This window comes from Pholis gunnellus, assembly GCF_910591455.1.
Source record: "Pholis gunnellus genome assembly, chromosome: 24".
In the NCBI taxonomy this organism is placed as follows: domain Eukaryota; kingdom Metazoa; phylum Chordata; class Actinopteri; order Perciformes; family Pholidae; genus Pholis; species Pholis gunnellus.
In genome coordinates, this window is record NC_136551.1 from 2464925 (window position 1) to 2609103 (window position 144179).

Here is a 144179-nt window from a genome sequence, read left to right on the forward strand (position 1 = left end):
CCCTCTAGTGCACTACCATTAACACATCATCAGTGTCCAACACCTTTAAACTGCAGAACTAAACAAACCGTATGAAATCACAGTGGTTCGACCCAATCTAAGGGCCAGAAAAGGGGAGAAACGTTTTGGCGGCCTGGAGCTCGCCCCTACGCTACGTGAGAGGTCTGTTTCATCATTCCCAGAGGTCCCTCCATGCATCCTCCGCGCTCTCCTTCCTCCCTACCTAGTTCTGATCTGAACGTAGGCATGGTGCGCGGCGGATGAGGAAACACCGGGGCAATCTCAACATGGTGCCGCTTACATCAACCCCGCCGGTTCAGATGAGCTGCCAGACCATCGCTGCTAATCAGAATTTCTGATCTTATAATTGACCTTCCCGATTGAGTAAGAATTAAATTAAATTAAAATAGAAGACGCTGCGGCAGGCCTGGCTCGCTCACAAAGCTTGCAATTAACGCTATTCGGGGACAGGCCGTCCGCTGATTTAGGTGAAGGCGTCTCAAGTCTGGAGAAGACCAGAGTGTGCCAAGCGAGCCTGTTAGGGAGACGCTCAGAGGGGCCCTTTCAAATATTGAAGCCTGGCATGTTGTGACGGGGTTTCTGATTGCACTCCACAGAGCGAGAGCGCCGGCTTGGAGGAAATTTACATGTCACAACCTTCTGCAGAGACGATAGAGTTAGAAGTTAATAACATCACACGCGGTGGCTGCATCACCATCATACCAAGTAATAAGTTAATAAGTAGATATTTATTCTCAAAATAGAAGTTCTTACCTATCGCATCAAGGTTTCCCCTTTTGTATTCCCCTTAAAGGGGATTTCATCGATTCAGTGGACTCGTTCTCTGCTGCTTCAATCTTGACCTCTCAGTACGATCTCTAAGAATTGTCTCCAATGCAAATCACCTTATTTGAGGTTCCTGACTGCAGTCTCTCAGAGGGAGCTTGCGCTGTTCTCTTCGCAGCGCGTCCGGCCTCTTGTCGTGACCTGCGCGGAGGGTCCCGACCCCCGGGTTGAGAAGCTCCGCTTTGCTTAACGTGTTCATTTACCTTGAGCTATATTTACCCTGATCACAAAGAGAGTCTCTTAAGACTCTCCACTTCCACTCTCTCTATTGAGTCTCCTCACGAACGCCTCGCTGTGCACAATGAGAGCGGAGAGCATTCAGTGTAACGAATGGAAGATGTGTGCACAGTGTAATGGCCCGCGGGCCCTAATTGCGCCGATTGATTCGAGTTGCCGACTTCGACCATAGAATTTTTATCTGAGGAAACCATCTTGAAGGAAAGGCCAATGATGACATTTATTTTTCACAGTTAACATCTTTCCCCCCCCCCCCCCCTCCTCCACACTCACCAAGTTTACATTAGAGATGGAGATCACAAGATGTGCTGACTGTATGTACCAGCTGTGTGTGTGTGTGTGTGTGTGTGTGTGTGTGTGTGTGTGTGTGTGTGTGTGTGTGTGTGTCCCTCACAGACCTCCTTTCAAAGCACTCTAGATGCTATTCGATTGATATGGCCATTAATGCGTGGAAGGGGAACCATTTCGCCGTGACTCTTGATGTGTCTGCATTTCACTGCCACGTTTTTTTTCTCCTTTCCTTTCTATAGAAAGCTTCTATAGAAAGCTTTCTTTCTCTCTCTCTGTTCTGCAGCATTAGTAATTATCACGAGGTTGCCTCCTAGCTTCACTGGAGAAAAAAACTAAAAAAACCATGTCTTTACTCGTCAGGGAACAGAGACGTCAATTTAGGCCCTGCTCCTCCTGTTAGTGCGGATTTTGAATTAAAAACATCCTTCACAGGTCGTCTCTTTGTGCGCAGCCGTGCAGCAGCAGCAGGTTTCGGGGAAAACTTCAATTATTTTCCATTAACAGGGATACAATTGATCTAAACATGTGGTGAATGGGCCAATAGCGCTACCTTAAAAGGAGGCGGTTTTAAGGGAGTGAAGTTGCACAGGCTGAGCACCCCTATGGATCAGCCCTCTGGATCTATACAATCTAGAGGCCCTCCTGCCTCAACCTGATTGAATACCACACAGAGGGCCTGTGGAGAGACTCTAGTAACCGTATGCCATTGTCCAGATGCTCACCTACAGTCACCGAGTGGGGGCAAAGAGAGTGCAGGAGGGGGGCAGTGGCACTTTGGAGGGTAGACGAGCATCTTTTTGACTCGCTGCCAGTTCAGATCTCCTGAAGAGGGAGCGACGTGTTTGTCTTAATGCTGTAGAGCATCGCACAAAAGAGTCAAGGAGGCTTGTTTAAAGTCCGACTTAAGAACACAGAAATCCTGCTTTACAAGCCCAGAGATCATTGTTTTTTAGTGTTTGCAGATTTCTAGTGGAGAGAAATTAAGAAAAGGAAACCAAGGGGATCTGGGGATTTTTCAGAAACATAAAGATTAATATTAGAGGGTCCAACTTTCTCTGGATTAAGTGCGAGTGTGAGTTATTCTTTCCTCATGGGCAGGGTTTTAAACAGAAGAAATGGCCACTCTTTTTATTTATAAATCTCACAGGTTCAACATTAAAATGTCCAGATACGTGTGCACTACAGCAGGTCGTGGTAAAATCTGTGGATATGTTTGTGCTTGAAGCAAGAATCCTTTGTACATACATCGAGGTTAAGACATAAGCTGTAAGTTCTGAGCACAAAGTGTCAGTGTTTAGCGTGAAGCAGCACAAATCAAGTCAAACATCGACCCTCCAGATGTCTTCTGCAAAAAAACAACCTTTTTGCAGCAGAGAAGTGTGGAATAATGTGTAAACATATTCATGAAGCACCTGATCTCAGACTCTTTTCACGTCACCTACGCCTGAGAGCGTCTGTGTGTTTTAAAAAGGAGAAGAAATCAGACATCAAAAAGTTGACTGTGACAATCCTTAATCGCTGGGAAGAGGTGTTGTTGTTGTGGAAACAGGTTTACACCGACACCTTCGCCAGAGCTACAGAGGAGCAGAATGCTCCGCGGAGCCGTGTAATTTCACAGCTCGCAGAATTCCTGGTCATCCTACCTTCAAAACGTAAACATCCAGGCGTCTCCAATCGCATTAAGTTGTGAAGCCACCGGTGCTTCTCTTGAAAGGGCCACGACTGGAGTCGATGCCAGCGAGAGGCTTCTCCACACAAAGGCTCATTTTTCAGTGTCTCTTCTCGCCCTGGAGCTGTTTGCCAATCTAGCTCTGAATGCACCCTTCACTGGCTTGAGCACCTTGAGGTGTGCTCATCTCTAATCATTATTTGATGACAGAAATCTGCAGGCAAAAAAAAAAAAAACAACATCCAGGAGACACACAGTTCCTTAGCAACGGGCGCCGGTAGTCCAAACAATTTCATTAAAGCGTGGCACCTCTTAGCAGGTGGGTGAGTGTTACAGGAGATAAACATTCATGAGCAGATTGGCCGTGGTATTTGCCAACATCACAATTGATGATATCAATTTGTTTGCGAAGCAGCTCAAATATTGTAAGTGGATTAGGCAAAGGTGTCTGGAATGGTGAAGGAGTGTATCGCGATGTCTTTTTTTATTTAATTGATGGTGAGCAGTAAACCATCAATGCAGCAAAATGTGATTTTTTGGGGTTTTGTTTTGGAATTACAATGACTTAAAATCCCCCAAGCACAGCAAATATACAGCCTAAAGATTATTGATACGCATAATACGGGAACGAGCGATGTGTTTGAGCGTGTGTCTGAGGATAAAACCTTTCAGAACTAGAGCGGCAGCAGGAAAGATGTTTGTGTTTTACAAGCATGCGTGTTTTCACTTCATTTCTGATGAATTTGGGAGCAGATGTTGTGTATTTACTCATCATATTTTTAAAGATTGAACTCCGTCTCATCTCTATGTTGTAAATGTATTTCCTAAATAGTGTTTATTAGCAGAAGGAGTATTCCTTCTGCAGAGGAAACGTTTTCTTATTAATGCACCGCAGGACAAAGCCAATAACAAAGTAAATCAGTAATGCAGATATTTCCTCATTGTTTTAATAGTGAAAAGGTGATTGAGTGGTCCGACTACTTGACTGGTTGAACCCTGAACCTGTAGAAACACAGGTTAACTGATGCACCTGAGGTATTTCTCAAAGATTAACTTCTGCAGCATGAAAGAGACATCTCCTCCAACCTTTCTACATTCTCATCTAATTAACAGGTGAGTTCCACCTGGCCTCACGCTGACTCAGGTAACTGATTCTTCACGTTGTCCTGGTCGCTAACAGGTGATATGCAATCATTTACAAACCTTCTTTCAAGAGCAGTCAGGTGTCAAAAGCTCTAACTTTGTTTTCCACAATAATGATGACACCTCAGGTACATCGTGTGTGGAGCGGAGTCAGCGTAGTCTAGCGTGGTGGTACTAGAATGCAATAATTGTTGCTGGCAAGTGCTATTTCCAGCACCTAGATGGCTGTTCGAGATACACGTGTCATCTGCAGTGCTAAAGGCAAACAACACTTGATTTAAGCACATTTATTCATTATCACTTCGATCAAGGACAGTCCATTCAAGAACTGCAGACAAGAAGAGCTCTTTTTAGCTCTGCTGTGTGGTGCTGTACTGTACACGGCCTGGAGGTACGACACCGACCGGCAATACCATGAAAGAAACTTGTGAAGACAAGAGTGTGCGATATCTTGCTTTTACATCCAAATGTGCTTCATGTCAGCGTCACAAGATCGACCGAGAGACAGGAAATGTACTCTCGTTGCCCTCCCGATTTCCCTGCAGCTTCAGTAGCTGGATCGCTGGCTACGGTGCAGGACAAAGACCACGGCTCAGTGTCAGCAGTGGTGAATGATTACATGGGGAGTAAGACGGCTCAAGGTGGAAAGTGACTATTGGGTAACTTCTTATAAGGTCCTGTAGCTCGTCTCACACTGGATGTACTCATAATAACTTTATTCATATAGCACCTTTAAAAACAAAGCTTTGACGGACAAACAGTGAGTTCCATCAAAAGCAGGTCAAATTCAAACACTGATAAAACAGAACGATTGATGAAACAATAAAAGCAATCGATACAATAACAGCAAATAAATACATCTATAAAATAATAATTACAATAACTAAATAAAAGCAGTAAACAGAGCACATAAAAGCCAGTCGTTATAAAAGAGATCATTGATTCTGAGAGCCTTATCTCCTCGGGCAGGAGGGGCTCTGATGTCCGCTAGAAGGATGTACGGTCGCCTCTATTCTAATGTATTTATGCAGAATATATCAAGCGGTGTTGTCCACCTCTGTTCAAGTTTCCAGGTACCACAGGACTAATCCCTGTGCATTTACTGTACTTGAATGATGAACTGACACAGATTAGCAGAGTGTAACTTTTAGTACTTCATCTACCATGTTCCATGCTCCAGAGCTGAGTGACCCGCAGCTCCCTGTATGCTACCGTATGAATTTACGATGGCCGTCTCCATCACAGATTGACATAAATGAACTGGCATTGCTTCCATGCTCATGACCCCTCCCCTCCCTCCCCTGCGTTTCCCTCTGTCATCTTTTTGACACCTCCAAAAGATGACGTGGAAATACATGTGTCGGCAAGCCTGACAATGACGAGCCGCGAAGCAATAAAGCAAGAAAAAAGAGGAAGACGGAGACCTCAGAGTGTTTGTCACTGTCATGTCTATTGATTGATGACAAAGAAAACGATTGAGAGGTCCTCGACGGAGGAGACAGACAGAGAGAATTTCATTTGTTGAGTCAAATATTCAGAAAGGAGACGTGCGCGGGCATTTTAGCCTCCCATTTCTCTTATTGTATTACATTAATCAAGTGGCTTCCGGGACGTTCATCTGAACCGATTGTCGCCGTGATGTTCTGCAAGCGAAGAGAAAAAAACAACAACAAAAAAAGCATCCCTCAGAGATGTCTCTTTCCTGACAGCGGTATCAATTGTCTTGTCTTAAATGATCACGGCCACTGCATTACTTGGAAATTAACAGCTAGAATTTATGTGAGTGCCTCTCTCCTCGCTTCCTGCCGCGGCTGAGTCGCAGAAACAAATAATTGAATTGGTACAAGTACATAAAGCATTCCAGCGGCTAATGTAACAGGCCTAACTCGGTTAACGAAGGGGAGGGCACAGACAAGAGTGGGGTTATAAAAGAAAGGCCATGCAGATCTAAACCTTTTCCCTCTTTTACCAGCAGTGTTTTTCTTCCTCTCGCACGTTTTATCTCTCATCACCTTCCTCCGTGTCACTCTTCATTTCTCCCTCCCTCTTTAATTGGAAGTCTCCGCCTCAGTTGTGTATCACCTAAGATGCCGGGGAAACCCAAGCTGTCACAAAGTGTGCTTATTAAAATGGACTGGGAAAGATAAAAGCCTAAACCCCCCTTTTTTTTTTTTTACGAGGCGGCGGTGACTGTCTGAGTGCATCAGTCGTGGCTGAATGAGACACTTCGGCCCTGAAGCGGTGTGTTTACAAAAAAAACTGGGTGAATTGTCCCTTTATAATCAGACCCAAAATCACTTAATGCACCATGTAGCATAAATGCACAGGAATTTGTCTCGGAGGCAGCGGGGCAAAGACATACTGACAACATGTACAGAAACACATGATGCTTGAACACTCAAAACTGCCAATAGCCAATTCTGTACAGATATCCAGAGCAGATATCTTAACAATTACTGTTTTCATACCAAAATAAATGTATATTTTCCGCGAGGATATCGTTCCCTCGGGTGGAAAAGCCTCTGAAAGTCTTTGAGAGTTCGCAGCATTTTAAGGCGGACTGATGGTGATGTGATTTAGTGCAGATATGGAGCTATGGTTTATAAATCATTAGAAAAAAAGCCCCTATGTATCTTAGACACATATGACATCATCCATCACTAAAGTGACAATGATGGAAAGGCATTTTATAGCCGGCCATTACACAGTCATATTGCCTGAATGTGGACCGGTGTTTTATCTTCCGCCTGTCTGACGGTTTTCACTTCATGCTGTACAAAAGCTTTGGCACGTTTATGTATCAAAAGTACAATTTGTGTCAGTTACAATTCAACACGCCTCACACGATGCATTAAAAACATTTGTTTTCAAACTTCTCACCACGAGTTCGGGGGTCAAATGGCATCCCAATGACCTCCTGCAAGTTCAGACATTAAAAAAGAACATAATATTACAATACTAGTCATGCAGATCATGAATTATTTCTTGGTGAGTTCCTTGTGACACTTGAGAAGACGGATAAACACAAAAGGTGCAATAAAGTGCAGCGTGTCTTAGCGTCAGGATTTGATTTCCCACTTGGGTCCGTGACGTGCTGCTGTACATGTGTGATCGTATTCTGCAGCACTTTCAGCATCAGTCACAGCTTCACGACTCGTTATAAATGCTCCAAATCTGACTATATGTCCAACCCGCTCAACATCCGAGCAAATGGAAAGAGTTGCATCGGATGTTTTGCTCAATAAAAGCTCAGAGAAGATTCTTTGAATGTGCGTAGTGTTGTCTGAGATGTTACACTGCACATCTTGTACATAATCAGTAATCAATGCTTCACACCAGCGTATCGCTACGCAAGAGCGTGGCGACCTGTTTGGAAAACCTCGAGTTACATCAAATTGGAGTTCCCCGAATGCCATTTCACTTAACCAACTGCTGTAAATGTTCTACTCCTGAACAGCGTCTGTGTTTTGTTGATGTGTGTTTTTTTTGTTCTCTCTTGTTGCCACTGTGTGTTTTGCTGAAGCTTTAGACTCTCATTAAATCAACTGAGGAACTGCAAGCCTCTACAAACATCAAATCTATAAATTGCACGGATGGTCTTACGCTAGGTCTCAGACAGCACCACCCTTTGATGAAAACTTCTGGGACAAAAACAGAAAAATAACTGGAGATTCTGAGGCAAGAAGAGAAAGTCTTGTTTTGACACTAAGATTAATTTACAAGTTTTCCCTCACTGGCAAAAAGAGGAGGGGGGGTAGAGAAAGAGATGAGAGGAGCTTTTGATATTTATTAGGCCTGGACCTCACCAAAGACCTCTCCCAGGACTGCCGATGTGACAATTAAGCCAGGTTGTGCTTTGACACTGTTTCCATAGGCAAGTGGCCAAAGTGCAGTCAAAATATCCATGCCAGCTAACAAGCTTGTTCCCTCTCCATAGAGCCGAGAAGAAAGGGAGGCTGCAGCCTTGAGACATGAACAAAAGCAAAAAAAAAAGAAAGAGGGGGCTGGTGGTGAGGTTGGGTGTTAGAGGGTATGAGACAAAAAAGAAAAAGAAAGGCAAACCCCCCCCCCCATCCCCCCGCCCACCCCTCCAAAAGAAGCCGCTGGAGTTTGCTGAAGAAAACGGTGTCAGCGACTAGATGTGATCAAGGTGTTGTGTGCAGCTCGCGTCTGAAAATGTCCGACGCCGTCGAGGCCCGACACACAATGCGCAGCCCAGATAGCCGGCCGGCCGGCCCCTGGGTACGCTGCCGCTCGCTTTTGTTCCGCCTTAATGACCCTGCCTTGATTCCACGCATAGCGCTCGCAGCTCTCGCTACACCTTGCCTATTTAGCCCACGGTCATGTCAGCTCGCTTCTCCCATTGCTCAATCTTCGCCCTCATTTCACTTCTTTTTTGTTATGTGTGTGTGTGTGTGTGTGTGTGTGTGTGTGTGTGTGTGTGTGTGTGTTTGCTGGAAAATGCTCTTGTCTTAGAGGAGCTCCCTGCCACACAATGGCCATCTAAACTCATTAAGAAAATTCCGTAAAGAGCCATTAACAAACGGGTTCTCTTTGGCCAGAGATATCAGGTCTAATTAGGTGACCGTTCTTGACAGGGTTGCAAAAACAAAAGGCGCGCTCGCATTTGAAAAGGTTCAGGTCCCGCAAAGGGCCTCACGTATTCTTTTTCTCCTCCCTCTCCTCCGTCTCCCCCCCCCCACTGTAGCCAACTAATGACTGTGGGTTTAACAACAAAAAAGGAGGAAAAAAAATACCTCTCCTCCCTGGGAAGGCGACGGGGAAAGGTTTGCCAAACAAAAGCCTTTCCACTTCGGGACCTTTTCCCCCCCCCCTCGCCAGGTGACTCGCTGTCCTCATTTACGAGACAATGAGGCCACAGACAGACTTATTGTAAACACTTTGCATGGGCAGCTAAATGAACCGCCATGCCAAGCCAGCAACTCAGGCTTCAGTGCCCCCCCCGCCCACCCCCCAGCCTCTCCCCCTCCTCCCCTCCTCTCCCAGTATCAAGTACAGTGTGGACCGCTGCCGTTTTTTTGCAGTGGAGGAATTTGTTGTTGTGACACTGAAGCAGAAACTCTGTTAGAGAAGTGCATCCTGGCACAGCACGGCCTCACATCATGCAACCTGCAGTAGATGATACACAATCGTGTGAGACCATTTATTCCTGATTTTCCCCCAAAACGTCCCATTTCAAAAAATTATTATGGCTTGTAATTAATTGTTTTTTCTGTAGTTTTGGCACCGAAGCTTTATTCCTCTTTAAAATATATTTTTTAGGATGTCCCCCTGTGCATGTGCATGCGTGAATATGTAATTTCACCAACATAAATGTACAGTCACCTCTACAAAATATCAGAAAAAGGTTTTAGAAAAACGATAAAAGCAGAAAATCTTCACATTTCACAAATATTTAAAACGTTGTCTCTTAATGATTCGATGAATAGTCACCGATTCTGCTCTACAGGTTCAGTAACATAAAGACTACTTCACTTTAACTCTCAGATAAAGGAGAAATATAGTAGAATTCAACTTTGGTGCACTTTGACATGCAAAAGAAGAAAATGCACAAAGGTGGCGACTGTGTTGACCCTGAAGGGAACAGAGAGAACCAAAAAGAGGAAGCCATCACATGAGCTGTGTCCTACAACCTGCCAGTACATAACGTTATATTCCATTAGAGCGTGCAAATGAATTGAACTGTTTGACATTGCAGTGTGACCGTTCACTAAAGCCCCCGTTCTTTATGTGGTTTATTTAGCTCAGGACAGTCTGTAACACATTTTCACTTCAGTGTACGGAGAAGTGGTGGAGCTAATCGGAGCAGAGAAGGAACACAAACATTGTGCTGAAGAGGTGACTGAACTCTGGGATAATGGAGCAGCAGAGGTGGACTGTAACTGAGTACATTAACTCAAGTGCTCTATTTAAGAACAAATTAAAGGGACTCGCACTTTAGATGAGGAGTCACTTCATACTCCTACACCTCGGAGGTAAATGTTGTACATCTGTGGTGGAGTATTTCCACAGTGTGGTGCTTTTACTTCAGTAAACGACGTGAATACTTGTTCCACCACTGAGCAGCAGTAGGTCAGAGGAGCAGACTGGTAGCTCCATGTGGCTGTGCTCTCCTCCTTCACTACCTTTTACAGTAGAGAGCGTGAGGAGGCGTGAACCTGCTCCAATAGTAGAAAAGGAGAAAAGATGCTCGGACATTTCCCATTGTGGCTCCAGAATGATGCGTTTGAGCCTCGGTGACTGGAATGTCAGTTGCTCCATGATATTGTATGGGGCCATTGTCCACAGCAGAGGACTGTGGGTGAATGGGAGGAAGCAAATAAAAGGAGCTTTTGTTGTTTAGAGGGTAGACCTTTAAGATTATATAATGCCAAAGAACTGTACCTGTGTAGGAAGACACTGTTCGCTGTGTGTGGCCAGCTGGTCCGTCCCATTGGCCGCCGCTGTCTTGTCCCTCGTTTCCTCTTCAAATGAGCCGGGACTTCATGTATGGTTCCCTTTTGACGGCCACATCCCAATCTATTTACGGTCGGGACCTTTGCAGCCCGAGTAATCCATTCATGTTTGAATGAAAAGATCTTTCACCTTAATGTGTTGCATTCCAAAGACAGATGACGGTGACCTTTGTTCTGCTTTATATTGTATGTGGCTGCGTAAAATATATCGCCTCCGTTTTCAGTCAGTAGCTCAGCATAAATAAGACACAAAAACTTAGACGTGGTCTTTTATTTACCCCGACATTAATGGCTTTTTTTGTTGTTCCGTGCTATGATATACTGTATGCACCATGCATGGGAAAAAAGGTCTGGTATCTTTCACAGACTTTGGATGTTTTTAGCTGCAAACACTGTAAAAAAGAGCTCAACTAACGCCGGGTTTACAAAGCATACCTAGAATAAAGCATCTTCTCTGTTCCGCTGCCTTTATCACGTTTCTGTCTTACACTTATATTTTATTTTTATTATAATCTGACACTCCTGTTTCACACAACTGGTTTAGATTGAGATCTCTTTTACTGGGCTTTATTTCCAGACAAAAGAATTTTCCCATGTTTGCGACTCAAACCGGCCACATTTAGATGCACACAAGCAACCAGATTAAGGAAATGACCCGTGAAGAACTTTGATGATTCCTCTGCCATTCTGCTCTTATCTTAAGTGAAACTACAATCACACCTACAGTTTGTTTTCTTTGGCCCAAACCGGAGTGGAAAATGTCATTTGAGTTTAGTTTCACACCGCCCAATAACAAGCCGACCACAAGTTGTAAATAAAAGTCGTGTAGGTTAGAGATTTTGGCAGCAGAGGTGGAGCTCAAATTAAATCCACATAAAGAAATGGCCGACTTTGTTCTGCTTGGTTTTGCGTGCAGGCAGAGCTGCCTCTGTCTCCTTTTACCCATAATCCCCCGAGCTGCCTCCTGTAGTTGGTTTGGTTTACATTTGAACTTCTAACAAACCACATCATGGTTCTATTTTCAGAGGACTGAGACTTTTGCAGCCATCATGGTGCCATTGTTACCAAAAAAAAAATGAATGAGAATAACTGTAGAGGCAGAACGTGCTCTATTTAAACTCAACATGAGGTCGCGTTAATACTGAACTGCATCATGGGGCATATGCAAACGCGGCTCAGCTGAACTAAAGGAATCGTTGTAGGGATTCCTGCCGTTAAGTGTTAAAAGACGGATGCAAAAAGAGGCCAAGATGTCCTGACTTTTAGTCTCTAGTCTGAGTGAAGCTCCCAAAGTCTTGGATACTTCATTTCCCACAATGCAACTGGACAGTATGTTTTGTTGGACCTCTTTCCCGGTACACACATCCACGCATTTCAAACTCCACAGCCTCCTATGGTGTATTACTACCTTTCTGTTAAAGCTAAGGTAACCCACTAGTGTTAAGATCTGCTGTATCAGGTCCTACATAAAACATAGATTATTGCATTTGACTGGATCGCACTCTAACTGTGGAGGAGCACAGTGTGGGAATGTGATGTCAGTGTGATGGCATGCTGTTTGGAATACGAGATGAACAAGAGTGACAAAGATCTGGCCGCATCCACTCATCGCCTACACACACACACACACTTCCCCTAACTAATCTTCCAGCAGACGCCTGCTCAGTTTTGTAATGGTGAATGTCAGAGAGTTTATCATTCAGTTAATAACATACAACATTTACATCAAATCTAGAATTATCTCTGAAAAGAGTAACGGGGGTCAGATGATCGCACTTCTTTGGGGAATCATTTCACCGCTTGATGTTTTGTAAACATCCGTCACAGATTACAGACTGACCTCTTGGTTCAAATTTCACCTGCTGTACTTACCGTAGTTGTGCACACACACACACACACACACACACACACAGAGAGAAAGCTAGATAGAAATAATGGCTAAAACGATGAAAATAAGTTAAAAAAACATAATTTCTCTTTCGGCTTTTTTATTCATTTTGTCAGAAAAGGTATTTCAAATGGGGGACTTTCCTTTGAAAGAACAAACGTCTCTGCCTGTGACTTTTGGAACCTTTTTTAGTCTTCTACCATAATAAAGTTACGGTCTATAATTCAAAATGTGAGCTGGATTCTTCACATATTTTCTTGGTAGCTGCTTAGTTGGATCCCTGCCTCTTGCTCGCTCCATTGTGCTGCGTTCATATTTAGCAGGTGCAGTAAAACTTTTATTAAGAATCCCTGGAGACCATTTTGATGGTGATTCACACCAGATTTGCTGATATATCGTCGGTGACTGGCAGCCGCGCTCGCAGCTCTAACCAGCAGCAGGAGCGTCTCTCTGGCGAGTCGACAGGTGCCAGGTGAAACCTCCCCAGCTGTCTCGTGGGTATTTCCTCTCCCCGAGCACTCGCCGGTCAGAAATGTGTGGTCTGTCTCCGATGTCCCGGCGCCGCATTCCTCCTCGCCACAGAAGCCGCGTGCTCCTCTCCCTACCTTAGCTGAAAAGGTTAATCACCAACAGGTGCTGGTTTATGTGCTGCTGGCTCAGCTGTTTACCTTCACGGCAAATGTGTTGCAGGAGCAGAGCTTTGTCACGGTGGGATTTTCACTGACTCCGCGCGTTAGGCGTAGATTTATGAAAAATGATCTGACATCACACCTCTGGGATTAGAAAGTACAACTTAAAATTGGATTAATCATGATGAAACCAATGTAAAAACCAGGACAGAGCAATAAAGTCAGTTTCTTTAGAAACCATAAAAGAAAATGTAAACCGTTTTAGACATTTTCCACGATACACCACCAAAGCGCTGAAGACCTTTTGCACTCCTCCCTGTTTCCTCTCAGGTGTTAAATCATCCTCCTGTTTAAAGTGCACAAAGACTTAGTTCTGTGTTTAAATGATCCTGCAAACAACACGTAGTGATCTGGCTGTGTGTGTGTGTGTGTGTGCTGATGGTGGGTGGGTTATGCCACACACACACACACACACACACCTTTCTTTATAACTCTCCTGGACTCCTGAAACTCTGTTTGCAATTTAAGGCCGCAAATTAGAAGCGTAAGTCATCTGTTTCCCATAATCCTCCTGTCAGACCAGGAGCTGGCTGGCCCACACGCACACACACACACACACCCAAACGGCACACACACACACACACACAGCGATTTACTTGGATATTCATGCAGATGCTGCATTGTGCACAAACAGTGCAGACTCACGTGCAGAATTTCTCAAGAGAAAGATGTTCAGGTAAATAAATACCAGAGAGAGCAGCTCACAGACAGGAAATGTCAATCAACTTTATTATACACACATGTGCTTTTCTTTCTTTCTTTTATTCAACTTGTCTTTCTAGCAGCAGCAGGACTGTTAATGTACAACATCCAAGTCAATAAAAAAAGATAGCATGTCATCTCCAGCTGTAGCTGTAATATACCGTACGTGCAGAGAGAAACAACAACACCTGCATCTTGGATTTATCTCTCTGGGTGTTTAATTCGTGACATCACGCGGGCCCGATAGCTGCAGCGTGTAAACACTCGTGATTCTTCATACACTGATCGACTCTTTAAGCTGTCAAGCTTCCAATTTAACGTATTACAGGGACCCACCCACAGTAATCTGCAGAGGTTAATACTGTGTGTTTATCTGCAGTGTGTGAACCTGACGCTCAGTGTGTCTAAATGTGCAGCAGCGTGTGTTTTTCTGGTGTGTTCTCATGCGCATACCTTTGTGCATGTGTAACAGTGGCTTGTTCAGCGGGAGTGTGTGATAACGCAGCAGCTCTGTGGATATATATGTGTGTGTGTGCGTGTGTGTGTGTGTGAGAAACCCCGGCAAAGGTGACGTGTCCTACATGTTCACTGACAGCTTTATAGGCTCTGTTGCTCTGCGAGGGGAACAAGATTATGGGAAAGGAAACACACACACACACACACACACACACACTGACACTCTGGAGCTGGCTATTGTCCCAGATACTATAGTCAGGTAAGGTCCAAGGTTCAGTGCTCGTATTATTAACAGGGACAAGCTGGCGCCCAGTAAACACACCTACAACTTACTCAAGTGGAAAGCTGAATTGTTTGAGGGTCAAGAGGGGTCGGGGGGGGTCGAGTCCGTCCCTGTAATTATGTGAGTGGACACCCGGCTGATCCACAGGGTCCTGAGAGCTGCTTGTGATCTGTTTCAGAGGGACTTTGTCGTTGAGCTCCTAGTTTGGCTCATTTCTCCAGATCCTTCTATCCAGATTATGTCAGAGAGCTCATTTTTTATGCACATTTTTGGAACACAAAATTGCTCTTTTGCAGGTTTTTGTTGATTCCCCCACAAATAGCCAATGCACGGACGGTACATGTGCATTTACTGCAGCCAGCTAACCAACTCCGACTCACGTGGGAATCCAGTTTTTTTACGACTGATGCTTTTCACGCGTCACATTAAAGGTTCTACATGCGGGATTCACAGCATTAATACATAGTGGAGTGATGTGTACCAGAGCGGAGAATGAAGTCGCTCGCCCTCGGTGTGTGTTGTTGTCGGAGCTTCTCCGTGCTTTGGTGACATAGCTGGGCCGGCCACGCATGCTTTTAGTGCACGTTAGTGCACGTTAGTGCACGTGAAGATTCCCCACTGCCCGAAGCAGAGAGCTGTAGATATGCTCTCTGCACTCAAGTAGGACTTCCTTTAAAGCAAACCTGCTGGAACACATTCCTAATGTAGCTATCATCTGTAGTATTATATGCTTTTACTGTAGCAATCATTTACTTTAAGAGTGTGTGGTGAATGCATGGACTGTAGATTTAATATGCAGATGTTTTTCAATTCAGTCAGGTCCACTTTGACAGTTTTGAAAATGGGAATTCCCACATGCTTCTTATTTTCTGCTCGGCATCCAAGAGGCTCCAAGAGGGAGTGAAAGCGCATCCAAAGTCTCTGACCAGGTGCTCGATACAATTGGGAAGTCAATTAAACGGACACATTGTGGATCTATGGTCCTTGGGGGACTATTTCGGAACATTTGGGGGCTCAGCTGTTCCATCCAACAAGGAGAACAGGTTCACTATCATTTTCAATTTCAGGCCCAGATCCGCAGATACAAATGCAAGCTGATCGGGGGAATAAAGAGTAAAAAGCCCCGTATTATTTGACTAACAACATCCTTACCATCAGTGCGGTAACTTCACAGCACACAGTTCCGGAGACCATTACCGTAGGACTTGGACATCAGTGATATCTGTCACAGATGGGACATAATGGCTCTAGACCCTGTCTTATGAAAATCTACATCTCACCGCTGTTAACCCCATAAGAAACAAGAAAAGATCTTGACTGCAGCGGTTGGAACTCCTAATTAGGTTGAAGTCGGTCTCTTTGAACCGACGGTGTAACAGAAAAAGCAAAATGTGAAACATTTTCGGCCTCATTATAAGTTATCTAAAAGGCGAGGGCTCGTGATAATGAGGGCCATCCAGTGGGATGCGATGCGGTGGGAAGAGAGTGCCTAATTGTGTCAAATGGCTGGAAGTATTTCACTTTGAATTATGGGAGAAAAGGGGGGAAAATAAAGCCGAGACGCACAACACGGACACAGTATGCAGCATTAGTGTCAGGGAATAAACGAGGTGCTATAGAAACTATAAGTGTGTGCATTTATTCAGGACGGGGTGCTATAAAGGCTGCTGTGTGTCGTACACTTTGTCAAACTCACACCTCCGTGTTTAGTCGCAGTATTGCCGAAACAACATGCAACTAATTTAGTGAGTCCACTGGCGAAAGTAGGTGTCAGTGCTTTCAACTGGAAACACCAACGTTCATCCCAGATTTGTATTTTCTTCGTCTGGGTCTTTGTCAACATTTCATCACAAATAACTTGCACAGAATGTTTTTAAACTACTGCTGGGGGGCAAAATGAGAAAAGAGACATTTTCATCTAAATTAGACCGGACATGTTTTTTTTCCCACAACAATAAAGATCGTTGTCTTCTTATTTGCAAGTTTCAGATCTTTTGTCTGAGACTTTTGCTGCCATCTCAACACAATGGAGGTGGATATGATGACATCTCTGTTGTGTCTTAAGTGTAAAGAAAATGACATTTGAAAATGTAGAACCAGAAAACCTTTCGCTGTATTTGCCAGTAACTGACAGACGTAAGCCAACGATGCAAACAGCAATGAAAAGCTGGTGTTTGTAGCTGTTCTTGTAATATAGAATCACAGTCAACATGGACGCAGATACAAGGCTGGCACACCTCTCATTGGCAGTAATGGCAGCAGGCTGCACCAGTAAACCGTTGCCTTTGAGCAGTGATTCCAAATCAAGACAAGAGGTTAAGAGGGAGGGGGGGAGGAGGGGGGGACTCATTGGTGAGATGAGAGAGGAGACACGTCGCTCTGACAAAGGATGAATACCTTGTTCTCACCAGCTGACAGCCACAATGGAGCAATCATCACCACTCTGCCTTGTCGGCCGATACACATCACAATGAGCCTCTCGAAGAGGCTCATTTCGGCGACAGGAGTTAAAGTGCTTCACACAGGTGACAGTCGATGCGCCTCGCCGGCCGCATTTCAAAGCTTCCCCGTCTCGCTGCTTCTGGCGGACTGTCCTCTTCTCGCTGATTTATTTGGTTTTCATCCCTGAAAGTATGTGCACCTGAGCGTACAGTCGGTTTAGTTGTAATACAGCAACTTCAATGAAGTAGATCCCTTACTCGAGGTACGCTGCGTTCAAAGCTCTGGTCTAGTCCTTTAGAACCTGTCCGTGTCTTCACCTTCTGAATAAAACGGGTTGCGTTGTTTGAGGAAACGGCCCTTTGTAGTATAGTTAGTTTTTATGAAACTTCCCATGAAGCCGCATTGGATTGAATTTAATTTCACTCGTCATCAACCACCTGTTGTCACAATCATTCAAATTAAGACGCACCTGCCGTATAGTTAGTGTATGAAAAGTCAGACAGCTTCTGCTCCTGTTTTTGGAGACATACTTTATTATTTAAATGAACATGCAGTGTAACTTCATGTGTTCAAGTGCTGCGCTTCTTCCTGGACGAGTAAGTTCACAAAGTTTGCTTTTGTATAAATGTAAAGTTAATTATGTATCGTCTCCAGGCAGAGACAAGAGCAGTTTTAACCCTCCACTTGTGGAAGAATTCGCTAATTGTGGTAGAAGTTGTTCTATGTTTGAGTCATTTTCATGGCTGCCCCAGAACTCTCTGGTCCGGTAGTCAATCATTCATTGGTATTGATCAACCTCTATATGTGCGATGAAGCAGCAAAAATGATCTTTTAATCTTTTTGGCTGCAGCCCCTCTGGTGATACCGCTCGATGGGGAGTATACCTGTTAGACTAAAGGCTCCATAACATAACACAGTGCCTCTACATAGCGTTTAGTGAGTGATCTGTGTGAATTCCCTTAAGCTTGACATGTATCCAGCCTTGTGTAAATATTCATTAAATGTACTTCTTTATTGAGAGCCATTTTGCTCGTGGAATATATATTTCTTTGGGACAAGCTATCAGCCTGTGTAGCCTGTGTTAAATCTAAAGGAGCTTTCTGCAGCCAATCCAAACACATTTGGTCATGGCTTTGAAAAACATTACCTCTTACAGATATATAGTATTCCAGACCAGTGGGGGATATGGGTAAACATTGGACTGGAAGAGTTCAGGCGTGCCAGCGATGCTCTGGTGGAATTACCCCTGTATCCATGCGATGGTCCTTCGAGGGGTTTTGGATGTTGAGCTTTGCTCGCTCTTTCAAACGAGCACAGGTACTCGTCACGCAGCTTTCGGTGAAATCCAAGCCACTGGATTGTTAGTATGGCCTTTTATTTCACATGATGTACAGGCATGCTGTCATGAGAATTCAAGTTTTATTTCATTTTGTGATTATTTTTGGGAGGATTCCACAAGACAAAAATGCAGAAAAAGCGCAGAAAGAAACGCCTTTTTAACCCTTTTATTGTTGCCATTCGTGGAAAACCTCTGTGCTTCAAAAGTTCAGCATTCCAGTTCATCCCAAAGATGTTGGATGGGGTTGAGGTCACGGCTCTGTTTTTCCAATAACTGGGAAAGCCATTTATGAAGCTGGCTCTGTGCACGGTGCATTGTCATGTTGGAGCAGACTGTTGACACAAAGTTGGACGCACACCGATGGCTAAGATCTTTAATGCCGTCGCGTTACGCTTTCGCCTCATTGTGTCGTCCACGTCTTGTGCCATATTCTAACACTAGAAGTTCCAAAGAACTAAATTGCCTGTCTCCATCGAATTTAAAGTGGAAATAAATCAGAAACTTATGAGACATCACCTCCACTTTAGAATCCCAAGGAAAAACAAAACATCACATTTGGGGCCGGCAGCGATGAGATGGGATTTGTCCAGCCGGGAAAAAGACGCCCAACAACCATGTAAACCTCCAGTCACACAGCAAACCTGACAGCAATACAAAACCTCTTTTCTTTCTCACAGTCGCTGCTGTGAGCCGGCGCTCTGTGCTTTTGCTCTGAGAGCTCTTTTTTGGTCCCCTGTCCGATCTCCACCTGCAGCTCACAGCGGTGACATCATGGATTACCTCACCGTGAGAACATGTTCACCAGGGACGTGGCCTACATGCCGACGCTGGACTCCGTCCCGGGTCGCCCTGAATGGTCGCATCTCAATCCCTCCTGCAGGAAGCGTGAGCGCGCAGCGGACATAAATCAGATGGAGTAAGTGGACTCAGTAACTGCTCTCACACACTTAAACAAACAGGCAGGATATGCTATCCTCCTGTGCTCCGTTAAGTCACAGCCAGGAGAGCTTTTTACAGGCTTCTTGTAAATGTAGTGAACTGATGTTTTCAATTAAAGTCGACTCAGAGGTGAGTTTCTACCCTTGATTCATAAACCAACCGTAATAAGTTTTCATCGAGTCGTATCTCCCGAGTTGCTGTGAAGAAATACGCTCGGCGAGGTGAAGGCGCCGGCGTGGGCCACACAAGAACAGGTCCAGCTGTGAGAGGAGGTGAAGGTTTGATGTTAGCTTTGGGAGGATGTACGGCTGCACATAGGAAATGAACTCACAAACAGGCTGCTCTTATTCCCAGGCCCTCTGCTAATCAGGCTCCAGTAGAGACTCATCTACCTTGTGTTTGTTCAGGATGATCTCTACACAAAGTCACAACTCTCTCTTTCTCTCTGTGGACCTTTAATAAACCATCTTTCTGTACCCATGGTACCGACATATTATATAGATAATATTTCTACTGCTCTGTGTTAAACCTTATTTGTATAGCACCTTCCCTAATACACCAAAGAACAACAAGATAACACAGACATGAGAGAAAACTGATCGGTGACCAATATGAAACCAGTAGAATGGACGACAGCCTGAGTCTCCTGTGTGTCGTGTGCATCACACTCGTTCCTGACCTCTGACTGCGTTGCATGTCAGTGAAGAGAGGATAGAGCAGCAGGTCTCTGGTTCACGTCGTGCTCTTCTGAAACATGCAGCTCGAGGGTTTGTGTGTTATGCAGAGGTGGGTCTGTCTGTACATTCAGACGCGGGTAACTTTGTGATTTTTAGGTTTTCCTTTTGGAAAGTAGAGCCCTTAGTTATGTTTAAGATCAAATGAATCCAAGGCCTCTTTCCATTCATCTCTTCTTTTGGTAAAAGGGCTTTAAAGTAATGATAATCACTAAACGCAGCAAAGAACAACATTACACATTTATATACACGCAGAAATAGAGATGTAAGGTCATACATTTCTTTACTTTTCTAAATGTACTGAACTAAACTTTTCAGCTCTTGACTTGACTTTCTATCAAGACTAAAACACATTGCTTTACTGTTTGTTTTTTTGCCTAAAAGCATTGAAATATTGAAATATGAATCTTAAAAATACATGAAGCTGCTCCTCAGGTTATATAAAAACCATATTGTGAGATATAGTGCTGAGGACACAACCTTTTGTCCTCTCTAGCAGCTGGTCTGTAGCTCCCGTTTTCATGATTTGTATGTTTTAGCATAATAACACAGATATGTAAGATGTTCCCCAGTGGCTAGAGAATGTTTTTAGTCTGATAAAACCTCCAGAATAGTGTGTAACCAACAGGACACAAGGTTTCCTCCTGACAGTGAGGGTGTGTTCACCTTTGATATCCAAACACTGCGTTCATCCCCCTGAAAGCGTGTCTCCAGCATCCTGCACCCGAGTCGAGACCGATGTTATTACCTTATCAAAGGTGGAGGTGTCTGCAGCTCGGGGGAGACGAAAGGGAGACCGGGAGAGAGGAGGTGGGAGGGGTGGATGCTTTCCTTTGACTGGCTGGCAGCCGACGGGACACCGGGCGTATTTATCCCTCGCCGCCGGCTTATCAGCGGGGCCTGTAAATCTACCTGACAGGTCTTTACAGGTGCCGTTAATCCCGCTGATTCAATTCATTTTGCTAACTGCTCGGATGCGGCCTCTCTCCACGGGGAAGATCAAACCCTCGCTCCGTTCTCGCCGCGTTAGTTTGTGTTGTCCTCGTGATGGAAAGCCGAATCCACTCTCTCTAACGTGGAGATGAAAGGTGTAATGCAACCGCCGTGCCAGTCAGATTATTCCCCCGAACATGTTTGTGCTTCTTTATTTGCTGCACACTGGGATTCGCTGTTTTTCTAACTGTTATTTACAGAGGAGAGATTTGCTGTGCAGGTATGCAGTTTCTCGTCGAAGCCCTGCTACACGCTCCCATTTATTTGTACCTCGGAGCTGCACGGTTAGTCCTGAACTCCACCGCTCTGAGGGAAGAGGTTACTGATTTCTGCCCTCTGTGTCATTTGTTAGGGTTCAGTTAAAGCTGATAATCACATTCAGCTGTCACTGTAATATTCAGTGTTATTTCAGTTGCTTTAAAATCTCAGATTTGGTGGCAAATCACAGGTTTGAAACACAACTCTGCCCGAAGAAAATGCTGTTTTCACAAAACTGCTTTATCTTTTTTCCCTCTTTCGCTATCAGCGATCTGTCAGACGGTGCACTGCAGTGTCTCAGGCAGTGTTCACACTGTGACCAATAACATCCACCATCCACCGGTCCCTGGAGTCAGGGGAACACGAGGATGACCAACGGACTCGTCTGAGGAGCAGTGCTTTTGAACTTTTCACCTGTCAGGTTTCTACACTTCCTCCTTTCATGAATAAAATATATCTACAGCTTTGATGTGTAACTACTGCATCATCTGTAGCTGGTCATAACAACACAACCATCGTCCAGATTCACGGTAAGAAGACCAAAACACTATTTCCCTTCTTGTGTCCCACTTTAAGAAAGGACAGAGGTCATGCACAGCTGCAGAGCAGCAACCTTGCAGCTGTCTTAGTAGGAAAACTCTCTGGTCTCTCCTTTGCTTCACCTCAGCTTACCCTGTGAGGTTTTTGCTGAGCTCAGTCGTTTTTTGATCAAGGCCTCCCAATCAGTTTTACATTGCAGGACCAACCTTTTGTCTGCCCGTCGTACCGTATTCTCACTTCCTTCCTAAATGCAGCTCCAAGCTTCCAGTCAGGGATTCTCCAAGGCCTTTTTTTTCTGGATCTTGAGAGGGCCACTCACGAAGAAAAACAAGAGCCGCTTGAATCCTGGCAGGTCTGCGTGTTTAAACGGAGCGGTCACCTCCGCCCGGCTTCCTGCTGCAAACATCAAGCACCGACCTTATCGTTTCCTCGCGGTGATTAGGCCGCTTCCTGGAGACTGCGTCGCAGGTTCAAGTTCATTTATGTTCACTGTGCTTTAGAGCAGCAGCGCTCCTCGGCCTCTTGGTGAGTCATGCAGTGACTCCTGCGAAGAAGAAAAAGATCAAAACGACGACCCTTCACAGTAATCACGACTTTAATCGTCTGTTTCCCGCTAACAGATCGTAATCTGTCTGTAAAACCAAGCTGGACCTGCGGTGCACGTCTGGAGCGGTGGACATTTGATTTGATTTGTTGTTAAAGACGATTGACGAATGTCTTCGTGGCTGTTAAATAGGGAGGGATCCAGCACTGGGATTTCAACCAGCAACCCTCCGCTCTCAGACGCGCGTGTCTAACCTCTCGTCCGTCGCCCCCCCCCCCCTCGGAGAGCTGTTTTCCTGAGCTTTCTCCCCGTCTCTGATGGGACGTCCTCTCGCCGGCTCAGAGCTGAGCGGGGCGTTTATCTCTGACCCGCAGGTTCGGCCCCGCTGTCTCAGCTGCCAAAACAGCCCATTCAACATTGTGCTGAGTTCATCAATGCTCCGCTGACGCGCACACACACACACACACACACACGGGCACATGCATACACAGACGCACACTGCAAAAAGTGTCCACCATGAAATGTTAATCAGAGATTCTTATTTAGAATAATTTCTGTAGCGTTTCCTCACTGCTTCTAAATAACTTGTCAAACACTTTTTGCAGCATTTTTTTTAATATCTTTGCTTTCGAAGCTTTACTGTGGGGGTGGAGCTCTTCCTTTATGTCTGTTCAGCATGTCAAACAAACACAAAACATGTGTTATTGATAAATTGCAGGTTGTAGAAATGACGGTTTTACCACAAAAACACATCGAACTCTTGATTAATACTCAATACATGCATTTGTATTGGAAATAGTTCTCCAAATAATTATTTTCAATATTTATAAATCTATCTGTATGTTTTTATGGTTTGTCAGAGCAAAACCAAATATATTTTTACAATAATTTAAAGCAGAATAAAACAACAAATCTTCTCATTTTTGCATTTTAATTAATTATCATACCCCTACTATATAGTACTTGATTAATCAATCATTTGAGGACTGTGTGAGGGTTCCTCCTTTCTCATAAAAGCTCGATATTGAAGATAAACGACTTCGTAAAGCAGATATTTTTTGCAGTGTTAAAAAAAACCCACAAATCAGGACAACGCCAGTCCTTTTGGCTGGATATCTGGGGACCTCTGTGACAACTCCCACCCCCTCCATCGCCTAGTGCCTATCAACCTCCGACAGGTCAGGTCCTCACGCACACACACACACACACACAGAGGTCCCAAACCCGCGACCTCTCCCCTGTCACAACTGTCACTTGACTTCAGCGAGCAGAAACCGCTTTTATCAGAGAACCTGAAGCGCTGCTCTGACAAAGCTGAGGAACTGCCAGAGACTGACCCCTGTGTATATTTAGCAGCAGCTTGGCAGTCGCCCATCCCAACTGTCGAGGCTGTCAGAGCCTCGCACACACACACACACACACACACACACAGCAACCTCCCCCACCTCACTTTGATTATGTAGAGGGAGAATCACTTTTCATGTTCATTTAATCGCATGCATTCAGGTGGAGTCACCTCAGCCCGTGTTCTCCATTAGCTGTAATTCCTAAAAGTACGATACTGGTGTCTTCTAGACCAATAGTCCGTGTTCCATCCTCTGCATCTACTCTCACAGTGAGGGCATGCCAGTGTCAAAGGTGGTGTGAAATGAGCTAGTGTCCTGGCGAACAAAGTTTCTGATGTGAAGTTTCAAAGGCCCAGCTCAGCTTTAAAAGCACGGCAGGATTTTGCAACCGTGTTGCATCATATATTGAGAAAACCTCCCAGATTATTGGCTCTCAAATTGCAAATCAAACTCTGAAAACTAAACCTTTCAATTCCTCATATATGCACTCTGTCTCACCTGCAAGCTCTCCCCGGCGCCTCCATATCTCCCTGTCTGCAGAGAGGAGCGTCTCAGCACTCCGTGGTCACATTTCTACCAGCTGTCCTCGTAACTTGCAGCCCAGATTCCAGCTTTTTGTTCCAGAAGTCTCGCAGTCTCTTTGTCGTGTGACAGCAGATATCCCTTCTTCTCAAACTTTGAACATCTGACCATTTCATCTTTTATGATCCTCATAACCCTGCAGTCCTTTGATGAAGTAGGCCAGAGCGAGAACCCCCATTAGACATTCAGCATCGATGCAAAGTGAGCGAGGGACCCTGTGCACTCTGAAGCAGAACACTGACTTGTAAAGCTGTGATATCAAAAAGTTTGCCTGCTCTTTGTACTCCTTGCACTTAATTCTGGAGCAGAACATGGACCCGTGGAGGAATTGGTTTGTTTTTTAGGCTGTGTGTTACCTCGTTTTTCCACTCTCCGTGTTGATATGGCCTCGTGCACCTGCTGCTAAACACTAAGCAGGATTTTAGAAGTGTTCAGATAGACGGTGAGATAATTTCCACTTCTGAGAAACCTTTGCGTTCCTAAAACCCCGATCAGTCGTCTTATCGCTCAAACTCAGCATCGTCCTCCAGCTCTGAGGATGATTCAGGACTGTGTGTCATCGACCAAGCTAGTGAGTCAGACTGCAGCTTGTTTTGTACAGCGGGGGGGGGTAGTAGCATACGAGCCCTCTTGCATTTATCTGTGTCAGATCAAAGCTATGCGACGTGTGATTATTGTAGTGTAAGAGTATGCATGAGGTCTCCTTCTCTTACCTTCCTCTCTGTAAACATAATGCAATGAGCAGCGGTGCAAACTTTGAGCTTTCGATGATGTTTGAACTCGATGGCACAAATCCTTCAGCAGGAGGGATTGTGTGTGTTTTCATCCTCCTTCCTTTCCTCAACGTCTTCTTACATCAGCCCAATATAAGATAATAAATCTATCTTGTTCTCAGTTACCTGTCAGGCCTGGGTAGAGTTCACACACACACTGTATTCCGGCTCTGGCTGGGTGCCACACACTGCTTAGTGGGAATCTCAAATTGAACCTAATCGCGTCTCCAGTCACCGTGTTTAAATGGTCTTTTCGCCAGGTTAATGGGATTTTCCACCGAAAGGTCTGCGCTCGACGTCTAAAGTGGTCGAGACAATCGCAATGAGCTCCGAGTCAAGTGTGATTAACCCGCTGACCCGCCTGTAGCCATCGCGCCTCTGCTCCCTCTCGGCTCAACTGTGTTCAAGTCAGATTTACTTATTAGGATGTAAACAAGGACGCGGTGAAGCAAAGCGTAATGAGAGCAGCAGATAGGAACAGTACATCCCAGATTTCAGGGAACAGGGACACGACTTCCACCAGCAGGCTCTCCATCTGGGTTTTCCTTCAGTCGATCGTTGAATGAGAGCAAGAACTACTAACGTACGATGCTCCGCGGTTCCTTCCCTCAGCAGCTAACGTGCAGTGCGTCGTCTAACTACCCAGCCCTGATAATGGAGCGAATTGTTCCGCATCGATCCACGCCGCGCCGCCGTGCTGGTAATCATCCGTTTGTGTGGGTCAGTGTCTGTAATGATTTGTCTCTTCCTCTGCCCTCTGCCCTTCGCGGAGCGTCCAAGTGTGTGTAGCGGTGTATTATTGTTGAGCATTAGCCAGTGAACCGTCTTTTTGACATGTCACGGAGGCAGAGATGAGCGCCCGGCATCACCTCCCATGGCTTCCTCTGCTCACTTCTTCCTGATTCAATGTGTCAGTGAGGCGTCGCTGCCTCTGCATGCGTGTCTTGTTTTTTACCTTTTTTTGTTTATCGAGTGAAGACTTCCTGTAAACACATACAAGTCTCTGTCTCAGCTTGGGACATTCAGTGTCTTATAAAACACTTAATTAGTACAAGACACAAAGAATAAATTCAATAATTGATCTAGTTAATGAGCCAGAACCTTCAGAGGTTCTTGTGATTATTAAAGTGATCCTCAGGTGAGATTTTACGGCCTTGACGCGACTCTACTGGTGATAATTTAGTCTGAAACCTTTTTTATTTAGACCTTTGCATCATATTTAGTCTTATATAAGTAAAAGAAAAGCCTGGTTTAGTCGTCCTGCTCAATAAAAACAGTTTTAGTCAATCTAGTCTCGTCAAAATATCACCTGGTTTCTTTCTTTATAAGTGCTGACTCAGCTCTTTGTGTGATGCTGCTGTACTCCTCTTTATTTTAGACCGGGACCCAAAGTGTAGAAATGATCCTTTCTTCCTCCCATAACTGTGGCAGTTGAAGGCCTGGTGTGTTGATGAGAGTTTGCACTTCCCAGTTCCAGGAACTAACTTTCTCTTTTATCTAAAAAAGACTTTTCAATAACAGCCAGTAAACACACCAGCACGAGTTACAGACATCAGGTGATATCTCTAAAGCCTGAAGCATGTAAAACATGATTTCAGCCAAAGAGTTAAGACACACCTACCTCTCGTGGAAAATTGCCATCATTTGTTTTAATTTGGTACTTTTTTGATGTTGCTTCAGTTGTCAGCGGATATCTGGTTCGGGAGGAAATCTTCACATGTTCACTTCAAACGCTGCAGGCAAAGGATTTCTCCTCCCTTTTTTGTCAAAAGTAGCTCTCTTTAGAAATGAGGGGTTGATTCTGTGACAGCTACAGCGCACGTGTGAGAAGTAGGTCACGTAGTATTTAGAATACTTACCAGTGCTTAAAAAGGTTACTCATGCCCACCTAGTGTGTGTGAGGAGAGTGTTTTTAAAGACATCTGAGTGATTTTGTTATCGACAAATGATCCAAATAAGACGGGAGAAATCACAGGACACGATGAGAGACATGTTGGACGTGTCCGGTTTATGCTGCGTTCATGTGCTGCTGGGGAAGTCCTGCGTCCAGTTGCTGCTCCACTGTACTCCTGGTTTAATTCTCTCCAGCTGAAGTCAGCCGAGCAGCTTAAGTGTAGAAAAAAGGATTTCTAGGAGAACTCCTGAGCCAAGTCTGCTGTATTCAGTTACTAATGTTTGCGTTGTGGCTCGGAGCGGGTGACATAATATTTGACATGAGATGCCAAGTGTGAGAAACTGTGTGTGTGTGTGTTTTGTTCTCCTCAGGGTGTGAAGGTATGAGACCAACTGGCTGGATCGGTGGAGAGCTGATGGGCCAGAACAGCTGCACAGGTACACACACACACACACACACACACACACACACACACACACACACATTCACAGTATCCACATGCATTTATACTGACTTTTATTTTATTGGTTTGTTGGTTATGTTTCTTTGTTTTATTAAAAGTAACCAAGTTAGTTCTGCGTTCTTTAAAATGATCAGTAACACAACATGAGATTTGACATATTTCTACCTAGAAAAGATATATAAATAAAAAATAACAGCACATTCTATGAATTCAAATGTTGATAGTTTATTATTCACAAATGCATCAATTTTAAGGACTATAAAACATGTTATTTCAACGTATTTCAATGCAAGTGCTTCACTGGCTCATTCTGTAACTCAAACCTGAAGTCGTGTCCTGAGGTGAGAATGAGCCAAAACGTCATCGCCTACGACGGTTGTCCTTAAAATTCCTGTGAAGGAAAATCTCTGCGGGCACAAAACCAAGAACACACACAATCCTCAGCGCAACACACACTGTTTTGCCAACAGGTGCAGAGGGAGATCAAGTTGCAACACTTTTCTCCTCCCCCCCCCCCCCTCCTCGTCTCTCTTTCTTAAATTAATGCCAGCGAGAGCGGCTTTAGAGACGTTTCTGACGTATGTGTGTGTTTGTGTGTGTGTGTGTGTGTGTGTGAGCAGGAAGGAGGGGGGGGGTCGCTAATAACCAGGCAAGGTACACTAATCTCCGATGGCAACATTTGGTTTACCTTAAGCTGGAGGGACAGCTGTATTAAAAGCAGGAATTATCCTAATCAGTTCAAACTCCATCCTCCTCACTCCCTCCTCCCTGCTTCACCTCTTTGCATATAAAACTTCCACATTAGGCTTAAGAGTACAACGGCTTAGCTGCTGTTCGCCCTACATCTGTCTTCCCTCTGTGACGACCAATCAGAAAGGTGGATGGAGGGATGACGGGAGGGAGGAGGGAAAGGAGGAAGGTGGTTCGAGAAGGAAGGGGAGATGTGGGGGGTGGGGGGGTGGAATATGGAGGAGGATGTGAGGAAAAACAAGGAGAGGAAAGGAGTGAGAAGGAAGGAAAGAGGTGAGTTGAGGGAGGAAAGCAGTGAGGAGTGCATCTGCATGAAGGTTTGTAAGCTACAGTTAGCATGTTTGCATGCTAACTGTAGCTTCAGAGTTCTACATGAGGTGGTTTCCAGGTGTGATTGATTTCCCACCAAGTATAAAAAAACCTACATGATGTTATTTTTATTTCTGCAAAGCAAGGTGTCGGAGCAAACAACACCCTGAACCTGTGTCCCAGACCTGTTCCGGCTGCACTGCAAACAGCTTCTATCTGGCTTTTCTTTTCTTTCTTCTTTTTTCTTTTTTTTTTTTGTTGCCTCTCTCTCTCCGAGGCCCACGGCACCATAAATCCGACTGATTACTCCGCACCCCTTTTGCTTGACTGAACCTTCACAATCAGCCGTGGCCGCCAACAATGAGGCCCTGATGAATCAAACATCCATGGCATTAGTTTCACCTTGCTGCCCCTTTCCCATGCGCCGCCGCCTCTTTGTCAGGCCCCGGTTTGATGAGAAGGACTACTGACACTGGCTGCACCTATTGATAGACAATTCTGTAAAGACGGATCCCCACTACCCTACCAAACCCCAAACGCTCCTCCCCCTCCCCGCCCACCCCCCCCTTGCCCCCAAAAAATAAGCGACAACATTTGATTGGGGCTCTGCTCTAAAACCCCTGCTGTCTGGCTTGCAGGAGGCTTTGTGTTTAGTTTTTGGCTTTAGCGGTGCTTTATTGCAATGTCTCAATATTTGCCAAATTGCCTGTACTTCAACACACACAGGCACTAAACTGTCTTACAAATACCAAACACATCCAGGTCCCATGGAAGCTTTACACGAGCATGATGTTGTAGAATGAAAACATGCAGACGAGGCAGCAACTCACGACAAGGAAACAGGAAGTAGTTCCACAGTGAAATGAGGAGGGACGAGCCAAAACATTTACCTTCAACAGATAAAGTTTCTCTGCTCGTCACATTAGATGCACTTTTCTATGCAGCTGCCTCCTTTGTAGCTGTTCTTACAATGAAACAAATACCTAAAAGCTGAAAGTGCAGAACCTGTTCCTAACGTAGATGCTGCTCTCACCTGACTCTCCTTCTGAGGTCTGGATTGGCGGACGTCTCGGGTCAAACATCAGTCCGTTGTGGCTTTCTGAGCTTTCTTACACAGTGTGGAGCAGGCAGCTCGGCCCTGCTGCGCCATCGTATCACTAGCAGGAGATCAAACCCTAAATGTACTGTGAAACTGTTTGGGGCCACTAACAACTAGCACAGAGCTTGGCAAACATAAGTGTGTGTGGAAGAGGAGAGAGAGAGAGAGTTGCTATAATGCTGAAGGCTGCTTATAATGAGAGAGAGAGAGAGAGAGAGAGAGAGAGAGACTGCACACTCTCAGCAGTGAAGGCTCATCCAACCTGCTACCCACAATGTTTTATTCATTGAGATATATTTGATTATATTTGAATTTAATTGACATTTGGAGATAAATGAAGACTTTCATTCCAAAATGAGACATCCACTATTTAACTAAATTAACACCTCTTAGAAAGTGATGACTGGCATGAAAGTGAAATCACATTTAAAGCTTCTTGTTAAAGTTGGAGGTCTGTTTATCTCCAGAAATAAGCTTTAAGATACAATATGTGAATATCTGTCATCATGGGAGTAATTAATGGGAATAGGTACTTCTCCTCCACTGCTCCGGGTTGAACTCGTTCAGACGGAGGTGCACCGTCGTTACTCTTCATGCGTATACTGGAGCTGCTGTTTTATTTGCAGAAGGGAGGTCAGCAGGTGCATTCACAGGAGGTTGAATTGGAAAATTAGGAAGCAATTTTCAGTGTGATTTTGCACCATTCATCAGGTGAACCGTGTCCGGCCGACAGCATTACTCATTTGCCATCATTCCCCAATTTATTCACCAGTCTGTCTACTATTTATTGTTCCGAGCGTCACATTGTTTTTTGCTGGAAAGATTTTGTAGAATTTTTGTCATTTCTACCTCTTGAGATTGTCTGAACGTGAGGCGTGTGGGGCGGTCTCTGCAGAGGTCCTGGAAAAAGTTATTTGAACAGAACTGAAAGTAAGAATCAGATGAACCATCAGTGCAAAGTACTGCGACTCCCACGGATCATTTTTGGTAAAGATTACACATTGTAGAACGTTAAACGTTAAATTCTGGGTCACTGAACATAAACATAAAGGTGCTGTGCGGAATACCTTTCAACGTGTGTTTGAAGAAAACCATGTGGACTTGGTTCCACGGAGAACCTTTTATTCTGTAGAACCCTTTAAGGCCTTCTGTAAAATGATACTTTGCAGCAGCACATGGGTTGTTCAGGCTCACATGCAATAGAGCCTTTTGTAGCACATACACAGACGTTTGGAGTATTTCCATGGAATACAAAATCCCTCTTTGTTCGGGATGATGGCTTCCCTTCAGTCTCAACATGTGTCCGGCCCAGTGAGGTTTAAATCTGCCCACCTGTCCACACGCTAATCCTCCCAGCCTTATGACTAAACTGTGCAATTAATTAAACGCTCAATCGTTGGGATTAGTAACCTACATTCAGTTTGATACTCGTATCAGTAACTCAAGTATGTAGAAAAAAGTGCGTTTTCCAGGATTTGGGGAAAAGAACATTGGCTCAAATGTAAAACTCTCAAAACGAGTGTCGACTTTGGATTGTTGCCAGCGAAGCGATGCAAAAACAAAACAACTAGAGGTGGCTTTAGTGCAACAGCAGTGCTATTCTAGTTTACAGTGGCATTACGGAGATTAGGATTATCTCCGCTGTATGTTTACAGCATAATGAAACAGGCCTGATATAATGACCATCAAATCTGGATTAGGTCATTCACAGCAGAGGGAATTTATTCCAATGATTATTGTGAGCAGGTTGTGCAGCTCCACAATCTCTTTCTGGGCTGACGTGTCCCTGAACACCTCACACATGCACACCTAACACACACACACACACCTATGCACACGCAGACACATGCAGGTGGGCTTGTGTTTTAAAACACACTTTTTCACAGGTTTTAATATCGTTCACATGAGAGCAGACGCACTGCTGTACAAATGAAATGAAAAAAAGCAGGAAATAATGCAAACGGTGTGTGTGTGTGTGTGTGTGTGTGTGTGTGTGTGTGTGTGTTTACATGCATGTGTGTGTGTGTGTGTACAGGGCCGTTACAAAAGCAGGTTACGGCAGCACAGAAATGACACGGTGCAACAGATGATGGGCATTATCCCATCAACCTGCTGTTTCTGTACACACTCTGTCCCCTCTATGTTCTCTTTGAAAGGACAGCAGGAGTGTGTGTGTGTGTGTGTGTGTGTGTGTGTGTGTCTGTGTGAGATGGGTGAAGGCGAAGGGGGGGGTCCTTTCACACACCCAACCACACACACTTTCATGCACACACACACACTCTGCACCTGTCACAAACAGCCTGTCAGAGCAGGAGAAAAGAAACTTCAGCCATGAGGAAGAGCTGAAGGGAAGGGGTGTCTGTTAGAGCTGAGATGAGTTGGGCCATAACTGATTCATCTGAACTGATTAAAGAAAGGAAATGTGTTGTTTTTAAAGCTGCGGTAGCAGTTCAAACACTGAATTTTGGGGACTTCAGTACCCATAAATCCTCCAACGTGACGTCACTAAAGTTCCAGTTTGACAAAATCTTCAGCTGGTGAACAAACAGCTACTGTATTCAACTTAGGTCCGACCAGTAGGCATTGTTTCTGCAAACCACGGGACACTTTGGACCAAAAATACCTTTCATTATCAGCCTTGTGTCACGCTTGTCACAAACGCTGAAGGATTCAAAGATTCAAGGATCATTTCTTGTCATTACGCAACACAGGGACGCACAAGGAAAATCAGTTGTAGCTCGTTTGCAACACGACAAACACAGTGTGCACATTCCTGCAGTGCATTTTGAATTTGCATCACAAGGAATGTAAACAGCAGCAAGCAAAAACAAATCCCTGGGCAGATAATACGGCCGACATCTTCACATTAAAAATGTATGATGAGAAAAACATTGCCACGATTCCAAGCGGTTAATGTTGTGAAACGATTGGGTATGATGAGGCAACAACACTAGCTGGTTAAGGTAAGAAAAACATCATAATTAGGGTTTGAATAGCAATGTAACAACATGAGGTAACCACTGTAACACGTGTAGGTAAATAACACCGGCCCTTAGCAGAATGTCTCACGGAACGTTCTGGAACAAACCTTTGGTTTCAGGGACAGCAGCAGCGGCGGCCGCTCAACCTTCTGCGTCCATCTTTCTCCCGCCTTTAAAACTCTGACTCTGCGGTTGTTTCTATCTGCAGATAAGACCTGTTTGAATCAACGCAAACATCTGGATATGTGGGCAGGAACTCGGATGTTTGAACCCAGACAGAAGTAACAATTCAACTCACTCAGCCAAGAAGAGGTGAGGATGAAAATATGAAGCATGTTTGATACCAATCGGGACGTCCCAGATGAGATTAGGACCATGTGATGGCAGTTAAATTCCTGGTAACCCTCTCACAGCAGGAGGGGCGATGAGGCTCCCTAACAACCTGACTGACAGAACAGTGTCGTGTTTCAGCGAACACAAGATCCACACATATTCAGGTGTAGACAGACCTCGTGTGTAATGTACCTTGCCAGAAGGTTAACTCCACCGCCTGTAAATTACCTCCCCCCCTCCCCCCCTCCCACCACCACCACCACCGGACAATAGGCTCAGCAGTGGCCTGGTGATTGCCTCTTTTCAAATGGAAATGCCGGTCGCCTCTCTTCTGCCAGGTTCCCCTAAGCAGTGTACAAATTACAGTTTACAAGGCACGGAGGAATAAAAAAAAACAGCGAGCGCAGATAGACGGAGAGAGAGAAGGTGGGAGGGAGAGTGAGCAGAAGCAGAATATCTTTTCTCTCGCTATTTTTTTTTTTTTTTCTTTTTTTAATTCGGCAAAGTGACATGTAAATTAGCCTTTAAGTGCTCCACTCGGGGACTGTGATCGTGCCCTAATTGTCACAGTCAATTGTGGCCAACAGTCTCTTCAATCCAGGCAGCTTTTGACAACAAGCACGCCGGGATCAAAAGACGAATCATCGACTCCCCTCCCAACACACACACACACATACACACCAGCACGCACATGCACTCTGCGTTTTCAGCGGCTACAAAGAAAAATGGTGAAAAGCGAGAGGTGAGAGTGATAGCTTTGCTCGGTAAGGATAGAAAAGATGGCAGGAAGTGGTGAACACAACAGCAATTTGCTTCCTACACCAGCTTACATCAACATTCCCCCAAAATCCTTTTTGAGTGTCGAGATAACAAAACGCCGCGGATGACAATGCAGGAAAGGATGGTTGTGTCTGAAATGAGCAGTGGAGGTATACAGCGCATCCAGCAGACCGCGAACTAGACTTTCTCCAAGTCCTGCAGGGCCATAAACTTTAGCGGAGGATGAAACGAGATATGTTGGTCCGAGGCAGCGCTGAAAAATAATGCAAACATTTGAAACCGCAAACGAGCAAACTCTTATCGAAGAGGCCGAGGGTTCAGCCGGTCAAAGAACGCTAGTTTGCTGCCATGTAGTTTATAGTTAGTGACACACAAACACTCTCACTTCAGCCATGTTTGGAGGCTTGTTGTACTGTACTATGTGCTGATTATTTGTGATTCAGAAGCAAATGTCACTGAACTTGGCTCTTACATACATTTTCCTCCATGTTTTTGTTACAACTAATTTCCATATGTCTGTAAGAAATGTAATGCTGCCGATTGTCTGTTTTCTAACTACTTGAGGCAACTCAAAGCGCCTGGTTAAATTCAGGGAAACATTGTGGTTTTGGTTAAAAGGCGATGCATCTCGTCAGTGCTTTCTTCTTCTTCTTCTGCGATATTTAGCCAAACCCACAGTCTTTCCCTAAACTTAACCAAGCGTTTCATTAATGTTAACCGAACCAAACACAGGCCACAGGTCACGAACCAGCGCTTTCCAGTGTCAAAGTCATGGTCATGGGATGACCAGCCTCACCACCTCCACATGTGCGCTTCCAGAAGAACCATGACAGTCCAGCAGGAGTTATTCCCTTTCAAATTGGATCTGACGAAGCTCATTTGTTTCAAAGATATTTATACTTAAATAGGTCATGGTTCAGAACAATATTCTTAATATAATATTAGATATATAATATATAAAAAGGGTCACCAACATTTAATGAAATGATCTTTGGGCCTAAAGTTAAATGTATTATTTTTTAAATTATATTTTAGTCATTTAAATAAATCGTGCTTGTTGTTTCATTTGAAATCAGCTGGGAGTCCACGTACATGCTTTGTAATGAAGTCCATTAAAGTCAGTTCCCTCTTCCTGCCATTTGGGGCTGCAACAGTCTGAAATTGTGAAAAATGTACCTTTTAAATATAGAAAAACCTTAACATGAGTGGTTCCTTGCTGTTAGATCATGTATGTGCACACGTGTGTGCATGTTGTGGTTGCACAGCATGTTGTTCCGTCCTTATCAGAATACAGTAAGTGCTCGTTTTCCTCTCTTCTGCAGCCGATGCGCGGTTCATGTCGAGAGATCTGACTGAGAGGGAGATCTGTGAGCGCCGGACGAGGTTTCTGCACATGTAAGTCAGATCTTTTAATTCTATCTTTGTGTCCTGAGAGGATGTAAACTCTGTATACAGAGGCAGATATTAAGAGCACGCCGATATGCAAATGTCTGTCGAGATTAGAGCTACAACAATTATTCAAATGTTTGATTAATTATTCATCGGAGACGCAGTCAATTATTAATTTCAGCCAGCGATAAGTCGTCTTTTTTTCTTTATTTTTGTCCTTAGAGTGAAAAGTTTTCTTGTGGGATCTATCAGAGTCTCAATCAAAACCCTTTTATTTGTACAGTAAATGTGCAGAGATTAATACAGAGACTCCAACCGGACCAGGCACGAGACAGCTAGCCTGTATACATCACATTATACATATATATATGTATATATATATATGTATATATGTGTGTACTGTCCCTTCTACTAGTGATTAGTAAACTACTGGCCACATTAAAGGCTTCACCCTCTGTTTAAGCAGCTGATGAAGAATCCAGTGGATCAAAATGCAAACTGCGTCTGTGTTATGAGCACATGTGTTAAAATGACTCCTAACTTTAATACTGACACATAACGAGCTTTGCTTTCATGCCAGCAATCAATAGGGGGGAGGGAGGGAGGGAGGGAGGGAGAGAGGGGGAGAGAGAGTCTGAACATGCCAGTCCTGTGAGAACTGTGAATACCTAATCACATCGGTGTAATTTACTGCAGTACATGCTATACGTTCACATGTATTCAGAGCAGGTGATGATACAAAGTAACAACATTTCAATTAAGCGTGAAAATAGCAACTTACTTTTATGTATTTTCGTCTCCATGTTATCATCTTCATCAGTGAAGCGTATGCATTATTGATTTGTATCTTCGATATCATTTTTACATTTTGAATGTTGATTCATGTCCCTAAAAATGAGAGAATCAACACAAATATGAACAATAAATAATTCTTTATACACACAAGCTGTAAATCCAAAGAGTGCTAGCAGGGAACGAGGTATCGGGTGGAATGAAGGTATGATTAGTGTGTGTGGTGAGACTAAACTAACAAAAGGTGGAGTTGTATTCAGTTGTCTTTCCCGACTTGTTTTTGGAAGCCACAAAGCATCGGGTGTCTCTCTGCATGAGAAGAAGAAAACATATGTTTGTCTTTTTCTTCTCAGAGTCTCAGTCGAATAAGTGGTCATTTGTAGAAGCCTCTGCACAGTTTTCAGCTAACAAGAACAACATAAAAAATCAATACTTTTTTGTTGTAGGCATTTGTTTCTGCAGCAATCTGCTATGCAGCAATCTTGTTCTCTCTGCTAGCTTCCTTGTTCAACCCGAGAGAGATCAGAAAGGAGTTTTTTTTTTTTGTTCGCTCTCTCTTGCTCATGGCAAATGTAAGCTAAATTCATTTTGCATGTTTGAAGGAGTTCTCGCAGATCACACGCTCGAGCCTTCGTCTCTCGGTCTTTAATTGTCCGTCAATCTCTGGAGTTGTTGTGGTGTCGAGGCTCTTGCGGTGGCTATCACACAGCCAAACCCCGTCGAGAGATGTTGAGTTTGATGTTTGCAGAGCTGGAAGAGCCACAAACAAGCGCGGAGAGGAGATGTGATCTAGGATGTTACGGCTTCTCTTGTCATGCATTCAGAACCTCGGAACGCCAACAACAACCGTTATTTTAATTAAAAAGAGGCAAAAGTTGCTTTCGGGGCTCGAGCACAAACTCAACGCTGAGGGTTTAACACTCGAGAGGCCGAGCTGCAGCCACTTGACAGCTGTTTTGAATTGTAGAAGTGAATTCTCTAAATGTCCCTCCTCTTTTTCTAGACCCACTTTCTGGCCAGGCCAGCTTTGTTTGATTGTACTTACACCAACTCCCTGAGCTGAGGGATGCTTTTGTTTATTTTATAAAGTTCCCTTAACATCAACAGGACAAGTCAAGAGAAAATACAGATATTTTTTTGAGTCCGTAATAATTGTAATTCCACAAATGATCTGTGCTGTGGGCAAATCTGAGTCACCATGATGAGGCATTTCACCCCGACATGAGAAACTCCCCTCTTACTTCATGTCTGAGAGATGTCATATGTTACACAATGCAACCGCTGAGAAAAAGCATCGCCGCCCAACACACGAGGACAAGGTGACTGCTGTGTGTTCCTGCGTGATGAGCTGCTGATCTGAGGCTGAAGAGCTGCTAACCACCTCCAGTTAGGAATCATTTTCCTCCACGTTCACCGGAGAGATTAGTTTTCCCATGCTGGACGGAATTCCGTTGAAGTTGATTTTATTATCCCGATAAGAATCAAACTCTGGAGGAAAAGCTGAATCATTGTTTTGCTTGGAAAAGAGTCAGAGTTGTTTGTGCCAACAATTAAAAAGCTGGCACAAATGATCAGCTTTCGGCAGTTTTAAGCCAAAGACTTCAGTGTTATTATCACATTACTTGTAGCCACATCAGTCTGTGTTGCTTTGACCTCCTCGCTGTTATGTGTAATGTTGGCCGGAGCTTAAACCTTATCTACAGTTACAGTTCAGAGAAATATGTCTGGATACAAACACTACCTCAATCTTTATTTTTTTATTCTAACCCTCTCTTTTTTTCCCTCCATAATGCGTCAACAGTGTGATTGTACAGCCGTGGTACTGTGATGAGGACCTGCAGCAGGCATCCAGCTTCCCACATCTGGGAGACGCCGGTACGGTTTATTAAAAGGATTCACCTCCACCTGGGCTTCATGTCAGGAGGGGAAAGGTTTCACAAAGAGATGTCCTTTCTTCATCATATAATATCATGAATCTAAAATCTCCATTTAACTAATCATGCTAGACGAGTATTCTTCGTGCTGCTGGCTGTTTTTATTTTGTATTTGAGACTGGGCATGGATTCATCACTGGACGCACCACGATGTCATGTGACTCACAGATCTAAATTAGGCCAATAATCATGAACGCCTGGCAGCTGAGTTGCTGAATGCACAACATGTACATAGAACTGTGTTTGAGTCCCGAGGCGTGTTCTGCTGTGGCATCGCTCCCTCGTCTTATTTCACTGTATAGCAGCGACGGCTGCGTAAAAAACAGCATTTATTATTCTGGAAAAGGGAGAGCGGGATGAGTCGGTAGGATGACTGTATCACTGGGCCGACGCTCACTTTATTAAATATCACGTATGAGACGGTCAGCGATGTTGACTGCCGACCTGATTTAAGTGGGGATCTTATTTCACTGCGTAATGAAACCTGCTGCTACTCCAGGTTTTACTCTCCAGTTGAGCGTTTTAATGTCTCGTGGTGATCCGCGGTCTGTTTCAGTGAATGTCACTGTTTATATGTAAATAAATATGGAAGAAGCGTAAAAAAATGGGCATTATTTGACCCCTTTGCTGCAGTGACCTCTGACCTTACTTGTGATTTTCATTATTGTGAGATGCGTCCATCTTTGTCTGCTCCCGTTACACTCTGAAGGCTGAGACGTTCAGTCATGTAACAGCAGCTGACAAAGTACACGGAACATATTTGGCTGTTCTGTAACTCGACTACTCCATATGTACAAACGGAAGTCGTAATTACACTGACGGATTCTCTAAATACTACAGAACATTCCTAGAGCCCCACTGCACCGCTGTGTTTGTGTTTTCACTGTCAGAAAAGTAAAAGTGGGCCTCTCTTCTCTCCCACACACACACACACACACACACACACTCAGGCAGAGAGGGAGAGAAAATTAGGATTATAATCTTGGTAATCAGCAGTCATGCCTCAGGCAGACAGCTGCAGAACTGCACAGCTCCAATTTAGGTGTTGGACATTAAAAACCATTAAACCCAAGTGAATTTCCACTTATTGATTTTTCTGGGGCAACATTTCAACTTCAGAAAATAAGCCGGGGCGGATAATGTGCTGCGAAAGCTTCAGATTTTTATTCAGAGAAAAAAAATACAAACACAGAGGAGAGATCAACATTGATCAATACAGTTAAAAATATCCACAATTCATTAGAAATGATTTAAATATTTACAAAATCTGCCTGTTTTAGTTGATGATTAATCTCATAAATAACAATTTTCCCAAAACATTGTTTTTTACAATTTTTATTATAGTTAATTTAAAGACACTCTGCATCAACATTTAGCATCATAAAAACCATAAAGAATTATGAATTCATGCATACGTTGTTTTTGGTTCCCCTCCCCTCAATTAAATCAATTTATTCATTAAGCACAAGGTCCCCCTATAGGTCACACACCGACTGTAATCCGTTTTCACGGTGAATATGCGGCCCCACGTCGGGGAGCCTGTGTGCGTAAAAAGGAAAAAAAAGGAGAGGTGCCACTCCAGACTCGCTTGGATGAATGGGACACAGAGCTGCAGCTACGGTTTAAGTGTGTGTGTGTGTGTGTGAGAGAGAGAGAGTGTGTGAGAAAGAGAGAGAGTGTGTGTGTGAGAGAGAGAGAGTGTGTGAGAGAGAGTGTGTGAGAAAGAGAGAGAGTGCCGGACTGCTTCGTTTACATGCAAGCACCGTGGCAGTAAATTACGCATGACAATAATTCACCCAGGACTGGATCCACTTTCGACCCGAGAAAAACGGGAAGCAAAGCAGCTTCACCCCGCCTGTGCCCTCCTCCTCCTCCTCCTCCTCCTCTTTGTTGTTCAATAAGAAGAAGATAGAAGTCATGTCATGATGGAAATGATTGAAATACTGAAGGGAAGAAAGTAAACTTACCAAAAAAACTCTATTTGCCGTTGGAGTCCTCGGCTGACTCCTCCGGTCCATGCAGGCGAGTTGAAGAGGAACTAAAGTTGAAGAAGATATTTATATAATGACAATCAAAATTAATATGCTAATAGAAATTACTACTAGTATTAATTGTTTGATCATAATAATAACAACATAAGTGGTATTCCACAAAAAAGAAAAAAGCAGAGTAAAAAACAGATTCTATTGAAGATTCCTTCCAGAAGCTACGACTGTCTGTGATTTCTTTTTGCTGCATCTGATTGTATTTTTTATTTTTTTTTGGGATGGGGGGGGTGGAGGGTAAGTATGAGGGGGGGCATCAACCAGTTCAGCCCCTTGATTGATGATTTAATTAGCCATACAGTGGCGAACTGCAGGAGGACAGGACACAAAATAATGCTTTATTTACATAACCAATCACGAAGCTGCAAAGGTGGAGCTTCTCTCTCTCTCTCTCTCTCCCCTCTCTCTCTCTCTCTCTCTCTCCCCCCCCCCCCCCTCTCTCTCCCTCAGACATGGCTGAGATGGTTGACTTCTTTAATAAATGCGAGATTCATCCTGTTAAGTGGCGTCCAGAAGGAAAAATGACTGTAATAATCCTGGAATACTCCTATGATAGTCCTGTAATATTCCTGCAGGGACTCGCAGTGTGTCTGCGGCTCTCTGTAGTAACTTTACCATCACTTTATTGTACTTTATGGTCTTTTTTCAGCTCCTTTAGTATCATCCGAATATTCCTACAGAGGCTGCAGTCATCTCTGGGACTGCTGGCTTTTACTTTGTGCCGTCCTAGCTGTATAATATCCCACTTATTTTAGATTCACTTTGGCTCATTTTCGTTAGGGGGTGCAATTTCAAAATAACTTGAGCTAATAAACAGAAGCAAGAATATAAATATGTTTTCCCTCCACATGCATTCATATTATACAGACACAGGCATTGATGCACCTGCAGCGTGCTGCAGGTTCATCACAGGTAATAAAACCACAGATGTGTAATGTTAGCATGCACAAACAGTCCATCTAAAGAGATTTGCCCTGTTTGTTTTTTTTTACCTTTGCAATCTTAGTTTTTACCAAAAAGACACAAATTGTGCTCTTTTCCAAAGGTTTTTCAGTTTTCTCCAATAATTTCATAAAACAAGTAGAATCACATTAAAACAAAAGGAGCTCGTGACATGAAGTAAATTATTCTTAAAACAGGAAAGCGTTCATTTGAAATGGAAACAAGTGGAGACGTCCACACTTGGCAGATTTTAAAGCAAGAAACGACGTTTGACACTGAGTGACAATGTCCAGACGGATATTTCTTGCAGCGTAGATAAAAGCCGAACATCCCCAAACCTTTTGCAGTCGCAGCCAATTACAATAATGAAGAATATGTGGAATTGCCTCCCCAGCCCAGCCCCTGCATCCTGCCGTATCAACCCTGCCATTCCTGCAAATTAAACGGAGTGGAAATAGAAATATATAAAAAAACATCCTTACATGATTGCGGCCGGCGTGGACGCGCTCCAAGTTTCTGCCCCTTCTACACTAACACACACTCGCATTCACACGAAGAACGGGAAAAAACACACACTGTCGCCTGGTCTTTGCTCCGCGTCGAAGCCCGACATAGTTGGTTTCACTCAAAAAGAGAAGAGATGGAGGAAGAGAGAGGAGAGTGAGGGAAAGAAAAGAGGAGGAAGAGGGGGGAGAGAGGGAGGGAAAAAAAAAACTTCACGTTCAACCCAGAAGATGCTCACGTTTGGCTCTCCTCAATTATCCCCTCCCGTGAAGATAGGTGGCGTGCGTTTCAGGGGGCTTCTCCTCTGTGTTACACGGCAAAGAAAAGGAGGTGGAAAGAAAAAAAATGTCATTAGAAGAGGCGTAACACGTCAGTCCCTACCCAGGTTTGTTTCCTGGAGTGGGTGTAAGACATCAGTTGTAAACCTGCCCTTGCAGGAATAGCGGTCCCTCCCTCCTCCCAACTATTTCTAAGGCTTTATTTCTAAGGCTTTATTATCACCGGTGGAAAAGGATCCGCTCACCGACGCGCTCCAGTATCATCCCTCCTCGCAACTCTTATCCACAAGACACCTCTTTACACTCCCTAAAATCAGGTATGTGCTTCCTCACTTCTCTATTTATTGCGTGTTTTCGGAGACGTTTTGGACAGTAAACTTCTTTGCGCCCGCGTCAGAGTTGGAGCAGAACTTTGCCTTACCTGCACAGGTGGAAATAGGTGCGTTTGTTTCGAGCGTTTTTTCCTTTTTTTACCTCCGTGATGTAGAGGAGTCCCGTAGGTTCCTGGGAGCCGGGGAAAGTGTGCTTTTTGCGGGGCGTTTGGCGCTGCACACCATCGCTATCCTTGGAAGCAAAAACGCGATTACATCCCGTTTTCCCTCTTAGTCTCCGCAGCTTGTATTTTATTTGTGTATTTCTTAATCATCCAGCTAAACGTCCAAGTACCCACAACAAACAAAAGCTCTTGTCAATATTCACTTATCCTAATAACGGTATTTGCGCTGATAAATTAGCTGGTGAACCGAACATCCCACACAGGCGATTTGAATCTTATCGCTTTTGTTTATGCGCCATTTGTGCCTTAAAGATTCCATTAAAGTCCGGAGTCATTTTGGCACATTTTAACAATTATTTCCCATCTGTTATTTATTAACTATTGACAAGAGAGGTTGGAATGAGTTTATTAAAGGGAGAAGTGTGATTTTCTCAGGCGAAACCAAGTGTTTATTGAAGTTAAATGACTTTCAATCAGACCACACAGTGAAGCCTCATTCCAAGCTGCAGCTCAGTCTCGCTTTTTCCGTCTATAACGTGTGAGCTCTGGATATGACCCTAAAATATGACAGAAATGTGATTTATTAACCGGATTCAGCTTCTGTTCCAAACCCGGACTCAAGGCGCAAAACGTGAACAAATCCTGTCAGTTTTAATAGAAATAATTACAATATTTTTATATTCTCCAAAGTGAAGAAAAATACAAACCGGTTGGTGAAACTTTTCTGAAAGAAATAACAATGGATGTTTTTGCTTCAGTCCTCATTGGCGAAATGAATTGTGTTTTTCTAATAAGAGACATTACAATTCCCTTCCTCCTCCTGCTGTTTGCTCTGCTGTTAATGCCACTAAGCTGAGAGCCGATCAGTTGAAAATCAAAATTAGAAGGACGCGGATGCCCTCACCGCTCCTTCTCATACTTTCACCCACGGCTCTTTTTTCTTTTTTTATAATCTGTCCCTCCATCCAACTTGCATTTGCTGTTTCTTGTCGCGCGTCCGGCGCAAGTGGATCGCCACGCTAATACCCACATTGTTGGTGTTGCTGTGTGTGTGTGTTTCCCGTCAGATATCAAGCTGAAATCAAGGAATCGAGTCCATGCGAGCTGCCATCTGATCCCACACACACTTATCAATGAAGCAAGAGATCATGGCGGATGGCCCCAGGTGTAAGAGGCGAAAACAAGCCAACCCGAGACGGAAAAACGGTAAGAAAATCATACAAACAGCAGTCGGGGGGATATCTTTGGATGTACGCCTGGTTTGGAGGTTTCCACTGCGGTTCGGGGGTGTGTGAGGGTCCGCGGCTGGTGCGCATTTCTGCCTTCCCTCTTTACGCAGGGATAAAGGGACCGCTATCCCGGGGAGAAACTGTGCGTAAATGCGTCCGTGTTGCAGCCCCACTCGGGTCTTTGGAATCTTAAAAAATAGCGGTTTTAAAATGTGTGTTTTCAGGCGATTATTTTGTGGAGGTTGCGATGAGGTTATTTGGAAACTTGTGGATGTTTGAAAGTTGGAGCGTAGCGGTACCGGCTGGTTTCTCGCCGGGACACAATCCGCCATGGGGGACTGTGTAACGGTCACTCAGACCATCGCTGGCTGGAGCAGACTAACGCTGCTCGGTGTAAAAGTCCAACCTTGTGACTGGAGTTTTGACATGCTTTAATCCGCCGTGATGTTTTTCTCTATATGGGCCTTTACATCACCTCACATTTTCAAGTGATTTAGCCCTATTGTCGCTGCTGTCCGGGACCAGCAGAGTGGTGAAATAATTCATTTCGGTTGTTGCTTTAGTTTTTAAAGCTGCATGTGTTTCCTTTTGTCACTAGTTTATTGTAGTGGAGGCATTATATATAAATTGGATTACATGTCAGATAAATGCTGGACATTAATTGGGTCTGGACTGGAGCGCTGGAGGTGGAGATTTGTAGGTTTTCTTTCTCCATTTGACTGCACAGTTTCCCACAAGAGGCAAATCTGCAGTGACATTCCCTGGCCCCGTTATTCCTGATTATTCCATATAGGCTGCAAACACACTGGCGAGCTGAGGCAGTGTGTGAAATACCGAGGCTGTGATTCAGCTGCTCAGACGAGGCTTTCATTTGCTTTCTCCACAACAGTTTTTTAATCTCTGCCCCCACAGGTTATTTATCTAGATCAGATTTCATTTATTGATTTCATTCAATCGATAGCAGACAAGCATTTTGTTCCACACTAAATAGCACAAGAGCATAACAGAGGAGCTGGATATTTCCAATATAAAGATGTATTTACATTTTGCAGTAAAAGAAAAATAGAATAAAAACACACATTTAGAGATATGACAGCCTGTTTAGCTGTGGCCACCTGTTTTGTAAGGGGGGAGGAGGGGGGGGGGGGGGGCTGGCTTTAGTACCAAATGCAGAATTTGATAAAATAATATTAGCAAAGCAAATATAATTTTCACACCCTTAAACCTGACGAGAGACGGCGAGCTTTGGCAGAGAATATATTTTTTCTTACATTCAGGAGAATGTACATTTACAGAAATATATTTAATATCATTCCAGATTAAAATTTTTAAATGTGAGCCCCCTTTTTTTTCTTTTTTCTTCTCATAACAACTAGCTCTGTCTGATGATCCCCCCCCCCCCCCCCCTCGCCTCCCCTCCTCACCCCCAATCCTCCCCCCTGGGAATGCAGAGGCTTATTGAGGCTTGGCCACTCTCCTCTCTCTGTCTCTCTGCCTGTCTCTCTGTCCTCTTCCTGCCTGGCTCTGTGGAGCGATGGCAGGGCAGGGCGAAGCGTGTGACGGCCGGCGGGACAGACTCTGATTCCTCCAGCAGTAACTAACAAAACGTCTCCAATGCACCAAAAAATGCAGCGCACACAGACTCAGTTTTCTACATTTTTAAGCAGATGGAGGGCGGATGCACCCAGACTCCCTCATCGTTCCCTTAACTGACAAATCAGATGAATATACACAAATGTGAAATCTCTACAATTAACGCTAATTTCTCTGAATAGCCTTTGGAGGTGGTGGTGTGTAAACCAGCATGTTTGGATGGAAATTATAATTTGCGTGCCACCTGTAATTATTTTTGTTCAAAAAATGACTAAATGTTTAACGTAGTTTTTTTGTTTTAATTAAGTAATTATGGCTCCGTGTTATATTTGGATCGGATGTATTTTTTCAGTCGATGCATCCTCACAGATAGAACAACTGGAATTGTTCGGATTATTTTTCTCCTTTTTTTTTAAAATGGAAGGAGCATTTTCAGCATTTGTGCCAATTAGTATTAATGAGGCATTTGCTCACTAAGTTGTCGAACCAATGACATTCTCATCCAGATGACTGTTGGCCTTCAGGGTTGGAGGTGCTACAGTAGCTTTACTCACTCACTGCCCAGCCTGTCATGTGGTATTTAACCACAGTTCATGACTTATCCCCTCCTCATCCAAACCTCCTGCACGCCGCTGTGAAGCCTCTGCCTCACAGCTCACAGACTCTGAAATGCCAGCGATATTTAAAAGCAACAAAACCTGAGAAATTACATTTTTTATCATCCTGTTCCCCACTGTTCGACCGCTCTGAAAGCCCTTCTCCTCTCCTGGTGTGAAACTTGATCTCGGCAGCGTGAAGTGTTTGAGAGTTTGGCCCTCGCCAGGTGTTGCTTGTCACATCCAGCTGTGAGCGCCCAACAGAAAAGCGCTCGCACACCTGTCCTTATTTTCCCATTATTTAAACAAGGCAAGCATCACAAACACGCCTTTAAAAAATGCCTGGCTTTGTCATCATGTTGTTTTTTGATTTGGATGCTACGCAGACGCTCTGCATCAAACTCTTTTGTCTGAGGAAAAAGATGAACCAGGGAATACAGATGTTTTCATTCGATGTGGGATTCTGCGTCACCCAGTTTTCGAACCGTTGGTCTCCGTACCCTCCGATGATGGTTGTCGGGACATACCCTCGGAAATGCACCGATTACATAATCTGCAAAAGTAGAAGCAGAAAGACGAGGCCAGTCCCCCCCCCCTCTCTCTCTGCGTCGCTCTCTGGCTGCTGGAGTTTGATATAATAGTCTGAATGTGGTTATTAAGGCTATCGCAGATTCATGCTGAAGATGGAGAAAAAAATAGGGGAAAGTGTGTGTGTGTGTGTGTGTATGTGTGTGTGTGTGTGTGTGGGAGGGGGGGCAGCCTTGCTTTCAGTCTCAGACAATGCCAGATTTCTGCCAGTCTAAACAATTCTCCATCTCTATTATTCTTGTGCCTTTTTAAAGTTGTATTCGCAGTAGAGAATAGGGAGAGAGGCGAGGGGGGGGGTGAGACAAGGTGCTCCCTTTCTTCCTCTTCTTTTCCCCCCCTCCTCTCTCCATGTCCCATCTACCTCCCTCCCTCCCTCCTCAAGGTAGGGGCAGCTTTTTGCCATCGTCACTGAGTAAAGGAAGGTGGTGGGGGGGGGTAAGAAGGAAAAAAAAGAGGGGAGGAGGAGGGCAGGTTTCGCAGGGCGCTCACGGACAATTGATTGTCAGTGGTAATGTGTTTCATTTACATGTTTATACCGTCAATAGTGGCGGGGGGTTGTCGGCCGCGCCATTCACTGCTGCCATTCCCATACGGGTTGGCAATTGTGTGGAGCAGCCGAAGCAGACACCTTGCACTCCTGATGGCTTTTTCCTCTGTAGGAAGACGCTGAGAAAAGTGTTCTGCGGTGCATTCATGTTGAGGGAAATAAGGGATTATTTAGTTTAAGCAAGTGAAATAATTACTGTGAGATATTACAGGGCGGGCGGGGTGGGGGGGGGGGCCTGTCGTGGTGCACAGACCAGCAGATAGCCGGGGAGTATTTTTATAACGTCGGCCTTGTGGTTGAATCAAAATAGACACATTCCAATTACCCCATGTAAAACGGCGAGCAGGTTTCCCTCAATGCAGGCTAATAAGGAGGCATATTTGTCCTGTCACAACTACACATTGCACTTTGGCGTGCTGCGTGAGGCCTTATTATTTCGCGGAGCGTACGGTAGCTTTTTTGCATCACTTGATTTTCTTTTATTTATTTATTTTTCTCCCTCCCTCTCCCTCGCCTGCAGTCGTCACAAGCTAAATATATCCATCTGCTCAAAGTGTGTGAGTCAAGTGTATATAGCCAAGCACATAAAATGAATGGACTTCCCTCACGAGATCGTAGTGATTCCAAGCGTAGCGTTGGAATATAGGAGCAAACGGATGTTCCCTTTGGGTAACGCTGTCATTTGTGAAAGGAAAGGGCCCGCAGTATTTACACTTATTGTATTCACATGATTTTATTTTATTTTATTGTGTGTGTGTGTCACAGAGAGACAGAGTCGCAGTGTGATATCTTCGGCTTTCAAGCTGATATGTTATTCAACAAATCCTCTAATATGTGCTTTCCACAAGGAATTAAATCAGGAATGTAGCTCAGCAACAGCAGCTCCACACACACACACACACACACAACAGCAGCTCACATGCACAGGTTTTTTTTTCACGCTTTGATAAGGCAGATAAAAGCAAATAGCATGGCTTGTGGCTGTACACCCCCCCCCCCCCCCCCCCCCCCCCCCCCCCAACACACACACACACACACCAAAAAAAAAACTAATGATCATCTCAACTCCATCCTGGACACTGGACAGAAAACTTTCATCCGTTCCTCCTCCTCTTCCCAAAAAAATAGCCAAAAAACATTTTTGACACATTTTCTCCTTTTTTTTTTTTTTTTACATTTTTTTTTTTTTTTTTTTTTTTTTTTTTTTTTTTTTTCTTCGTTCTTCCGTCCTCGACCGCCCTGCTTGTGTGAAGATATTTCTTCGCCTGGCGGCCAGAGAACACACACTTGCAGAGGCACCGCGAGCCCGGACCCCTGACACCGCGGGTCTTTGGAATGCCTTAGGTACGATTTCACTTTCGCTCACATCAATGCTGACCTGAATGCCTTTCATATCTGATCCGCCGTGTCTCTCCTGGTAAACATCCCCCGGGGGGAGAACAAAGAAAGGAGCTCCTCTTCTTCTTCTTCTTCTCCCTCTTAATCACAATTCAGCCCCTTTCGCCGCCAGCAGCAGGGCTACACATTTGCATTCAGCATCAGAAAAGGGCCTGAGATGAAAAGGGGGGCGAAAAAAAAAAAAAAGGAGAGGAAGAAAAAAAAGAAGAAGAAGAGGAAGGGAGAAAAATAGAGAGAGAGGCAGAAAAAGGGTGGGTGGGTGTTGGAGAGAAATAACTAGGGTGTTTGTGGTTGTTTGTTGGTCGTCCCCTGGTTACAAGCCTTTTATAGCCTCCCTACTCTAGCAGGGACCCGGGCCCCCACTGACAGACAGATAGTGTTACGAGATGGCATGCCCACACTATTCGTGGCCACTCGCACTTAAGAAGAAGAAGAAGAAGAAGAAGAAGAAGAAAAAATCCTGGCTGCGACCGATTGGATTGTGCTTAAAGAAGGCGATAGGAGTCGGGAGCAGGTGTCTTCACGATGCGCTTTTTGGCAGCAAGGTGCTTCCAGAAAGTTCTTTGAAGCTTTGAATGTTAAAAAAAAAGGAAATTGCCAGCACACTTTTGCGGCGCTCTTTCAGATCGTTTTTTTTGGGAAGAGAAAGTGTTTTGGTGGTTGAAATGAGCCTTTCCTGAATTCTTTAATACACTGCCATTATTTTGAACAGCGATTGAGTGAAAGAATACATCACACATCCCCTTATGTAAGCACGCACAATACAGTTTATCTGTTGCTTTATTGAACTGATTAGCGAGATATCTTTATCATTCAGTTCCCAGGCTGGATGTATGCAAATCCTAAGCAAAGATGGGGAGACGGAAGGGAGGGGGGGGGGGGTACCTCAGCTCTTTAAATGGCATCATGTGATATGGATTCCAGTTTTCTTTATTCCCCTTCTCTTTCATTTCCTCACCCAGAACTTTTTTTTTCTTTTTGGTTAAGAAGAAGGATTATCGGTACACCTTCCCTCCCTCCTCCTCCTGGCCAAGCTGCGCAGGATTTAGGCAGATTTACTTCAGCAAACACCTTTGGACACTGGGGGGAAGGAAGGAGTCTGTTTGCAAAAGGGGCCTTTTGTTCCGAGAGGTTCTGGATAATGCCTTACCAGGCAGCCATGATATTAACCCGTGCTTTGGAGGAATCGGGTGGTGTTGGGGGGTGTTAACTCTTTGTATGACAACTCTTTGCTGCTTGTACATCCCCTCTGTGTCCGTCCCTTCCCACTCTTCCCTTTATAACACGAGCTGCGCTGCTTTGCTTGGTTTTCACTGTTGTTGTGGTACCTCAAACATTCCTGTTATTTTTGTGATGGGACATATTGGTTTGGAAATAAACGCTGCAGAAGTTACAGTGTATATGGGGCTGATGCACGCTCACACACACACACACACACACACACACACACACACACACAGAGCAACTGCCACTGCCAAGAACGATGAAAGCGAGAGCGGTGGCAGGGATCCGTTGCCTGACTAACACCGAGGCATGAATCAGCCAATAGCGAGCCAACTCTGGCCTGTGACTTCCCTTTATGTTTCAACGGCAGTAATGATGCATCGCCCAAAACAATGTGGTGACACAGGCAGCAACGTGGCATTCCCTGCATGCGTTTGACCTTAATCCTTTGCATTTTGTTCTGCATCGTCAAAAAAGGAGTCCGTTTTTACATGTAACCAGTGCTTAAGTCACAGTTTGTATCTGCATGGCGGCTGAACTGTAGCTGAACTTGTGCCTCGTCCCCAGAAGGAATTGCCTCCGAAAAAAATCTGGTTTTCGCTCGTCTTCCAGCCACTCGAAGCCACAGCGAGTGCTCTGCTGCATCTGCTTGAGATGTTGAAGTTGTGGGTTAATTTATGCTCGGTCAAGGATGAGTGCAGTTTGGGTCTGTCGCCGCATCATATGAGCATGTTGAAAATAAGCCGAGAGCCGTCCGCACGGACATGGTGTGAAAGAAGCAGAGATGGAGAGTGATGGAGCAAAGGTGACAGACTTAAAGGTGTTTCTGGGGGCGGCGTTCTGCCTGTCAATCTCTGACCCACCTCCCTCCATCCCTTCTTTTTCTCAGGAGTTGACAGGTCGTATCAACTCCCCCCTTTTACGGGGATGTGCGCCTGTTCTGCGACACGCAAGTCTAAGTAAAGTTGCAGAGCAGTCAGATGTCTTTCTCCTGCTTCCCTGGCTTTATTTCATGCCTCCTTGCTTGTTTTCTCTGTTTTCCTGTCGGAGTCTCATCCCGTTGTTTTCTCTGTTTTCTCCTTTCACTCCTTGTGATTTTGACAAAAAGCAAACACAGAAATTGAAACTTCAGTGGTCCGGCAAATGATTGCATGCATTTGGACTTTTCATTTACGTGTGTACACTCTTTACCCTAAGCCGGCATGTTTTATGCATTGCGGAGGAGCAGAATGCATTTTGAAATATCATGCCTCATTTGAGTCTTTCTCAAGTGAAAATGCAAAGTCTTTATTTGGCCCATCCGTTCCGTCTCGTCCTGCTGTTTGCACTTATTCAGTTGTTGCGCCGCGTCTCGCCTGTGATTTTCGACATTTTCCTCGCGTCGACTTTTCCTGTTTGCGAGGGAGTCTGGGCGCGACAGACGACAGGTTGCTGAGCAGGTGTAAACCAACATTCAGAGCTCGTAATCTAATGGCAGGGGAGCGAAAAACAACTTTAAAAACACCTTCTCCTCCCCAACAATGGTATATGTGTGCATGTGCATCCAGACGAGCTGTTTGGATGGCAACCGTTCCACCACATTAAACCGAGTTTTAAGACTTGTGCTTAGTTTGGGTTGGTAGACATTCATGCTTTTGGAGGAATCTGTGTAAAACGTCCTGCTGTTTTTCCGTATAAATCGTGTGTTATTTTTCATTTTTTTTCTGCAGTTCAGAGCATTTAGTAGTATTGATCAGAACAGGGAGAGATCCGTCAAGTCAGATCTGTTGTTAACAAACAGGATTGTGTCTTAATAGAGCAACAAAGAAACCTAGATCAAATCAAAAGAACAAACACACCACAGCTGCTTCCAGCTCGTGTGTGAATGCATTCCTGCTCCGTGTGTGTGACTTATCACTGCTGTCAGCCGTACAGCAGAGCACGGCTTCGTGACGTTTACGGAGGACGAGTAGAGGAAAAAAAAGAAAAGGTAATCACCTCAATTGCCCATTAAAATGATTTTCTTTTCTTCCCGTTGTCGTCTTTCTGCGGCAGCTGCTTCGGAGGAGACACCTTTGTGCAAACAAGTGTTGAAAGCAGCCTCCAGTTTTCTGCTCTGATGTCGGCACCGCCGCTTGCTGCCACATGTGCACACACACACACACATTTATAGGAAACACACACTCTTTGATGTAGGTTTGATTGTCGGGGGGGGGAAGAGCTCTTCTGGCAAGGTCATGGCCACGTGGAACAATCAATAACAGATCACCAGATAAAGGCTTGGTGACATCTGGAAATCTAGGCCTTTTCCACACACGACTCAACCCATTCTGCAGCACACCGTCCCACCTTTAATTCAGGATAATAGAACATGCTATTTGATCAGGGCTCGCCTTCTTACTGGACTTGATTATTCACAAGGCGTCCCGCTTCTCTGCCACCTAAGTGCACCCCTCTCGTTACCTTTTTCCCGTTTTTTAACGAGGACTTGTCTGCTTTCGTTTGTGCTCCGGTTTCCCCCCCGTCTGGCGTGGAAGTAAATTCAGATGTGTTATCTCAATTTAATTGCAGCCGATTGCCAAGCGAGATTAAGACGAAATTAGGTCATTTTGCGGTTGCACAAATTTCACTCACTTCCACGCTTTCATCTCGAGGGTTGATCAAGCACCTTCTTAACCGGAGGTTGCAGCGAGAAAGAGGAAATGGTCAGAAATTACACTGTGGCCTCGTTGTTATTCAGACATACATTTAACCTTTGGCAAGAGTGAGTCAAGGAGAAGTGAAACACGGAGGGAGGGAGCACATCTTCCCCTTTAAATGTCATCTGTGGTGTAGTCAGTGGACATGTGTAGCAAAGTCGACCCTGTTAAAAACTCTGAGAGGTGAATTCACGTGTTAATGGATTGTGACTGGAGAGGGAGCCCCCGCTCCTGAACGCCTCGTGTCCCGTCGCTGTCAAACGCGAATGTCAAACAAACACCTCCTCAGGTAGCGGGGGGATAATCACACCGACAGGCCTGTCCTCAGCCTTTCTGACACGCAGGACAAACGCAGGCTGAGGCTGCAGCGGAGGGGAGCTTTCTGTGGCTTCAGGCTGCAAGTTTGGGGTCCGGATTCAGGGGCGAGGTGGTCAAGCACGAGGTCAAAGATACAGTTAAAGTGTGTTTAACATGTGACAGTGAATTAATCACTGTGAGGGCTGGAGCTCGGGGTTTGACGGGGCCGAGCTCTTTGTGGTTGTGGTTGTAGTTTTGGTTTCGTGACGAAACAAGAATCCAGGATTTGGTTTTGGTTTGGACCGGGCTCTGTTCGGGGGGCAGATGCTTATGTGATCATTATCATGATCTACTTTTTAAAGGCATAATGAGGTGACAACACTGAGGTTTGTGTGGTCGTGGCTGTAGCTTTACTATTGACGCCTCTCGTTTTTCAGATGAGCGATGTGACCCGAGCTATGGCTGGATTTTTGGTTACGGCTCCTAATCGAGCTGCTTTGCTGGAGCACAGGCCCGGCTGCGGAGGGTTGGACGGGTATTTCCTGACCTAGAAACCTTGTGATTGGGTCATTTGTGGAGACACGAGCTCAGATCTGGCCGTGTGACTCAGCCTGAGACTCTGCCGGGTTGTTGGTTTAGGTCAAGGCTTTATGACTCGTGGGCTTGAGGTTGTTTTTATGACGTCCCTGAGCTTTAAATGTTTAGTATATTCTCAGTGATCTGGTGATTGGTTTAAAGACTCATCTGTTGAACCATCAAACCTTTAATTAGATGCCTAAAATGTAAACACGAGTAACTAGAAGGAGTTTCTATATTGAGAAAATGTAGCTTCTCATATCAGTCAAGTTCACTCTCGGACCTTTCTGCTTTGAAATCCCCCACCTCTACCTCCATCCATCCCAGCAGCCAGCCAGTCAGTCATCTAAGCAGTCAGCCCACTGTAATTACTTCTCCCCCACCCAAGGGAAGCTACTTCCTTATCGTCCGGCATTCCTGAGATAAATTCCCCACCACTTTGTTATTCTTACTACTTAGGGGTATTGGAATTAGCATGTCCATCAAAGCAGACCTTGTACTCTGCCTTTTTTCTCACACCCCCCCCCCCCCCCCCTCTTTACGACCTTATCAGTGGTCGTACATTACACCGGGCATGGGACGTGCCCGCGGGCTGCAGAGGTGAGTAACGGACAGAGGTATCGAGCCATGTGTCCGACATAACAAGACCGGAGGATGATCAAGTGATGCAAATGTGCAGCTGGTGGCGCTTTACTGTAGTCTGGCCTTTTGTCGGCGCAGGTACTTCAGGGCTGCGTGGTGGAGGATTCGTCATGTCGCACTTTGCGGTCCAGGTAGCTGCAGCGTCTGTCCTTGTGTATTCTGTTTGTGTTTACGTTTTAAAGAGCTCTCCGTGTTTCCAGAAAGCTGTCATTGACACACCGAGTGGGTTTCAGAACCTTTGAGCCCCTTAATACCTGTTAAAACATCCACTTGGCAATTTCAAACACGCACCAGCATCCCCGGGTAAATAATCAGCTCCATTCATCCCTGCAAACCCCACTTTTTTGCAGATGTGTGTATTTGATGGAGACCGAGCCCTCGCTTCCTTCCTTCCTTCCGCTCCACTCCGTATGTTTCCCAACATGGTTTATACCTCAACAGCAAGCAGACGCCGCCTTATAAACTGGCAATCACAGTATCCCTAATGTTATTACTTTTCATAATTAGTTACAGCAACACTCGTTCCACGACTGGCGGAAAGGAGTATTCCTTCGTAATTAAGGTAATGAAATATTCATTTATGCTACCTTTTCAGCAGTCGCACAAATGAGCCAGCCATGCTTAATGTCCGCCCTGCCTCTGATTTTATTATGATGGCAGACTGGCACATCTGCAATTAGTACTCGCACTGACAGTTAGCGTTTTGCGCGGGGCGGTAAGCAGAGGGAGGCGAGGTGAAGCGGCGGAGGGGTGGATGCACCCCGGTGCGATTACAAGCCCCCCCCTCTACCCCACCTTCCTCCTCCAGCACCCTCCACTCCACTAACCTTGCCTTTTTTTGCCTTTCTTTTTTCTTTTGCATTACCTTTATCTCCTCCTCCCCCGCCGTCTCCTCCCCGACGGAGAGGTTACCTTTTTCCCAACGGTGCGAAATCGACTTGACATAACTGTTCATCAGTTTCAGCCCCCTCCCCTCTGCGTGCGACTCCCCCACCTCACCCCGAGGTAGTTTGCATCAAATCAGGCCCAGTCAAGCTTCAAGTGGAAATTGGCAGGCCAGAACCTGACAGTGGAGGAGAGACAGAGAGGGAGGGGGAGTCGCAGCAGGAGCAGGCTGAACACATCCACGGTGCTGATCGTCAGGTCAAGTTTTCGGGGTTAAGTGCTAATAAGTCGGTTTTAAATCAACACTAATTGAACTGGAGAAGATACTGTTTGCTTTTCTGTGGGTTCCTCCACCATGTTTGTGACGTAGAAACTGAATCATTCACTACGAGGCCGAACCTTCCCTCTCACCAGAAACAAAAAAGATGAATATTAATTACCAGCCGAGGGGAAAACGTCAGGACTTCTCCAGCTTTTATTTTTTTAAGTAGGCACTGGTCCGAGGAAGAGGCGGGGTTACGAGCGAGAGCGTTTATGTACTGTTGAAAATGGCTGACACTTGCAAACAGTCACACATGTTGGCCAGTTATACTCAGACATACGCACATTTGCACGCATGCAGAGAGCTCTATATACAGTATATATACTCTCACACACACATGCTAATTGGCAGACAGACAGGTCACAGCAGACGCAGATGTGCCGTTTCTTTTTTCTTCCTCCTGAACCTCGCCGTGGCCCTCGGAGGGAAGCAGATAAGGACTTTGTGATGAAACTTTTAGTGAATCTCGCTGCTCCAGTTCTGTCGCCGCCACGTCACTAAGTTCAAAACGCTGCGTCCCCCGTCCCCGTCCCCCCCCGCTCCTCCCCACAGCTGCTATATATTCTTATTAAGGTTGAGTGGGAGAGGTGAGTATTGTGTTTTTATTCATTTCTTTTTCCCTTCTGAATGTCCGTAAGCCCACATTTCAACAGTTTTTTGCTGAGCGGCCTTGGAGGATTTTTCTTCAACCCATATCTGTCACACCTTTTGTCTCTTTTATCTTTTCCTTCTCTGCTTCCATCGTCTGCTTTCCCTTCTAACTTCTTACCTCTTGGCCCTTACTTTTTTTACGTCCTCCTGCTTCTGTCTTAATCTTTGTTTTCCTAATATTTTCCACCTCTCCCCCTGTCTTATTCCTCCCCCCTCCCTCCCTCCCCGCCCGTCCTGAGCTTTGCATGTGCTCTGATGGGCTGATGGCCGTTTCGACAGGGCAGCATTGAGGTAAAACGGTGTGACGGCAGAGTTTTGTTAAGCCGAGAACAAAGGCTCAGAGATGCCGGGCCAAGCCATTGTCCTGCGCCCATATTGGCCTTGCCACAGTTTTGCAGGATTTAATGCTCTGTTTACCTCCAGCCAATCGCCACTAATATTCAAAGAGGAGCTTCTTCCTCTTAGACGCACCTCAGGATGATTTAAGATAGATCCGTAAACAACCGCAGCTTTGCAGGAGTGATTCACAGAGAGCGAGAGCGGCAACGCGTTTAAAAACACACGTAGCTTTTTTCGTTCTGTGCTATTTGTCTATTTTCAGAAAATACAAAAAAGATCATAATTCTAAATTTGTAGAGTTAAAATGTCAACAAAGAGCGGAATCGTTCTGTTATAATATACATCATTATTTTCAATTTTGTATGAGCACAACAATCACTTTTGTCATTTTCTGTAAAACTGTTTCCAACAATTCTTAAAATCACTGGATTTCAAACTAAAACCTCTTTCTGCCGTACGCATGTTAAAGGTGACCGGAGCGGTTTTAGACTGCAAAGCAGTAAGTGTCTGTCACTGTGACTGGGAGAGAGATATGAAGCATGTGTGTGTGTGTGTGTGTGTGTGTGTGTGTGTGTGTATGTGTGTGTAACACACAGAGTGTGTGTGTGTGTGTGTCTGGTCCGTTGGAGTTCCCCTGCATGGTGTTTGGGCAAACTGAAAGCAGCGCTCAGTGGGATTAGAGAATGAGTGTTGCTGGGGGTGGCTGAGGGCGGAGGACAGAACACAGGAGGATTCTGGGAGTTTTTCCTGCCCTATAGCAGGCCCTCTGCAGTGATCTCTATAGGTCTATAGAGGAAGTCCTCTCAGAACAACACTGACGCTTCACTGTTTCCAAAACAACCGAACACCCTCGGCCCTGAATATTTGTTCTCGGTTTTGATCAGAACATCAAGAATCAACAACATCTCTTGAATTTGTGTAAAGTTCTGCTCAACCGGCCTCCAAATGAAAAGGCTTGGACTGAAAGTTGTGACTCAACGTAACTTTTCACGGTCAATCATCGTCCATTAGGAAGCACTTTAAGGTGTGTTTTTGTTTTTACTGCAACAGTCAGTGTGACATTAACATAAAAGCAAAGTTTCAGAGAACAAGGGGCAATAAACACAGTCTAAAGCGCCGTCGTCGAACCCAATGATATTTTCACGAGCACATAAAGATTATGAGTCCATTCCAGTAGCACCCATCTGTGCTTTCATTTGCAACTATATGCTCAGTAGTTAAAGGGGAGGCTGAGGGGAGAGAGGGGATGACTTTCATTTGGTTAAATAGTTAGTTGAGGTCAAAAGAGATAAGAGTGTAATCCCCCCCCCCCCCCCCCCAACAACAAGCCCTAAAACCTCAGGATGATTGACAAGCGAGGACGTTGACGACAGTTGTTTTGGGGGAAGAAAACAAAAAAAGACACTTCCTGCCAACTCCTCTGGCGATTAACGGGTTAACTAAATGAAACAATTTGTCAACAGACAATCTCAGTCCATCCAAACCTTTTCTGCTGCTGGGTTTCCTGTTTTTCTCTTTGCAAAACAATTACAAAATTACAGTAGATAAAAATTGAACGGCGCCAGTATTTATGCAATCAACATAACGAAGAAACAAAACAATTTAATGTGGAAAAATCATCATTCATCTGCATTATAATTGCTTCTCTTTCACATCTATGGGGATGGTTAATTAAAATTGTGATTAAATGCGCCTGCACTGGCTAAGATGTCTTCCCCCTAAACAGGTGCTACAGAATTTAAAAGTAAAGAGAAAAAGCTAATTAGCATTGGAAATTGAGAAATTGCCTGCAAGAATCAGTGTTAATTTCAGTCACTGATGAGGTAATTTATAAAGGGGGAGCGCCGAGGAGTCTGTGCAACACGAGAGATTGCAACACCGGCTTCCCCCCCCCCCCCCCCCCCCCCCCCCCCCCGCTCTCCCAGCATGCAGGTGAAGCTGTTTGGAAAATATTGAGGCTATTTGGTATTCCGTCTTCGTTAACGTCGCATTCGGAGTTCTTCTGTGCCCCCACAACAGCTAGAATCAACACCCAAGACTAAATAATGACATGTAAGAGCCTCACACACACACACACACACACACACACACACACACACACACACACACACCTTTCCCCTCACAGAGATGAAAACAGTCAGGAAACGCACTTGCAAGCGCCGAGACGAGGAATAAGGAAATGCATGCGAGTCATGAGGAAGCGGAGGTTTATCCAGGTTTAAAAACATACACGCGACCGTGCTGCCGTCTGATGCATCTTCTGCTGTCGTTGGAGAAAAGCCACACATCTGTGAAAATAAAATACAGAACTTCCTCATTGACATCCTTGTAGATTTGGTTGTAGCAGCTTTCGGGGTCAAGCAGCCCGCTCGGCACACAAACTGCAGTTGTAAACGTTTCAGTGCAAGTTAGGCAAAACACAACATCAAAATTGCGACGGCGTGTTTTTTTCCTATTGGACTCCGATCGGAGCGGAACCCTACTCTCAGGATGTTGGCCGCCGTCCTCTGTCCCGCTCAGAGTTTCCAGAAACTTCACAGATACTGCTGATCTCGTGCTCTCATGTCGGCTGCCCCTAGTAATTACTTGTCATTGTCCATCATTATAGTTGGCCTTGGAGAAATGTCAGGCCTGGAACAAGACACAGCCAAACTGTTCCATCATGTTCTGGCCGCAAATTGGGTCTTCCCTCTCCCCCGATCTATCTGATCCGCCTTGTTTATCCGTCTATCTAGAAATATGTTCGTTTGCACAAGTTGTGGCGCTTCTGTCGGCGGTTCTTCTGCGATTTCTTGGCTCGTGAAGAAGAAAATGTCCTCAAAAGTTAGTTTTGTTCGTTTTGATTTGTCACCAGCGTTGATTTTGGAGAACCTTTAGTGGAGATGACATGGAGACCAGCAGTTTTCACACAGATTGGCGTTCTTGAGTCACCGGGGGGGGGGGGGGGGGGGGGTGGACAGGTGGGAGAAAGGGGTGAGCTAGCAGGCCGTAGGTCATTAGGCTTCCAGGGCGGTGGAGCTGCACAAAAAAAACCCCGGAAAGCCAATTTGCTGAGACATACTCTGTCGACCTTTCATCATAACCGAGCCTTTTTCTTTTAGATTAAGTCCAGTGAGCAGAACTCAGCCGACTGTCAGCCCCTTAAATCCCCCCCCCCCTTCACTTTTAACAATCACCTCTCTCACTCAGCCTCAAAGCTCCCCAAACTTTCTGCAGCTGCTATGTGACCAACCACGTACTTTACGCTCGTCCTACCTCCTGTTCTTCACATCCGAGCTGCTTGTTGTCGTTGGAGTTCATCTGTATGTTTTTCAAAGTCGAGAGCGTCGAAGTCTCTGCAGCCAAACGTTGTCGAGACCAGTGGAGATCCCGACGTGTCCAAAGATACCAAATGTGTCGGGATTCATTTTCTGGACGTATTTCCAGCCTTGGATGTGAATATTTCATTAAGTCTGAACATCATATAGCTTTTTGTTCAAACAAGATACAGAATATATTTATTCTAACTTGCACAGCTACTTAAGGGGGAATATTCACAAATATACAAACTCATGTGTCACAACAACGAATAAGAACATAAAGGAATCCGTCTAAAGTCTTTCACGCACAGCCGAGCTCCTTCATGATTATTCTATTTCACGATTCCTCCGTCTCCGTCTCCTTCCTCTCCCTCTCTCCCTCTGAGTCACTCCGCTGAACAGGTCAGGCAGTAAGTGACAAGGTATTTCGTCGTTTTGTGAACCTTTGCCAGGCTGATTGTTCGGTGCAAGTGTAGTGTAACTGAGCCGCTTGTAGCTCGCCGGAGTGTGGAAAATAAGATCGAGGACTGATTTCTTTTCCCTCCCTCTCTCTCTCTCTCTCTCTCTCTCTCTCTCTCGGTTTTACAACAATGTGAGATAGTAAAATAGATATCTAGTGGCTCACTGAGAGCTCCCGTGCACCGCCGCTGCTGTCGCTCTTCATACATTTCTGTTCCACCTGACAGCCCACTGTATCGCTCCAACATTTACACTTGCACCGGGATGACCCGTGACCACTTGTATGCCATTACTGCCCCGGCACTAGCCAGACTGACTCCTCTGCTTCTCACCGGGTTATGAATGTGAGCCGTCCCTGTGATGGCAGCACAGAGCGACCCTTAAGTTGTCGACACGTTTCTGCACCAGCGACACCGAGACAAATTCACTTCTGTCTCTGGTTATTCCTCCAAACCGACTGGTGATTCTCACACACTGAAAGAACGGGCGCATGCTGAGGAAATCCTGTCAGGCAAAAAGAAAGATCATATATTACTGTTTCCAATAAAAATAATGAAACAAGTTTTTATTCCAATATGTGACCTTTGGGATGTGAACCCCCAACCACTAGGAGAGTATTTATCTACTAGCAGACTTACTGTTTAATACTTAAGGCATAGTTGGGAGATGAGGGAGCATCTATCGAAGACAATCATCCCGTACTGTAGCTGTCTGGATTTAAAACCTATGTTTCTATGGCTTATAACGGGGATGTGACGGGATGTTTGTGGTGATGCATGTGGTGCTAGAATTGCAATTTATTGGGGTAAAAGGGATTTCTACAACTTCACAAACAAACCAGAGACAAACAGAGGAAAGGCCTCCCTGAAACCCTCCGGGAGAGACTCGTACGATGACACCGGGGGGGAGAACAATCGCTAATATTAGGCGGAGAGGAGGAGGGGACACACACACACACTCACACACACACACTCACACACACAAACAAAAAAAACCTCGAGTTTGTTTATGTGCACATAATGCGAGTCTGTGCGCCCGGTGAAGCGCCACAAATGGGAGAAGTATGCGTGGGTTTCTCAGGTAACAGGATTACGTGGGCACATAATTGATCCATTTGGGGGAAAAATGACAGGGCTCTAAAGAGGCCTCGGCTTTGGAAATGGAGTTTATGAAACAGGCATTCGTAAATTCAAAGGAATCAATATGTCAATTTTATTACATCTCCGGGCCAGATGGGCATTAAAGGCACAGCTCATCCCTCTGCCTCTCAACCTCTCTCTCTCTCTCTTCTGTCATCTCGTTCTCAGGGTCTCTCTGTCACCGTCTCTCTCTCTCTCTCTTTTCTCTGCATCTTTCTCTCTCTGATTCTCACTATTGTCTGTGGGTTCACCCTTTCTTCCTCAGGCTGTCGTTCTTGTTTACTGGGCAGATATAGTGATGTGATCGCAGCTCATAAATGCTACCTGTTAATGCGGTGAACAGTAATTCCTAAGCTGGAGACAGTTGTCGTACAGCTCACTTTTTGGGGGATTGAAAAGTCCACTCGGATATAGTTTCTCCTTCTAGCCCTCACCTTCTCTCACTACAAATGTATTTCACAAACACCTCTCACCGTCGTCTTGTCCTCTCTTTTTTCTCCTCTCGTTATCTTTCCGTCTCTTCCTCCCTAATTCCTCGTCTCTCCTCCTCCCTCCCTCCCTCCCTCTCTTACTATGATGTGTACATCCTCAAGGTCTCTCTGTGTTTGTGAGGCAAAGGTCCTCAGTGGCCATTTTGTCGGTGAGGTTTTGCTCATCGTGTGTTTGCATCCATACAATTGTCTCTATATTTGTGTGTGTGTGTGTAGAAGAGGAAGCTGTGTGTGTGTGTGTCTCCGAGGTATCAAATATCCCTGTCCAGGCAAATGCATCAGCTGAAATATGTTTGTCAATGCAGCTGTTGACTCAACACTATTATTCTTAAGAAGAAGCCGTTTAGAACGAGCGGCGAGCACAATAAACAGTTTCAAAGCTCTGCCAATAGTCGAGCTTTTAAAAGGAAGAAACAGGGAGAGAGAGAGAGAGAGAGAGAGAGAGAGGGAGAGAGGGAGTGGGTGGGTGGGGGGGCAGATTAAGCATTCTGCATTCCCTCGCTAAAATATTCACGTTTCATTCAAATACAACGGCATCCCAGGCAAGATTTAATTACCATCCAGCGCTATAATGCAAATGAATAATGCAGCAAAGACTGATGCAAACGGATAGAAATATAAGACTCCAGCGCTCGATACATCCAGGGGAATGAGAGAGGGAAAAGTGGGGGAATAGGAAGGGGGGAAAGGTTAAAAAAAAAAAATACTTTTTGATGCTCACTACTTAGTTGGGTTTGCGATGGAGAGAAGGAGATGGACAGGAAGGAGGAGGGAAGGAGAGGAGGAGGAGGAAGTGGAGGAGTTAGGGAGGGAGGCAGCGGCACAATTACGAGGCCCAGCTTCCCCAGCGTTTGCCAGGATTCTGCTTCTCCCATTCCAGTAGTTCATTTTTGGAGTAAGTAAATAATAAGAAGTTGGTGATGCTTGCATTTTTAATTCCACCCCCTCCCCTCGCTGCACTTTTTTTTTTTTTGTTCAGTTCACTGACTGACATCTGCTATCAATGCTAAGCAGGTGTTCCCGTGCAAACAGACGTGCCCCTGTTTGTGTTTCGCCATCCCCGCCACCGTGCACCCAAATGAGCAACGTGATTAAGAATCCTGTAAATTTTTGAAAGGAAACGGATGGCTGCCCGGCTAGAACGTAATTACACCGCCGCCGACATCCGCAGCTCACCGCTGCAGCAGCCAGAGCCAAAGCAACAGCAGAGAATTAATAATATATAATGGCATCTTTCCTTGTAATTCATAAATGAAATAAAATGAAGGAGGAGTAACCGCTGATAAGGTTTTTTTCCTTTCTTCTCCCTCTCTCTCCCTCTCTCTCTCCCTCTCTCTCTCTCTCTCTCTCTCTCTCTCTCTCTCGGGGGGTGGAAGGAGGTTGCAGCCGCAGTGGCAATTTTCAGAAATTGAGTCGAGACGATCATCTTCTGCGATGCGTTAACTCAACTCAGGGAAGAGCCATTTCTTTCTCTTACTCTCTCCTTCTTCTTTCTCTTCTTTAGCTCATTTATTTAGTAAATGAGGCCTCTGCACATGTTCCCTCACTCTTTCACTTTCCCTGTTTTGTCATTATCTGCTTTCACTTTGCTGTATGATCATGCATGCCTCGGCAATGGACAATTAGCTGTGATATCTCAAGTGGCAGCTAACTTCCTTCCCTTGAACTTCAAAGGCAGTTGGCACATTAAGTTTGCAGTTTCTTCATTTTGTGTGTGTGTGTGTGTGTGTGTGTGTTGAACGGGCACAGTCTTGCTACTTTACCTTCGATGATATTTTCAAATGTGAATCAGAGGAAACAAGCTGGAAGATTCCAAAAAAATCTGTCAAGAAATCAGGAAGGGACAAAATATGAGATGAGTCTAAAATGTGCAGAGGAGGAGGTGCAGATGGAAACCTCTGGGGAGGCGAGATGAGGTGAAGGGAGTGCAGCAGGAGGAGGAAAGAGGAAGTTAGCGTGACACACAGGCCAACTAAAAAACACCGACGTGACTAATTTAGACAGAATCCGTTTTTCCTTCCTCTTGTGAGAGAAAGATGATTATTTTTTCTGTTCCATCCATTCAGAGATTATTATCCCGAGAGCTGCCAGGTACATAATAACCTTGCTTCTTACGGCGTGACACATTGATGCATGATAGAAACCTGGTGTAAGTGCAAAGGGACGTTGTACGACATGTTCTGGGACAATGGCTGCCACGCTCAACCTCCACACGGGGATTTGTGGAGTTACCGGAGCCTTGTAATGCACTTTTCACCCAATTTATATCCATTTCTCAGTCGGCATCGCAGTCCAGGCACCTTGGCTACTGTTTTCCTCCCACGGCAGCTATTGATAGCGGCTGACAGACATTGTTTCGACAGCGAAAGGTGCGCCTCCCTGTAAACGCTGGCTTACAGAAGGGAGGCGACACTCCTCTCCTGTCCCCTCTAATCAGAGCCAGAGATGGTTGCATCCTCCCTTTCGGATACACGATAATTACCCTTCTCTGTGAACGCTGGGGCTTCACTCTGAGACGGGGAGGGACAGACGCTGACAATTATATTAGGGACGTGTGTGTTTGTTTCTCTATATGTGTGTGTGTGTGAGTGCACTGCCTTGTAGCTATCTTTCCCCTTGCCACAGCTGAAAGAGTTAGTCCGGAGCTCATGATATGAAATAATAAGGTGTAGTTTTGTGTGCGGCTCCCGAATGCAGCAGGACAAACATTGTTTGTGTCTGTTTGCTATCTCTATAAAGAACTGCAGTAGCAGAGATCAGTGGGTTTACTCTATGTGTCGCTCGGTGGGAAGAACAAGGCTCCGACACAGCGACGGGGTGACAAGAGTTCAGCTCTATTTGGGAGAACAATGCTGTACATTTTGACAGACATTTACTGCAGAACATCTCCTTTAGAAGTTAGGCCCTCTCTACTGTAATTGTGTGGTAGCACCGTTTATTGAGACATAATGAACTCGCAGTGTATCATCAAGCTTTGGCCAAAGGAAAAGTGCAGCGACCCCGTGCTAGGATAGCTTCATGAACACACTACATGAGGTGTACCTACTGTAATATACCATGCATATAGATTTAGTATTTATTCATATTGTTCTGTAAGCTTGACTAAAGATGTCAAACTACTGCGTTCAACTTTTATAATCAGATTCTTTAGTGTGGTCGAGTATTTAGGAACAACATAGAATAGCATGCTATTAGCGTGGCATAATAAATATTATAGTAATATGGTATGTAGAGTAAGTACAATATAGTATTTATACAGCAAATATAATGCTAAAACAAGCTTTATCAACCAATTCACTGAGCTACCCTAACAAGTGTAGTATCCAGTACTCTCCTGTAGTACATTAGTGTATTTACTGTGTTGCAGCCCACAGTGTTAACATGTGTGACAGCAGTGTTAACGGGGGGGACAGGACGGCCTCTCTGAGACGACACAGTAGCACACTGTTGTAACCTATAGAAATCCTGCAGAATGGTACTGACAGTCGGACAGTGTTGCTGGAGCAGAGAGAGACAGCACAACTCTGTCTCCACTATCTCTCTCTGTGTGCTCGTCATCCTATGCAGACGATGTGTTCCTCCTCCAGCTGCTGGGAGATGATTCGGGTCACCGCGGGCTGCTGGAGGGAGGGGGGTGGGGGGGGGGGGGCAAACTGACGAATCAAGGGGGCAATTGTGTCTGGTGCCAGTCAGTCGTAATTAAGAGCAGGATCAGGGGGTGGATGCACACACACACAACACACACACACACACACTGATAGACCTAGGGACATACAATCACATAAATACACATAGACGTGTACGGCGACGTTCACACACATACTTAAGCCAGGCCCTCTGTACAGAGCAGCTCACCTGAAAATAATCGCTACGAGGGGCAGCAGGGGATGCAAATGAGGCCGGAGGTTAGCGTGGGAAAAGTGGAGCAGCGTAGCCTGGGACTAGGTGATCCTCCGGGCAGGGGGCCGGCCTCAGGAGGGGCCTTTGTTTCCAGCCTCCGTTTAAAAATACCCAGCGTTCACCTCCTCCTCCTCCTCCTCCTCCTCCTTCTTCTCCTCATCCCCCACTCCTCTATCACCTCCCAGTCCGGGCCAAGCGGAGAGAAAAGCAGTGATATATGGTTTGTTTAACAAAGGGAGAGGTGTGTGTGTGTGTGGGTGGGTGTGTGTGTGTTCATTCAGTTATTTTCATCTGAAGTGACAGATTTGTTTTATCAGTCAGAAGTATGGAGACTCACATTTTGAGGCTGGAAAATGCAGATGGGTGATATTTTGTGCAGATACTAAATATGTGTCTGCTGTGGCAAATAAAACGGAATCAGGATGTTTTGTCTTGTCAGCATGGGAGAACATTATGGTCATTGGTGGTTCATTAAGCAGCAGCATCTACTCACAATAAAATATCTCAACAATCATGTAACCGAGCCGAGTATCCGCTAGATCAAGGGTTCCCAACCTGGGGTCAGGGGCCCTCCAAGAGGTCGCAAGAGGCTGAAAGAGTGTCGCCGCGAGAAGAAGAAAACACAACATTGATATGTTGATTTCTTTGTAAATTATTTTTGTTAAAAATGAGCTTCTAAAAAACAATACATCACCTTTTTGAAAGCTGTGATAACGGGTTGTGCGTAGGTGTATAGAAAGTAAACTGTTCATTTATTAATTTATTTCCTTTTTCTTCTCCTCTTTTCGGTACCAAACCATCTCCTGCTCCTCGTTACTCCAAATCAGGTAAGCACCTAAACTCAATCTCTTCTCACGAATGCTGCGTTATGTAAGCGGCACCTGTATTACCTCCTTACACGCACAAAACCATCATCTCACATAATACGCACACGGGCGGCGGCGTACATTCACAGCCTGCCCATGTAGATGAATTTCTAAGCTACAACGAAGAGGGAAGTATTGCGATGTGAACAACACGTTCTCATAAATATTCAAAGAGCAGTGTACGAGCGGAGCTGTAAAAACGTGTGAATGTGGAGAAAAAGCCTCTCCAAACAAGATGCTGAGCGGCGGCGTAAATGTAGGAGCGGCGGCGGCAACCTGTTTGACGGCGCCGCAGTGGCGTTCACACCGTCCTCCAGACACCCAGCCGCTGTAATACCTCTCTCTCTTAATTATTATTTATTGGCACTACCTCTGGCTCTCTCCTCTCCTCTCGCCTCCTCTGTCCCCTTTATCGCCTTTCTAAATAATTTCTACAAATGAGGAGGTTTTTTCCTCTGCTGCACGCCGGCGTGTCCGCAGCGCTCAGCTTTCACTCATCAAAGTTTAATCGAAGCCCGCGTTTTAGTTTTTTTTCGAATAAAGCACACTTAAAAAATTTAGATGCAAATTATTTTGCATTATTCATGCGTCCTCCCAGTCCTTGTAGATTTAAACATTTCCGAGGCCACCTTGATTCAAGTAATTACCTATGCCTCGGCAGGCTCCGTCATGAATAAGGTATTTCCTACAAGCAGAGTATGCGCCTGATGAGCTTTTAAAGTGGCTGTACACCGAACTTGTGTATTGCTTCTCCTGCATGAGTGACTAGAACATGCATCGCAATCGCTCTCAGGTGGGGTGGGGTTTGCTGGGCGGGTGGGGGGCGGGGCTGAGCAAGGGGCAGCCGAGAGTGACAGCACTCTCACTTTCATGCACTGGGGGCCTTCAAGTCTCTATCTTGTCGTCCCCCCTTTGTCTGCGAGTCCTCTCCTCGTGTCACTGCCCTCATGGCCCCTGGTTGCATTCACACTGAAAATCTCCATCTCGGCGACTCATTTCTTTCTGCAAATGCAGTCTTATTGGCCGGGATCTGTTTTTTTTTCTTTTTTTCTTTTTTCACCACGCACATCCAACCAAAAAGCTGCAACTTATTGCACCCTTTGTGCAGTTCACACAATCAGATTTGCAACACATCAGCTTCTCTTTCTGTCTCTGTCTTGGCCTTCCTCTCTATCCCTTTCTCTTCCTCTCCCCCCTCCCTCCCTCCCTCCCTCCCTCCCCCCCCCCTCCACTCCCTGCCCTCGGCTCTTTGTATCTTTATCCATTTCAGTCTGAAGGATCCCAAAGTGTTTCAGATCTGAGCAGTCTAATACCCATCTTTAAGCCGGCGGCTTTGAAATCTCTTTTTGACATAACAAGGGAACTTAGCTTTCCTCCACTTTACCTGAGTGCCGGTGAAGATCCTCCTAAATCACACCTGGCTTTGTTGGGCAAACACCCCCCCCCGCCCTCCCCTCTTTTCTCCTCCCTAACACCCTGTAAGCACTTCTCCATGTACGAGGAGGTTCATTTCAAAATGAGATCCCATTTATTGCAAATTGCCGCATGGAAATAGAAGTTATCAGCAAAAACATTTACATATTCACATTTTACAGAACGAATGCAGAAACGAGCATCAGGTGATAATTACTTTGTGAAATCTATTCATAATGTTGTGGCAGTGAAACCTCTCGACGTCCGCTCTGAGAAATGACAGTCACCTTGACAAAAAAGCACCTTTACAGCATCCTCAGCTGCTGCATCTCAACAGGAGGCTTTTACATCAAGTGCACGTTGTTATTCCTTTAACCGTCAAACTGCTCGGAGCGCTTGAAATCTGACCTCACCTTCAGTCAAGACAAAGACGAAGAGCATCGATCCTCAGATCAAAACGGGTCACGTGACACACTATACCCTTCAGACGCTTCCTGTAACACCACATGCGGCGCAACATTTATTCAACATGTTAAAAGTGTAACCGGAATCTACAGAGTGACCCTCGGTGCAGAGAGGAACGCGTCGTTCTCTGCAGGAATAGGGAACACGGCGAGGTTAGACGGGAGGAATGATGCAGCTGTGGCCTACAAGCGGGGGGAGGAAAAAACAAAGTAGTTGACTCGGCGACTCCATCATCTTTACTACCCAGCAGAAGAATTAATATTTAAACATTCTAATAATGTGGCTCGCCTTGCATGCACTTTTAAGCAAAAGCAACAATATTTTTCACCTGGGGTAACACAATGATTTTTCTTCCCGCTGTGTGCAATTTCCCTTTCTGATGATCTGCTCCCAGCTCCCCCCCCCAAACGCATTTGTGTGATTTCCACCTTATTCTTCACCCCAAAAAAAAAAAAAAAAAACAGAAAAAGGAGAAAAATATTCATGGAGATAAATATTGAAATGAATTTTCCCAGTATATGAGCAGAGACGGTCGAGGCCGCGGCTCTAGGAATGCACAATGCGTTCCCTTGAGGAGCGAGCAGTGATTCATAAAATCAAACCTGTTTGAAGGAGGAGTTGGTGCGAGGAGAGAATAGAGAAACAGCCGCACAATGGACGACAAACTTGTGGTTTTCAAATGTTTTGTGTATTTTTTTACATCTTCTGTGGCTTTTGCCCTTTCATACGAGGAACCTAAGCTTTCTATCTGCCGTCGTTTCTTCTCGTCAGAATGGATGAAGCCATTTAATGACGGCGTTCATCGGGCACTAAACTTCTCTAAAAGCAGGACAGCTGTGTTTGTGTTAGAAAAGCACATTTGAATAATGAAATCAACCAATTAAAGGTCCGCTTTCTTCTGCAGCTGCTTCCAGAGAACTCAGTCAGGTCAGTGTCATCCACTGACTCGCCGATATGTGATATTTAATACATATTTTAAGATGTCAGTGTGGGCCTAATATATCAGCCTGAGTGCCAGATAAAACAGAAAAGGTCAAAGTGTGGTCAATAGGTGAAAGGTCAGGATTTGGAAAAGCCATTAAATCTGACACCAACAGAGAGAAACGTTGACTTTTTTCATCCATCATCGATTGTTGGTTTTATTTATTTGTAGATATTCAATCTGTTGTACTGGCTTTTACTATTTCAGTCCCTTTAATACAACTCGTAATAATATTAACAATGATGTCATCTTCAAAACAGGCATCTCTGCAGCCCGTTTCTCATCTCGTTTAACGTCAGCGCAGTCGGCTGCAGACACACCTCACACAAACTGTGAGAGTTCAGCGCAACACAAAAGCTGCTGTTAGCATCAAAGGTGTAGGTAACTGTTGGCTCCCGGGGGATAAACACAAACAAATACACGGTGAAAAGGAGGAAAATTAGCCAATTGAATGTATTCTCAAAGGCGGCGAGGCTGAATATTTTATAGCACAGTGTTTGAGCGAGCGTCTGTGAACGCGCTCTGTCAAGCCAAATGCATTACAGATGCCTTAAGGTTTTGTAATTGATCATGAAAATGAATTGCCAAGCATCCGGGGCTAAATTGAATGACATAAATAAGAGTTATGCATTAGGCCTCACTCCCTGGATTTGTTTATGTGTATCTGGGTGCTGACGGCTTGTGATCGGGGAGGTGAGCACGAGGTTCATCTTTCATACACCACAATGGCATTTATTCCCTTCCTGCACATCTCACCGTGCACGCACCTCGTCTGCAACCTGCACACAAGAGCGAGCTTTCTTAAAAGATCATGTCGTAAGCTGATTTCGACATCTTATGCAAGGTGCCTCGCCGAGGAAAGAATAGTTTCTCCGGCGCCTCGGGGCAGAGATTAAAGTCGACGCTAAGGTGTAGCAGCACCTTTGTGTTGATAAAGACTCCTTCCCTTTGATACATGGTGTAACCGAGTGAAATCCAACAAGCTTGGCGCTAAACGGTGCAGAACGAGGCTCAAAGCCCCCTCCCGCCCTTTCCCACAGGTTTGGAAGTTTTGGTGGCGAGTGATAGATATCAGATGCGAGTTTTAATGAACACAACGCAGTCAGAAAGGACTGGGGGGCAATTTAGAGAGCGGCTAGTGGTTTTAAATGGAGGGTGACAGGGTGAGCCAGAGTTCATGAGTGGAAGACCCGAGTAGAAAATAGTCGTCCTCGAACCAGAAAAAGACCGAGCCAAATCAACTCAGCTGTTTTGGATTTTAAATTGGAATTATCTCTGCATTCAAAAATGAGCCAGTTTTCTCTTCAAAGTAGCGGCGTCAGAAGTCCAGAGTCACGCAGGGAAGTAGCCGTCGTGTTTTTAGGCACCGTGTTTTATTCACGCGTTTGGCCGTCGACACAAAAAGTCTCAACGTATCAAGGAAACCGTGTTGAAGGAGGTAGGAGAGGGAGGGAAAAAAGAGGAGAAAGATGAGATGGAGGAATGAGTGGAGGAGGAGGAGGAGGGAGAGAAATTATACTTTCAACGGGTTTTAAGGGGCCAAGAGTCAATCGACACTAAAACAACCATGTAAACTTCCAAATCAGGCAAGACGGCACCGCCGAATTCACAGTTATGTGGTTTGCTTACGACAATGGTGCCATTGAGGTGTGTGATTATGTGTGTGTGTGGTTTCTATTTAACCCCCATGGGACCTCCCTCCCCTCCCCTCCCCTCCACCTCCAGCCTCCCTCTTCCCTCCCAGGAATAAAGCCAGACACTGCGTCCAGGAATCACCTTTTTAAACCTTAATTGATTCCCTTAAAAAAAGAGGCCTGCGCTGCCACCCCGCATTAAAGCCCGGGAGACGGGCCTCATGTCAGATTGGCCTGCCGCTCTGCATTTGTCCCACCGCTGCCGCCGCCGCCGGCCCGGGACATTAACGCAGGAGCGTCAAGAATTCAGTCTAGACTGGAGAGCAGGGGGGATTTAGCACGGTGAAGGTTGGAGCAGATGACTTTCACCAATTAGATTAAATCCCCGGCTAATTTAAGGTGCCTCCATGGCCATCTCAACTCCCACGGTGTGAAGTAAGTTGATATTTTGGTGCCCACGCTCAGTGAAACAATAGTTTGATGAGGAGATTTGAAGTTTCTCCGGTTGTTCATTTACCGTCTTGACTTCTCGTCCGACAACGAGAATATGAAACGCTGGATTTCAGGTTCTGAATAGATCCTCCGTCTCTGCCGTGAAGTGCACAATGTGTTGGTGAGGAATGCAGCGAGACGGCGTGGAGCTATTTTCAGTCGTGGTGCAGCAACGTGTCGGGACGCCCATCTGGTCTGAATCAGACCGGTCCCCACGCCAGCGTCTCCCCGGGTCTCCCAGCTGTAATAATATGTCCCGGCTTCATCAAGAGCCCACCTCGGACAAGGGTCAGTCCCCGCGCCGATGACCCGACACCTGAAGAGAAGAACGCCGACGAGGCCGCGTTCTCTTCTGTCACGGTCTGAATCTCCTCGCTAACCTTTCCCGCTGACGGTAACTTGTTTCATGAAGATTCTTGTCTCTGAAGAAACACACATCAGACCGAACCGTCCGCTGTTTACTGCTCCCTTCGGAGAGCCTTGTGCTTCCAAGTCAGTCAAAACAGCAAACCATGACGGTGATTTAGGAGTGAAATGAGAGCAGTCTCACCCAGTTAACCAACAAGCTAAAAATACCTCCCGTTTGATGCTGAAACTAGATCAATGCATCAGCTGCCCTCACCGGCCTTAAGGAGCTGCTAACTTCTCTTGAGTCTGTGTGGATTTCTCAGCATGAGGAGAGTGAAACAACCCAGATACAAAGTTATCAGCACAAACTATTCCTTTAAAAAGGGATTTTAAAACATCTTTTTTTGGAAACTGGCTTCACCTTTTGTGTCTGTCAACCGTCTAGCCGCAAAGACGTGACCGGAGAGCGGTACAGGTTCGCGGGCGGAGGCTCGGTTTGCTTGTTTTTCTGAGGTGATGGAGGCGGAGGCGACGGGGCAGGTTGTTTTTTTTCCTCCTCTCTGAGTGAAGCAGGGAGAGAGGGAGGGAGGGAGAGAGAGAGGGAGGGAGGGAGGGAACACTCTGCATGACAATACCTACATCTGTCTGCCGTTTTGTTCTTTGTCATATCAGGGCCTGTCTTTGTGGCAGAGCGCTGTCGTGGTAACAGGAGGTTGGAGGTACGGGGTGGTGGGGGGAAGAGGTGGGTGGCGGAGGAGGGGCTGTCGAGGGAGACTTGTGACTCAAACGCCCCTGTGACACAGCTTTTGTTGTGCTTGGATATTTGATCCTCTTAGCAGTTTGCCATGCCCCCGCCCCCTTACTACCCTCCACCACCACCACTACTACTATTAACACACACACACACACACTTTCATCTGCTGCTTGTCCACCTCTGTCCCTCCACTGTAATCTCTTTTGTTCGGCGTGTCTTATCACCTGTTTGTCTGTTCGCAAATAACTCGTTAAAGCTGCCAGTTGGTGGGGTTCCCCGTATCGGGGCAATGATGACTTAACTTAACTTTTGCAACAAGATAAGCACTTCTCTTCGATATCGTTCGCCTCCTAAATCTTACTCGTCCTGGTCCTAGGTGGCACTCTTATTGCCGTCAATCTGCTCGGCCGGTTAAAAAGAGCAGGAAAAGTTTACAACCCGAGCTTTTTTTTCTGCCTTCTTCCCCTCTTCTCACACATTCAGGGAGAAACAAAGTTGAGGCAGCAGGCCTCCGGAGAGACCATTACAGGCCCTTTATTGTTTCAAAGCTGAGGTCATCCTTCTGCTCAGCGCAGTCGAAACAAAGGCCGCGGGTTTATTGCAGGCTCAACTGTGTGAAAGGAAACGCACTCCAACATTGTTTGATTCTCAGAGATAGTCGGGCAGCCATCCCTGCTGTTTCCTTTCGATGCTATCTGCCCATATTACTGCTTGGATGGAGGTTTTTTTTGTTTTTTTTATCACATTTTTGCCAGAATTCAGTTCAAACGGCTTCATGCCCGCGGGTGCCCCAGTCGAGGTGTCGGGCGTGACAGTTTGCTCGCACTGGGATGTCGTCCTCGTTTTTCTCTGACATGTTGACGGGCATCAGAGGCAGGGAGGAAGAGGCAGGGGGTGGGTGAAGGCCAGCTGAAGCCAGAATCATTTCTGTACTCCCCCCACATGAAACCAGGATTTTGAGCTTATTTGTCGTATGTAACGTCTGACAGAGATTAGCGACCTCAATCACATCAGTTAAGAATCCTCTGCAGGCTAATTGACAGATTTCTAGCAAACCTAAGTATGACTGGTAATAAAAACAGACGAAAAAAACACCTTTGAGTGACATATTTTCTGTGTATCTGTCACTAAAAGGTTTTTAATAAATACTATTAGGATGACTAAACCAGCAAACGGTCCTAAATGATGTAAAGTTGACCTTTTATCTGCACGTATCGCTGTAATATTTAACCGTGTCACCTCACTGCGATCAGGCTAAATAATAAAAGCTCATCCGGCTCCATTGCCGTGGTCATAATGTCAGCCCCTTTGTTTTTGATGCGGTGACCTTGATAATTGTGATGGTAATTACAATAAGTGGCCATTATATTTCAAGGTGCAGCGACCTTCATTATCCAAATCAATTTGAGTCACTATCAATTTGATAATACCCTAAATGCGTGGCTGCATGGAAGATGCACACTCGGCACGGCTGTCGTCTGCCATATAATGGAATGCTGTTATTGAGATTGAGCCGCCCCGCTCTCATCCGCGCTGGCAATCAATATTAACAGCTTGTAAAAAAGTACGGCAAAGGATTAGCCTCCCCAACGAACGGGAGGAGATACTTAAACAAAGTGCAGCGGATAGAAACTCACCAATCCGGGCCGGCAACGTTTGCGTCCCGTGGAAGTTGCCCCGATTGATTTGTGGGCTTCAGGAAGAGAAGAAGCGCTCAAACCGATGTGTCTGCGTTGTGTTTCTGCATGAAAAGGGTCCTAGAATGCATTTCTATTGGAAGCAGTGTGATACAACTCTTTAATCTCAAATACGAGTAAGAAACGAGTTGACAAGAAGCAGATAAAAGCTCACTTCTGAGACGAAGGCCCATCCCCTGTCTCAACAGATTGGAGCGTCGGTGCAGCCTGACAAGATTAAGACATTTTACAAGCCTCTTTATGCTACAGGAAAACACACCCCACCAAGCACGGGGCCGTCCAATTCTGCACCTGTATTGTGTTGCAGAAAAAAGTGCAAGCCAGGCACTTCTCCTGGCCTTGTCCAGCAGCAATATTCAGAGCTTATTAATAAAAAACAGACAATTGTTTGGCAGTTCTTTTGATGTATGTGCCTATTCGCCGGGTCCCCCCCCCCACCCCCCCCATCTGACAATGCAGGAGAGAGATTGTTTTCCTGAAACAGACCTCCCCCGCCGTCTCCCAGCTGAAGCAACTCGGCCGGCCCGAGGCTTGATTTGCGAGGTACCTGACATAATTTACTGTCCGGGGCGACTCATATTTCAAAAAATGAGGACAAACAGTATTGAATGAACCGCCAATATAATTAATGGCAATCATGATCATGAGGAAATTGTTTGGCCCCGTACCCCGTTCATACATTTAACAGATGTAAAATAGAGATCTCCTTTATTGAGCCTTTGAAGTCGTATTTTCTCAGAGAAGTGAGGTGATCTGTCATCTTGGTTCCAATAGAACTTTAAATATGTCTTCTAAAATATATTGAGCATAGCAGGTAAAACAGCAATAAACAGATCCGTAACAGACTCCAAATCATTTTTGGATGAACTGCATGTTCAGCAGCAGAGCAGCATCCGTTAGCCTGTCGTTCTCACTTAGAGTACAGTGCGGAGTAAAAAAAAAAAAAAACAGCAATTATTTCAGTGACCTCATTGTCATCCGCCTGGAAAAAAAAAAATGTGTAATTAGCGCGTGTTTACAAGTCTGGCACACCTGCAGCTCATCTTTCGCTGTAATGTTTGCCTTCAAGAAGCCGGGCGGCTGCCAGCCACTGTCACTGGCTGTCACCGAGACGGGGGAGAGAGAGAAAGAGAGAGGAGAGAAAGAAGCGAGAGGCAGGGAGAGAGAGGGGTGAAGGAGAGAAAAGAGCACCACTGTGTGTGCCATTCTTCCAGAAATCTCTGACTGGCTTAATGCCGTCGTCGCTGTGCATGTGAAGAAATGGGCATTTACATGGGTATACAATAGAGACTACATTACTTACACAGTAGCCTCATTATATCCTCGACGCCTACCTTCTGCCCCGCACTGGTTTACTCACTCCTAGCTCTTATTGTTGGGGTATAATGGCGCTTGGGCATTTCTGAAATTCCCTCATTATTCAGCTTATTAAGGCTGCACCAACTCGATAATCGTGCCGCATTTCGTGTCAAAGGGGGCGACTGTGCTGATTTGCCACATTTGAAGGCTAGACAAGGCTCCGAGCTCAATCCTCCACGCACGCAGGCGGGATGAAATTGCTCTGTAAATACAGGCGACGTGTAATGCGTCTCGCGCCGGCTGACACACAATGCACGCTCCTCCTGGGAGTCAAACCCAAGGCGAAGTGCACCTAACGGATAACCCTGACGATTTGGATGTCATTACAACGGGCGGGGAACACACGGCGCAATCCGTCAGTACAAAAGCTAGAAAAACTAAAAACGCAGCGACACGACAGGCAGCTGTTCGGGGATGCAGCGTCTGATGAGCGAGGGGGGGAAGAGACGCACAGAAAACACCTCCAGAAGAGATTTGAGTGGACGTCTGTCGAGCTGCCGTCGTAATGTTGTCGGCACATTAGAGTTTTCTTTACAGGATCAGGGGCGATTGTCCTACATTGACTTTTGAGTCACTCCTGCTAATGGCACCGACTGTGTCGGTAGAAAATACACAGATTTGACGAAACGCTGCCACCGTGACGAGCCAGCCTGCACATTCAAAGGGAAGCGTACGCTCTCAGAGCTTTGTGGCCTCTGAAACAGAAAATGGGTCACAAAGAAACAATTGCCAGTCGTCGCACAAAGAATGTGTTTTTTTTCTCCCTTCTCTTCTTCTTTCTGTCTTCACATGTATTGAGTTTAATTATTGTGTGAGGCGCTTAAGCTCTCTTTGGGTTGAAGCATCCTGCCTCTTTTTGAAGAATATTCAGAGGCGGTTCAGGATGCCAAGAATGTGTGGCCGCCTAGGGCCGGCCGAGGCTGCATTTTGCTATGTGACATGTTGTCATATACTGGGGGGAGAAAAATCAATTGGCAATTAAATGATACACCTTGTGTGGATGACAAGAGGCATTTGGTTGCACAGGAAGAAGTGGGTAGTGAGGGGCTTTGTAATGAAGGCCTAATGACTATTCATAAGCGATTTTCAGTCCGCTGATCCACTCGACTGGGAAGCTCTGCCCCGGAGAGTCGGCGCTGTCACTTTCCCTCACCTCAAAAAGGCGCCGCAATCGACGGTGTAGGATGCGAGCGAGAAATTACCCAGAATTCTGCCCTGGGCCGGTCTCAGGTCACATGCAGGAGGATGGGAGTCGAGGGCGGGGGGGGGGGGACACACATCTGGCACACTATAGGTGCCACCGGGGGACAAAAAACTCTGCATCAGGAAGCTGTGAACACACAGGATTGACAGCGGCGGATACCTTTTCACACAACAGCGAGTTCGGGGGCTTTGTTCTTCTTCTCTGCCCATATCCTGTTCGTATTATCGAGCTGACAGAGCTCTGAGGTGGCCATCTGCAGGGGCCAGAGCATGGATTTATGACCTTGCCATGAACCATGGTCAATAGGTGATAAATTTGAGAGGCCCTCTTTGCAATAGAGAGGGCGCTTTCAATGTGAGATCTCCAGGGAAGGATGCAGCAGGCCAGCTGAAGTAAAGAGGACTCATTGATGACCTCTCACCCCCCAGCGTCAGATCATCAAGTCACTTCCTGCCGACGTGCCTGATCGCCACCCTGCTTACTACATCGCCCTCGCTGGAACTATCATTTGGCAATTAGAAAGGCGAGGCGTTTCAAAACTCTGCCCACTCTGCCCCGTTCTCCGATTTCCCTACGCTTGGCTTTCTCCAGACTTTCTCCGACTGTAAGCATTCCTGTCTGATCCTCTGGTATCACATTCCTCGTTCAACCAGCTGCCATGTTTTGATACAACTGACAAATACCAAAAGACCCCGCCGTATGTATACATCCACCGTTCAAACACGGCGTTATCTGGCTCTTATCGCCTGGTGCGGCTCACCTTATCTAAAGGTAAATACAATAATGTGCTCATTAGGCTCTGCTTCATGGCTACTTGGCAGGAGTGTTTGCTCAGTAATAAGAGCTTGTCAGAAGCAAGCCAGGTCAGTGGAGTGTGTGTGTGTGTGTGTGTGTAAATGGAGGAGGCTAAAACCCAGAAATTATGCTTCCCGTGCAGCTCTGCGGTGTAGTAATTGAATAAGTCCCGAGTACCTGAGCAAGTCGGCGGCCCTCGTGGCTTCTCCCTCCCTCATTCAAGCCATGAGTCTATAGCTGCTTTTCTCTCCCCCCCCCCCCCCCCCCAGCTGGAAGTGGCCCACCGCCAAAACGACTATTACATAATTAATCTGCATTGATCATCTGGTTAGCACATGAATCAAATGGCGGAATAATTGAGTCATGGAAGTTTTGAGGTCCCTGCTCGCTCCGTGTGCATGTGGAGCTGCAGCGGCAGAAGTTCACCGGACAATGGTTTCACATTTTGAACTCGAGGTGAGAAGTCAGTCTCGGGCCTTAACTGGGTTACAAGGGAAGCTCAGAAGAATCACTTTAGTCCAGATTAGATCGTTTTCTACTTGTAAATTGTCTGAAGACCATGTGCGAAGCCTAGGCCACATTTCCTCTCTTTATTTGGATTGTTAGGAGCTTTCACCGTGTAGAATACAAGTTTAAAAATAGTAACATATATTGTCTTATTAACTTTTCTTAGAATAACTTGGTGGAACATTAGGTCCAAAGTGAGACATTTCCTCTGTGTGTCAGCGGGGTTGAACCAGGGACCTGGATAGCATGTTACTGAGTGAATCACAGCTCAAATAGTGCTTGGCAAAGCAAGTCCTGCGTGGCGAATGGACCTCATCAGCAGAAAAGCTCAAGCTGCGTTCGCTGCTGCAAGACTTAGCAGGAAATTTACAAATAGGTGCAGTGGAATAATGCTGTCTCTTCACAGGCGATAACGGCAGGGAGAAGGTAGCTCGCTGGAGTCGAGGGGGGGAGAGGGGGGGAGTGAAAGTGAGACGTGTAAATCAATGCCTGGTGTATCTCATCCAGATAGTGTGTGTGTGTGTGTGTGTGTGTGTGTGTGTGAGAAGCAGAGAGGCAGGAACAGAGAGAGAGAGAGAGAGAGCGAGCACTGCAAACAATGCCCGTCTAATTCAACTCTTGAACCAATTTGATTCATATTGGAAGATTGTCTCGCTTGTTTTAAGAAAATGAGACTCACAGGACTGAATAATGGACCAAAAGGACCTGATTACAGCAGGATTCTCACAGTGAGAGAGAGAGACGAGCTTACCTCTCCGCTCTCAGCGGCTCACACGGGGTCAGAGCGGCGGCAGCAGCTGTAGTAGCTAAGTAGTTTTAATTGAAGTAGCAGTGCCATTATTAACATTGCTATCATTATTACAAAGCGAGCGGTTCGGATGATACTTCTGTCCCCCGCCGCCGCCGCCGCCGCTGCTCCCCCCGCCTCCCATCCCCACCCCCAGACACCCGCACATCATTATGCGGTGGCATCTATCAGATACTGGCTTAATTAGGGCCTGTACAGCACATTAAGCAAGGGGAGTAGCCAAGCTCAAATATTTATAAGGTTGAGTATATTTATGATCTGTGTCATAATCCCTTATTGGAAGGTTTCAGCAGAGGTTTAACAAAGCAGACCCCCGCTCTGACACCGACCCCCCCCCCCCCCCCCTCTCCTCCTCCTCTGCCTCTGTGTTACTGTTTTATATCTACTGTTAGCTGAACTAATGCTGTTATACAGAGCAAAGCAACTGGTCACAAGAAGGTAGATTTAAGATTATTCTGCACTAAAGGAAGCTTTTACAAACTAAACTTTAGAAACAGTACGAACATTTAAACCAAACAGATGAGAGAGAGAGAAGTTTGTCTTTTGTGACGGCTGAACTTTTACCTGTTGAACTCTGATTATTATTTGGTTTTCCACAGTCACTCTGTGCTCAAACTCTTTATTAATGACGGCAGCCGAACAGATGTACGTCTCAGACACATTGAGTCTTTTATTTTCTTAAAAATCTCATCTGTTGAGCGTCATGAAGTTAACGTGCTGCTATTTTTAGTCCACACAGAGTGCAGGTCTAAGTGAAAGGCACTTCTCACCCCTCCGTCCTCCTCTGCGATAACTCCTCCGGTCTCTTTGTTCAGGCGAAGGCATCGTCTTCGTTAAGGGCCCTTCCCTTTCTCCCTCACTCAGGCTCCTCTCTTTTTATGCCTCGCCTTGGGACAAACCACAAGGGTCATGTTTATTTAAAATACAAAAACACAAGTCTGTCCTCGTCCTCAAACATGGCTCTCTCTGCTGTGTGAGGACGGGGGGGGGGGGCAGGTAAGAGTGGAGAGGGGCTGCAATTATAGCATCTTTTTCCTCTCTTCAGCGGCTGCTGCTGGGAGGTTGTAGCGGGTTTAATGAGGACACAAACAAGACAGAATAGAATCAAGGACAATTTAATGAGATTTAGACAAATACATAAAGTAACAGTGTTAATATATCAGAGGGAGATGTCTCCACTGGTGTTTCTTGGACATGCCTTGAGGCGCTCAGCCCCCGCCATCTTCAGAAAAGAGGCAGAGCTCTGCTACGCAAAAGACTCCACATGCTCAGTTAAGGTGAGGAACCACTAAACAACCAAATGCACCTCCTCGGTCCTCCTCTCCTCAGGAAAGTGTCAGTAAGAGATCTCCGGTTTAACCTCCACCTACATGCTCACGGCTAACCCCCACCGCTGCAGCGAGGTCCAGGGCAGGAGCTGTGACCTCGATACCAGACATTGGTGATGAGGTCTCAGCGTGGGCGGGCCTCGGCTGTAACATGCCAGGGATTCTCTTATTGCTGCCATAGGTTATCCAGAGCCAAAACCTGTATGGGGGGGGGGGGGAGACAGGAAGGTAAATGCTTCCCGGTCACTAAAGCTCTTCCTTTAAGACGCTCTAATACAGATTGCAAGGCAGGAATGAACTGCGAGGCTTCAGCCGGCAGTTTCTGCTGACCTCCACCGCAATACTCCCTCCTCCTCTCGCACGGCGAGTGGAGTCGAGGAGAGCAGAAAAGCACCGCTCTCAACCGTTCAGCTCGCTGTTGTTGGACAATCACTCAGGTGGGGAAGTGAAACGTGGTTCACCTCTGGGTGTAATTGAGATTAAGTCGCCCTCATGCTGTGTGGGAGGAAACAAGTGCTCTCTTTGCAGGGCGCAGCAGCGTTTTAAGGCCAGCCACAGTTGGAGTGCATTAGGGTGTTTAGCCATATGTTGCCAGAACAGTGTGTCAGAGAGAGAGGGAGGAGGTGTTGAGTCATATTTTCATTTTAGCCGTTCAGCTGATGTTGTTATCCATAAATGATGTCAGAGAGGAAGACGCTGAAATGGCTTAAAGGACAGGATTTCTAGCAGTAACCATGTGTGATGCAGGCCTGCTTTTGGTGAAGAAAGAGAGAGAAAAGTTCAAAGCTTTTATTTTATGGTGAGCTCATCTTTAAATCAGCTCCAACTGGGAGTTTCTCCTACGCGATTAAAAAATGTGTCAACAAGTGAAATCAGCCGCTGCAGCGTTTGGTTGGAACGAAAGGAAGCAGACTCTCAGGCTCAGAATGATGCAAATGTTAAAAAACCCACTTCTACAAACTGGAGTTTTTTAAACTAGCATGAAAATAAACGAACTAAAAAACTCTATTGGGCCTTAAAAGTAAAAGTAAATACCTGATGAAAGCAAGAAACTTCAGTAAATGTTCACGACGAGATAAGAAAACGTCCTGAGTTTCTCCTTTTGGGCGTCTGAGAAAGCTGTAAAAATGTTTTTAGTTGTAAGTTAGCAGGGATAGAAGCAGAACGTTCAGACGTCTCTCAGTGAAAATCTGAGGTCAGTGTGTGTTCTCTAATATCTGACTGATATGATCACTACGAGCTCCGGTTGTCTACAGGGTCCTCACAAAGTTTCTTCCAGCAGTGCTGAATAGTTTCTGTTGGTATTTGGTTTAAACCCTCCTAAACTCTCGTTCTCTTCTTCCACCTTTCAGTCGAGTAGCGCCACCCACACTGTTAGATTTGCCAAGTGATCTCAGGGAAATGCAGAATAGCTGAGAATACCTCAGCAATGACCGCCGAACACCAAAGATGGAAGCAAAGTAAAAAAATACGACTTTACTATCGCCGCTTTAAATACCTCGGATGTAACTTTGGGTAGCAGCGGGGGCGGTGCTAGTGTCCAACTACTCTGTGGCCTCTTTGCCCTCCCGCCACAACACCTGAGCATCGCAGCCAGCCCACGGGTAACACTGTGGGAGGAGCCCAGCTGCTCCTCGGGCCTCCTGTGTGCACCCCCGCTGGCCTCCTCCTCCTCCCTGCTCCTCTCCGCGTAGGAAGCGGGAAATAAACCTAGGAGCGAAAGGAGCAGCACTCGTAGCAGCGCGCATGAATACCGCCAGCCTTTGGCCAGGTGGTTGGTGGTGGGGTCTCGCCTTTATTGATTTTCGTTGCTTCTCTGACAAACATCCTCCTCTCTGTTTGGCCACTGAGGGCAGCGAGAGGAGCGAGCAGCGTGGGGAGTTTGAGAGAAAGACGAGAAACCGACAGCGCTGCCTGGCCCGGGAAACCTTTGCCTCTTTTTCTTCCTCTCTCCGTTTTCCGCGCTCCCACCGGAGAGCTAACACATTATTATGCATTTTGCTTTATTTTACTGCATCGATTTAAAGTAATTTGAAGGTTCTGCAGGGACTAGTACCTGGGTTTCTCTCAGATCACTCAGTGTGCGCTTGTGTGTTAACACCGCAGGGCCTCTGCTATTTATCCCAGAGGGGAATTTAAGTGTCAGCAAAGAGGTGGGACACAATAAATACACGTTATATCCGTCAAATACCGAGGATGCAGGCAGTCAACGTGTTACTTTCTACCCTCGTTCTTTTGTAATTGCTCCTTTTCTGAGGTGTAAACTTTTTAAATCATTGGCATCCCATTGCAGAGCAGAAATGTTCACTCTTGTTAGGTAGGTCATTGTGATTTTATTTCATCTTGCAACGTTCCCAATATCACACATTCCTCCTTCATATCTGCTCGGGAGACGCCACTTCAGGAAACCCACCAAGGTGTCCGTTCGCTCACGGTTCCAGCCCTTCAACCTGTCAGACACACTTTTGTGACGGCAAATCCCTCTATTCATTTTTCTCTCCTTCGGCACAAATATATTTTCCTCCCCCCACCCCCCCTCTCTTTTATCAAGGACAAACCTGAACTCCATGGAAAACACACACACACACACACACTCATCCAGGGCAGGGGGATCTCCAGGGCCTGTCATTTTACATTTACATTTTAGCCATTTAGCTGACGCTCTTACCCGGAGTGTCTTGCAAAAGAGTGCAACGGCAGACTGAACCTGAATGTTCAGATGTAGGTGAAAACATGCACGCTGAGGAGAAAAGGTCAGGTTTTTATGGATTCATTATGATTGAGGGAGGCGTGAAGGATGCATGATTTCGGACAGCCCACGCTTTGTTTATGCAACACAACATCTCTCCTGCCATTTGCCTCCCCCCCCCTATCTTACCACCTGTTTTACATCTTTCATGAAGCCTTTTTTTTTTAATACGCTACGTTTAAAAAAAAAAAAAGATAGCAAGTATTCTGAGACCTTCCACCTGGCCGTCTGAATTATTCAAAGGTGCAGGAAGTGAAGCCCACCCCTGCTCTCGCAGGTTTTAAAGGCCAAAATTGCTTCATCATGCCCAAGTGAAGGTATGCATACATTATTCAGTTAAACCTGAGAAAATCAGACGTCTCCCTTGGTGTTTGTGCCAGCGCAAAAAAAAAAAGCCTGCTCTTGAATTTCTGAGCAGTGGACATTTTCTTCCTCCACCCTTCCTGCTACATCCATTTATTGATGGAGCATTTTCCAAATACCACCTTAAAATTAAAAAGGCTTGAAACGATCAATTTTCCACATTTCTCCTTCAAAGCTTGAGCAATCATTCGCAGCTCGTCTCTTTTATATAACCTGTAACCTGGTTTCATGGCAAACAGTGTTATGGCCCCTCTCCATATCTATTACACACACCCACACACACACACACACACACACACACCTAGGACTGCGCCTCAACAATCTGTGCTCAGTCCTGGATGCTTCTCTCTAATTGTTTCTCTCTTCTATCGACCGCCTTATTCAGCCACTGTTCCCCATAATGAGAGATAAGTCGCTTCACACCGTCAAGCACCTTTCTCATTTGTCTTGCACGCTAACACACACATACACTCTTATATATCTGTGTACGAACACACACACACACATCCTCCCCCCATTCTCTGACACATACGACACACACACACACACATTGGGCCTAGGGCCTACTGTATGGCACTCTTATCTTCAACACACAGACTTAGCATTATGCCATCAACAAGCTAGTGTCTCCCAGACGCCACCGTCGCACTGATCTCCTCTCAGGTTGGACTTTTTTTTCTCCTCTTTCTAAATTGCCGTTAATTTAGCGTTGCTAATCTAATAGGACGGTGCCTTTTTTTTTAAATACATCACGAAATTCGTTCAATGTCAGAGGTCCTTTTCCACACTGGCAATATTGTCTCTTTTCTCCTTTTAATTCACTGTTCATGTATGCTATGAATATCCCCACGGCGTGCATAATGTAATTAAGTATGGCCAATGCAGTGTGGGCAGCCGTCCCAGAGCCAGTCAGTTCACTAACTCACAATATGAAACCTTATGAACTGCTTTGCGTTCCCGTCATTCAGCTCTTGTGGCAGCAATGCACCAAGCAACGTTTCTGTTGCAATAGCTTGCGTCCCATGTTTTGGTTTAAAGAAGACGTTTAATATGAATCTCATTCGTCTCGTGTCGCTTTTAAGCTTCGACCCTTTTCCTGCATATTCACAACGTGCTCTCTGACAAATTAAATTGTGAAATTCTTGTTGAAACGCGACACAAAGTTCAGTCGAAACTGTCAAGGTGCAGTTTGCTAACAGAGAATCCAGACATCTGGTGAAATGGCTCGTCTTGCTCAAGAACTATAGAGAATGAGAAAGAGTGTCAGAGGACAAAGCTAGAGTTCACTCACTGTCTGTCTGGGGAGAACTGACGTTGAGACATTCAAAAGATCATGATCATTGTCCTATCTGGTAGTTTACCCACTAAGCTGTGTCGTGCATTTCAGTCATGAAGCTGTATGTTGGACGAGAGCGTTTCCTATTATTTCCTGTATCAGTGGACTTTTAGTTTGCAAACATGTTTTGGCCCCTTTAGAGGTTTAACTTCCCAGCTCTGGGGCCGGCTGTTGAACGCTGTTCCATATAAATAATTGTCTAACTGAGAAAGCAGAGAGTGTCACAGTGTAACAACTCAAGGAATCCCAAAAAGAAACAGCTGCAGGGACAGGCAACAGCATGTGTGTGTGTGTGTGTGTGTGTGTGTGTGTGTGTGTGTGTGTGCTGTATGCAGGCCTGTATGCATGTATCTGCCAGCATGTGTTTTCCCAGAGTTTTCCAAAGCTCCTGTGTGATATGGTCTTCTTGTATTTCTTGACCAAATGTTCTCACAAGATTTTAAAAAAACACACAGCTCCATATGTTTAGCTTCAGCATTGATTGGTTTGGGGTTAAAACTGACATTAGGGTTGGTTTTAAGGAAATAAATGATTTCTAGGAACATCCTCACAGGTATAGAGACAGAAAGCATGTGTGTGTCTGTGTTCGACGTCATTTCCAATCTTGTCAGCTGTTGTTCTGTCGTTCCAAACGGGGCTCAGGGGAGATTTGGGGGTGGGGAGTTGAGGGGGGGGGGAGCATGGCCGAATGTAATTTCTTGCCATCCTGACAGCGCCGCAGAATAAAGTGGCGCTCTCTTCCCGGGTGATTGGAGGGAATTGCTTCTCGCAGTGACAAATGATTAGCTGTTATCTCAGACAGGATTTGAGTCCCACAAGCAAGACAGCGAGTCGGCCGACGGACGGCCAGTCAGCCACCCGGCCGACCGACCGCGCTGACTCAGGTAACTCCACGGGAGGATACGAGGGGTGTATTCACAGGAAATTAAGTCGCCAGCCGCGGTTAACCGCCTCCTCCTCCTCCTCCTCCTCCTCCTCCTTCGTCCCCCTATGAGGCCCCCACCAGGACAAAGCCTAATCCGCTCTGTCGGGGGCAGATTACGACTTTGTTTAATTGGAGATGGGCTTCGCTCACAATCGGGCCTGTTGTCGCTCAGCGGTGCAGGTGTTTTGTTGGTGCTTTTCATCACGATGACGCATCCACCAGTAAATATGCCATTTTTAATTCTTTACAGCCTGTGAAACGACACTTTGAGTCTGCAATAATAGAGAGAAAACCGACAAAATGTCGGGCCTCACTAGCACAGAAAAGAAACTTTTACTTTGCCGTCCACGTAGCAGCTATTAACAGCTGTACAAATGTTAAGCCTCCACATATTTATGGGGAGCCTACTGTAGCACCTCAGACTTGATAAAGGGATCAGGTAAATGCCTGCGATGTCCTAAACCTCAGGTCCTAATGACAGCCTCAAGCATTCAAAGCCACTGTTAAACAGTTCAATTTATCTTTACAAGGAGCAGAAGAGCGGAGTGCACGCCCAGATGAACCGACGTTGGCGGAGAGAAAAATCTGTCTTGTTCCTTTTATAGCAAGCCCTAATGAAGAGGGTTGATTCCTGTGTATCACACACGGATTTTGACACATTAATCCCTGGGTAGACTTCAAGCCTTTGTCCGTCTAATGGCTCTTTGGCACCTTGGAATCCTGTTGGAAGCCAATTTGTAGCACTGACACCGAGGCGGGTGAGGCAGCTCAGCAGCGGCGGCCACATTTGCAGAGGAAAAGTCAAGGTGTTAGGGCCTGATTGGTTCCACTCTTTGGTGCAACGGACGGCTGGTTGTCACCCCCACGAACACGTGCTTCTCAAATGGGAAAATGTGTAGACATTGGCCCCCTCTTGCACCTTAACGTGCCCTGTACAGATAAGAGAATTTGAGAGTTATAGTCACATTAGAGGAAGGCTTGAGGGGTGGGAGAAAAATGTCTGAGCTGAAATATCCCTCTGTCGCAAGAGTAAATAAGTTCTCCCCATGCCGGCGAAACCCCATGGGATCAATTAGCTGCCCATTACCATAGATACAGAGTTTCTTACGCAACAGCTTGCTTCGAAATTTGAGTGGAGGGAGGGAGCAGACGAGAGTGGGGGAGAATGTTTAAGGATCTTGTCAAACTTCACCTCTGGCTTGAACAAGCGTTGCGGGAGGCTCAGGCATGTCGTCCGGGTCACGAAAACAACATGAAAACGTCTCTGTCAGCCGCTCTGTTTTCATTACCTGAAACAACAAACAGCGGAGAGAAAAAAGGAGACGAGGAAGGAAAGAGTGAGTGCTCCCCTGGGGCGCCATTTACTTCCTGTGCAGATGAGACGATAGGTGAAAAAGGCCTACTTGGCTCCTGAGATTGGGTTCATTTCTTCTCTCTTCTCTGTCCTTTCTCTTTCCGTCCTTCCCCTCGTCGTCTCTTCTGTGACTCTGGTACATTTTGGTAATGTGGGACGGCTTTCTGGGTCCCTTCGCCACATCTTGATGGTTACACCGAACACGCAAACTGCGTAGGAGCTCAAGTGCCAACTCTGCCCGGGGTTAAAGGTCCACTTCCCCATGATTGAGTCGCTAACACTGCCGAGCTAGCGGTCCGACTCCCTCTGGGATCACCCGTGCTCAAAATGTCTGCAGCAAAGGCGCTTTGGATAAAAATGTCCACCAACTGGCTCATGCTATGTTAAGTACACTTGAGGGAATTGTCCCACAATAACAACCACCCAGCAGAGGTTCTGCATGAATCCTTCTCTTCTGCTACCACAGGCGAGGCGGCATTGTTTGGCCGCCCCGCCCTCGCTGGCCTGAGGTTGCTGATATTTTAACTAAGGTGATGATAGCCTCGGTTGTTTTCCTCCAAGGCGCGGTACCCCCGTCCGTCTCTTATCCCTCTCCCTCCGTGGGAGCTCGACTTTTTCAACTTCTTCTCTGTGATTTATGACCTCTCCATCAGACACCTCCCAGGGGTCCTCCCCCGGTGCAGACACAGCCCTCCTGACTAAAATGGATTAGGTGCAGTTATCCGCAAATGGATCCTCGACTACCTCTGTCCTGTTAACTCACTGGCTTAGACGTTTGCCGGTTTGATTGCAAAGGTGGAGAGGGCCTGAGCGGCTCGCTCTGATCTATGGCGTCTCCGTTTGCCCGCCGTAATTACCTGTTTTGAATGAGTTAATAGCCATAGGAAACCTGCTTGCCGGGGATAAAGGGACAGTATCTGACGTTCAAAGCGATGAGAGGGTTTTAACTGCACTGGGATGTGTGCATACGTGTGTGGGAGGGGGATACTTTTCCTTTATGCGCTCTCGAAAGGGAAGAAAAAAAAGTTTCCTTATCAGGTATGTACTTAAAAGGATCCCACTGCTGGAAGCGCACTGTCTTGAGGGAAAGCGGAGAGAAAGATGAAAGGCTTTTGTTAAAAGTGACGCTTGGCCCAGGTTTCCTGTGCCTTGCCTAGACTCCCCTGTCCCTCCCCGCCTGAGTGCTCGGCTCTCTTCCTCCCACTTTTGCCTTCTCTGCTTTGCAATGCTGTGTTTGAGGGGGGGGGGGAGAAAGTAAACCCCTCTTGCCGCCTGCCGGTGTTAGATTAAATACCGAGATGGCGACAGGAAAAAGGCAGGGAGGAAAAACACAAAAAAAAGTGTCTGCCTGCTTAGCTGGCTGGCTGGCCGGCTGGGCCGGGGTGAGGGATGTTGGAGGAGAGTTATCAGGTTGGCGACGGAAACTGCCAGTTAGTCAGCAAGACTCCCAATCTGGTGTAGTCCAAACATGCCGCCCCGGGTTTTCGATGACACGGTAATCTGTCCCAGGGAGTTCAGGGTTGATCTAAAAGAGAACTCATCTTTTTTCTCCCTTATCACACCGACATAGCAAACCCGAGGTGCCTGAGGCCGCTAACACAATAACAAGAGAATAAAATGATCTTCTTGAGGGAGGTTGTATTGAGTGCATTTTTCATGGCTGAACTATGTCCTGGTGGGCTTTAATTCATTGGGACACACAGAGTTAACAGCATTATTGGACATCTTGCAGAACACATTTCCTTTCGTTTACACTGTGCAAATCATTCGCCCCTTGCACGGGAAAATAGCAGCGATATGACTTCCGGGAGCTGTGAAAATTGGAGACCTGCAAAGCCATTTGGGGGCTTCTTGAGCCAGAGAGACGAGGTTTCTAAGGGATGTGAAGGAAGTATCAAGAAACAATGAGTGTAAGACTTTATGTCTTGGCTTAGTTCCCCTATCTCTCTCTCTATTTCTGCTCTCTCTCTCTCTCTCCGCCCTGCCTGCCTGACTAATCAGGACAGCTAAGAGAAATGGTAATAGCATGCATGCAGTGACAGTGCCCTGGCAGGTTTGTAAGCACTCCACCAGGGAGAGAGAGAAAAAAAAAAGCAGCCAGCGCTATGCATCCTAGAAATGAGACTCAATAAGCACAATAATGTGTTTAACTTGTAAACTAGTGTGGGTGACAGATTACTGGCGGTCCGGCGGCGTGGCGAGGAGCCGACGTCTCAGCCGTTCACCTTTTGCCTCTACATCTGTCCTGCTAATGGGCTCCACTTCTCTGCCAGCGCGATAGAAACCCAGCTCCTAAAATCCTCGGGCGAAGCTCTCATTCCTCCCCTCATTCTATTTCCCAATTAGACGAGAGGGCATGATTAGTTTATTAGCAGTAGCAAAAGCTCCGGCGAATGTGTTTGCGGATTCTTAGCCGTTAATGAGCAAATTCAAACCCTATTGAACGGACGCGGGTGGGAGGGGGAGGTTATTCGCGTGCGCACTCTGCTAATAATAGCATCCCAAAGACAAAAGATAGAGGAAATAGCATTATAGGAGGGGGGGGGGGGGGCAGAACAATGGAAGCCTACCGGCGCTCTTAATGGCATGCTCTTTCATTTTTTAAATTGTTTCCCTTTTGGAATTATGTATGCTCGCCATCCTCTCCTTCAGGGTTTGGCAAAGCGTATATACACATACTCTTCTTCCACAGCCAGCCCTGCTAACACCGGGGAATAGAGGCAGGTCTTGAAGCACAGGAGACAGTAGTTCCACCTGTGGGAAATGAACTCCGGCGCAACCCCCTCTTTGTTTTCCCTCTGCCTTGGCAGGCTTAACCACCTCCTTTACAAGGCAGGTAAATTGTTCATTAGGGCCGAGGTAAAAGGCGGGTGGGAGGTGCCGCGGAGAGGGATTCTTTATTTTTTTTTTCTCCCCCCTCGCACGGAGGCTGAGAAGTGCGAAGAACAAACAAGTCAGAGCATTTGTTCAACGGTGTAATCTACACATCAATTATCCTGCCGAGCTAATTAGCACCTCGGCGTACCCCGGGTACCTGAGCACTCACACATGCTTCGACTCTTTCAAGCCACTGATCAAAAAAAAAGAAAAAGAGGAGAGGATTGACAGAAACACGAGGAGGCAGAACCCAGGGGTAGGTGAGGGGGGGGGGGGGGGGGGGGGGGGGAGCCTTAGATCAAAATTTCCTTTTTACTTACAGTATATGGAGACTACAGAGCGTGTGAATGTGTTGCAGCCATTCTCGTCATGCCAATGGAGCTACTCAATTATGTAAGCCATAATATACATACACACACACACATATGACTGAGTATATGGCATCTCAGCTGACAGTGAGACATTCACATTTTCGTCTAAAAGCAGCTTTTTTCTTTTCACTTTTCTCTTAATAATCATCTCGCTAATCAACTCACCAAACTACGTTCGGTAATGCCGAAAGGTTACGACGAATTATTGGATTCATCACGTCTAAATAAACGTGCACATCAAGGCATCAAAAGGTTCGGTGTTCGCCGTATTTACTCACTCGTTATTCCACCGTTGCTTATTATTTTTGTTATGACGGGTAAGAATTACAGTTAGATACCTGAAACCTAATTAAAATATGAACAGGAACTATCATAAATGGTTTTATTTCTTGATTTAACATCTGCACAAAGCTATTATTATTATTATAACCACTATTTGTTGTCATTCAGGGAGTTTAACCCAATTATCTTATAATTGCCCTCGTTGTTCACTGACAGGAGCCTCAGGTACGCGTCTAGAAGGGAAAATATACAGTTGGGAGGGGATTTAAGCTGCAGAAACGAAAGTATTTTTGCTGTTACAGACAACAACTAACCAGATAAATGGATAAATGAAAGGTTGCACCTGTACACATGGAGGTGGTTGCTGTTTTGAACTTCCCAGTGAAGGTCTTGTACCTCTGTCATTAGGTGTAGCACAGAATGTGAAGGAGCCCGAGGTATCCCCCCCCCCCCCCCTCCTGCTTCCACCCTCAACTCCCACCATGTAATTAAAAGTGTAGTTTTCTCCCTCCTGCGGCTAGATAAGAAAGACAGGTACAACATGCAACTGGCAAGAAGGAAGAAAGGAAACAAAATGCCTCGGTCTGCTCCTGTTTACTCCTGTTTACTCCTGTTTACTCCCACCCACGTCATGTATAAGTCATGGGCTCTGGGGCCTCCGACTGCAGCGCTGCCTGTTTGTGCCGTTTACCGAGATCGAGGGAGAGGTTAAGTTGTGTCATCTCGCTGCTGTCTTACACCTGGCGTACCTTGCCGCTAGCGCTGGCTAACACACACACACACACACACACACACAGATGTGGTGAATAGGAAGGTGTGCAAAATCGATCCAGAGAAGCATTAATAAATGTTTTCTTCCGTATAATACACGTTCCTCTAAAAGCTCACAGCGGCGTGCAGCGATCGGTAGATGCGCTGTAAACGGTTCTCACCTGACGTCGTTGCTGCGACAATAAGCCACGCCCCCTATCTGTCCAGACTCCCCCCTCCTCCCTCCTACACTCCCCCCCTCTGGCTGGCTGGTAGCTAATTGGGAAGTTGGTAACAGTGTCAGAGAGAGTCGCCTTTCTCCAGAGGGCTTTCCCTCTCTGCAAGGGCCCAGGCCACCTCTCCTGTGTGTGTGTGTGTGTGTGTGTGTGTGTGTGTGTCATTTACTGATTGGAGAGCCCAGTTTGCTGGTTGCCTGCTGGGGATGAGGCACACACACACACACACACACACACACACACACACACTCCCCATTTCCTGGTGCTTGTTTGATACCTGGTGGGGATGCTATTCAGGTGACAAAGGCCTGCTCTGTGTGTGTGTGTGTGTGTGCGTGCGTGTGTGTGTTAGTGTGCGTGTTGGTGGGGGTAACAGATGTGATTTTACACTCTCATTACCATGTGAATGAGACCCTGGGCCCCCAGATTGGCTCGGACCAGAGAGGAAGAAGAGGACTCGTCCCCCCTCCTCACCCTCCTGTGGCCCCTCACCTGGACCCCTCCACACCCCCCCGGTTCATCCTGTCTGATCTCTTTAGTCCATCTGAGGTCCCTGTTTGACTCCCCCATCCACTCCCCCTGAACACACACACACACACAGACACACACACACATTGATCGACCTTTAAACAGCTGGTGACTGGCAGGGTTTTATGACAGCAAGAGGTCTCACTCTCCCCTGTTTTTTCTTGACATTGTCATTTTACTACTTATGTAGACAAAGAAGAAGAAACCCAAGTGGTCATCTTCTTATCACACAGAAGCACAATAACAGACATTTCATTAAGACTATTTCCAAACTCTCCGTCGTTGCTTTTTGAGGAGCGTTGAGGCCGGTGAGAAGTGTTGTTTTTGGAGCTCTCAGGTGCTGTTTTGCTGAGATAAACGTGGCCATGGCCCCGGCGCTGTGGACAGGAATGCAAAACAACCTTGGCCGGATCAAACCGGTTGTTTTCGCTGCTATCTGGCGGCTCGCTCGACAGTTTTGGTGTCTAAGGAGTAAAGGTGAAAGAGTCTGGGATAAATGCCTGCAACAGCTGCAAGGTGGTTTCAGCGAAAATGAACCGGGCTTTGATCTGGCGTCATCTCTGGGACATTTGTTTAATTGGCTTGCTCAAGAGGGAGTTAAACCCCAAACCCTGGCAGTGTTGATGCCTTGCTCAAAACTCGCAGATCAAATGAGGATACTTTTTAATTCATGTCCTCGGCTCCCTAAATGAAGCCTTCCCGCCTGGATTCCCTTGATTTTTGCAATATTAAAAGATGAACTTCAAGCAGTGATTAATTCTTTTCTTCCAAAATAGATGCGTAGCGTGTGAGAGGAGAAGCCTTCATTTGTTTCTTTTCACCGTCTGGATCTCATTCTCTCTCCTCCTGGTTGGAAATCAGCATCAAAAGCTTCTGTTAGCCGGTAATTACAGCTCAGGTTCTGCTTAACTGTTATTAACAAAAAAGTACAGTAATCTGGCCTGGCAGTGCAATATGTTACCGTAGCTCTCTAATTAATCTTACAGGGAGCGTAATAAATTTACAATATCAGATTGGTGCAATACTGTATATAGATTTATTAAAGCTTTTAATCAGTTCTGGCAAAATTAATTTTGCAATGATTGCTTACATTTGAATTTGCATATACTTAGAGCAAGTAATTTATTTTTATAGATTCTTTTTTATTAAAACGAGGCACGTGGGGGCCGTCAGGAATGAAGAATCGCCGGATTCTGCCTCTCCGTGCCACAACGGAAAGAGTTTCCTCGTAGGTGCCCACGCCACCTGTGCTGATGGCGTGTGACCTGTAGCTGCCGCTTAACGTTCCTGCCTCTCCCGGCGTCTCCTCTCAAACGTGTCGCAGTGTTTTCCGACGCCACAGGAAGGTTTAAAAAAAAATCTGAGCTAATCGTTTCAGTCAAAGTTCGTCACATTCCTCCTCGTCTCGCTGTTTTCCTCTCTTGTAAATACTCACAATGACACAAGAGTACAGAGGAACACACACTGAGGTACACAGACGTACACTCCCACACACACACGCACACACACACACACACAGGAGCGGTGTAGCACTTTCAGGGCAGATAAGAGTGATTCATAAACAGATGAACCCAAAGCAGATGTGTTATCACGGTGGCGCTGCGCACAAAGTACTGCAAGGCCACACCGGCTCTCACGGGGCCTTCAAACACACACACACACACACACACACACACACACACTTGAAGCCAGGTTCCGACATTAAACAGTCAGACCTGATAACAGAAGGCTGCGACTATCAATTTGACGCCTCCTCCTCCGTCCACCTCAACGTTCAACCTGATACGAGGCCATGTCAGCAGATTCCACCACCTGAGTGTGTGTTGCCGTGTTTGTTAGTGCGTCTCTCTGTGTGCGGGTGTGTTTCTTTACATGTGTGAAAGTGTGCGCTCCTATTTATAAAAATGTTTCGCATGCCTCTTCGTCATGTGTGTGTGTCTATTTCTATGAATGCATGTTGCTGCTGCGTCCTACATGTGTGTGTGTGTGTGTGTGTGTGTGGAGGTCGGGGCGTGGACTTATGGCATTGAGCCACGGTGTCCCTTAGAGACTGGGCAGGAGGAGGAGGAGGAGTGGAAACAAGAGAGAGAAAGAAGGAGAGACTCTGGGCCGTAGAGAAAGAGGAACGATTTAGATAACAGTCTCTGCTTTTGGCACACACACACACACACACACACTCGCTGCTATCGGAAACACATTATTATTGAAGAGAGCTGACCACAGGAGAACCCTGGCAAGCACCCTGAGATAGGCTCTTGTATTTTTCTCCCTCCCCAGGGAAGAATTCATGAATTAAATGCTTCTATTAAAGGTAACCCTTCCCTCCTCCCACAAGGACACTAACCAGAGGAGAGGCAGTCCTCCTCCTCCTAGTGACGATTTTCACTCTCGATGGAGCTCGTGATGATTTTTTAGGATTCATTGATGAATCATTTAGTCTATAAAATGACCTTAAATTGATCAAGAGTTAAAACGGCCAATGATCACATTTAAGAAGCTGTTTAAAACCTGATTATTTATATATAACAATCACTTTTGTTGTTGATTATTTGCTGTTGATCAGCTGACCGATTGTTAAATTATTAAATGGAATTACTGACATTTTGATTTTGTAGTAATTCCATATTATATGTTATTGAACTAAAAATCAAAACAATGGCGAACGGAACTTTAGAAACTAAAATTGCTTTATTTTCACCATTCTTCCTATTTAAAAAAAAACAATTTAAATTCCCAGCATCTCATTTTGCGGCGTATTGCTGGTGATATTAATATATGTGTGTTTATGGTGTTCAGCTGCAAACACACATGTAAACACATCCCTTTATTATGATCTGCTGTATGAGCTGTGTTTTCTACTTTATATTATTAACGTGCAGGTGCCTCTCCTGCTGCTTCTCCTTCTTTACAATTTACATGTACACACACACACACACACACAAAGCCCTGCAAATTTCAAATAGTTTAAAGTACTCGCTGCGTTCATTCAGCTTGGAGCATAAAAAGGGCCTTTATAGTGGAGGGGAAATTAGCGCTGGTCTCTCTTATGCGAGTGAGAAGCACCGCTTTGCCTGCGACGACTCCAAAACTGGAAGCAGTTCACCCAGCAAACGTTTTCTTTTTTCCCCCTTAGTGTGTGTGTGTGTGTGTGTGTGTTTGGTTAGTTACAGTAATTACGGCCCAATAACTGACAGCCAAAACCAGGCAGGAGAAAGTAGAAGGGGGCTGTTTTTCCTCAGCCGCGCGCAGCCTCGCTGCCGAACATCTGCTGAGAGATTTGCATATTAATTAACCCATATTAACTCTAATTATTCTGGGAAATTATCAAATAAATTAAATTTTCTAATTTTAACCGCCCCCCCCCCCCCCCCCTTCGCCCTCTTCCCGTTGCTTGACGTGTGTCAGGGTAACGTCAGGAGAAGCTCACCTGAACCGGAATAAAATATATATATATAATCTCTAACCCCCACTCCACACACTCGGTTCCTCCCCCCTGCCTCCCCCTTCCCTACCAACATCTCCCTCCTCTGTTCTTCTTCTCTGAATTCTCCCTCCCACTCTCCTGGCCTGGGAGTCCTGAGGGCAGCCAGGGGAAGCTTTTGTGTGTCTTTTTTATTCTTCTTCTTTGGCTTGTGTGACGAGGAGGAGGCGGCGGCGGGGGAGGGAGGGAGGGGGGGGGGGGGGAGGTTTACTTCGAACATTTGTTGGAGGCAGGAACATGTGTGAACTGGGGGAGGAGGGGTGGGAGGGGGGGGGGCACAGATGGTGAATCCATGCAGGACCCGGCAAAGGTGGGACCTCTGAGCTGTTGAGCAAACCTCGAAGCTTTCCCTGCCTCCCTCTCTCCCTCCCTGCCTCCCTCTCTCCCTCCCCAGCCTGTTGCTCGGGCCTCCTCGGCAAATAAATGGGACTTTAATTGAATTAGAGTCAGCGCTGCTGCGAGGGTCTCCTCTCGGACAAAGCCCGGCAGCCATTTGACGGATGCGCGGCGACGTGCTGGAAGTTTCCCCCATCGACGCAAAACACGTCAAACGAGAGAGAAAATCATTTAGGTGATTTAAAGAGAGACGTTTGTAACGGTCTAAAATGTGAGTCTGAGTGTCAGATGGTCAACAAAAGAATTTAGTTTCACCACTTAAATGCTTTTGGTTGTAATTGTTGAATTAGCTGTTTGTTTACCGGTCGATGCAGCTCGAAGGACTCTGGATTTAAAGGTTCAGACTCCTTTTGTGTCCGGTTCCTCTCTGACATGAGGATGTTCCGTTTGGCTTTAAACCAGTCGGGTTGTGATTTACCGTCCGCTGTTCGCTTGTTGGTTTTGGTTCTCACCGTGTTGATGCGAGCAGAGACTCAGGTCACTGCTAAACTTTGCTCTTAATTTAAAAGGTTAGAATCGTAAAAACGGTTTTGTCCTCGACAACTCATATCAGTCAAACACTTCACTTTTCAGCGACACCCCTCCCCCTCTCTGTAGACACACACACACACTGCCCAGACAGACACACACACACACACACACTCCCAGGTTGCGTTTACACTTCACTGAGTTTTCACCATTCATCGTCTCTCCCCTCCCCTCGCTGGCCCTCACCCCTCACTCTCTCTCTCTGTCTCTTTTCAGGGCTTTTGTTTGCCCTCTGCCACCGTCCTTTCACCGACTTGGCCCTGATTTGCCCCTTGTGCTCGATCGCACCATTATACTGAGACAAGATAGCACAAAATATCCAAACATGTCTGCTATTCTTTTGTGTGCCGTGACGTGGGTTTGAGTCCAGTCCTGGACGGCGGCGTTTGAAGAGAAATCATTTTAAAACATAGAAGACGTGTAGTCTTTAAAACAGTTCTTTAATGTTCACTGTCAGCCTTTAAAATCAAGTCAATTCAGGGAATTAAAATGTCAGATTTCTTTTCATTATTCTGAATTTTAATGTCAAAGATGAACAAGCTACCAATATATTTAGAATATATATATTTTAGCTTGTCATGTAATGTAAAGGTTCTACTTCTTGATGTTTTCTGTCAGCTTTTCTTTGTTTTAGAAGCAAATGCAATAATATATGAAGAAATAGGACATTTGAATAAAGATGGTTCCAAAATGAAAAGGCAAAAAGAACGAGTTAACTTCTTAGTGAAGTGTTTAAACTGTTGCAGACAGGAACAATGGCAGACAAAAGGTCATCATGAGAATCCTCTACTGCTGGCTGTAGCCACAAGGCAGCGACCTCGCTTCCACCTTAATGCCCTCCCACACACACACACACACACTGACTAACAGAGCACTACTGCTTCCCCATCTCCCTCGCAGCCATCCAGGTGATCCGCCCGGCTCACATTCATGAGACAGGGAGCGAGCGTGAGCAGTTATCGTCCAATAGGGAGAATGTCCCGGCTCATTATCGGCGTAGGAGGCCGAGCGTGTCACCTGGAGCTAAGCCCCGACACTCGACTAAAAAAGTCAGCCGGGGTTAGCGTGAGAGCGCGAAACGTGGGTGTTAGTCACTCTCCCTGCAGCGATCACCTCCACCGCCGGCCTGCCGAACAGAGAGAGCTCTCTAGACTCCAGCAGGAAGGGCTTTTAGTGCAGCCTCCTCTGGGCTCTGGACCAGGGCTTTGGGATCGTTAAATAAATGTGATTATACCTGTTAGCTTTGTCAAATGGGTTTCCTCTGCAGAGCGCAGGTGCAACACCTCTGAGCCTGGCTTACACGGCTACAGAAAGGGAAGGTTTTTCAGTCTAAATATGTGTCTCTCAGATACCTGGACATTTAGTGTTATAATGGTGCATTACTGAATATCTGGGTTATTAAGCCCTTGTTTTTTATGGGGTCAAACATCAAAGGCACAGGTTGGCGGCCGCGTGTTCCACCGAGTGTCTTTGAATGCAGCATGTGGTCAGACAACGGGTGTCAGACGCGCACACAGAGTGAGTTATCTCCGGGTGTAGCAGGAGTCGAGTTGACTCCGACATTAAAGGACTTATTTTTATCCATTCGCCGACTGTCAAACCTGACGCTTTGTAAATACGATCATTTTAGACCTCGGAGTTTGCTTCCCGGCACTGAATTCAGTCCGCTGACTTCTCAGCGTATGCAGACTAAGAGTGCGTTGCCTTTGCTATTGTTTTGTGTTTCTTCTTTATTTGCTTTCATCAGAGAAATGATGAGATTTTAATCAGACTCTCTCCTGCTCTCTGGGTCTCTCTCAGGCTGTCACTGCTGACGCTTGCAGCCATCCTAATCAATATACAATATTCCTCTCCTCTCTGCACTTTTGTTGTGAGTGACAGAATAATGCCAGGCCCGTGAAAGGGTTATGTCAGATAGTTTAAAACCTGATATTAAACAAGAATTGCGCTGTTAACGTGTGTCATTTTAATTATCTGCAAATCTCAAGTCAAACAGTCTCCTTTTATTTACCTTAAACGGAGGGAGAAATAAAAAAACGGAGAAGCGAGTAGAAAGCGACGTGAAACAGGTAGTGAGAGTTTGTAAAACGTCAGCCGTGATTGCTTTTGTTGAGGATGACACTTAAGGTAAGAAAAGGAGAGAAGGAGAGGAGTAAACATTATCTTTTCTTTGTCTTTCTCTCTCCTCAGCAACACAAAAGGCTGATTAGGAGCGAGGTTCGTGGGGGGGGAGGGAGGGGAGGGAGGGGAGGGGGGGGCGAAATAACTGCCTGCGAAATATTAGTAGGTTAGAATTACTTTGTTGCGTGACACAATACCAATAGATGCTTCATGCTCGGAGAGGGAGAGGCTCTTGTCAGCGGTGGCACCTAAACAATGGCGGCTTTCTTGACGTTAATACTACGCGTTTGACTTGACGAGCACCCCACTGTCATTTTGCCTTCTTGGAGGTATACGTTGAATTGCGGAGGAGACAGCTGACGTTCGGAGAAGATTGCATCTACTGTAGCTCTCAGAGACAGTTCAAACGCCCCCCCGTGCTTAAATTTGTTCAGAAAAGTTGAGAACGAGACGTCACGGGAGACAGAAATAAAATGAAAGCTCCACTTTGCTTCTCCAGGATTTACTTTTGGAGACCTAAATTCTCAGTCGTGCCCTGAAAAGTTTAGTGCGCAGAAGGTCCACAATGCTGCATTCCCTCATTCCCTACGTGGGAGTATTGAAGTCAGGACGGTGTGCGTTGCTGCGGTGGATGTGTTGCTAAACAAAAAGAAGCTCCCTCGCTCCTTTTATTGGGGAAGAATGGGCCCTTTAAAACCTGTCCAGCCTTAGATAATTTCATTCAGCCAGCCCCTGCTCCGCCGTCATTGAATCTGCATCCAGAGATCAGGTTCACAGCGACGGGTTGATAGCTTCCCAAGCCTCTTGGCCTTTTGTTCTACCGGCCCCGCGCGGCCGCCCCCCTCCTCTGGAAGGTTTTTTTTTTTGGGGGGGGGGGGGGGGGGACACAGAGCTGATGGGACATTGCTGAGAAAAGTTCGAAACCTCAGAGGTGACGGGCCTTAAATTCCCAAATGACATTTTGTTGTTTTGACGAGATGAATTCCCACGTTTGTTTCAGCCGTCGAGACGTTGAGTTAAAACAGGTGAAGGCTTTTTATTCTTTCGAAATAAATGCCTTTAACTTTTCAAATGAAGGCACAAAATCAATTGTGCCAAGGTAGATGTGGACCACCCAGGAGCTCCGAACGTCTCTCTCCTCTCCTGGGTCTCCAGCCTCGGTTGCCTTTTTTGTCATCTCCAAGGAGCATTACTGAGTCTGAACTTGCCTAAACCCTTGTGATCACACCTCTTGAAAAGGTTTTGTTTCTTCTGTCGATTGGTATTCGAGGCAGGTCACCGCACTCCCACCCTCTCCCTCCTCCCCCTCCCCTCCTGCCCGCCTGCCCGCCACCCTCCTCCCCCCCTGCCTCCCCTCCCACATTTGAAAGGCCTGTTTTCATTTTAATTTGCACCTGTTGTGCAGTTGTTCGCTGAAGGCAAGTGCAGACCAGTCAATCGTAGGGAGACGTGTTAGGAGGAGATGTGGGGAGGCTTATCTTTTCATATGTATAATGTCTCCAGAAATGTCATGCATGAACTTCATCTGTTGGCGCTCTTGATTCTGGGAGAGTTCAAGAGGCACGGACACTTTCAGGCCTCGGTAGGCAAAATATGGCACATAAAAATGCTGTAATTAAGCTTGTGCATTACACAATGTGAGGCGTTTTACATATTATGCACTGTTTATGCTCACGTTTAACACGACATCTCAAAGCCATTAGTTATAAATCTGTTGATTTTCACCAAAGAGCCTTTTTTTATTGCTCAGAAACATAAATTCAACTAAAGCACATTAAAAAAGGCCTCCACCTCTTCACTGTGGTGGCTCCGAGTCTGGGTCCTCCCATCGATTGGCTCGCACCGCAGAACATTCTTGCACAAGCTGCCAATGAGGTGTGTCCCCATGTGATGCCACGCTTCTGGCTCGCCCGGCGCTCCATCTGCACTCCTCCAATGAGTCCTCTGACGTCCTCTGACGTCCTCTTCCGCCACGATTTACGCTGCGGCGAGCATGCGCTGAGAACCTGCCGACGTTGGTGACTAATTTGCACGCGAGCCACCTTTGATTGAGTTCACAGCCCTTATTTACAGGCCGTCTATTTTAAGAAAAGCAGGCATATGTCTGGGACCTGGGTGTTGTGGGAGCGGGCGGGCCCTGTGGATGCTCCTCTGGAGTTTTAAGTGTGTGTGTGTGTGTGTGTCAGCCTGTACCTCCTTGAATGTGTGCACTCAATAGGCCTCAAGGTTCTGTCATATTTTCATATGTTGGGAAACATTTATATTTATGTTCATGGTTCACCGGCGATGCAAATGTGAAGACATCCGAGAGGGGTACATGTGATGAATAATCTAAACGACTATAGGTTAAGCTTTTTGCATGCATTGCAACGACATTAGTAATACAGCGTGAGCTATGCGGAGCATCTGAAACGTGACGGGTATGCTCCGGAGCAGAGCCGTCCTGAAAGGTGCAGCTCGTTGGCATCCGCGGCATGTGAGCAGGACTGAAAATTAGTGGCTATTTTGGCTCGCATCTCCTCGACAGCTGTCTGCCCACCGCTGTGGTTCAGTCACAGATTCCAGTCGCGGATGCTGTAATTAGGGTGTAACCCAAAAAAAAAGAAAGAAGTGCCTACGCCTTGGACCGAGCAGTGATGTGGGGTGACCTTTTTAATCTGGGAATAAACCTCAATTTCCAAAACAAGTCTAAATCCTTTTTCCGATTCCTCTGTCATTTATGTTTAGAGTTTAATCACTCAGCTGACACTCTAAACTGGTGCACGCCCACATTCCTCAATCAATAACATTACAAGCTGCCAGTAATGACCAGCGCGTTTAGAAATATGAAAAATGTGAAAGCTAACCGTATCAGATCACAGGGATTATCGCTGCAGTAAAACACCCGGTTATTTCTCTGCTGTCCTTTCCTAAAACTCCGTACTGAGCTTCCTTTGTCTCTCTTTCTGTAACAGCTCTGAACTACGAGAATGTGGTGGAGACGGGCTCAGAGACGGAGGAGGAGGACAAGCTGCCGGTGTCCGAGGAAGACGCCCTGATCAACGGCACGGGCAGCCCGGCCAGCCTCACCAACCCGGAGGCCTCGCCGCGCGCCGAGAGCCACGGCCTGCTGACCAAGGAGGAAGAGGAGGACGAGATGAGGGACAGCGGCGTGGAGCACATCTGGCCCGACAACGACATGCTGAGTGCCTCCGTCGACGGTACTGGTGAGTGTCTCGAGTCAGATGCTGCAGACAAGAACACCATTTGATCCAAAACGTGATGTCTGAGAAACACGACCTGCAGATTTAAGGGTGACGATATTCTCAACGAATCATTTTTCTTTTGTTCTGTCTGCTCTACCACATGTGTGGGGTTCAGGTGAGCCGTCAATCACAAAAGCTACCACTAAGCTGATTCTCAGATACTTTATTGCAAATGTGTGCACATCCTGCCACTCGTGGTGTCGTCTTATGCCGTAAACCCCCCCCATCTGGTGCCCGAGTAGACTCAAACAAACCCCACGGAGCGCTGTGCAAACGCTGCTTGAGCCGGGTCTGACGGCGAAGCCCCCGCGATGCTCCCTCAGACAGACAGACACGATAAACAGTTTCTCTGTGAGCGACAGGGACCATTTGGTTCATGCTTAGAGAAAAGTCCTGCTCTGAGCCAGACAACAAAAAATATTTGCACTAATGTAGAACCTCACAAAAAAAAAAATGCAAAAGCCCGTGAGCTGCAGAAAATGAAAAGCACCAGGAGTTGAGAATGTGGTCGATATGATTCAATGTTTCAGTCTGCAGGAGATGCAAGACATGTGAGGCTACTTTTACTCACAGTGTATCAGTGTTTATGGTGTTACAGCAGTGACTGATGCCTGTAATGCCTCCTCCCTAACAAGCTGCTTAATCCCAGGCAGGTGATGCCTCCTCAAACCTGACTGACTTATCGTCTTTTGTTGAGCAACTCAGATTGCGGGGGCCCCAGTCACGGATGCTTGAAAGATAAATACTTTTAATTAGGGGGCAGGGTATAATCATTAAAGGAAGCCAGACTGCTGCAAAAAGTCATTAACAATCTTAAATGAAATTTTTATTTTTATGATAGCCATTTACATGTATAATAAGAGTCAATGATTCTTGGAAGCATGTGACAGGAACAGAGTATGGCGAGAAGTCATGTAAGACAGCCAATTTAAATGAGCTGGGCCTCGCTATTCATTTCTGCTAATGAACTAGCTGTGCACGCTGCCGAAAAACGGGGGAACATTCAGCAGTCTTAAATTTTAATACGGGGGAAAATTACACATTTATTAGGGATGAAGAAAAAACTTAGTGGGTATCAACATTCGCTTCTCCTAAATAGCGGTTCACATTGGCTCCTTAAAGGGAGGAAGAAAAGACAGTTTGGTAAATAAATCAAGATAAAGGATAAACAAGCTGTCGTTGCATACGGTAATTGTTTATTTGATAAAGACCCGCGGTGCCATAATGTCTGTAATTCAACTATGTTGCAATTCCCAGATAATATGCTTCTTGTGTGATAAAGTGTCTGACATATTCCGGAGAGCAAGTCAAGTTCATTAGAGCGTTTGGGAGTCTCTTTCCCAATCTTGCGGGTGCTGTGTTTCCCAGCCTGTTTTTTCTTCCTCGGTGCCTAAGTGTCTGCAGTGATACCTCAGCACATAACTTAGGCCTGAGATAAGTTAGCACCCCCCCCCCCCCCCCCACCTCCTTCCTACTCGGACTGATTTGGTCGTCACTCCCCTATCAAGAGTTTTTACGTCTTGGAAGTGTGAGTGGATTTCCTCAGAAGTTTTGAAATTGCAGTAAAAGCCCCACAGAAGTGTGGACAAACGCAACCGGGCCCTCCACGGACGAGTTTCACGTCTTTAAACGCGTCTCAAGCGACAGAGCAACTCAGCCGAGATGATCTTCTGAGACATAACTATTACATTTAAAAGAAAGAAAGAAAGACAGAGTTTATCACCGGAGCCTCTTCTGATTCCAGGGCACAATCAGAGTCTTGTGTCTGGCGTTGTCCTTGACATTCCTTCATCCCACATTGAGGCTGGACGCGATGTGCTGGAAAGCGTGACATCATTATCACTGACAGACATTTTCAAATAAATCACCTGCGTTCTCCCTTCGCCCTTCTTGAACTCCTCTCTCCGGGGCGTCAGAAGGATTTCTGATTCTACATCGCAGCGATCGCAGGCTGGAGAAATGGCTCTTCTTTACAGAGCTATAGAAGCACTTTTGCTCCATCCTCCAGACAAGATATTAGAATAAAAATTAGACATTTCAGCCAAATGTGTCCCTCTGTTTTTGATAAAACAGTGGTTCTTGTTGTCTTTGCACATTTATCAAGTTTTGGAGTTATTCCTTTGCCATTTAAACACCTAGTGCGTCCAGGAGTTTCCCACATCTTTCAGTAAGTGCTGCGTATCAGATGCTTTTCCACCCTGCCAAGAATTAAAAAAAACTCTGTATTCTTTGGCTGCAAAACGCTCAAATCTGAAGGGATGGAACATTGACACAAAATATCTGCTGTTGACAACCTCAGTGTAAAAATATCAGAGACGGCATCAGCTTTCATAAACCTGCTTTAATCAAATCTCTCTCCCCGTCTGAGATTGTGAGGCTATTGTGTGTTCGCACACTAGACGGATTCAGGAGAAGCGAGTCTGAACGCACAAAGGCAGGACTTTAAAGCGACTGCGGTGACCGGCCATAAAAATAGGAATGTTTTCAAAATAAACAGCAACAGAGCTGCTATGAAAATAGGTGGAATTACGGTCTGGCCAAGGTATTCTGGACTCCTCCTGAGTCTCAAACCTCAACATCGCTCCTCAAGGAGGTGTGTACCTTACTGCCTCACGTCCTCTGTGATTTACTACTGACAAAACACACTTTTCCAGCATTCAGGGCAAAATGTTCTCCACCACCCAAAATAGGCACATTTTTGTGGCATAAAGGACTCTTGAAGAAATCAAACCGCTCTCTTTTTCCTCTTTTTTTTTTACTTGTGACATTTTTGAAATCTTGTGAACATTTTTGAAACTTTAAGAGACAAAGCCATGAAGTTGGTCATGTCTTATAGAACGTGTGTGCACAGGAAGCCCTGCAGCAGTCTCCTACAATGACACTTTGACTGCAGCTCAGCACCGGCTTTAAAGCATGTATGTGTGCCAGAGGCCGTAGCGGTGAGGTGTACGTGGTATTAGCCTACCTCCTACTGGAAGCAGCCATCCCTCCCTTCAGACCACAGATAACAAAAGTTCTCCAAGGTAAATAGGGGAGAGTGGAGGGCCAGTAAATCCCACTGGTCATCCCCTTGCGTCAGACCAAAAGTATGCAGCCAAATGTGATTACCCAAAGCAAACACGGTGCCTACGAGGACACGGAAATGTGAGGGAGTTTTGACCGTGTTCAGGAGTTTTTTCATGCACGCTGATATCTGATACCAGAGGGTATATTTTTAATCTGTGGTGGAGGTTTTGTTTTTTATCTGTTTTGTTTTGTCATAGTTTAATTTATGCTGTTTGAAACCCATTCATTTTCTCATACTGCAACTGTGGTTTGGATGCTGTTTGGCAGACGTGCAATCAAATGTACCAAAAAAAAAAAAAAAAAAAAGAGAAGAAGGGAAAGAAAATTCCTAGCAAGGGGAAAGTTAAACTAGGACATACCCCTCCAGAAGAGTCTGTCATTATTCTATGAAGCCATTGACAGGGGTATTTATCATTTCACCGCAGAAGCCAAATCTTTAATTTCAAGAAAACCCGGAATTGCAAGGCTTAGAATGCATTCCACAACTATTAAACCCATTGTGTTCAACTAAAAATAAAAAAAGTGTTTTGCTTCTGGCCTTTGTGTAGCAGGATAACATTATTATAAACAATACACCCACCACCTTTCCTGTAATATCTCAGCCAGGTTTCTGTAATGTAGGCGCTCATCTTGGTTTAATAGCTACGGGAGAGTCGGATACATCAGATCCTGCTGTGGACTGTAGGAAAAAAAAACAGAAATCTTCACAATGCAACACTTGTAACGTCCTTGCAGCAGCAGCAGAGCAAGAACAGATGCGCGTTGAGGAACACAATGCAGGTTTTTTGTTCCCCTTTTCTTTTCTTTTTTTCTTTTTAAACACAAAGCCCCCATGTTCTCGGAAGCACCTTGATTTAATTTTTACCGACGAGGCAGGAAGGAGGGACCAGGGACTTCTTAAGCTGATTGTCCAGTCAGTGTCCTCCTGTCGACCGTGGAGGGATGGATTTGTCAGAAGAGGGTTTTGTTTATGAGCCTGTCAATCCACCGTTTATTTACTGCCACGTCCTCACCTGTGCCAGGACGCTATGCGCCCGCCTGCACAGCCCGGGTGCCATTATCCTGATTGGCAGTGAGAACATGCTCTGTTTAAACCAATGCTCCTGGAGGGTCGGTCAGGCAAACGTTTCACAGAACCAGGGTTCCTCTGGGAGGCAGAAATATCCCGATTGGTTCATGGGTGGAACCAAAAAGCCAGAGGATTCTAAGTATTGATTAGACGTCTGGATTGGTGGTTCTCAACCTGTATCCCATTTCATCGGGCTTCAGTCTAACATACTTTTACCAGAGAACATTCATTCTTTGTCTCCACCCACCTGAGGTTTACCCCAACCAATGAGGTTTATTTCTGCCCTCCGAAGCAGCTCTGCCCCTGGAGAAATGTTTGTGCAACTAAAACTCTTAATTTGTGGTTCAGGGTTGTATTCCGTTCAGTCGGTAGCGAGGCACAAACTCTCCGCTAGCGCTGTGGCAAATCAAAAGAATGTGTGCGCTCGCAATACTCCCTGGCTGCTTCGGAGAAAAAGCATCCACCAAATGACATATGATAAAAAACAAGCGTGATCCTGCATGCGGAGGATTGCAGCGGCGTCACAGCCAGGGAGTAATAAGCTCAGCCTGCGTGTTGGCTGGAGCTCTATGATTGCTCAGGTGGATGTGCTCCGTGTTGTATTTAATCGCTCTGTTTGGCGATTGAAGCTTTCTTCGCCTCCCCCACCGCTTGTTGTCATGTTAAAGGTAAATAAGTCACTGCCTGGCCCAGACGATAGCATTCATTAAGCATGCTGAACAAAGCCGTGGCGCGCCGCGATGCACAGCGGTGCCTTTATTGCTTTCTCTATACCTTCTTCTTAAAGGCCTCATTGTCTGCATTTGTTGGTTTGCATGGTGCACCGAGGTACTCACCCCTCCCCCTCTCTCTCTCCCCCCCACACCCCCTTTTGTCTTCTTCTCTGTTTCCGTGCAGATGAAATAAAAGATGATTTTGACACCCTGGGGCCTGATGCCACCTTGCAGGCAGTTGGAAACGGTACAGGTGAGTTGACTGCACATGTGCCCTGTTCTCTTGCAGTGAACTTTCTGTTCCTTGCGACACGCTTTCAATCAGTCTGTCCCAATCTTTTTGACCCGTGACCCCTTAAAAACTAAGCAACCTCTACTTGCAACATCTCGTCACGGGTTGCTTAAGTTCACAGTTTCTTTCAGAACCTTAAGGGGTTTCTAGCACAAAGGTCACACGGATGATAAAAAGCTTAAACGTGTCTCCCTCCCTTCAAAACATTCCAGCCGGGTATATTTAAAAACTTTACGTCCAGATTTATGGTTATTTAAGGGGGAAACAACCTCAGATTCGTGAGCTCAGTGAGCCTCAGTGTGTGTTTGTGTCCCGTTGCCGACTCCTGGTGGAACCGAACCCTACCTGCCATTTTTCATTAAGCCACCGAAGCTGATTTGCAGCCACACACCCCTCCCTTCCATGATATCATCCTGGCCACCCTGACAATTGGCCCCGGACGCTGTTATGGCAAACCAAACTCGCCCCACAGAACGCCACGCAGCCCTGCCTCAAAGCCCTCCCTTCAGCTTTAATTACGATTACTTTTTCTTCTTCACTTCTCTCTCTCTTTTCTGACAATTCAAGCACAGCAAATGTTTTCCATTTTCGCTGCTTAAAAAGAGTTTTGGAAACAATACCGTGGCACGGCTGCTCGCCGCCACTCGATCACATGTGATTTCATTTAAAGACATGAGCAGTTTGATCACGTCCTGGTGCCAAAGCACACTTTGATCCAGGTGATTTCCTCCTTCACTGGGAGAACAGATGGTTGTTTCTTCTTAAAGAAACATTTTACATTTATACCTTTTCTGAAGCCTGGAAGTTGCATTGGTAGAAACCCTGAATAAAATGTATTTACCCTAATGGTTTTTATGTTTATGTCATCAGTCAATCTGAAATAACAGCTTAAAGACACTCTCACAATTAGCTTCAGAAGCTGCAGTCATCTAATGAGAACGCTGTATATCATGCGATCACAGTTATCAAAAGCAATCCATTGGCATCCGATGACATTTCGGTGCCATTTTTGACAACCAAATATCTACTACCTTGACCTTTCGCAAATTGGACCGCAAAGTCATCACGGCCGAACAAATCGCTCTTTAAACCTCACCTTGGCTCGCAGACTAAAAGCCTAATTAACAGGGGATGAAGTCTGATGAGACGTCACTCGCTTTTTTGGTTCGATACAGCCAAACAGCCTCCAGAATTTCTCCAGGTTGTAAACAGTGTGTGTGTGTTTGTGTGTGTGTGTGTGTGTGTGTTTTGAAAGTCAGCCATCCCCTTGACTAATGAAGGCTGCTGATTTCTTTTAGCTCCGGTTTGTTTTTTGGAGGCAGCTATCTCCACACTGCAGCTTAAGAGTTTCCCTGAAGAGAAGGGACTGGGAAATAATTGTAGAAAACGCATTGTGTGGCCTCAGCACTTTGGCTGGCTTAAGATACATTCTGCTCAGCTACGGCAAAGCATGTCTCTCTCTTTTCCCCTCTTCTCTCTCTTTTTTTTTGCGCCGGTTTGTGGTTTGGCCCCGGTAATCTGTTCAACACAGAATCAACAAAAGCCACAGTCTCTTGATTGACCTTATATGTGAAAGTCGATACAAAGAGACGTGGCTCTGTTGCTGATTAAGCCCGGCTTGTGTATGCATGTATATGTATATATACAGTATGTGTGTGTGTGTGTTTCCTTTTTTATTTTACAGCCCTAAACTCTAAATCTGATTTAATGTCATGAGTAAATTTGGTCAGTGAAGTTTTTTGACACGTCGCTCCTCAGCAGCTCATGGTAGCTCGTTCATCTCTGACTTTTGTCCGGATTAAGTTACAATTCTTATTTTAGCCGGCATGGCGTGACAAGCAAACCCAGTAATTTAGATGTATTCTCCCCAAAGCACGGCTGTAATGTTTTAGGGTGGCGGTCCTCATCGCATTTCCACCAAGATGTTCCCAATATCCCTCTGTAAGACATTTCTCAGGGGAAGAAATGAATCCGATTTATTCCTCGCCCGTTCTGTCTCTGTTGTTCTCCTCCTTCACCGACTCTCTTCCTCTCTTCCTTCAGTCAAGAGCGTCGATTGCACTTCAGAGTTCGAGGACTTCTTCGCCAAGCGGAAGCTGGACGACGGCGACAGCCACGTGGTGAGCATCGCGGAGTACCTGCAGCGGGGCGACACCGCCATCATCTACCCAGAAGCCCCGGAGGAGCTGTCCCGCCTGGGCACGCCGGAGGCCACCGGTCCAGAGGAGAACGGTAAGAATCCCATCAGGGGCTGTGGGAGGGGTCTGCTGGTCCAACTCCTCAGAGGCACCAAGTCAGGGAAGGAGTGTTGAGTCCGTATCTAAAGTTAGCTCATGGTGGCTAACATTAGTGATTGTAATTTAAAGTTACAGTCTAGCTTTCAAATATTTTAAAAAACATAGTTTTTTGCACCATATTGACTATTTTAAAAGATCCTTTTCACAATTCCTTTAATATTTAATTCATTGATATTCACTGTGGCCTCCTCCTCGTAGCATAAAAGCTCCCTTGTACCAGCAAAGGTTAAGAAAGAAAGAAAGAAAGGGAGTCTGGTCAGAGCAGCAGCTCTTCCCGCTGACACAACCGGGCAGCTGTTGGTCCCACAGATTCACCGGATGCCTTGGTGTTTACCTACCGTCTTAAGCAACAGCTGGGCAGGGGCTTGAAATCAGATAGCGCACCTCTGAAGCGGCCCGGAGGGAGGGAGGGGGGGGGGGGGGGGGGGGGGGGGGTTGAATTGGAATGAGCTCATGATTCATGTTGCAGACGTGATGAACGTGTTCGGTGGGAACGGCGTTAGAAAGTGGAGGGCTGTTTAAAGCAGTTATTAGGCATCTGTGTGTCAGTCCACATGTGGTGCCGTACATGTATCTGTGTGTTTGTGTACTGACTGTGTCATGTGTTTGTTACTATGTCAAAGAAAGTGAGACGGAGTGCTGTGTGTGTGTGTGTGTGTGTGTGTGTGTGTGTGTGTGTGTGAGGGTGGGGAGGAGGTCGTAGTGCAGCGGATGCCAGCCTGACACTGGGGCTCTCATGTGGAGCAGATTGCAGAGATAACTCCCATACCACTCTGGGCAGCCCGCCCGTTAGCTGCCATTGATTCGCTGACCTTTTGGCCCGCTTTCCCTTCCCTTTCCTCCTCCCTCCCCCCTCCCTCCTCCCTCCCTCCTCCCGCTGTCTCCTGTGCAGACCTGCCACCTGGAACGCCAGATGCCTTCGCCCAACTGTTGACCTGCCCCTACTGCGACCGGGGCTACAAGCGTTTGACATCGCTGAAGGAGCACATCAAGTACCGCCATGAGAAGAACGAGGAGAACTTCGCCTGCCCCCTGTGCAACTACACGTTTGCTTACCGCACTCAGCTTGAGCGGCATATGGCCACACACAAGCCCGCAAGGGACCAGGTTAGGAGGATTTCCATTTTGTTCTTCTTCATCCTTCACTTCTCTCTCTGTTTATTCTCCTCCTCCTCCTCCCTGTCCCATTTCTAATGTGCTCTGATCCCTCAGAGAAGACAGATCATTTTTTTCTGATTGGCAATCATTATTAATTTTTCATGGCATTTTGAAGATGCAGATCCTTTAATGGTAATAACTTTAATTGAGGCCCTAAATGGGTTTTTGATGGCCCTCCCTGATATAATTTTCCAGTCTCGTGTTCACGATCGAATGATTGTGTGAATTTCCAATTTGGAAATTTTTATCAGCTCCTTAACTTCACTTCACTCCTGGCCTTTAATGTTCTTCTGGTGCAGCCTGCAGTAGTGCTCCATCAAACCCCGCCCCTCCCCCCACTTCTAATTTCATGCACTGCATAAACATCTGTGTATACTTGAATTTTCTGGAGCGATTTATATCCTATATGTCTGAAATATAATGTGAATCTGCTGGCAGTTAGCATGAATCACCTTAAAGTCCTGTGAGGTGAAAACACATCCAGCAGTCACGGGTGTTTAACTCGCTTGTCAGCTTTAAGTTGAAGATGGGGGGGGCGAGATAGATTGTGGCAAAAAAAAAAAATTGCACGCTTACAGAGTTTTCGCACATTGGGGGATAATTATAACTTCTCAGTGAACTAAAATTGAGCAGTAAATTTGAGAGGAGATGTTTATAAGTGAGGAATTTGTTTTAAAAAATGCAACGGATGTAAGTTAATCTTTTAAATGTAAGGGCTCTGTTTAGTACATTTTTCATTTAAAACCTCCAGGAAAAAGGTACAAAAAAGGAGAGAAATACTCTTCTTTGATGTCTTATTTTGACTTCGTCCTGTGAAAAGCCTCGTAATGTAAAGTAGATCAGCCGATCACACGTGACATCACGTACGCCGACGCTGCTCCGTGTTCAGTCGCAGGTCGTGGGTGTTGTGTTGTGCTCTCTGAAGCGAGAATGACAGGCTCAGACTGTGGCTGATTTGATCAGATGTCAGCAGCCAGCACTTTCACCTGATCTACCAGCTGGGATGTAAACGTGAGCAGATGGGCCGGCCGAGTGAGCCGCCGTCCCCGATCCTCGTATTACAATGCTGTTGCTGCTCCCCTCCAGAGTCAAAGGCCAGAGACGCCTTTTCAAGCACTGCAGGTCCTTCCACAAAGCCGGTTATCTTGATTTGTAAATGAGCTGTGTTGTTTAAGAGTTAATCCTCGAGGCGGTGTTTGATTTGATGTCTTACTCGTTTACTTTTTCTCCTGGACGCAGTTAGATTTTCTGTCTTTAGTCGCTGCTCAAGCTTTTCCTTTTTTATTCGAGACAAAACAACAAAGGTGATGTCACTTCCTCTTGTTTAGGAGACACGTGTAATCATGAGAAAATGTACATTTGGCAATTAGGAACTCAGGAGCAATCAGATTAACATACAGCATAATGTCCTGATAGGTAAACATGTGCTCTGCTCTTCTGTCTCGTGTGTTTACAAGCCTTAATACTCCTCCTCCTCTTAACCAATTAGCTGAAATATGACTAATTAGAGGTTATACATATGCAAACATCCAGTCGGGTCTCCGCCCACAACCAGCAGTGGTGGCGTTCAACACCGACAACGAGCCACGAGGAGGAGACGGAGCATTTTGCTGGTGCCATTCACAATTAAGAGCGCGGAGCGATTGTGTCTTATTAGCAGTGGTGGCGAGACCAAACTTTACCGGGCAGGGGTCCTCGGGGGGGAAGTAAGGGGATGGTGGTGGAGGTGGAGGAGGAGGCGGGGGCGCGGAGGCACGAAGCAGCTGTTGCTGTTTGTTTATGCAACTCAGCAACATACGAGCGGTGGGGTCCCTCTCCGGCGCTTGGCGGGGCCCCCGACTCTCCCTGCTTGATCTTTGAAGGTTGGGGCTGTTTGAACAATTCCTCCCAGTCCTCCCAGTGTCCTGCGCGCCACCATCTGTCTCCCCAGGAATGTGGGTAGAGTCAGCACACACCCCAGCATTTGTCAAGGCTGAACTGGGAGGAGGGAGCCTCTGCGCCCCCTCCCCCAGCGAGCTCAGAGAATATGTGTCTTTTTTTTAAATGTACTAACCGTTTAACGTCTTCAACTCCCACTTGGATTGAATTGTTTCGTGAGGGAAGAGTCAGGTTTACACACCCTGTGTTGTTGTTGTTGTTGTTGTTGTCGCCGGGTATTATACTTAGATTTTTTTTTTTTGTTGCCTTTCAGAGAACGGGCCTCGTTTGAATTGCAAATTTGATGGATTGCAACGGAGGTTTACCTTTGAACAGAGAATCAAGGCCGGGCCTATGTGCTCTGTTCTGTATCCTAACATTATTAAAGAGGCATTTAAAAAAAAGAGCCAATTACAGTACGGCATTAGAGAGTTGTGAAGGAGTACAGAGTGTTATTCAGATGGTGTGAATACAGGTATGCGGGGTGAGAGAGCTCACAGAGGATTGCGAATACCTTTCACACTGATTAGGCTCAAATTAATGAAAAGTAGATCCGATCGGCGCCTCTAATGAAGGGGAAACGCTCTAAAAAGACTCCTTTTCATTTATTCTATCTTCTGGGCTGCCAAATTCTAAAGGCATGGCCTCCTTTGGCTGAGGAGCCAGGAAATTAAAAGGTATGTGATTCTCTGTGTTATCACCGCCGCTGCCTGTAGTCGCTCAACGGAGGTGGGAGTAGAAAGCCAAGATGCTCCGCTGGCGAATGGAGCCGTTTGGCTTGTTACTTGTTGTCAAGCCAACCGGTTGTGATTATTTACTGCATTTCCTAAACACCAATCTCTCTCTCTCTCTCTCTCTCTCTCTCTAACAGCACCAACTGCTCAACCAAGCGGCCGGCAACCGCAAGTTCAAATGCACCGAGTGTGGCAAGGCCTTCAAATACAAGCACCATCTGAAGGAACACCTCCGGATTCACAGCGGTGAGTAGCGCTGCCCTGCTCTTTGAATATTCACACCCATGATTTTAAAAGCACCATCGATCTGCAGAAATCCCTTTTTCGGTTTATTTTGGACCCTCCCTGCTGTTGATGGACACTGAACTCTGCTGTGTTGAGAATCTTTGCTTAGAAATGTGTATATGTGTGTGAAGCATATCAGCTAAATCTTATATTAGTTATTAGTTTATTAGTGAGGGACAATGAGAGCTAAATGAGGCAGATTTAGTATTTTTTGATTGCTTACTTGTCTCTACCAAACTTTTATTTTCTTTAGTAAATGTGAGGCAGTTTATTTGCGCACTGCATGTATATTCATTTATTATATTTCACTTGTTGCCTTTATGTAAAATGTGCCTTTACAAATGAGCAAATTAGATTTACATTGAAAATGTAAATGCCGATTAATGTGCAGATGTTATTCGTATCAGCCATCTTACGATCATTTATTTCTTGTTTCAGGTGAAAAACCGTACGAGTGCCCTAACTGCAAGAAGCGTTTCTCCCACTCAGGCTCCTACAGCTCGCACATCAGCAGCAAAAAGTGCATTGGCCTGATAGCCGTCAATGGCAGGATGCGCAGCAACATGAAGACAGGCTCCTCCCCCACCTCCTCCTCCTCCTCGCCCACCAACACCGCCATCACCCAGCTGCGGCAGAAGCTGGAGAACGGCAAGCCGCTCGGCCTCCCCGACCACAACAACCACCTGAGCATCAAGACGGAGCCGCTCGACTTCAACGACTACAAGCTGATGATGGCGTCTCACGGATGGAACGGTGCTCCCGGACCGTTCATGAACGGAGGCATGGGAGGGAACAGCCCGCTGGGGGTCCACCACAACTCGACGGCCCAGAGCCCCTTGCACTCCCTGGGGTTGGCCGGGCTTGAGTCGCAGCTCCTGTGCTACCCGGGGCCACTGGCGAACAACCTGAGCGAGGTGCAGAAGGTTCTCCAGATCGTGGACAACACCGTGTGCAGGCAGAAGATGGACTGCAAGCCCGAGGAGCTCTCCAGGCTCAAGGCCTACATGAAGGAGCTGGGGTCCCAGGTGGAGGAGCAGAAACAGGCGCTGACATCGTCGGGGGCTCAGCTCGGTCTTCCGCTCGTCAATCACAACGGCGCCACCAAAAGCATCATCGACTACACGTTAGAAAAAGTGAACGAAGCCAAAGCCTGCCTCCAGAGCTTGACGACAGACTCAAAGAGACAGATTAGCAATATCAAACGAGAGAAATCCAACCACATGCTTGAAGGAAATGTGGAGGAGAAGGTGCAGGAAAATCACATGTTTACACCTTATGCTTGCCAATTTTGCAAGGAATCCTTCAGCGGGCCAATACCTTTGCATCAGCACGAACGCTACATGTGTAAAATGAACGAGGAGATCAAAGCCGTGCTGCAGCCCAGTGAGAGTTTGATGCCCAACAAACCAGTGATATTCATGGAGAAGAACAACCACTTATCCTCCTCCATGTTGTCTGAGAAGGTACTCACTGGGCACATCCACCCCTACAGGGACCACATGTCTGTGCTGAAGGCATATTTCGCCATGAACATGGAGCCCAACTCGGAGGAGCTGCTCAAGATCTCCATAGCGGTCGGCCTTCCTCAGGAATTTGTCAAGGAGTGGTTCGAGCAGCGAAAGATGTACCAGTACGGCACTACCAGAACCCCACCACTAGAGAACAGGCACAACATGGATATGGTTATCGGAACAAATAACTACCACATTCAACCAAAAGACTCTATGGCAGCTAGGTCACCTGTGTCTCTAATGAAACCTACTGACCGCATCACCTCCCCCTCCATAGCAGAGCTCCACAACAACGTTAACAACTGTGACAACCCGCTCAGACATTTGAAAAACCACCAGTTCGGCGGCGGCGGCGGCGGCGGCGGCGGCGCCAAACCCGCAGGTGAAAAGTTGGACCACTCCCGCAGCAACACCCCCTCCCCGCTGAATCTGTCCTCCACATCTTCCAAAAACTCTCACAGCAGCTCCTACACTCCAAACAGCTTGACTTCAGAGGACCTGCAGGCCGAGCCGCTGGACCTCTCTCTGCCGAGACTCATGAAGGAACCCAAGCATGCACTGACCGTCAGAAGCAGACCTAAAGTCAGCAGCATTAACATCGACCACAACAGCATCCCCTCTCCTCGAGAGCACTTCGAAGAGCCTTTGAACTTGGTCTATTTCAAGAAGGAATTCTCAGGCTCCGCCAACAACGGAAACCTTGAAAAAAGCACTAGCCCCATCTTCGGCATGAACCCGTTCGCCGGCAAACCCCTGTACACGTCACTTCCACCTCAGAGCGCTTTCCCAACTGCCACATTCATGGCCCCGATGCAGGCCAGCATCCCGGGTCTCAGGCCCTATCCGGGCATGGATCAAATGGGCTTCCTACCACACATGGCCTACACTTATGCAGCAGGGGCAGCTACCTTTGCCGAGATGCAGCAGAGGAGAAAGTACCAGCGGAAACCAGGTTTCCAGGTAAATAAGCCACCTGTGGTTCTGTAAAAGCCCCAGGCTCCCTCCAGATTCCCTAAAATGATCTGAACTCATTTCTGTACTAATTAGAAACGTCTTCAGAGTCATGAGAGAGAAAGGCTCACCTGAGGTAGACTGAACTGAACCGAGAGGCAGATAAACAGCCGTGACACGACCGAGTGGGAGAAAGTGAAATGTAGTTCACGGAGGAAACAGGGCATGACGACAGCTTTAGTTGTTTCTTCTGCAAGATAATCAACACTTTTGATAAAGCATCATATTCATCGTTATCTATCCTGATTTGCCACGTCTCTGATTTAAACTGTTGGAGACGTTTCATCACCGACTCCAAAATAAGATCTGCTCATTAATCTCGAGTGAAAGCAGTGATTGGTTGCTGTCCTATTTGTGTTTTATTACAGCCGTCAGATTGTGAAAACTTACAAAAACAACTGTCCAATAATAGTGAAAGAAAATCGTTATATTGGAAGCTTCAATGTAAGCATAAAGGAACATATTGGCACAAAATCTCAACCAGCATCAGGTTCAAATAAATAAGAGGAATGATATTGGCTCTAAAATCTCATCTCAATAAAGCCATAATTGTTACCACTCTCCACTGTAAATTTCACCCTGTGTGTGTGTGTGTGGAATACATTAGAGCTCCTGACTCCTCCAGCGCTGGCCTGAACTCAGATATTTTGTTATTAAATATGGGTGAAAGGCCTTTGTAAAAATGACAAAGGTGAGCCCCGGAGCCGTGCACTTCTCTGAAATTTCCTCGTCGCAACTTTGCTGCATTTTAAAAAGAGAGCCGCGGCAGAAATGAGCTTCTACATGTGGATTAATAATGCACCGTCTCCATGTTCATTACCACTGAGTGCTGAAGGCTGTTTAACATAGAGGGAACCATTTTGATGAAGAAAAAAAAAAAAAGAAGTATTAATAATGTTTCCTATTCTAAGTTATTAAATTAGATTTTAAAAATACAGCTACGGGCGTTTAGTTCAAATTGATTGCAGAGTGATAGTGGTCTCTTCTTAAAACACAGTGCAGAGCTGTCCTCTCACACACACACACACACACACACACATGCATTATGTGCACCTTCTGATTCTAATCATCGTATGAGTCGGCAATTTCAAGAACGGCTTCCTCTAATGTCGTAATATTGTTCTCCATCAATTCATGCCGGAGACTAATCTTCATCATAAAAGAGAATTTTTAAAGGAATCTTGCAGAATTACCCGTCCGGCTCTCAATGAGACCACACTCAGTGCTCCATTGTGACGGCTTTCATAATGGAGCATGTGAAAGTTTCATAAGAAGCCTATACGCTGCTGTGTGCTGGGAGTTAAAGACCGTCTTTTATTAGATACGCTTAGATATCGTACAATTGCAGTATTAAGACGTTTATTCCTTAAATGCTTCGCTCATATCAGCAGCTGATGGATGTTTAGCAATAAGCACACGGACACAGACGTCTTCTGGGTTCTGGATTTTGTTTATTTATATTAAAATCATGTAAAAATGTAACAAAGCAACACCTAGAAGATGTGAACAACAGACATGTCTCTCCTCTGAGCTCAAGCTAAAGAACAGAATAGACTTCGGCTCTTCACCCTGCAGCATATTCACGGCGTGTGTTTTGTCTTCTCCTCTTCTCTCCCGGTTGTGTTTTTGAAGGGGGACCTGCTCGACGGTACACCAGATTACATGTCAGGGCTGGACGACATGACAGACCCAGACTCCTGTCTGTCGCGGAAGAAGATTAAGAAGACCGAAAGTGGTATGTACGCGTGTGACTTGTGCGACAAAACATTCCAGAAGAGCAGTTCCCTTCTCAGACACAAATATGAACACACAGGTATATACTGTTCTAGACCCTTATTTTAAATCCCATTTCTTTTTTTTATGTTTTAAATGTTTGTGTTTTCAAATCCTCTCACTATGAATATATATATTTTATGTTCCCCCCCTTTTTTTCCTCCTTCTTTCCTTCTTTTCTGTTTGACCCTTCAATTGTATATGTAACCCAACACCTAACCTGCTTCTTCATCGACAGGGTTGAGATGACAATGAATGAGACACTTTGTGTTTTAGATTGAAAGAAAAGTATAATCTGTAATAATGCAGGTAGGCAGGCAAAGGGAGCTATCTTTTCAAGTCATTGTGCTCTTTATTTTCCAATCATATCCTGCCGTATTAACCATTTAGCTATCTTTAAAGACACACATCAATTCACCTAGATTTATAAAGCCAGCAGAAGGCCCCTAATGCCTTTATCGGCCCCGGTATTGGCGATAGATCACATCAGCGGAGCAGTGCTCAGAAGCCTCAGAGCGCTGATAACAAGTCTTTCATTATAGTTATTATACAGAGATCCTCTTTCACGAGGTTGCATCACTTATTTTATCCGCTATCTATATCCGAGCGCTCGGCGCTTCACGCGGCCTTCGTGTTATCTGGTCGGACATTAAAGGGGAGGGAGGGAGGGAGCGCCGTCAGAACAGCGCGCCGAACTCTTTAAAAAAAATGAAGAGAGCCGCGTTATCTCCACCACGTCGCTGCGTCTCGCTCACAACGCCACGCTTTCATGTTCCTGTCGCTGCGTGTTGTTTTTGTAACCGTATTAAGAGGCTCAGAAGTGCAGTTGAACCGGCCAGATGTTGGACAGGAGTGCAGTTTGAAAGCCGTTTGGCCGGTGGACCGGAGTGTCAGGGGGGAGTCATGTGATTTGTGGGAGGCAGGCAGCCATATTTCCACACGTGCTGAGCAGCAGTGAGCCGAGAGAAAGAGCTGTTTCACATGTTCGTAAAGCTATTAGGAGCTTTTTTATAAAAGATGCAGGTAACTTTAGCTTTAACTTGAGCTCGTGTCTGTGTGTGACATCACAAGCCGGAGGAGGTTTATTTAGCCAGACAGTTTATGGCCCCGTGTCATCAAACTATCTCACCCTGCCCTCGTGGCCAGCTTGGGTTTCCCCATTTCTGCCTTGGCATCCAAAGCGTCCCATCACATTCGGCAGACGGAGGAGCCGCAGCCCCGAAACCTAACGGAGGGCCAGGCGTCACCATGAACTTGAATTGTGTTAGGAGATAAGCAGGGTAGCCCCTCAGCGCCCCCCCCCCCCCAGCACATCTCGGATGTGTTTACTCCGTTGTCGCGCCTTCTGTTTGTTTGCTTTGCAGAACTTTATTTATGCTGCATTCATCAGTGTGGCACGCGGGCTAAAATAAGTAGTTGTGGTCGAGTTTCTCCATGCTTTAACCACGGGAGGGAATTTCCATAATGTAGGCCCGTGAATGCGAGCGCACTTTCTCATCGCGCTCGCAATTTGAATAAACAAATAGCCCTAAGTCGTAAGTCAGAGTTGGATTTAATGCACCGTGATGTCATTTTGCTCCATGCCATCCAATCCATCAGAGTTTTTCCTCAACGTTTTGCTTTCTTCTGACTTGTTGTGTGATTTGTTGTAGCAGCAGGACAAGCGAGACAGACGACTCACGTCCCCGCTCTCTGTTTTGTTTCTCTGCAGGCAAGCGGCCGCACCAGTGCCAGATCTGCAAGAAAGCCTTCAAACACAAACACCATCTCATCGAGCACTCCAGACTGCACTCGGGGGAGAAGCCTTACCAGTGCGACAAGTGCGGCAAGAGGTTCTCCCACTCGGGCTCCTACTCGCAGCACATGAACCACCGCTACTCCTACTGCAAGCGGGAGGCCGAGGAGCGGGAGGCGGCCGAGAGGGAGGCCCGCGAGAAGGGCCACCTGGAGCCCACGGAGCTGCTGATGAGCCGGGCCTACTTGCAGGGCATGACTCCTCAGGGTTACCCGGAGCTGGCGGAGCGCGAGGCCATCATGAGGCACGAAGCCGTGAACGGAGGGATCAGAGAAGGACGGAAGGAAGTGGAAGGAACGTATGTGAAGATTGGACGGAGGGACGACGAGTTTGAGGAGGAGGAGGAGGAGAGCAAGAGCATGGACACGGACCCGGACACGTTGAGGGACGAGGAAGAGAACGGAGAGCACTCGATGGACGATAGCTCGCTGGACGGCAAAACGGAAACCAAATCGGATCACGAGGACACGATGGAGGATGGCATGTAATCGGCGACGGCATAGCAGAAGCTTCCCATCTTAAGAGTTTTAAGTTTCTCTCTTTCGGTTCAGTATTCTTACCTGCTCGGTTTAAAACGCCGTGTTTTAAGCCGTACGTGCACGTGCCTGAAGCTTCCGGGAAGCTTTCTTTGACAGACTCCTCGGGGGGGGGGGGGGGGGGGGGGGGGGGGGGGGAGATGTCTGCCGAAACAAGACGTGGACTCAAAAGTCAATCTGGAGGAGGTGGTTGAGGGAAGGGAGGCATGGGTTTGTGAAATAAGCTGCATTATGCAAACCGAACAATGAATAAATTAATACATTTCAAAAAATGTACAGTACTAAGGCCTAAAAATATGTGTGGTGCTAACCTCCTCAAATAAACCCCCTGTGTTCCATAGTATTTATAGCACAACTAGTGACTTGTACAAATTGCACTCCGCTTCTATAATCATGAACAAAAATAATAAAAAGTATTGCCTATGTATATATTTATACAGTGTTGGAAAAAGAGCAGTAGTGTCTGCACTCCAGTCCTTCGATATTACCTTTGTTATCACCTACCTACCTACCTACCTACCTACCTACCTACGGTGTTGTCTTTACTTTTGCCATGTTGCCCGGCCACAAACATCTCCAGCCACACTATTTCAGGCCTCTCCAATCAAACGTCAAATGAAGGAATTTAAACAAAAGACTGTATGAAGGGGCTGAGAGGATTTTTTTAAAGAGGATGAAGTTTTAAAGAGACCTTCATTTTAAGGGAAAATACAGTTTATGGTGTGTGGGGGGGAGGGGAGGGGTGGGGGGATAAAAAAAATGAAGGACGAAGCCTTTGTAAGGTGTTTTTGATAAGAAAAAAAAGAAGCCTTATATGCAAACCTTTTAACCTGTGTGTTTTCTGCAAGTGCCACCCTCGTATTGTGTAAAAGGAAGGTTCATTTTTGTCACCAGCTTCAGTATTATGAAATGGTTCACCGTTGTTCTTTGAAGCATCCGTGTCAGTATTAAGACTTATAGGCAGCAGGTCCTTAGTTTACATTATGTTGTGCAATGTTTTCTCAGTTTCTTTACTTTTAACTTTGTCAGTATTACACCAAACCTTTTTTTTTTTTTTTTTTTTTTTTTTTTAAAACAACAAATTGCATTCGTTTTATTTGTAGGTTGAAAAAAAAAAAAAAACATTATTTATGTGGCCCATTTTATATTTCCTAATTTTATTTATTTCATACTGTTGTGTACAGTACTATAGTTCTTCAATATATAGATATATTTTAGTAAAAAGGAACATGGTGTCGATCATAGGGGCAAATTTTACGTAAAGAGAGCATTTATTGTGTTTTGAAACATTGTGAAATGCGAAGTTTAATCTTATTTTATTTTATTTCCTTTTATTTTCCAGTTACTGGAAAATTCCAAATTTGGGAACTTTTATACAATTGTGAAAACACTGTATTTTCGACTGAAAAATTCCACTTTCTTCATCTTTGTTTCTTTTTTTAAGCTAAAAAAAATGAAGAGGGACTGTTAAATACTATGTATGATATCATGACTGAAGAAGAATCTTTCCTGAAATGTCTTTGTAAAAGTATTATTGAATTCTTAATTTGTAATTTCTCTTGAAAATGACCCTGCTCGAATAAAAGTAGCCAAATTACAGAGTACCAAACCTCAGCGCTTCATGTTTATTCACGGAGAACAAACAGTGAGGTTTGCTCGGCAGCGCCGGCCTCAAGTCGCTTTACATTCTGTCCAAACGGAGAGACGCCGGAAATCTTTCTCTTCTCTTCTTCAGCTCCTACAGAAGCCACTGTGCTTCTCATTATTATGTTAATTACACACATTCTCTATTCACATATTTAAGTGGATCAAAGTGAACTGACCCCGGCCCTGCTGCTTATTACGTCTCATTTAAGTAAAACCAAACATTTATATTCTGCATCTTTTTCCACCTGTTTGTTCTACACTTTATCTGTATTTAAAGAATAAGCCCAGAAATATTCCATATTTGTATTATTGTCAACAATTAAAAGACCAAAAAGCAACAAAGAACTGTTCCTGTGAACACACACTCGGTCCTGCCGCCACGAATACACAACCAAAGGATACGAAACACTAAATACAAGACAGAAGAGAAGATATTCAGCCTTAAACACGTCATGTGACAACAATGTTCACAGGAAATATCTCTTTAATAATTAAACAGCTGTTCTCCATCATGACAACACATTGAATTATGTAGAGACGTTTATAAAAGCACCTTTAGTTCATATGTATATATATTAATATATATCATACATTTGGTGGTAATTAGTGCTCAAAGTCAAATATGAGCAAATTTGAGGATTTCTATCATTTTATGGTTTTGTTCCTCTGAATGCATCACCTTGGACTATTTTTAGAATAACTAAATAATCAAATACCAGAGTCCAATCTAACAGACTACCCGATGAGAGAAGAGCATCTCTTCATCGCTCCAGACACGAACAGCACTTCTCCTTTTCCAAATCTCCTCCTGAAACTTTTGTGGAGGCCTGACAGGTGGACTCCAGCGGCGTCGAAGGAGACGCTCGACTCCACTAGCCGCTCGCACTGCGTTATGCAGATCGGGAGCAACATCAAAAGGCCCCAGATGAAAGCGCCAAAGGTTGAGCGATGCCAAACATCAGGACGCGCTTTGCATATTCCCGATTTTCCTATCGATCGGCGTGCCGTCGGATCATTCGCAGACCGTCTCGCAGATAAAAGAGCGGGTCTTAAATGATTAGCTGATGAATTTGATAATGTGCTGTGAACCGCCTGAACAATTACACATGCGGAAAAAGGAGCGCGCGTGTCAAGACGAGCGAGAGGGAATCCTCCGGAGTACATCGCTACCGTTAAAGAGAGAAATCTCAGCCTTCCTCTGCTTTTACACTTCACATCTGTTAGACTTGCATACAGGTTTCAATTCACCGGTTTCCAAAAGGAAGGTCAAAGGTGGAGATGTGATGTGATGAAATATTCCTGCAACCACGGAGAGAGTGTCGAGGCAGAGAGGGAGAAAGAGATAACGTAGAGGAAAAACTAACAAGTTGAAATGTTATTTACCTCTGAGGACCTGCGGGAGACGGAGAACAACTCTACTGCCGTCCTTCGTTGTTGTCTGTTTGAATTCCAGTTGTCACTCTTTAAATATTGGTTGATACTGATGTTGATCCAATTTACGGATCAATACTGTCTGAGACCATTAGCCTGGGCTCAAAGGAGGACGGCTTTTAATTGCAATCAGGGCGCTGAATTGATTTTTTTAGATTTTATTTTTCCCAATAATATGTTTAGACTGAAGTATCGCTTCTTGTGTAATGTTTTAAACGGGTACAGACATAAACAGATACTGAAATCTGATTCTAGAGTTTAGCTTTTGAACCTCCTCATCCTCCATTTAAACCAAATCTGCAACACTTAATCCCAGGTTCAGTCACTTTAGAGGCTAAAGAGATCTCCTTCAAACAGATCTTTACAATGAACATTTAAACGGGAGGAAAAACAACAACACGAGCGTGTAGCAGTTATTCATACGAGTGTCATGCAGCCGTATGCCTGGGCCAGATTGGTGGTGTATCTTGGACAGCTGAGCTGTAATGATTCACTGCTGGGCCTTGTGCAGACCAAAGCTAAGTGTGCATTATGCTACTCTGCTACCTCCACAGATAGTGAAATCTTCTTGTTTGCATCAAAAGCACTCCTCACAAAAAGAAGACATTTGTCACATAGGGTGTGCGGGTAAAACCGCGCCGGCTCTCGGTTGTCAAGTCAGCTTTATTTAAACACCACTTAAAAAATAATACACAAGGAGCACGTGGATGCGCAGTAAGAACCAGGAGGGTTACAGTATGGAAAACGGGAGGCAGAGCACGGAACATCAGCAGCAACGTGAAGACGCGAGGGGGAAAAAGAAAGATCGCGCTCTAATGCACAAAATAAGAGCGATAGAGCGTGACAGAACACGTCGGAGGCCAGTGAATGAAATCAGGTCTGAGGTTTGGTTGCAACTGAGGATTTGAAGTGTATTTCTTCCATCGGAGCTGCTCTGGAGAACAGATCAGAGTGACTCAGTGCTAGTTTTTACCTCTGATGGAGAGAGGAAGCTGCATGCTGCAGGGAAGGTGACGCCTACAGGTGTCTCTCCACACCTGCGTAGACTAAACTCTCAAAAGACACTTCCTGGTCTTGTCCCTTTGGAGTCCATCGTGGATTAGCCACCAGCTAACTTACACATGAAGAAGAAGCATTAAAATTAAAGGTACCCTGTGGGATTTTTGACCACTAGTGGCGGTATTGAGAAGTGTTTTTCCACACAGTTGACGTTTCTTACATTTCTCTTGGTGGATGGGTCAAACAGACAAGATACCGTCATGTTTCCCACTGCTTCCAGTCTTTATGCTAAGCTAAGCTAAGCTAAGCTCAGCTAAGCTAAACTCAACTCCAGCTTCTCATCTCACTCCTGGAAAGAAAGCAAACCCTTTCCCCAAATGTTGACCACGTGTGATCAGGTATAGGTGCCTCGTCCATATCGGACACTTATGTTGTTAGCATGATTATCTTTTTCCACCCATGATGTCATGGACAGAGGGTGTGGATGAGGGGAAAGCAGAGGAGACTCTCACACTTTTGACCTCATTAAATTATTTACATATCCCCATATGCCAACGCGGAGCATTCACAGGGCACATGAAGGACGGCCTGGGCGAAGACGAGAGAGAGAGAGGGAGAGGGAGAGAGAGGGAGAGAGCTCCTCGGACCTGGCACCCGGCGAGAGAAAGTTCAATGACATGCAGGGAGGAAAAGCGCAAGTGACCAGCAGGGATTAGCCAATCAGAGCGTCAGAAGAGCAGCCAGCTGTTCGTTCTGGCCGGAGCGAAAAGAGCCCCGGAGCAGGTGGTGCAGCCCGGTGCCAGCGGTGCTACAGAGGAGGGCAAAAAAGAGAGGAAGAAGAAGAAGATGGCGATAAAAGAAACTCTCCTACTGCATTACTTTTAGACTCTGCCTTCCACTTATTGCTTTGCCTAGCAGTATTATGCATCAATATTCCAGAGACACAAGAATCCCATCTCTTTAAGAATGTGCCATTTATCGGAGCAGATTTCAAAATGCTTCACAAAACATCAACAGAAAAGATCCAGGTGGAGGTGAAGAGAACAGACCCTGGTAAACTGTGAAACAGACTTATTAGCTGTTCAGTTCCTCCAGACCCTCATGAGAACTGGAGGTGACAGTGGGAGTCAGAGGGGACAGAGAGCCATCGCTGCCTCTTCCAGTGAATACAGCAGCTGCAGAGCGCCACAAAGACAACAATGCTCTCACCGTCGGAGGGGGTTCGGTGCACCGTGGTGATGTTGGACAGCTCTGCAAAGACCCCCGTGTGGAATTTTATTAATTTGCATTTATGGTTTTATGCTCTCGCTGCCACCGAAACACCAGGTTTGGCACAGCGGAGTCATGGTATGGCAATGTTAAAAACACCATGCAGAGATCTGGAAGAGGGCAGTGAAGAGAGAAACAGCTTCTCTGCTGCTGTGAAAATCTACTCAAGTAAACGTTTAGTCCGTCTTTAAACAGGCCCAAACACAAGCAGCAAAGCAAAGGATGCTTTACATGTAATATAAGTTCATGTTCAGCCCCAGTGTGATTCAGGTTTAGTGTAAATTGATGCGGTTTCTCAAAGATAATCTCATTAGTCAACAGTTTAAATGAGCATTGAAAGCATATTTGTATTATTTTGAAGCTTGGCCAGAAGCCAATGAGCCGCTCACATAGTTCCTGTTGATGAGCCCCCTGCTGGCTGACACTCCCAGTAATTGATCATTTAAATAAAGTTTTTTTTTTTAGCGGATTCTCCGGTTTTGTCCACATGACCCATGGGAGACACATCCGCCGACATCCTCGTTTATGAATTCAGTGGAAAACTCATCTGCTGCGAGATGAAAGAACACAAAGTCTCTCACATGAAAGCGTAAGTATTGAACAGGAGAAGAGCTTCTTTCTCATACAACGGCGATCAGAAGTTAAATCCATGTCAGGACGCTGCTGCTGGTCAGCGTGAGGGTGTGTCTCATTAACGGATCATCCGTCCTCCTCAGGTTGTTCGTCGGTGCTGAGGAGACGGACTCTGGCGGAGGATCTCTGCACAACAAGAGTCTGAGCCGCCGCACAAGGTAAACGCATTCACACACGGCAAAAAAACAACAATCTGTCTGCGTGCAAACAGCTTCCTGAAGGAGCTTTGAAATACAACCTAAATGTGAAATGAACAAAACAGGAAAAACTACAAATAGAACAGTCCAACGCACAACATGCCGCTCGAGGCTTTAATTACCTCTCAACTTGTTTCACCTGTTCTCGTTCATCCTGAGAGTGTTAGCCACAACTTCCTCTTAGCACGCACACCGCAGTGTAACATTTCAGTGTGTATTAAATGTAGTAATGCTGCCGGTTATTCGTGTTAGAAGTAGAGTAGTGAGTTTTTCAGGTGAAAAGATCCTGCAGCTTTGCTCTGATTCATGTTCATTCAGGTTTTGAGATTCTAGCTGTGAAAGATCTTAGAAAGGTGCCAAAACAACCTGTTTTCAACATCATTTAGATCATTTCTGTGCTTTCAGTCTTGACTTTTCCTCCCGCTCAGCCCGTCAATTACACACAACCAGGCGCTGGCTGCAAGCCTTTCACTCGGCGACGGTGATTTTCCTTCAACACTCAAAGGAAATGATCTCTGTCAGTCTGTCCGCCGTTCATCCGGCCTCCCCCTTCTCTCCCTCTGAGGGGAAAGTGATTATATGTTTTGCCAATGCGTTTGTGGAAATCTTTTGATATGCACAAACACAGATTCTAATGCGCCGGCAACAGCGGCCTTTTTGGCTGACGGCTGATTAGGATGCCGGCTCATGGCTGAGTCCGCGGGGCCCCAGCTGGGTGCAGGGAACATCGCTCATTACACATTTTCTAGAGGAGGGAGGCTAATTCACACCGCCTCGCAGCATGCCGGTGTAGGTGTAATCATATCATTCTAAATCACCGGTCAGTTACACGCCGGCGAAGCCTCGGCTCGTGCCAGAGGGCCGGCTGGAGCCTGATTAAAGCTCGGCCAAAGACAAAGTGACACGTCCTTAACCTCATCAGAGGAGACGTTAAGCAAACCATCGCTTACCCGTCAAGGTACGAGGTTCACCCCTCCGAGACCTCTTCAACCTCTTCCTCCTCTTTTTTGTAAATTAGAGCGTTCTTCTCGGGGAGCGCCATGCATTTTTTATGAAGGCATCATGGCCGATGGTGGATGGCTGCCTGGGCGTTCCCATCACTAATACGCCACTCCTGATTTAATTAGACGTTGGCCCCCACTATTTTCGACAAGGAAATATCTGCTCTAATTAAGCGGTATACTTCACCAGAGAATGAACAGACAGCGATTCAACGCAGGGTTAATGTGGTCATAAAAAATCCATGATTTCTTGCCCTTTGCCCTCCTTTTTCTGGCATTTTCCCCCTAAATTCTCATGAAAATGAACTACAAATGTGTCCTTTGTCTCTTGTATTTTTGTCTTCTGAACAGGCCAATTACTTTTTTTGGGGGTTGGTTTATGATTATTCATGCTAGAGAGACTCCCAGCCGTTAATGGACTTAGCACTGTTTTGTGCTCTCTCACTGGAAACGGATAATTACTCCATTGAGGAGGCGAACCTTTGCAGTCCAACCTTTCTGTTGAAAAGGAATGAATGTAGTGTTACATGTATGCAATTTCTTAAAGGAAGCATCGCCTCTGTAGCCTGCAGGGATTAGGCCTAATGACAGAAGTTAATTATATTAAGAGTAATTTTCAAAAACAGTTCATGAACTGCAAATTATACTTAAAATTGCTCCTTAATGCTCTTAACTGTAATTAAATTGGCTAATATCTTAAGAAAATGAACACGTGGGATAGGAGTGATGGGTTAAGGGAACTTTGAGGAGTTCAGCGGTTAATGGTGCATGGGTGAACTCTGTGATATCCAGCTTTTTAGAAGAAGAATTCAGGTTTTGTTTGAACAACATTAAATGCAAAAGTCACACATGAGTGAATGAAGGGTACTTTCTCAATCTGGGAACGGTTGAAGTGTTTGAGAACTCCAGACCTCATGTCTGCAGACGTCAGGGAGCCAATCAGAGGGCTGATCCTCAGCTGAAAGGTGCAGCACTTCCTTTCCCTGAAGTATAAACGCAAATAGGTTTACTTTCACTGTGTTTTTATCTCTTGTTGTTGAAGAAAAGAAGCTCCAGTGTGTCTGCGTAAAACATTTTGAACTGATTAATTTGAAGAACTGTAACGTTTAAGTCGTGTTTCTGGTCCAGCGTTCCCTCTGCTGAGGGAAGTATCTGATCTTTAGAAGCTAGTCGCTACGTATCCAAAACAAAGAGTTGCAGTCTGGAACCAATGAGTGGAAAGATGCTCAAAAGCTAGTTTGTTAACATTCATGAAGAATGTGGATCCTCCTACTCTCTTGCAGTTCTCTGTGACAGCATTCACCCATAATGACATGCTAGTAGTAAATCCATTAATGCATGAGATGAGTCGGCCGCACCACATTGCAGCGGGTCTCACCGTCTGTGTTGCAAAGACCCGAGTGATGCCATTTCTCCCAACGCCTCCACACGCTCCACCACCGCTCCTGTCCTCCCTGGAATTAGCTTTTTGTACATAGTTTTCTCTCCTCTTCAAGCTGGTGAGACCTTGATGTGTAAAGTGAAAAGTGCTTGAGCTGGTGTACGTTTTAATCCTCCAAACTGTTGACGACGTGTATTTTTGAAGCATTTCTGAGCTCTACAGGAGGGGGGGAAAACAGGAGAATTATGTGCATTTATCTGCCCGTAATTAGGTGTATTTCTTCCCTGAGTTTTTATTTAATGATTGGCTTTTGCAGCGAAGGCCAGTACTTTTGAAGTGTAATGAATCTCCTCTCAGGCGACTTAAGAGTTGGAGGGGAAAAGGGGGATGAAAAAAAAGAAACTGCCGTCATTCTGTGGCTTTGAACAACCCTTAATCTGTACAAAATTTAGGTTTGCCTTGCTTTTTTGAGATCAAAGACACACGAGAAAGTATTATTCAATCATAAGTGGTATGTTAAACCAGCAAAATGCCATTGTTAAAGTACTTACAGGAGGTTTTTCACCTCAGAGAGAGAGGTTTGGAAGCTTTCCGAGTCATGCCATTTGTGCAACTTCGCATATTAAATCTACTTGGAATTTCATGGAACTGTATGTTCTGTGTGGCTGAAGTGAACGTGGGTGCGGGGGACTTTTTCTCCCTCTCACACACGCATGCAAAACTACGCATGCACAAAAACACACACTCGTGGTGTCTTCCATCTCCGCCATGAAGCCAGACCCCCCTCGGCTTTTCTCACTCGTAATCATGTCCAAATTTGCACAGGAAGGCAGGGGGAAGGGGAGAGCCATGTGAACTTGTGTGGGTGTTTTGGTTTTTTTTTCTGTTTTTTCTTGCAAAACCTGCTTCTGATAACCGCCGATCTCCGAGATCCAAATCACCTTCTGAAGCCTTTCAATCGCCGAGCGCGGAAACATTTTCCTCTCTGTCCTTTTTCAACTAAAAGTGAAATTTGGCTGCAGGAGAAAGACTGCATCCGCCAAGTAACAAGTACATGAAATATAAATGTAAAGAATGCAAAGAGAAGTCCTCGCTGTTAGAAAGCCTTGAAGGTAAACAAGTTGAACAACTACAGGAAGTGGAAATCACAGAAAAGAAACATTGAATGAATCCAGCAGCCGTTTACCTTTTCCTGAACATGTTTTTTTATTTTTTCTACCCTTCAATATCTGAAAGTGTCTAAATTTCTTCTGCACCAGTGAGTCAAACATTCAACATCTCTGATATTTAAGCACTTGATGAAGCATATTGATCAATTTGTGCTTAAAAAATTAAAAAAAGCTAATATTTTTAAAAGTTTGCAGCTCATTATCATCATTAAAACATCTCTTACTTCAAATTCAAATACACGACTAGTTCTGCAGTTTGCACCACTTTAACTCTTGTATTGTCTGATTTATCTCCTCATCTTATCTCTGTGGACCAATTACATTGTTATGTTCTTTCTAAAAGATTCATTATTGTTAATTATTGGATTGACTTGCTTTTGGCAGTATTTGTTCTTTTATACCCGTGCTCGTAGAGCTTATTAGACCTGAGCTCATAATTAAACCAAAATGAATTGATGTGCCAGAGCTGCTTGAATACCTGCATGCCTTTGTGAACGCTCATTTGTTAGCAGTATTTTCTAATTTTCTAATTTTCTTTAAATTACATTGTACCATGACACCAGATCAGGATTTAAAAGCCGTGTTCTTGTCAGGGTCGACATGTACTTCCTCCTGCACGTCTCCATTCAGTCCTGTGTGTTCTCGGGCAGCTTGGAGGAGTTTGTGGCACGTTGTGTAAGTGTGTGTTAATGTGTGTGTGTGTGTGGTTGGGCCCACCTTGGCAGTGGCCCTAGCTATCAGCAGGGCCCAGCCGGCGTGCTAGCAGTGAGACCGTAGTGTTTGTAACAAAGCCGGTCTGACTGTAACGACTCACATTTGTCCCCCTGGGCGGCGCGAGGTGGAACCTTCCAGGAAAGAGGCTCTAAGTGGATCCGTGGAGGGCGGCGGCGAGGGGTGAGGAAGGGGGGGGGCGAAGCTGCGCAGGACGCGGCCATGTGTGCTGAGGAAGTCTACCCGCCACTCGGACCTCACTCCCAACACACAGCCAGGACGTCTGGCCAACGTGTCACACGAGACGCGACAATGAGATGGAGGAAGACTTCACTTCCCTTGGTCCCTTTTTGTTTTTCATTAATTCTCAAAACACCGAGAACAGGATAGCGTTCATTCAGAGCAGTAAAAACAAGAATGCATCCACTTTCTTTACGTAATCTTCAATTAAACACCTCACAAAAGCAGAGACAGCACAGCTGGTGCACGTTGCCGATCATCTAGCCCTGAACACATGGGCCTTCTCCGCCCAGAGAAGTTTGTCAGAGAAGTTTTCTTCATTACAATGATCTGTTTCTCATAAACACCCCGCCGCCCTCATTTGCGTGATCTCGCTGAGCATCAATCTGCTGTCGGTGACGATGTCGGTGAAAGGGCCGCTGCCTCTGATCGGGTATGAAGGCTTTAAATAGCTGCGTGGCTCAGATTGCAGGGTGTCAGGGCCTATCGGCTGAGGCGGGGAGGATGAGGATGATGATGATGGTGGTGGTGGTGGTGGTGTAGTGGTTGGGCTGGGTGAAGTGGGTCAGGTCCGAAGTGAGCGGACATGCGAGTGACACCGGCGTGTGATGTGACCCGTTAGCGGTGGGGTGGGTGGACTCGGGGCAGCTCTCGTCCTGTCTGTCCCGGCCGATACGGGACGCTGGTAGCCACGGGGCAAACAAATCAGAGGAAGTCAGAGTGACGCTGGCTGAGAAGTTTGCTGCTTCTGCACTTCACTGCACTTCATGTCCACTCCGAGTCTTCTCAGGGTTAGAGGAGTTTCTATCCAACTCACTCTTTGTTGTCTTTCTTTTTTCTTTCCTACCGATTCTTTTTTTTTTGCTGTTTATTTGAAGTTTTTCCTTTTTGAAATGCACTCTCGACATTAAGAGGGACACAACATGTGCATCTCAAAGTCCACTTACTTGTTTTTTTCAGAGCTGTAAACCACATCCAACAAACCTCATCTTCACTTTTCTTCATTCTGCCAATTTCCTGTGATACTTTCTCTGTCTTTATTCCATCCCTTTCATCAGTAGACCTTTATTATAATTCTTGTTTATCCTCTTCTTGCAGCACCAGCATGTAGATCTTCCTTGATCTAACTCCACCTCGCCCACATTTACATTTATAAAGCAGAACATACTAAAGTATAAACCTCACATCTGTATCAGTTCAGAATCAATTCATCCTAAATCCGGCCAAATTGCGTGCTGGATTTGCCACAGCACTACAGAGCTGGGAGTCTTTGACCATGATATCAGCTGGTGTCTTCTTGTCTCTGCCTAAACAGGGCATGTGTAGCCACGGGGCAGCAGCATATCAGAGGTGATCAGCATGATGCAGGCTGAGAGGACAAACATACACACTCACAGCTCCACTTTGTATTTGTTGCCGGGTTGGAGTCAAATACGGTTAAAATTCCTTTAAAAAATCCACAACCTCAGGAAACGGCAAAAGCACTGATGTAAAAAACGAGTTCTGCCCGGACACTACCCGAAATGGCGTTTATTTTTTCAGCTCGTTAGAAAATAAATCAGGCGAAATTTGATCTTTCAAAGTTCCAGTGAGGAACTTTTTACCGGTTATGAACCAGTCTCACTGAAGCTTCCAAACGACCTGCAGGGAGAAGATTGTCTTTTTCCGTATAGTTTCAGACCAAACGATTTACGGCACGCTAATTCACCAGAAACTCCTGCAGCTCAGACTCCAGCGGGGCCTCGCCGCTCCTCTGGAAGCCAACGACGACGCCACGGGAGAACCAGAACCAGGGCTGACTGGAGCAGACTGTCAGACCCTGCTGCAGTAAAATGAGAGCTTTTTCTAAAGGGACTCAGAAACACTACCACATTTGTCCACAGGGGCCGCTAAAACCGGCACAAAATAAATGTTCATCGTGGTAGCTTTAAGGAAAAACCACCAGGTCCAGGCCAGTCTGTTCACTGGATCTACGAGACCCTCCCGAACGTGTGTCTTCAATTTGTGAGTTAGTGCAGCTGCAGGAATCAAGTCCTCAGAAACCCAAAACCCAACAATAACAACTTGAAAAGATTCTTGCTAATGTGTGAACATTTTCTTTGCTGCCGCTGCGTCTCTGAAGACTTTGGTATTCCAGTCAGAGTTGAGCGATGATTAGATTGCTTCACCCAATTCCTCTCTCATCTGTCTCCCAGTGCCTTTAATATGCAAATTGTAGGTATGCAAAGCTCTGATGCTTTTATTTAAAAGACATGTCCTCAGGCGATAGCAGTGGTCTTCCAGGGAGAGCTCTGTTTTAGCATGAAATAAATAGTTGTTAAAGGAATCACACAAGTTTGCATCTTGGAAGATGAAAAGCTAATTGACATGAATAATTTATTTGTATTGCAGTATCTTAAAGATATCAAATAGCGGTGGATGAATACAACTTGAGTTCAGACATGATATGGAGCGTCGACGGGGCCTTCCGAATATTCAGAGGGAATTACATCTTTCAGATTAGTCGTCGTCTTTTAAACTCATAATGGCATTTGTCCTAAGGTCACTTCACTGCAATTATCAAATATTACCAGAATACTCCGAGGTATTAAGAATAACGATCTGAATATGAATCATTATGTTGAGCAGAGGCCTGAGCAGAGAGACGAGAACTTGTTTTGTCATCAGGTGTACGGTGAGGTCGAAGAAGCAAAGGCATGGACCACATATTTTTGTCGCTGGAGAGGTTGCATCACCTTTGACATTGTTTGCACTCTTCCAGCTGTTAAAAACTCAGCCTGCTGTTGTGCTCGTGTTTTCCACAGTGGTTTTGTTTGTTCTTGTGTTTGCAAAATTAATATGGCGATTATTTATTGGTTTCAATGATGCATAAAAGCAGCTTTTTGCCACTTTGAGTTCTGTGGGTTTTTGGCTTTTGGAGGAACTTGTTCATCTTAAATAATCTTTGAAGCAGCTCTTGTTTTTAGGAATAAAATGTGAGAAAAACGTTCTTCCTTCTGAGATCCAATCAAATCGCTCTCTGTGACCGACTGACATTTACCCCAAATGACGAAGCCCGCCCACCAGACCCTCCACCCAGGCTAAAAGCGAGCGCCCGGAGCGTTTTTTAAATTGCAGTTTGACCCCAGCACAGAGGAGGTCCACGCACTCCGAGTTAAATCCTACTCCATATCTCTGTTGGCATAGTTAGAATTCAGAAGTGCTCAGCTCGAACTGGAAGGCCCTTCTGATTAGAGAGAACCCACAATGCCCTGCATTGTTGTTGTGAACTTTTGACTGCGTGGGCCGGGGCCTCGACAGCGGCGAGCTGCACCGAGGAGTCGGCAGCGGGGCGGAATATTTGACATTTCTCCGTGATGACAGTCTCGTTACTACTCCCGTCTTTCGTTTACTGTGTGCATCCTCTCTGTGTGGACCCACGTCTGCCGTGGCAACGCAGAATCTGACTTGGATGACAAATACTTTCTGGCTCTGGAGGGCGGATTGTTTTGGCAAAACTCCACCCAGCTTGTACTCAAATTGAGGCCTGGGCACTTATTTTTAAGGACTGTTTGACACACGCTGGGCGTAAACGTATTCTTTAGGGACACGGTGAACATGGCGAGGATGAAGTATCGGAAGCTCTTTTCTAGAACAACAGGACCTCGGAGAATACACGTCATGTACAACCACACATTTCACTGTTGTCATATAAATACCTCGCTCCAGCTGTGCTGATTTGAAACCCTTCATATTACCTTAGATGGTGGTGCCACAAGGCTTTTATTTTAAGTTTGTATCTGTATAGTAGAAATAAGATGAAGGAAATGAATACCGTTACAACTAGCAGTACTATTAGTACAGTACTACTACTAATACTGCTGCTGCACATGTTACACTACTACCCCTGGTATACCGCTGGACCTACGACTACACCTTCTGCTGGTACTACGTATGCTGCAGTTATGGGACAGAAAGTTTTTATATTGTGTATTATATTTTATATATTAAATCACTTTATGTATATTTGTCTCTTTATATATACATTGTACGGGCAGCTTTTATTTTGTGTATTTTATTTTGTTGTTTTGCGACCTTTGACCCCGTTACTATGTCACGTGTAAGTGAGTCACGCTGACGTCATTCAGACCCGGAAGACCGGCGGAGCTGAGCAGGTGAGTCTGAGCTCGCGCTCCTGTCAATTAAGCGTCAACAACGCTAAACGGCGGTAAAAATGTCACCGCTGTTAGACTCAGACCACGTTGTAGACTCCTACCACCGTCTCTCATGTTGTTGTTTAATTCATGTCCGAAGCTAGTTTTGTCGCGCACAGCACTTAATCAGAATATGCTAATTACGTGACGCAGGTGGGTGTGATTGGGTCTCGCTCTCTCTTTTAGAGGCGTGCTGGTCGACGCCCAGTCACGTGAAGCTACTACGCTGCTTGTATTCTATGTACATGTCAATTATGGTATATTAAAATATTACTTTTTAGTGTGAAATAGTCCGTTTTGAGCTGCAACTGTGACAGAAAGCCACATATTCAACACATGTATTGTCATGTGTAGGCCTAGTTCATGTACTGACTTTATTGTGCTTTCCACCCAGAGGAGAGAATGGACCTCCGGCTGGCAGGAGAGCAGAGATCCTCATCTGTGAGCAACGTGAAGCGCTCTGGAAGGTAAGATGAACGTTTTCCTGTTCTTAACACTCTTAATGAGGCTCGTGTTGATGCCAATACAAATGCCTGGAGCATCAGGTGCACTATATGCTATTAGTACATAATAGTACTACTCCCGCTACTATCACTATTACTGCTGGTACCTTTACTCTTACACCTCTCTCACACATTATACCTTTTCTTTAAGAGTTGTGTATGTTGGTGACATTGGACATGTGTTTTTTAGTGATCTTCTACATTCAGATAATAATGTGTTTTTAGTTTTGAGTGTCCCTTTTGAAAATCCCTTTTGTTTAACACCCGAGCTTCTACATCGGCGCTGACCCAGATAACATCACGTTGATTCATGAGTATTGGGTAGGAGCTCCGTATGGCTTTTTACTCAAAAACAAGTGCGATCACACAACCTCTCCGCTATTAAATCACACTGGCGGCCCTAAAATATCCTCCACTTTGAAGGCACGCGGTGCACAAATGAAACCCGGCGCGGTAATATGAAGCAGGATATGTAACCTCACAGCTCCTGTGGACCAAATAGCAAGTGTTAAATGAGAGAAGAGCGGAGCCTTTGAATAAAGAAATACATTCTTATTGGGGAGGTGAGGGCTGACAATGAACCCCCTCGCTCCTAGTTGAGCCTGTGAGAGGCCGACTTGTTCATCCCTTGTTATGCCGCTAATGTGTATGATTTAAGGGGGAATTATGCACATCTCAATGTGCCTATAAATGACATTATTCATGCACAGGTGCTGCACTAAGCAGCTCCTGAATGATAATTAAGATAATCTTTCTCTCTTTTTTTTTTCTTCCTTCACGCTCGCTCGCTCCCTTTTCTCCTGGATCCACTTTGTTCAGGCGATATCTCCTGTGTCAATACCTCGCTAGACTGCAGCCTCTCTCCCCTCAGCCATTGTCTGATCCTTATTCAGCACTAAAAACCCGCACTAACAAAGTGAGACCACGTCTACGTTTCTCCCCCGAGCCCGACGGTATTTCTGAGAAACAACGTGCCAAGTTGAATTAAAGTGAGAGAATGAAAAAAAAGAAAAGAACTTTTTGCAAAGGCAGAAACTTGGCTGCGACATTCCCGAGGGAATTCATCGCGCAATGAATTTCTCAAACGAGAATATGAAGACATTGATGTCGAGCACTTTGCATATGATAAGCTCTTTCTCCATAAAGAGAAATGATTAGTTTTGGAATGGTTAGGAAATGTTGCCGCGGAAAAAGTGTTCCAGCCTCTCAGATATTAGGGACATTTAGAATACATTAAAAATATTGTCATAGTTAGGAGGTAAGTTATGCCAAAATTATGGTTTGAACGCAGGTTTTCTGATAAAAATGCACTAACGCTAAACTTTCTTTTTTTTGTACCGAAAGGACAAATGAATCCCATTTTTCTTGTGTTTGGACGGTAGTGAGACGCATGCTGCCAAGTGTTGTGCAGACATGCATCATGGCACAGATAGAGTTAGTGAATCCAGTTTGGTTTGTGTTATTGGGGAGAACCAGAGGCTTTTGGGGGCGGGAACCGCGCTCCACTGTGGTAAACAGTGAGTGATGATTATCGTCGCTAACAGAGACGATATCCAGCTGTATTGTTTTAGCGCCGCCACTTGTTTACAAGAACCTCTCTCCAGTGGATGATCTGCGCTTTTATTCAGTTTTCTTCTGTGTGCAAATCACTCGTTTTGTTTGCATCTCTTCCATTCTCTTGTTGTGTTTTTCGGCCCTCTCTCTCCGGCCCACGTCGTGAGGGGAACACATCCAGTGTGTTTGCGGCCTGCAGCTGGGTTTCATTACCCGGCTTTTTGCCACACCCTTTCGTTTCAAACAAACACACTGGGTACGTACGTGTATACCAGAGCGGGGACAAATAGGAGCTGCAAATAATTCATAGCGTTTGATTTAAACTGCTGCTGTCGCCAGATGGGCGGAGTTTCTTGGACGGGGACTTGAAAGGTTGCAGAGCAGTACTGTATAGTGTGTACTTTACCTGAGTATTTCCAGTTGATGCTACTTTAAACTACGATGCAATACAACTTAACTACATTTCAGAGAGAAATATTCTTCTAAACAACTCTTTTTAAATGTAATTGAAGTCAAATTCTGAGTTAAGTCGCGAGTAAAGTTGGTTCTCGGGTGGACGTGGACAGAGGACATCATTTTGCAGAGTGGTTTTACTGCGGTGACGATGTCATTGGGAAAGTCAACAAGCCCTCCGAATCTAAATGAAGGAACCGGTCGCTTGTCGCCGCTCTTCAGCATTTCCTCATCTGCCTTTTGGCAGGACGACAGTATTTGTTCAATACCTTCCATGTTTGAGATGACGATGATGAAACGATCCATCTGTTTTCTGATGTCATGCAGGGCTTTGGTTCAGGTTGGGTCACTCCTCCAATACGGCTTTTTTCCAAGCCAAGTTAGGATTAAAACATAATAAGGAATCTGAATCAAGAGAATAACTTAAATTAAGCACAGTTCCACAGTAATTAGTGACACTTTGCAGGCTCAACAGCAGCTCTTACAGTACAGTTAGAGAAAACCTTTGGCCACAGACTACATCTGTCATCGCTGCCGTCGCAAAAAGGCAGAATTAACTTCCTCTAAAACCCAGATTTCCTCCGCAAATGACACTGAATCATATATATTTGAGCCGTGCCTCCTGGCTACAGCGTGTGCTGAAATGTCTTTAATAAGGATGAGGATGTTAAAGGGCTGGTATAGCTCCACTGTTAAATTAGAAATAACCCGGCAGAACGCTTGACTTACAGCAAAGGTTAGGTTTAAACACAACACATTAATCTCTGCTTCTCGTTTGCACATTTATGGATCCGAGTAAGTGTGTGTGTGTGTGTGTGTGTGTGTGTGTGTGTGTGTGTGTGTGTGTGTGTGTGTGTGTGTGTGTGTGTGTGTGTGTGTGTGTGTGTGTGTGTGTGTGTGTGTGTGTGTGTGTGTGTGTTTGTGTTTTCTGGACAAACACCCGCTGCCATTAACCGAAATATGAAAAAGTAATTACAGAAATGAGTGTGTGCAGGGAGAAGTGTCCACTGATATCCTGACTAATGTACGAAAAAGCACATTTTTGAATCCGTGTTTCTGTGGAGGGAAGGTTTGTCCGTGCTATCGGCTTAATCTAAATATGATAAGGCGAAGATGAAAATCAATAATTATTTGGAACATAATGTACTCTGTGCAGCCCTGTCGTATATCAGCACCCCCAACAGCAGCAGGAATGTGTGCACAGGCCTCACAACTTCCACCTGATTACTACGATGGAGCCTCGTATCTGTTTTCACCGGCTGCGTGTCTTTATTCCCCCTTTTTTGTGGCAGAAATTGCAGCTTTTACTGACGACGGGCAATTTGAAAGTGCCGTTGTTGAATAGTCACAGGTGCTGAGTTGTTTGGATCAAGCAGGCTAGCTGCAAATAGCTGAAGTGGTGTGTGTGTGTGTGTGTGCGTGCAGGAAGAGAGCGCACACAAGTCTATTCAGAATGGAATGCTGTTTTATGTGGCCATTAGCAGATTGGAGTTTTAGTTGCTCTAATATTTTACAGAGGCAGCAATCGTCTCATTGGCTCAGTCGAAAGCAAAGAACTACAATATGGCGTGCAGCTTTAAGGAACAAAAGGTTTTACGAGCCGTTTTGATGACTTCTCATTTTAGAAACGCTGCCTCTGAAAAGGTTCAGTCTCGTGTTTCTGTGTGTTTACGGTCGTTTCCGTCGACCGCCGATGTTGAACAAGTCCAATGAGATTATCTCTATCATCTTTAATTCACAGAGTGTGTGTGTTTTGAGGGCTTGAAGTGCTTCGTTGTCGTCATTTGCATCCGTGCGAAAAGCTTCTACCTATGCTGCGCTGCTTTCCCTCCACCAGAAAACAGTTTGTGTGTCCTGTACTCGGCTCATTCCCCAAAGATGTGTGTGTGTGTGTGTTTGCGTCGTATCATTTTCAATATCCTCATCTCTAAGATCATACACAACTGAATCAAGCAAACATTGGAAGGAGAGATGTGTGCAGGGGGGGGGAAACATCTTTGTTCCCTCTCCTCTTTAGAAAGCTTTAGCCGTCCCGTCTCCACTGAAGCATACAGGATGTGCCTGATGTTTCCTTGGCAAAGGAAAAGGTAAAAATAGAGAAGATTCATCTGGTTTCAGTTCTGCAGCACCACATTACTTTAGGGGTGATTTTTTTTTTTTTTTGGGCCCTTTTGTGTGATTGAAGCTCAAACGGACCAGGAAATGCAAATAATCCCGGTTCTAAAGACGTCCAGTGACGTGATTGTTGGGACGGTTGGAGGAGGCCGGCCCGGCTCGCCACATTAAAGGCAGAGTTGAGCGAGAGATGAGAGGAGACTGGGATAAGTTAAGCGAGAGGAGAGGACTTCAAAGCCGGCTAGGTTCGCCTGCCATATTGCAAGTGACGAGATGTGCCTTTTATTAATAGCATTCACCAGAGTTTCTTGTTTCTGCTCTCAACGTGTTCCATTGTTCTACAATCACCACAGCGCGGGGACAGAATGAACCGTCTGAACAGCTGAAGGCCAAATTACACCTTGATTACAGTTTACGGTTTGACATGTCATGTTTTTATCTGATTTCTGTCCCTTGACCGCTTTGTTCAAAGCTCTTTATATTTCAGTTGTTTACAGTGTTTCTTTCTCTGAAATTGAAATTGGATCAATTAAAGTCTATGAATTTGTTATTCCCTATCATTAATGAAAGTGTAGAGTGACAATACAACAATACTTCTTTGTGTTTCCTTTAAGAAGTCCCATTCTGACCTTGTGCACATGTACTTGTGTTTGTTGATAGGAACCTTGCTGGTCACCCTGACTTCATTTTAACGCACACAAAATAACGTGAGAAAAGAAACCGATGAAGAGTTGTCATAAAACATTAAGACAATTAAGTCCCGAGTCCCAACAAATATCTGTAAAACACAATAATTACTATTTACAATAATAATAATAAACGTCAGGGCTTACGTAGATGCTCTGTCCCGCTCATTACTATTTAACGCAATATAAAAATATAAACAATGCACATTGTGTCTGAATTCAACAAACACATTTGTATGTTTTTTGTCATTTAACCGGCAGCCTGCTCTTGTGTGTTTAGTTTAAAAGGTATCCGACAATCTATGAAATCCTTGTTTTGAGTTTAATAGCGGTTGCTCTGACGTCTTGTTGTCCCTGAAATGTGATCAGCATGTTCTGATAAACTTGTTGTTGTGTCTCTGCATCAATGTCACCAAGACACGTGTCGCACTTTTGTTTTTGAGTATTTGTTCTCCATCTTATCGGCCCCAGAAACACAATAACATGAAGGTTTAAACGTGTGCTCTCTGTCAGGATGAGAGGATCACTGTGGAGATCCACAGACGGCAACATTTGGGTGTTTTTAATATTTCTTCTACCGACACAAGTTTTGCTTTTCCTCCCAAAACTTCTCGATAATCCTCACGTTTTAGCGGTGGTGGTCTCCATTCATATCCACTGCTGTAGTGTAGAAGTGCATCAGACACGATTTCAGAGATGGCTGATTTGCATATTATGCCCATCATCCCTTCTCCTCATTAAACACCCGGTATCTCGTCGCCTTTTTCGTCTGTTTTTAGAAAAGGGAAGAAAAAAAAATCTTGATTCAGCCGCTTTAATTCTCCTCAGCGGACTTGTAATTGGTGTTTACGTGATTGGCTTTTACTCCGTTTGCTGCGTTCCCCATAAATCCTTGTCAATCTAAAGTCAGTCTAGCACGTTATCAAGCAAACAGAAACAAATAAGGGAACAAAAGACCACAGTAAACATTCCATAATTGACTGTTTAGGAGCGCGATCATCAGTTGGGGTTTGATTTGAGGATGTAATCTGCTTTTTGGCGGATGCCAGGCCTTCCAACCAAAAACGGACCCGGGAGTTAATGCCGCTCTAACCTCTGAGGCATTTACGCTCGTTGAATGTACTTGTAGTGATTAAGTTTGAAAGAGCCATGTTTTATCATCGGCCAACACAAGAGTTGACAATCTTAAGACCTTCAACGAGAAATAATTAGGATCTATTTGAATGCTGAGTGTGGAGCACAGTGCTAAGACAAGAGCTAAGCTTGTTAACGCATGTGGTGGCAATTAAATGGCTCACCCCCCCCCCCCCCGACTGTTTATGTTTTTTTATCACCTGAAAATTGATTATAATTCTCAGCATTGCTTGACCATAAAGTTTCAAAATCTCTGCCGGCGTAATTGAAAATGCCCGTTCTAACGCGGCGACCGAGCATTGTTTTTGTGAGGTTTTTAAATTGTTTCCCCACAAAAGGGAGCGGAAGTATTTTTAGTTCCCGCAGCAGCAGCTCCCACATGAAACCTGAGCCGGCGACACGGTTGAAATGAGTCCGTGCTGCTTGTTTGAATGTTTTTCCCCCCTCCTTTTCCTCCTCCTTGTTAATTTCTCCACATAGTTTAACATTAAAAATCAGGTCAACCTTTAAGATTTATGAGCAGAGAGGAGAGAAAAAAAAGAATTAATGGTATGCTATTTTTATTCAGTCAGTCGTCTGTTAATTTGGTATGACCTTAGTCAAAGGCGGTGCAATAACAAACTCTACTTACTTCTTCTTAAGACCAAACCCCTGGTCTCCCATGTTGCTTTGCTGAGGATGTGAGTTCCTTTAACTCTTATCTGCAAAACTCAACACGCAGGATTTTCAGAACATCAGTGGCGCTAAGAAACTAATACTCTTTCATCTATTTCACAGCGTTTTGTTTTAATTAAGCATTTTTTTTTTTTTAATAGTCAAGTGAAAACTTGTTTTCTGAAACAATAAAACCGGCTCCTCGAGCGGCGTTTACAACACATTCAGAAAATACACCCTGACAGCCGAATGAGTCCGCTCGTCGCGCGATGATGTCAAAGAGAAACGGCGGCCATAAAGGTCGCCGCGTCGTCTCTCTGCGTTCTTTGTCCCTGAGCCAAAGCAGAGGTGCGTCACCTCCTTTTATTTCCCACCTTTTTTCTCGCTGATGAGTTCCCAGTGTGACTCTCCTCCTGACAGCATCCAAACTTTGCTGCCTCAGAGGCCGGAGTGCTCTCAGCCCCCCATTGAAGCATCCCTGCAGGGGTTTTCTTCACAGAGAGGCTAGAGGGGAGGGGGGGATGGGGGGGTGAAGGTGAAAGTTTGCCACCGAGCGACAGATCTCCAACAGCGGAGGCCTTTGTTGCCGGGTTGCTCACACTTGGCAACGTGGAGTCAGGTGGCCTCTGACCCGACCTCTACTCCGAGAGAACCGGTGGGCAGAGAGGCTGAAATAGGAAAAGTGAAAGGAACGGGCAAACTTGGTCGGAAGAAAGGATTGGATTGGAGGAAGGGGAGATTGTGGGGGGACGGCATGAAACAAAGTGTTCAGAAATAGGTCAACCAGTATCTCATTTTTCTTGCTAAGCTTGTAATCACCCTTGACAGGCACACTGTGGAACAGGCTATTCAGTTTGAATTCAGCACTCATCGTTGAATTACGGACCCTAACCATCCGTCTCGTGATGTACGGGAACATTTAGAAGATGGAGGTTCTTTGTTCTTCCTTCATTTTGCTGACAAGGACGAGTCGCCTGTGTTAGTCTGTGTTGGTGGCGATTGTCTTCTGGTTGAGCCAACATGATGTTTTTTAGTGTCTCCACAAAAGAGAACCGAGATAGTGTTGATGTTTTGCTCAAGGGCACCGTTAGGGAGGACAAAAGCATCATTCATTCACTTCCCCAGACCTGTCCAGCCTTACACAGAAAAGACATATTTTCTAAAAGATGCAGATAGTTTTGTTTTTATTTTCATCTCTGAGACTTTGAGAAAGTAGTTCCATTGAAAACTGCTCACGTCAAGCTCTGTGGACTATCCAGAGGAACAAGGACACTGTTTCTGAGTTTTATAATCACTGCTGTGACTGCAGAGACGTGTATTACAAAACCAGGGCAGATAAAACCCAAACGGTCCTGATGCCCCTAAAGGTGGATGTGAAAATGTTAATGTGTAATTTGCTCTAACTGACCCTGAAACCTTTTTTTATGCATATTTTCACCAGGAAAATCAATACGATCTTCATGAATTCCTCACAAAACCGGATCAGAAATTCAAGCAGCCTGGAAATAATTGCGTCCCGCTGATGAGCCGTTCTCCATCTCGCCACTGATTTTTAAATGTGATCTTGTTAAGCCACCAAGGGACTGAGTCTCGCCCATGGGTGGCCAAAGGATACTCTGTCGCTAATGAGGTGTGCGCGGGCCCCGTGGGTAATGGCAGTGTCACGCCAAAGCTTTCTGACACCTCGGGGCAGCCGTACAGTACGGCCCAGGCCTCGGCTGTCGACTGGCATTCATTTGACGCTGAAACAATGAAACGCGTCGACCATAAAACTGGGTTTTCATTGGTAGTTTTGATCCCTTCCACTCTAAATACCCATTTTAATATGCACTTTACCCATTATGTCAGTGTTAATAAGAAGTCTCTTTGAGAATGTGCCCATTGTTGAGTGAGTCTGTTAATTATGACAGCTCAAAGTGCTGCTGTATTCTACTGACTCTTCCTCATAAGAAGCATGATTATTCATCACCGCGATAAGAATTAGAATGCAGCAAGGCGTGCTCCCCGAGAAATATTGTTGTTTTTTTTTTTTTTTTCTCTTCCACCAAATTTGAATGCTCCAAATTACACATTCAATCCATCTTTGTTTGTGTATTTAACCCTGTTAAACATGGCAGCACTTTGTGACTTTTAAAGACCCGTGGCTTATTGGACTTGGAGCTGGCATCGCTAAGTGACAATTTGGATAGTGTTTGCTATCAAATAAACACTTAATGTATCTGGGGATGTAAACAAATGTTCATTCTCCGCCACGCATCTGCTGGAAATAAAGCCGCGCTTCAGAAAAAAAGTGCCGCGGCGCTTTCAACCAAAATGACACCAGTGGTGATGAAGTATTCCCGCCCGCTGTATTTTTAGATGATTAGAACGACACACTGTAGTCATGTTCTGATGATAGAATGGATTGGCCTCAGCTGAAGGTCAGAAAGAGAGCAGCACAATGAAGGAAGCTCCGTAAGCCCGGAGAACTATAATGTGAAGGGATCAGAAACCCCTGCGGTTTGTGTCCAGAGCATTTCATCAAACTGGCATTAGTTCAGCGCTGTAGCTTAAACTTTGCTTACCTCCCAATCCCGGCCCGGGAACTTCATATTGTTGACAGTGGCTCCGAATTCAGCCGTAGACTCAGCAACTAAAAGGATAAGATGGGCTTAAAGGGCTTTTTATAACCTGGCTATTCACCCTGAGACGCTGTCAGTCCAAAGGACACACTGAGTCCCGCACCTGTCTGACACGCCGGGAAGCGTCCAGCCAGGACAAAAGGACACGTTTCAGGTCCATTATCTGGCAGACTTGACTGTCGATTGACATTTATTTTTTTTCACTATCATGCGTCATGCGTATTC

The 144179-nt window shown here is 45.5% G+C and overlaps 1 protein-coding gene across 2 annotated transcripts; it reads left to right on the forward strand.

Annotated features, from left to right (window-relative positions):
• The first annotated feature begins 41891 nt into the window (after positions 1-41891).
• Positions 41892-119461, forward strand: zeb2b (zinc finger E-box binding homeobox 2b). Of its 2 annotated transcripts, none has more exons than XM_079185941.1 (10): positions 41892-41980; positions 43227-43365; positions 100916-101167; positions 106239-106307; positions 108390-108578; positions 109536-109750; positions 112590-112698; positions 113176-115208; positions 116892-117072; positions 118744-119461. In XM_079185941.1, exons 2-10 carry the CDS (start codon positions 43293-43295, stop codon positions 119313-119315), a joined length of 3693 nt encoding a protein of 1230 aa, XP_079042067.1. In that variant the 5' UTR covers positions 41892-41980; positions 43227-43292; the 3' UTR covers positions 119316-119461. The 2 variants fall into 2 exon arrangements, with proteins under 2 accessions (XP_079042067.1, XP_079042068.1); XM_079185942.1 differs by having other exon boundaries at positions 116892-116994.
• Positions 119462-144179: the final 24718 nt, after the last annotated feature.

Bases quoted from the DNA above. Each gene is read 5' to 3' on its own strand.
- zeb2b (XM_079185941.1), top strand. From the start codon at position 43,293: ATGAAGCAAGAGATCATGGCGGATGGCCCCAGGTGTAAGAGGCGAAAA. The intron at 115,209-116,891 runs GTAAATAAGCCA...GTGTTTTTGAAG, and splicing joins AGCGGAAACCAGGTTTCCAG to GGGGACCTGCTCGACGGTAC. The intron at 117,073-118,743 runs GTATATACTGTT...GTTTCTCTGCAG, and splicing joins ACACAAATATGAACACACAG to GCAAGCGGCCGCACCAGTGC.